This window comes from Crotalus tigris, unplaced genomic scaffold (genome assembly GCF_016545835.1).
Source record: "Crotalus tigris isolate CLP2741 ecotype Arizona unplaced genomic scaffold, ASM1654583v1 scf7180000024514.4999324561:1519799, whole genome shotgun sequence".
NCBI classification, from domain to species: Eukaryota; Metazoa; Chordata; class Lepidosauria; order Squamata; family Viperidae; genus Crotalus; species Crotalus tigris.
In genome coordinates, this window is record NW_024100687.1 from 73,134 (window position 1) to 217,312 (window position 144,179).

The 144,179-nt window shown below is 41.6% G+C and overlaps 3 protein-coding genes across 6 annotated transcripts in view; 2 read left to right on the forward strand and 1 right to left on the reverse strand.

Annotated features, from left to right (window-relative positions):
- The first annotated feature begins 4,230 nt into the window (after positions 1-4,230).
- UBE2G1 (ubiquitin conjugating enzyme E2 G1) lies at positions 4,231-81,605 on the forward strand. The gene is made up of 6 exons (XM_039333960.1): positions 4,231-4,702; positions 58,879-58,981; positions 74,056-74,153; positions 75,578-75,756; positions 76,793-76,914; positions 80,526-81,605. The coding sequence occupies exons 1-5, from the start codon at positions 4,657-4,659 to the stop codon at positions 76,877-76,879; spliced, it is 513 nt and encodes a 170-aa protein (XP_039189894.1). The 5' UTR covers positions 4,231-4,656; the 3' UTR covers positions 76,880-76,914; positions 80,526-81,605.
- A 19,221-nt stretch (positions 81,606-100,826) lies between these two features.
- ANKFY1 (ankyrin repeat and FYVE domain containing 1) overlaps positions 100,827-144,179 on the forward strand; it is a 73,076-nt gene continuing 29,723 nt past the window's right edge. Inside the window, exons 1-7 of one of the 3 annotated variants that reach the window (XM_039334002.1) lie at positions 100,827-100,868; positions 120,987-121,179; positions 125,447-125,565; positions 134,191-134,326; positions 138,393-138,516; positions 141,659-141,808; positions 143,426-143,591. In XM_039334002.1, coding sequence (XP_039189936.1) covers positions 100,859-100,868; positions 120,987-121,179; positions 125,447-125,565; positions 134,191-134,326; positions 138,393-138,516; positions 141,659-141,808; positions 143,426-143,591 — 898 coding nt within the window. In that variant the 5' untranslated portion in view covers positions 100,827-100,858. Of the gene's footprint in view, positions 100,869-100,940; positions 101,181-120,986; positions 121,180-125,446; positions 125,566-134,190; positions 134,327-138,392; positions 138,517-141,658; positions 141,809-143,425; positions 143,592-144,179 lie in introns of those variants that run through there. The other 2 variants (XM_039334003.1, XM_039334004.1) reach the window with 2 other exon arrangements.
- Positions 141,835-144,179, reverse strand: part of LOC120303985 (neuferricin) — a 44,372-nt gene continuing 42,027 nt past the window's right edge. Inside the window, exon 6 of one of the 2 annotated variants that reach the window (XR_005555569.1) lies at positions 141,835-142,284. The gene's annotated coding sequence lies outside the window, so the exon portion shown is untranslated. The remainder of the gene's footprint in view (positions 142,285-144,179) is intronic. The other variant, XM_039334009.1, reaches the window with a different exon arrangement.

The window sequence follows — 144,179 nt, forward strand, 5'->3', positions numbered from 1 at the left end:
CCAAACCCGAAGTAAAGAAATCCTTATAATATGAGATTTAAAAACCCGATCCACTTTTTTTATTAAAAATTAGATAGGCATGCCATCCAAAAAGTAAATCCCAACCCTCCAAATGGAGTATTTCTACATTTGTTAAATTAACCCAATCACTAATTAGTGTTAAAGCCACAGCATCATAATATAATTTCAGATTCGGTGCCTTGAGTCCACCTCTCTCACGGAAGTCTTGCATAATTTTAAGCTTTACCCTTGGTTTTTTTCCCTGCCCAAATAAATTTGTTGATACCTTTCTACCATTCATTTAAATTAACCTCATTCTTTAAAATAGGTAACATTTGAAATAAAAAGAGAAATTTTGGCAGGACATTCATTTTAATCACTGCAGTTCTTCCCATAAGAGATAACTGTAACTTCTCCCAATTTTTCAAATCTTTTTGTACCCTGACCCACAGCCTTTCATAATTGTTTTTATACAATTTTACATTAGAAACAGATAGGGTAACCCCCAGATATTTTATCTTATCAACATCTTCAAAGTCTGTCAGATTAACCAAAATCTGCTTATCCAAATTAGTCATGTTTTTAGATAATATTTTAGTCTTATTGTTATTAATTTTAAAACCCGAAACCCGTCCATATTGGTAAATCAGTTGTAATAAATTTACTACAGAATAGGTAGGTTGAGACAAAGTAACCACCAAATCATCTGCAAAAGCTCTTAATTTATATTCTTTTTTGTTAACTTCTATTCCTTCTATTTCCTGTGACTCTCGAATTTTGATCAGCAAAATTTCCAGAGTTAAAATTGAATTCTTCACATGTGGACCCGGTTGTTCACTCCTGACACTCACGTATTTAAAAGCCAGAATAATAAGAACTTTTGTTTAAAAACATATTTTCCTGCAACAGATCCTGATGTGAAATAATATTACTGTTCATGTACTTGTTTCCATATACACTAAAAACAAGATTCCCTCCTTAGTCTGGCACTGCATTCATCCATCATGCCCAGCCAATATTTACTTCATCAGTTTGTTAAATAAGTTATAACTGGTTGGGGGCAAGCAACACGATGAGCCGAGGTGGTGCAGCAGTTAGAGTGCAGTACTGCAGGCCACTTTAGCTGACTGTGTTCAGCAGGTCAGCGGTTCAAATCTCACCGGCTCAAGGTTGACTCAGCCTTCCATCCTTCCGAGGTAGGTAAAATGAGGACCCAGATTGTTGGGGGCAATGTAAATATATATATACATAGCTTACTGGTGTACACCGCTTAGAGCAGTGGTTCTCAACCTGTGGGTCGGGACCCCATTTGGGGTCGAATGACCATTTCACAGGGGTCGCCAAACAAGGCTGTCCGCCATTTTTCCCCCTTTTCTTTGGCCACGCCCCTGGCACCCGGTGATGTATAAGTGGTTGGGGGTCACCACAACATAGGGAACTGTATTATGGGGTCGCGGCATTAGAAAGGTTGAGAACCACTGGCTTAGAGAGTGCTTGCACTTAAAGCGGTATATAAGTCTCATAAATAAATAAACACATTAAACCATATAGTAGAGTATAAACCACAATGGTTAAGCTCATTCAAGTTGCTAAACCAAACCCAAACAAATCACATTATAGTTTAGCACATTAGATGAACCTAGTCAGGAATTAATTTCAAAATACTCTGGGGTAAACTGCAAATTATGTTTTGGTATCTATGAGGTTTTTCTCTCCTGCAGTGCAAATAACAACTTTGGATGAGCAATTTTCACGAGGATTACAGTATGAGAGGTTAAATTTCCTCCTTTTCTAATTCCACTGTCTGTCTTCTGGATTATTAACCTTTTTTTAATGTAATGCAATTTACCTTTTTTAATGCTTGAAATGTATAGATTAATTTAACATTTTGACCTTTAGCAATTTATCAACTGCGTTTGAACAGCATGATAAGCTAATATGTGGCTAGTTAATTTGTGGGCTGATAATATATACTGTATGTATCTGGTTAGGGTGATTTATTATTTAAGTCTAATATATGCTCCTCACTATAAGTAATAGAACTTAGAATAATAGAGTTGGAAAGGACTTTGGAGGTCTTCTAGTCCAACCCCCTGCCCATGGCAGGAGATCCTATACCATTCTGGACTTTCTTTGGGTTTGATGGGATGAATACACATAATCATAGAAAGAATAACAGAACAGAATAATAGAACTGGAAGGGACCCTGGAGGTCCTCCAGTCGATTCCCGCCCCCCAAGCAGGAAACTGTACACTATTTCAGACAAATGGCTGTCCAATCTCTTTTTAAAAACCTCCAGTGATGGAGCACCCACAACTTTTGAATGCAAGCCATTCCACTGATTAATTGTTCTATCAGGAAATTTGCTTTCCTGTCAGGTTGCTTCTCTTCCTGATTAGTTTCCATGCATTGCTTCTTGTTCTGTCTTCAGGTACTTTGGAGAATAGGTTGACTCCCTCGCGTATTGGAACACTGCTATCATGTCACCCCTAGTCCTTCTTTTCACTATATTAGACATACCCAATTTCTGCAGCTGTACTTCATGTTTTAGCCTCCAGCCCACAAATCATATTTGTTGCTCTTCTCTGCACTCTTTCTAGAGTCTCAACATCTTTTTTATATTGTGACAACCAAAACTGGATGCAATATTCCAAGTGTGGTCTTACCAAGGCATTATAAAGTGGTACTACCACTTCAAGTGATCTTGATTCTATCCCTCTGTTAATGCAGCCTAGGACTGCACTGGCTTTCTTGGCAACCGCAATATGCTGCTGGCTCATATTTAAGTGGCTGTCCGCTAGGACTCCTAGATCCCTCTTACAGATGCTGTTATTGACCCAAGTTCCACCTCCCCCCACCCAAACTATGGACCACTCCACTTACTAGTCTTTTGGAAGTCTATGAAGACCTAGTTCCTCCTCCATGTATGGGGATGGCTGTTAGTTTGGAAGTTCCAGCATGGGTGTGTGACAGAGATGTTTTGTGTTTTGAATGCAGTCTTCAACCTGGATTTTTGTTTGTTTTATTGCTGATATATGGCATGTTCAACATCCAGAGTTTTATTGGATAGATAAGTAGCCTTCAAATGTTATTATTAGATTTTTATCTCATCTAGGCATCCATCTGATCTTTATATGATACTGGGCAGCTTACAATAAAATTAGATAAACTACACAACCTAAAAATAAAAAAAAAATTTGATTTATGTAGCCTTCCATGTCACCTTTATGACTCTAGGCAGCATACAATAAAATAAAATACATACAGAATCTAAAAAATAAAAATATTAACTTGCAGTAACAACTTTCACAAAGTGAAGTGGAATACCTTTGGATGGCTTTGAGAGAGGGGGGTAGGTTTAATCCTAGATTATCTGAAATAACGTTTTGAGAGGGGGTTAATTCATGGTTAATTTTAAATCTTATTACATTATTTTCACTAATGAGACAGGACGGTACTTATTGTAGTTGTGGCTGAGTTGAGCGGCTTTATAAATCTTTAAATCAATCAATCAATCAGATTCAAATTACCAGAGAACCACGAAGCTTTGCTGTACAAACTATATAAGAATGGACAGGGACCTCCTTTGATATTAATTTCTGAATGGTTAATAAGTTTAAAACGGAATGTTTTGAATAGATTCTTGATTTTGTGTATCATCTTCACCCGTTAAAATGTTTTGCGTGCAAAACTGTTTTAGAAATCCCGTTCACCGGAAGGCAGTTACAAAAATATGACAGATTATTTTTTAAAAAAGCGAAAATGCAGCGTAACGATCTATGATGTGAAACCGAAAGTTTCATCATATTTGCATAACTTGGAAAGCGTGGGAGAAAGACGAAGAGTAATGCTACCCGTTCTTCCTTTGCCAAACTTTTAGGGTTATAGAAGTCTAATCCAGGATGCTTCTGCCCTTCCCAAGATGGCGGCTGGGCCGGCGAATACATAAATAAATAAATAATGCCTCCACCGCATGCTCGTACACATTCCCAGCGCTTGATTGCTCGGACGCGCGCCGGAGCGTCTCAGCCCTGCTCCCTCTGCACGGTCATGAGTTCGACCTTCCAAACATGGCGGCCACGCCATCGCTGGGCAATCCGAGCTGAAAGAAGAAAAGACGAGGAAGCGCAAGCCCCGTCTGCAAAGAGCGCATGCGCTGAAGGAGTTGTGCGCCTGCGTGTCGCGGCGCCCGAGTGCAGTGAAATTCCGTGAAGGGGGAGGAGAAAGAGGGGGGGGGAAGAGAAAAGAAAGCTGAGGGGAAGGTGCTGGAGCGGCAGACGCGGGGCGAGCGGCAGCGTTGAGCGCCCTCCCGCGCGCTTTCTTCTGCCTCCCTCCACATACACACCTGGTCCGACGCTGCTCCCGAATCCCCTCAGAATAGTTTCTCCTCGTACTTCCCCCTCCCCCTTATCCCCCTCCCTCCCTCCCTCCGCGGCGGAGGGACTCGCGGCGCGGCTGTGGCGGCGGCGCCGGCGCTGAGAGGACGGGCGGGCAGGCAGGCCCCCGGCGGCGGGGTCGGCGCGAGCGGGGAGGGACGAGGGCTCGCCGGCTGGCTGGCTCGAGCCCGGCAGTCGTAAGAGCGGGAGGATTAGCAGCAGCAGCTGCGCCGCCGCCGCCGCCGCCCCAGACTCCCTCCCCGGACACCGGCGGGGAGAATGACGGAGCTCCAGTCCGCGCTGCTACTGCGGAGACAGCTGGCAGGTACAAGAAGGGACAGGGGGAGGTATTCCAGGGCCGTCTCGGAGACCCGCTGGGCTGAAGCGTGGTGTATGGAAGTCCGAGCCGGGAGGAGGGGGCCGGCTTTGAAACGTGGTCGAGGAGGAGGAGGAGAAATGGGGAGCTCTGTGAGGTGGGCCGGTGGGGGGGCGGGGGCGGGAGACTTTCCAAAAGAAAGTAGGAGTTGGGGTTAGGGTTGGGGTAACTGCGAGATAAGACGCGGGGTAGGTTGAGAATAGGGCTTGGGGCGGAAGGGACCGGTGTTCGGGTCAAAAGATAGCCGGAGAAAAGTGTCTTTTGTGCCTAGGGCGGAAGACTGGAAATTTCCCGAAGAGAGCAGTAACTTAATGTATTTCTGGGTGGTGGTGGAGGAAAATATAAGGGCATTGAGACACTCGGGGGGTCTTGATGTTTTTTATAGAGGGAGGAAGGGAACCTTGGAAATGGAGGGAGGTTTAAATATTGCCAAGGTAGGAGGGCCTCAGGGGCAGCGATGGGCAGCTAGGCAATATGATGGCGAAGAGTTGGGAGGCGTGGTGCGACTAGTAGATAGATAGTAGTGGGGCCAATGTGTTTAATGAGGGAGGAAGTAGAGAGTTGCTCTAAGTTGGGTAAAGAGTTGTGTTAATCAAAGACTAGAAAGGGTGAGTGATCTGGAAGGAATGAGGGATAGGGAAAGGAAGGAGAGGTCATTGGAGTCATAAGAGCCGCTGGGCATTGGTGTGGTGTACCGTCGGAGAGAGCAAGGCGTCTGTAAATCGGTTGGGAGGAAGCCGTAATGGTAAGTAAGGAGTCAGGGGTGAGTCTTGAAGTAACTAACAGCCTCTTTGTGGAAGTTGAAGATTCAAAGAAAGTGCCTTGCTGGCTTTTCAACAGTGTCTAATCTTCCTCAGCCTTTTTAGTGCAGAGGCTGGCGGGGGGGGGGGGGGTGAGGGTTGAATCTGGAGCTGTTAGAAAGGGGGAGTGGCTTGGAGTATGCAGAGGAAAGCTGGAGGTGCAGAGGCCTGAGTCCGAGACGGGAAATGAAAAGTGGTAGATGTTTCTTGCTGTTATACCAATCAGTTTATTACCTCTGTGTAATGTCATGAGGGGAGCTGGAAAATAATAACCCAGACAGAAATAGATATTTTGCGAGATACTTGAGAATGTGAGGTAAAGTCAACAGTTTCAAGCAACTGAGAATTAACTAAGAGTGCCAGAATGGGGAAAAGCTGGAAAAGAAAAATAGGTTAAAATTTAGGATACCCTAAATAAAGGAAAAGATGCCCTCTAGTCAGAGTACCCAGTTTCTCATAACTGAAAAAATGTATTTTCTCCAGTAGTATTATAAAAGTGACTTATTAGTGTTGCTTTCTGGGATATGTTTTAATTTTACAGGTAATCAAAACCTCTGGAATTCTCAAATAGTCCTCATTAGGATATTTTGGGTAAATGATATAGATTGTTGAATGGCTGGGACAGGAAGCAAAAATGTCTTGTGCAGTTAAGGTAGCATGAATGTTTGGTGTGTAAAGAGCAGGCGGAAGATGAGGATATGATAAACTTAACAACTAAGAATGTAGAAGTTATTAGGCAGTAACTATAAGACTCAATCAAAGATAGAAAAAACTTTGTTTCAGAAAGAGAAAACCTAGTGAGTTATGTACATTGGCTGCATAAGACAAACAGGAGAAAACATGAGTTCTGTGATCCTATGGAAGATGCTTGGCTGTTGTGTATAAGGGCTTTATTAAGATTATACTTTAGACCAGTGGTTCTCAACCTGTGGGTTGGGACCCCATTTGGGGTCGAACGACCATTTCATGGGGGTCGCCAAACAATGCAGTCCGCCATTTTTTCCCCTTTTCCTTAGCTGTGCTACTCCCTTTTATTCTATTGGCTTTTGAAAGCCAATAGAATAGACTCTCTTGAATAGAGTCTAATTCTATTGGCTTTCAAAAGCCAATAGGAATTGTCCAGGCTGTCTCTGCCCTGCTGAGCCCGCCAAAAGTCCCATTCTGCAAACGGTGCTGCACCAGTTGAGTAGTCCTCGACTTACGACCGGTTGAGTAGTCCTTGACTTACGACCAGTTGGGGGTCGCGGCATTAAAAAGGTTGAGAACCACTGCTTTAGACATTAGAAGATTCATTAGTAGCTACTGGGTTCACCTGTTTAATATGCAGTCAAACAGATCTTATCTGTCTAGAGAAGATTTGTGAGCTTCTGTCTTGAATGTCTCCTCCTGTGCAGTGCAAAATGAGATTGTACATTGCCTGTTTTGAACAAAGCAGAGTAAAGCTGACATCTGTGGAGTACAGTATTGGGGTGGGTTGCAGGGGGATTAATTATCATTGTTTCAAATTCATAATAGGGGAGCTATTGCAGTCTTCAACTTTGGGGTTACTGCCAAGTCTATTCCTGGCTGAAACTGGGAATAAAGAAGGACATAACTTATCAGAGATCTTACCTGGGAAATTGGTGATAGAACCTGAAACCTAAAAGAGGATTGCATTATGAACTTAGGGGCATTTGTAATATATTACTGGTTTCATTTTTTTATTTCCATCTACAGTTATTCTTTCCTCCTTTTTCTTTGTCCCTTGACTGACCAATCTTGCTTGACTAACATTTTAGCAAGTAATGGTGGGGGGAGGAGCATGGCTGAGCTTGGTCTGTCCTAACAATTATATCAGACATGTAAGTATGTTGCCTGTATGGTTAGAGAGACATTGCATATCTAGTAGCTCCATACTGTGTGCTACTCACTGCCATATTAAAAGAGGGAAAAAAGCAACAGCAATGTGAAGATAACAGAATGTGTCAGTTCTTTTTCTCACCTCGTGAGTCCATAGAATTTTTTAAAACGTGTGCATCCATGGCTTCTGATTTCTCCTGTCAGGAAGTTGAATCTCCTAATTAACATATTTTCTTAAAGTTGGATGAATCAAACCTGAACACTTTTTTCTTTTCTGGTATAGAAACTATTTTAATTTATTATAAACAAATATAAGGGATAGTATGATCTGTACAAAAAGGCTTTGAGTTAAAAGCACTGAATGGCTGTATAAATTAAGAATAAATTCCTGCAGTAGTGTAAAATAAAGAACTTATTAAATATTATGGAAGAATTATTTCTGCATGAAAATAGTCCATAGCTATTCCAACACAAAGTGTCTTCTAAAGTTATACAGTATTTAAACTTATAGATGTGGTAAAGAAATGCAATCATTTGCAGAAAAAAATTACCTGCCCTATTATAATCAGAACCAAAATAGAGCAGATAACTTTTTTCAACAAAGGATTACATTTTTTTTTACTGTTTTGCGATATAGATATATGTTTACATGGAATTTCCTTTTCAGTGAATTGTGGATATTTGGGAAATTTAGTAAATACAGGTAGTTCTTGACTTACTACCATTTGTTTAGCAACCTTTTGAAGTTTCAGTGTCACTGAAAAAAAAATGACTTCAGCTGGTCCTCACACAACTGTCGCTGCATCCACATGGTCACATAATCAAAGTTCAGGCGCTTGGCAACTGGCATGGTAGTTACAACAGTTGCAATGTCTGGGATCATGTGATCACCATTTGTGACCTTCCTACCATAGCTGCCTTTCAACAAGCAAAGTCAGCCAGGGAAGCCAGATTTGCTTAATGATTAATAACTGTAGTGATTTGCTTAAAAATGGCAAAAAAAGGTTGCAAATCAGGCATTACTCACTTAACAACCATCTGCTTACCAATGGAAATTCTCATCACAATTATGGTTATAAATCAAGGATTATATAAACACCTAGAGGAATACCAAGCTGTATAGTGTGCTTAAATGTGTGTGTGTGTGTGTCCCCAAAAATGGAGATCTACTTCTTTATCAGTGTTAAAAATATATGAATATTTGCTCTTGAAGTTTTCAGGAGGAAAGCTTGATATGAAGAAGCTTTTATGCTGAACTGTGATGGAGCAATTCATTGGGTAGCTTCAGGCATTGCCGAAAAGGAGGCTAAAAGGCTACATGGCCTTTCTGCTTGTTGTCTACCCTCATTCAGCAAATCAAATATGGTGACACAGTAGTAAAATAACTACTTATTTTTAATGTACTACAAGAAATTGCAACAACTATCAGATGATTTGTATAACAGTATTGAATCTGGAGCACACTTAACTTTACAACTATCATAAAGCTATACATCTGGAAACCAGAGTATCTGACCCTATACAGTTAAATAAGAACAAGAAAGTTGTTTTAAGAAAAAAAATCTGAATTATGATTCCAGTGTTCTTAATTGTTTCACTACTGTTGATATAGAACAGGCATGTCAAACTGCCTGCCCGTGAGCTGGATGCATCATACTGAAACCATGCCCACCCCATTGCCGACAATGGGGAAAAAGTCGCAATACGTTGCACGATGTCATGTGATGTCGTGAGTTTGACATGTCTGATATAGAAAATGTGCTGAGAGTTGTTGTCATTATCATAACACTGATAGCCTGTAGTTTGGAGACTTTTCTCCAGGGTATTAAAGTAATTATGCTAGTCTGCTTAGGTGACTAGATAAAATTATTGTGGCTTCTTTCAAGGCTGGAATAAACTGAAGCAATCAGTCTGCATGGATATAAATAGGATAGTTTATCCTTTGAATGCTACAGGATGACTAGGTATACACAGTTCATTAAGATATATTTGGGTTTTGCTTGGCGTTTTGTGTTTAATAAGTTGTGATTAAATTATGGCTTACTGCAATATGTGGATTAGTTTGATGACTCTTATAAGAAACACTCCATGCTTCCCAAACATATACTAGAATTCTGGCTGATGATTCTTGATCAGAGTTGCTATTCCTTTAATAGAGACCTGGATTTAGTGGTACTAGTAGGCATGTTAAATGGCCCCAAGTTAAATCCTTTGTATAAAACTGGAGGTACATTTTGTAGCTGTTGCTTTGGAAAAATACTGTCAGTTGGATCAGTGATCAGAATTGGCATTAGAGAACTTATGTTCCTAATACTTTAAACCTTTTCAATTTAGGAGTTATATCTAGTATTCTCTGAAATCTAGTTTTAATTGAATATAAGGTAATATTGTAGCAGAACCTTGTTACACAACTCATTATAGTACAGTATAGAAATCCTGAAACAAGGGGGACTAGATGACAAAGACATCCAAATCATAAAGAATCTGTATTGGCATCAGGTAGCAAATGTGAGACTAGGCCAAAAATACTCAGCTGATGCAAAAATAAGAAGAGGGGTTAGACAGGGATGTATTCTGTCTCCACTGTTGTTCAATATCTACTCTGAGTCAATCTTCAACGAGGCACTGGAGAACATTGATGCTGGCATCAATGTAAACGGTGTTTGGATCAACAACTTAAGATATGCTGATGATACAGTCCTGCTTGCCAGTAAGCATGAAGACCTTCAGCTCCTCATCAACAGAGTCACAGAAATATCTGAAAAAATATGGCTTGAAGCTTAACACCTCAAAAACCAAGATCATGGTCGTCAGCAAACAACTCATTATTTACCACCAATAAATTCAGAAGGAATACCACTAGAAAAAGTTGAAAGGATCACACACCTTGGTTCTAATCTACATGAGAGCTGGGACATGACCACTGAAGTAAAGACAAGGATAGAGAAAGCTCGAACAGCATTCTTCAAAATGAAAAAGGTCTTCTGCAGTCACAAGCCTAAGACTGAACATCAGGCTTGTCAGATGCTATATTTTTTCTATCCTGCTCTGTGGAGTAGAGAGTTGGTCTCTGACAGAAGGCCACCTGAAGAGACTAGAAGCATTTGAAATGTGGATTTACAGGCAGCTGTTACGAATAAGCTGGGTTGACAAGATCAGAAATGAGATTATAAGTTGCCTGGGAAAGCCAAGGGAAATCATCAAAACAATTAAAAAACAAAAATTAGAATATTTCGGACATGTGATGCAACACCCAGAAAAATACGGCATACTCCATTTAATCCTCCAGGGAAAGACTGAAGGCAAACAAGGTCCAGGCAGAAGAAGAACATCATGGCTTCAAAATCTAAGGGACTGGTTTGGACAAAATTCAACAGCACTTTTTCGTGCGGCTCTGATAAAAACAGGATCGCCAACATGATCGCCAACGTCTGATAACGGATATGGCACAAGAAGAAGAAGAAGAAGAGATGTCATCTACATTTATTTTAGAAAACCTATATGGCAAGACATATTATGTATGAACTCTGAATAGCTAACAACAGTCAACAAAAACAATGTCATAAAAGCTCTAAATCAAGCAAAAGCAAAAAAATAAAATATTTTCTCTGATCTCCAGTCATAATTTGGGCATACCTTCAATTTCTTAATTGTATTTTCTGTTCCAGCAAGTGAAATTACATGTACCAATATTCATTGGCTCTTTCCTGCTGATCTCCTAAACTGGCAGTGGCATATGTACAAAATGATTTATAAGTGTTTCTACCTTCTGGAAGTATGAATATCCCATTCTCCATCTAGTTCTAGAGTGCAGGAAAAGGCCGTTACTTTTGCACAGTGTATATCTGTGATCCCTCCCTCACTGCTCAGTGTTCCAGGGTTGGAACTGAAGCATTAAGATTGTGTTAGCAGCCTAATAAGCAAGACCTACTCTTTCAGACTACAAGCATTGAGTGGCACTCTGTTTGATTTTACACACACGTATGAAATTAGTTTAAATACGGATGCTCATGATTCTAATTTCCAACTAGTTTGCAAGCCCAGCTAAATATGTGAACCATCCACAATAAATGCTAAATACGGATAATAAAAGCTAAAGAATAATAGTGGCTTAAAATTAACATTATAAATATGGACATTTCTAAGTGTAGATAACAGTATGAATACATGCACTAATCTTATGTGTCTATATCAATCTGCACATATATAACGGTGTAATATCTTTATAGATGTGGATCCTTTTTCAAATTTTTACAAAACCAAAATAGGCTCTGTTTGCTATAATTTTTTTTTGCAGTGAGCCTTGATGATTCTCCCCCTTCTACTTACACATGCACAGACTAGGGAAATTCAGTCTTCCCTGTGCTAGTTTCCTATGCTTGGCTGCACTAAGAGGGAACTCCCTTGTGCAGATAATGTTCCCAACCCCCTTCTGTTTGCTGGCACTTGCATTCCAATTTCAGCTATCCTTTGAACACAACATTAGAAAATTGTACAGTATTATCTAGTACTTTGATATGCATAAATGTCACCTGACATAAATTTATTGTGGCAGATCATAATAAATAAATTTGTTGGTCATAAGGCCCATAAGATTGACTTTTCAATTGTAGATGAGGATTTGTGACATAGTCTGGCCTCAGTTAAAATAGTGTTACAAGATATTATAAGAACTGTATTGGAGGCAAGTAGATATTTAAACATAACATTGATCCTGAATTAGGTAGGTTTGCTATGTATAGGTAAGCAATGTCCAGCTAGAATTCTTTTTGTGATTCTTGCTATTAGTATAGAGGAGCCAGGGCAGTTTTCGGTTGCTTAATTACATCTCATGGTTTTTGCATTTGAGGCTGCCTCTAGTAGCAATAGTTTGTGACAGAAGCAGTTCCTTAATCAGTAATTAGTATAGTAGAATGTTCATAGGTACTGTATAGGCACACTGTCTCACGAACTGTTTGGAGAGTGTTTGGTACATAGTTTGTTATCATTTATTTTTATTTTATTATACTTCAGTTTGTTTAATTATTAGGAATAATAAATTTGAATAAAATTATTTTCATATTTATTGGAATATTACATTATATGGATGTTTTGTAAATGGCTACCATATATGGCAACCATTTTCTGAATATGCCTATGCCAAATGCTCTCAATGTTTCAAATATTTTCAGTAGTTTCAAAGGATGCAAAAACCTGCATAAATAATACTACTACTAATATAACCTTAGTGAATACTTATGCAGATAGTCTCAACTTATGCAGGTAATCTTGACTTACAACCATTTGTTTAACCATGGTTCAAAATTGCATCAGCCTTGGAAAAAGTGACTTACAACCTATAATAATTTACAACCAGTTGCAAATCCTGTGGTCATATAATTGCAATTTTCAGCTCTTTTGCCAATTTCTAGGAAAAATGCCTGTAGGGGAAGATGGATTTGCTTAATCATCATGTGATTCATTTAACAACCACTTTAAAAATTGTTGTAAAATTGGGTTCAATTCAACTTATGATTGCAGTGACTTACGACAAAAAATTTGGTCCCAATTGTGATCATAAGTCAAGGACTTCCTGCATCTGGAGGGCAGAACATCTGTATTTATTTTTTAGTATAAAATTTTAAATGTAAACTTGGGCTAATTTTATAAAGTTCTTGGATTGGTGAGGCCCAGAATTGGTCAGCATAGAAAAGAAGCATGCCCATAAATGTAAAGTACAAAATAGAAGTGATGCTTAAATCTCGGAGTCATTTTTTAAACCCTTCTTTTTCATCTCTAGTAGCAATTTCACAGAATAAAAATTGATGTCATATCTCATCAACTTGGATAAATAATGTACTGTACAAAACAAGTACATATTTTTGCCTTAAATAATATTTTGATAACATGTTTCTCAGAAAACGATTTGGTGCTGTTTAGAGAATCATAAATGCAGTGGATACAGAAAGCCCTGTAAAAGTGCCAGGTTTTTGAGATGTTAAAAAAAATCAGACCAAGATAAATCACTTCAGAATTCTTTCCACCTTTAATATAACATATAAGCAGTACAATTAATTGAAAAACCAATCAGAAACTTTTAGGGGGAAAAATAATTAAAAAAGAGAGTAATATGGCTGCATACCCTCTTATACATAGATATGTGACACTGTTCAAAATTAACCAATCACATTCAAACTGATGCTAAATAGTAGTTAGTACACACTTGCTATTAAAATGACTCTGATGAGCCCATATAAAGTGCAGCTGTTCTAGTGGAATTTTTCTCATATTTGTTCAGTTGCCTCTTATAGCAAAAGCTATAGTCTGCAAAGAGCTTAGAAAGCATCAAAGAGATTTCATTGTTAAAAAATATCAGTCAGGAGAAGGATACAAAAAATTCTAAGGCATTGGTTAAACCATTGCACACAGTGAAGATGGTCATCAGCAATTGGAGAAAATATGGTGCAACGGTGACATTACCTAGAACTGGATGCCCCTCCAAATTTGATGAAAAAGAAGAAAATTGGTCCAAGGGGTTGCCAAGAGGCTTACAGCAACATTAAAAGAGCTGCAGGAAGTTCTGGCAAGTACTTGTTGTGTATTACGTGTGACAACAATCTCCCATATTCTTCATATATCTGGACTGTGGTGGTAATGTGGCAAGACCAAAGCCTTTTCTTATAAAGATAAACATACAAGCCTGGCTACATTTTGCAAAAATCTGCATCAAGTCTGACAAAAGTATATTGTAAAATGTGTTATGGTTTGATGAGACCAAGGTTGAACTTTTTGACAATAATTCCCAAAGTATGTTTAGTATAAAAACAACACTGCACATAACCAGAAGTATACCATATCTACAGTGAAGCATGGTGGTAGCAGCATTATGCTTTGAGACTGCTTTTCTTCAGCTGGAACTGCGGATTTAGTCAAGGCGGAGGGAATTATGAACAGTTCCAAATGTCACTCAATTTTGACACAAACCTTCAGAGGACAGTGACCTGAAGCATACCTCCAAATCAGCAAAAAAAGGTCTCACCCAAAGAAGATAAAAATTCTGCCATGACCCACCAGATCCTGGACCTGAATCCAATTGAAAATGTGTGGAATGATCTGAAAAGGACTGTGCACAGGAGATATCTTCACAATCTGATAGATTTAGAATGGTTTTGCAAGAAAAAGTGGGCAAAGATTCCCAAGAATATACCATGCTGAAGATTGCATGCTGTCATAAAATCAAAAGGTGCTTCAACAAAGTATTAGTTTAACAATGAACATCTTTATGTAGCCACATTATTCTACTTTTTATTGTTATTTTCTCCCTAAAAGATTTTGGTTTCTTTTTCAGTTGAATTCTATAGCTTATATGTTATATTAAAGGTGGAAAGAATTCTGAAGTGATTTTTATATGTCAGTTTAACAGGTGTGTAGACTTTCTATATCTACTGAACGTCAGAATAGACTAACTCCATGTACCACTACACAACAGAAAAAATATATCTGCATAGGCAAAGTATCTTGCACACCATCAGAAGGTCAATGCTTTAGTTTCCCTTTTCTAGGCGTCTTATTTGGTGTGTTTTAAAATAAAGCACTGGATTATGACCGTCTCTGTGAGCCTTGGTAGCATTCTTGAGAATAGAAGTTATTCTGGAAGCTGAAGTTTAACTCTTATAAATTAAACTCTGGAAATCTGGTCAATTCCAAGGAAAGTATCCACAATAATTAGTCTGAATCACAATATAAATTAATTGTAGAGTTTATTCAGCTAGCAGCGTTATTTATTTAAAAGTAGGGAAACTAGAGTTGTTTATTAATTTCTGTTATGGTGTCTGTGGAAATATGGACTCTGATCTACAGGGATTAGGGGCAAAGAACTTTGCCACTGCCTTGCTGTCAGATGAGGCAGTTAAACTTATAATTAGGAAGGTTTGTTTCTTCTAAGGTTCACTAAAAAATTAATCTGTTCTTAGTTAACTACTCCTAATTTCAGTCCTCTCTTTTTTGACAGTCCTCTGACCTATTCCCAGTTATTTAATATCTGACTTTTTAATAATAACGCTGGTTCTTTTTATAACCAAATGTATCCCAGCTCTTTTCTCTCCTTGATTTTTCTAGTTTTTAAATTGTCCGTGATACATTTATCTATTTATTAGCTGGTTCAGGTATGAGAACGCCTGGGCCACTCTTGAACACTATGTCTGAGCTACCTTCTTTTAGTGATGTTATGAATATATTTCTACCATAGATCACATGTAACATAAGAATACTACAACAAACTGCAGTAATCCAATTATAAGACAGTTCTTCAAAAAAGGAACAGCTCAAGTCAATTTTATTATTCCGTAATTGTTGCCATTACGGAAACATGATGGGATGAAACCCACATATGGAACACACAGCTAGAGGGATTTAAATTATTTAAAAGAAACAGACCAAATAAAAGAGGAGGTGGAGTTGCTCTCTATATAAGAAATAACTACATCTCCACAGAAATAGAGCATAACAATGTTAAAAACTGTCTTGAATGCATTTGGGTCAATATAAAAGGGGAGGAAAATGACATTGCCATAGGTGTATACTACAGACCACCCAACCAAACAGAGGAAATAGATGAACTTTTTGCTAGTCAGCTAACTAAGGTATGTAGGAAGCACATCACAATAGTAATGGGGGACTTTAACTACCCTGACATCAACTGGGAGACAAACTCCGCACCAAGTGGAAGATCAAACAGGTTCCTGGCAAACCTAGCAGACAACTTTGTCTCCCAAAAAGTAGAGAAGGGAACTAGGGGATTAGCCATTTTGGATCTAATTCTCACTAACAGAGATGAAATGATAGAAGGTGTTGAAGCCATAGGAACCCTGGGAGGAAGTGATCATGCAATATTAGAATTCAACATTATAGAAGCACAAGCAATAGAACACAGTCAAACTAGAGTCTTGGACTTCAAGAGAGCTAATTTCAATAAACTTAGAGAGGGCTTGGGAAGGATTCCATGGATGAGAATCCTCAAGGGGAAAACAACTCAAGAAGCTTGGGAAATTTTGAAAAATGAGATAATAAAAGCACAGTCTAGCACAATATCAACAAAGAGGAAAAAAAACAGCTCTCAAAAAAAACCAGCATGGCTGCATAAAGAACTCTCTGACAAATTGAAAGATAAAAAGGACAAGTATAGAAAGTGGAAAGAGGGGAACATAACTAAGTCAGAATATCAGCAAATAGCCCGAGCCTGCAAAGATGAAGTGAAGAAAGCCAAGGCTCAAAATGAACTAAGGCTTGCGACCAAAGTCAAAAATAACAAAAAAAGCTTCTTTCAACATGTAAAAAACAAGAAAAAAGTAAAGGAAATGATTGGTCCATTAGTGGGTGGAACTGGCAAGAAGGTGACAAGCAACAGGGAGAAAGCAGAACTATTTAACTCGTTTTTTGCATCTGTCTTTACACAAAGGGAAAAAACAGACCAACCTATCAAAAATAGTGCCATAAAAAACAAAATAGAAACACAAGTTAAGATAGGCAAGAAAATGGTAGTGAGCACCTGTCCAGCCTAGATGAGTTCAAATCGCCAGGACCAGATGGATTACACCCCAGAGTTCTCAAGGAACTGGCAGATGTGATATCGGAGCCACTGAACTATATTTTTCAAAGATCCTGGAACACAGGGGAACTACCAGAGGACTGGAAAAGAGCTGATGTAGTTCCCATCCTCAAAAAAGGAAAAAAAATGGATCCAGGAAATTACAGACCTATCAGCCTGACCTCAATACCTGGGAAGATCCTGGAAAAGATAATCAAACAACGAATCAACGAACACCTAGAGGCAAACAAAGTCATTACTAAAAGCCAACATGGGTTTGTCAAAAATAGATCATGCCAGACAAATCTTATTGCATTCTTTGACCAAGTGACAAAATTAGTGGATCAGAGGAATGCTGTGGACATAATTTACTTGGACTTCAGTAAGGCATTTGATAAAGTAGATCACAACCTACTACTTGATAAGATAGAAAAATGTGTGGTAGACAGAATCACCACCAGATGGATCCATAGCTGGCTGACCGGCCGTACTCAGGGAGTAGTCCTCAATGGAACTGCATCTATATGGAGGGAAGTGTGTAGTGGGGTGCCCCAGGGCTCTGTTCTGGACCCAGTACTCATCAACATCTTCATCAACGATTTGGATGAAGGGATAGATGGGGAACTCATCAAATTTGCAGATGACACCAAGCTGGCAGGAATAGCCAACACTCCAGAAGACAGGCTTAAGATACAGAAGGATCTGGACAGACTTGAACACTGGGCACTAACTAACAAAATGAAATTCAATGGTGAAAAAAGCAAGGTTCTACATTTAGGCAAGAAAAACCAAATGCACAAGTACAGCATAGGTGGCACCATGCTCAATAGTAGTAACTGTGAGAGGGACCTCGGAGTCCTAGTAGACAATCACCTAAATATGAGCCAGCAGTGTGCTGCAGCTGCCAAAAAGGCCAACACAGTGCTAGGCTGCATTAACAGAGGGATAGAATCAAGATCACGTGAAGTATTAATACCACTCTTCAATGCCTTGGTAAGGCCACACTTGGAATACTGCATCCAGTTTTGGTCACCACGATGTAAAAAAGATGTTGAGACTCTAGAAAGAGTACAGAGAAGAGCAACAAAGATGATTAGGGGACTGGAGGCTAAAACATATAAGGAACGGTTGCTAGAATTGGGTATGTCTAGTTTAACGAAGAGAAGGACAAGGGGGGACATGATAGCAGTATTCCAATATCTCAGGGGCTGCCATAAAGAAGAGGGAATTAAGCTATTTTCCAAAGCACCTGAAGGCAGGACAAGAAGCAACGGGTGGAAACTAATCAAGGAGAGAAGCAACCTAGAACTAAGGAGAAACTTCCTCACAGTGAGAACAATTAATCAGTGGAACAGCCTGCCTCCAGAAGCAGTAAATGCTCCAACACTGGAAGTTTTTAAGAAGAGACCGGACGGCCATTTGTCCGAAATGGTGTAGGGTTTCCTGCCTGAGCACAGGGTTGGACTAGATGACCTCCAAGGTCCCTTCCAACTTTACTACTATTACACTATTATTGAGATTATTAGTTCAAGAAAGTAGCCTTATTAGCTGTATGGATGAAACTCATTTTCTGGGATCTCATTATCTATAGTTTGTGTACACATGATTGATAATTTGAAACCAGACCTTCATATATATTAAAACGTTAAAGTATCCATGGTTTTCACCTAATATTTTGCTATTTAATAGCAAACATTTTGTATATGCATATAGAACTTTTTAAGTGTTAGAAGTAGTGTGTTTGTGCAATGTATATGTGGTTCTTTTCTCTCACTTGTGAACTCTAAATTGTACTATTGAATACTAGGGCTGGATGTTATAGCTACCCATGGACTACACATTCTCAGTCCAACTACAGCTGTCACAAATGATCTGGTTAGCACTAAATGTCCAATGGTATGAAGAAGGAGGAGGAGGAGGAAGAGGAAGAAGAAAAAGGAGGAGGAGGAGGAGGAGGTTGGAAGGGACCTTGGAGTTGGACTTCTACTCCAACTCCCTACTCAGGCAAGAAACCCTATACCAGTTATACCAGAAGTCCCCAACTTTTTGAACATCAGGGACCAGCTCTGTGGAGAGAGGTTTTTCTGCAGATCGGAGGGGGCGTGATTTCATGTACTGCCTATATCCCGTGGCTGGGGCTTTGCTTGTTTGTGTGGACCGGTTTCTGGCATGCCACAGGCCAGGGGTTGGGGACCCCTGTCCTATACCATTTCAGAGAAATGATTGTCCAGTCTCTTTTTAAAAACTTCCAGTGTTAGAGCAATTCACAACTTCTGGAGGCAGATTGTTCCACTGATTAATTGTTCTAACTGTCAGGAAATTTCTCCTTAGTTCTAGATTGTTTCCCTCCACGATTACTTTCCATCCATTGCTTCTTGTCCTGTCTTCAGGTGCTTTGGAGAATAATTTGACTCCCTCTTCTTTGGCAACCCCTGAGATATTGGAACACTGCTATCATACCACACCTTGTCCCTCGCTTCATTAAACTGGACATACCCAATTCTAGCAACCGTTCCTTATATGTTTTAGCCTCCAGTCCCCTAATCATCTTTGTTGCTATTCTCTGTACTCTTTCTGGAGTCTCAACATCTTTTTTACATCGAGGTGACCAAAACTGATGCAGTATTCCAAGTGTGGCCTTACCAAGGCATTGTAAAGTGGTATTAACACTTCACGTGATCTTGATTCTACCCCTCTGTTAATGTAGCCTAAAATTTCATTGGCTTTTTGTGGGGGCTGACTACAGCTGTTCGCTGATTCGTTGCTTGATTATCTTTTCCAGAATCTTCCCAGGTATTGAGGTCAGGCTGATAAGTCTGTAGTTTCCTGGATCCATTTTCTTTCCTCTTTTGAAGATGGGAACTATATCAGTCCTCTGGTAGTTCCCCAGTGCTCCAGGATCTTTGAAAGATACAGTTCAGTGGTTCTGAGATTATATCTGCCAGTTCCTTCCAAATCTTGGGGTGTAATCCATCTGGTCCTGGTGATGTATGCTTATATGCCACCCAATTGTCAACTACTTTGGATAACTCAACAGGAAATTAAAAAAATGACAGTAAAATCAATAAAATATAAAAGGCAAAGATAGAAGATGGCAAGCGCAATGAAATGAAGGGTCTCACAATCTCTAGGCAAAGACCTAAATAACTGCAGAGTGGGAGGGGGGGCATCTGGATCTTGTGTGGAATCTTGCTCCAGAGGGCAGATACTGCTATAGTGAAGGTACTTCCAGGGTCCCAACAGATGACATTGTTTAATCTGAAGAAACCCAGAGCACATCAACTCTGCAGGATACAATCTACTGGATAAATTTTATGGGATAGAAGAGAATATTTGTGGCTCAGGGTTGAAGTGTGGGATTCTTGGTGCTCTCTGAGCTTGATTGTTGTCTTGCAGATCCTTTATTACCAAACTAGAAAACATCATCAGTGCTAGTAGGGAATGGGTTTGTGCTCATTTTATATATTAATGGCTTACCATGTCAGTGTTGGTGGAATGGTCTTGGTGTTTTCTTGATTGGGCTGTTGTTTACTGTTAGCTTGTTAGTATGAGTTCCTTGATTGTCAAGAAGCAAGAAACGTCTGCAACAAAACAAACAAGCCCAGAGAGCACGAAGGACTCCACAGATGTTATGGGATACAGGCAGTCTCTTTCAGTGAAATAATCAAAGAGCTGCTTGGAGTGGAAAAGCCAGTGTGAGCCTGTGGTGCGAGGAAGATAATTCTTTCCATCACCAGTCAAGTGAGCCACTCTGAAAAGGCCAGCTGCCAAGAGGAGATCACATAAAACCTAAAGACTAGGCTGACTCAGCAAGATCTATCATAACCAAGCAAGGAGGAGGAAAAACATGCAGGTACAATACACATGCAGTGAGAGGAAGGGGGAGGAATTGCTTGTGAGAGGAAGAGGACAATCCTAGGCTACAGAACCTAACGCCCCCTCCCTAGTTCTCATAGATTCAAGGATGCATAATTTGTGGTTTCAGTATCTATGATTAAGTTTGATTCAGATATGGAAATCATAGAGCCTTTTCCTATGTATAAGGGAGTGAACCTCTTAAGTAACTATTTAGTATTAATCCTAGGTAAATATAGAGCACAAAGAGAAGAGTTTGCAGATGTGATTACAATTGGACGCAGCAACATTTCACAGTGCTTCAGATTGCCATCCTTAGGCTGCAGAGATGATAAATGGAGCTAAAGCTCTGAACAGATGCTTTTAAGACCTTAAATCTTGTAAATCACTTTAGTGATAAGAACAGCTTATTGTTGGGACTATTCAGCTTTTGTAAATCCACACGTACAGAACTCTAGGAAGAATCCAGCCTTTGGAAGAAAATACAGATTTTTTGTAGATCTTGACTTTCACTCTAAAAAAAAAAAGCTGTGTGTGTGTGTGTGTGTGAGAGAGAGAGAGAGAGAGAGAGAGAGAGAGAGAGAGAGAGAGAGAGAGAGAGAGGGGTGGGGGGAGAGGGAGAGATTCCAAGGTAAAGCCTGAAAAAGTGTTAATTTTTGGAATTGCTCACTGGTCTCTTGTGTTCTTTTTAATTCCCTGAAAATGATAAATTAATGTGTTTGATTTATCTGTGGATAAAGCTAAAAGCTACACTGGGATTAAACTGGGATAAGAAATAAATGCACTACTTTTAAGAAATACATTAACTAAGCTGCCTCAATTGCAGCAGCTCTAGGTGTACACTGATACAATGATTACAATAAAGACAGCAAGGTCAGGCCATGCAGCCTTCTGAGGCTTTTCTATAAGACAGTGCAGTCACACAATCTAAGACCCCATAAGATGGTATTGCTTTAATGATAGGACTGGCCTGCCAAATGTTACTGGTTGGTTGGCTCTATCCAAGTCCTAAATACAACCATGGTAGAGGTTTACATTTTTATAAAATAAAAGATAAAAATATTGAATTTTACTGTTATGTACTGTTAACCTATGATATACTAGTACCTGTTAACACCTACAGAAATGGCAGAAAAACAAATGTTTTAAAGACAAATACTGTGGTTAATAACCATTGTCAGTGGATTGCTAATATTCAAAAGTATTTTATCACATGAATAGGAATCAAATCTTATTTTCTATAGAAATGAGTTATTTCCATTTCTGTTGTATTTTTTTTTAAAAATCAAATGTATAACATTCTTGAATTAAAACAAATTGTAAAATGATTTTATAGTTACTGTAATTTTTGAAATATAAGGTGTCAATATATTTGTGAGTATAAAACTGATTTCAGTTTGTTCTATAATAGATAATTTAAATAAAATAGTGTTATTGGTGGTTCCTATAATACTTTTGCCTCTTTTAAGAAAAGGAAACAAGTGAAACATTGATTTGTAATCTTAATAATTTTGCCTGAGGCAGAATTTTAAAAAGTTTCAATTCCCCTTACCAAGTTATTCAGAAGTCACAGCACATGATAAATTGAGAATGCCTGCTTAAATGTTTTTCCATGTTTTTTCTTCAACTCCTTGAATTTTATGACTTCTCCACAAACTTTAAATTCTATATTAAGTTCATTACTTCACACTGGTTTGTTTTGACATGTACATTGCCTACATTAAATACAAAATTAAAATAAATCTAGTGATGCATGATAACATTGTGATGCTGAAACCTGTCTAAAGGTTGGTCTTTGATAACATTATTTTATGAATAAACTAATTTTTGTAGCATAGAAAAATGCTCCTCCAAAGAACTGTGATATAGACGGATAATTGTATAAATTTTTGGAGGGATTCTGTAACTGGATCAAAGACATTTTATTTATAATTATTAAGTGACTCTGGACAGCAAAAAAAATTAAAAAATAAAAACAACTAAAATAATACAATAATACAAAAAATATATCACTGTCTAGAACAAAGCATCTATAGGTAGTCCTTGACTTACAACAGTTTATTTAATGATTGTTCAAAGTTACAGCAGCACTGAAAAAGGTGAGTTATGACCATTTTTCATACTTAGGACAGTTGTGGCATCCCCATAGTCATATGATTTATATTTATGACAGTTGCAGTGTCCCAGGATCATGTGATCACCTTTTCTTACCTTCTGGCAAACAAAGTCAAGGGGAAAGCCAGATTCACTTAACAACAGTGTTACTAATGTAATAACCGCAATGATTCTCTTAACAAAAATGGTCAGAAAAGTCATAAAATGGGGCAAAAATCACTTAACAAATTTCTCACTTAGCAACATAAATTTTGGGCTCAGTTGTGGTTGTAAATCGAGGAGTACCTGCATTATAATGACTAAACCATGAAGTGGCCCCCTGCATACACAAGGGGCCCCAGTCTTGGTACAGAGCCAAGTTCTTTAAGGACTTACAAAAAACCAGCAGGATTGGAACCATCCTGATCTCTGGTGGGAGATTGTTCCATAAAGTGGGAACATTCTGCTACAGCAGAAAAAGCACATTTTCTAGGCCTGCCACCTGGCAATCCTTAGCCAACAGGAGATGAAGCATGCCTATCTTGCCTGACTGGATCAGATGGAGAAAAATAATTGGAGAGAAAGAGTCTCTCACACAACTCAGTCCCAAACTATGAAGAGTTTTAAAGGTTATACTAGCACCTTAAATTGCACTCAGAAGCACTTGAATTGCACCATAGAATTGTCTTATTAGTGTTACAATTTTTCAGGTAGTTGGAAATTGTATTGTGTTTCAGTGTTCTCCAGCACAGGAGTTGGAGAATCCACCAATGGGTTTGCTCTGTCTTCTTGCCCATTAGATCAGGTCAGTCAAACTTGCCACGGCCGTCCTGAACTAGGACACACCCATTCTTGACCTGATCTCCAGGCCAGACGGACGTGGCAACTTGGCTCCCAGTTTAGGCAGGTAGATCAAAACATTGGTGAATTCTCCTTCTTTCCTAATTGCTGCTACAGTCACCTGAGTAGTGCTGGGATCAGCGCTGCTCCAGTTTGACTGTTGGAGGTTTGGACCTCCTTCCAATCCTCAGGGAGAGCAGAGGCTTCCGTTTTCCCTCTACTTGCTTTTGGTGGCGCTGGGATCAGCGCTGCAGTTGAGAACCCCTTCGCAGAGGCCTCAGCCACACGTTTTCGTTTCCTGTTGGAGGTTTTGGTTTCCTTCCAAGCCTCAGGGAGAGCAGAGGCTTCCGCTCTCCTTCTACTCGCCTTTGGCGGTGTGGGGATCAGCGCGGTGATCGGGAACCCTCCCCTCAGCTCCTGACGGTTCGCAGAGATCTCTGCTAGCCGTCTCGTGTCCTTCCCTTAGAGACCTCGGGGAGCTTTTCCCTTGAGGCTGGAGCACTGCACCCGCCATTTCGGAAGCTGTGTGGCGACCCGCCACAGCTTAATCAGCCGGATTTGTCAGCGCGGCCTCTCTTTTAAACTCACTCCGCACTGTGGCTTCTCTGGTCATCTAGAATTGGTACAAGCGACTGCCTCCTAGTTCCCTGACAGCCGTCACATTCTCCGGTTGGTGCGGTCGCCATTTTGGACCGTGCGGCTGCCACAAGCGGAGTTTAACAGAGGCAACGGGTGGGGGGTATCCCTTCTCCTTAGGCTTCAGGACTAATCCTTTTCTCTCCTCCTTTCTCCCTTGGAATCCATCTGGCCCTCTGGGAACTCGTACAAGGGAGTTGGAAGGGTAGTGGCCGCCATCTTGGATGGACTGCATACCCGGATAACCATCTCCATCCAGGCATCGGCACAGGGGCACAGAGGCCACTTCCTCTGGATGCCACACTGTCAAGGGTAGCTCACCCCAATTTGTAGAGACTGTGTGCCTTGGGCAGTGAAGCAGGCCAACAGGGCTCGCTGCATAACACAGGCCCAAATCCAGGCCTCATTCTGGTGCTCCCATCCTTCCTGGCCACCATTTAGCGGGCTAAGCATTGGACTGCGGTCATCACGCGGAGTCCACCCGCTGCGCAAAAGTGCTGACACTTATCAACTTGCTGGCCTTGTCACCACTGCGCACTCTATGAGCAGGCTGGCTGTCATCACTCACCTGATTTTGCTGCGGCCGTAGACACGACCGGGCCCCTTGGGTCAATTACCAGTCAGATGGCCAGGGGAGCAGGGAGAACTCTAGTATTCCCTTGCTCCAGCTGCATTAGTCTAATCCGCCAGTTTATGTAATTCCAGAGTTCCCTCTCAGCACAACCTGGGATAACTCACATCAGTATAGAGGAATCCACGGCTCCCCAACTTAAGGAGACCACCCCTACGTCCATTAGCTGCAAAAGGCACAGATCCTTCAACCAGGAGGTAGCAGGCAGGATCAAGGCCAAGGCTAAGACCATCTCTGGAAAGAAGTCTTCGAAATTGGTGGAGAAACAGGCTGGCAGGAGGCACCAGGCTTTGGAGAAGGAATTTTCCAAAGCACAGAGGCATGCCCTGGCAGAGGTGGAACAGACAGGGGCCTCGTTCTTTCATCTCCCACTGGGACCCTCAACCTCTGCTCAAGGGGTTTGGGCACCGGTGGGGATTTCCACGCATCCCACTTCTCCTGGGGTGGAACAAGGTCCCACTATTCATCAACCATCAGCAGTCCCGCAGATCCCACTTTCAGGTCCAGAGTCCACTTTCACCCCAACAGCTGCCGGGCTCAGGGTAGCTGAACCTAAAAACATTCCTTCTGAGGATTGCCTTCAAACCATGATTTCCCCCAGGCAATTGACCAGGCTCTTGCAGCCAGGTCCTACCATATGCCCAGGGCCAAGTCAGTGGCTTCCTCTCCCCCATCCCACCCCCTCCAGGTGGGAGATCCAGATTACCACGGACCTCCCTCACCATCCTGATCCTCTTATAGCAGGGCATCTTCTACGGAGTACGACCAACCAGATATACCATGGTTAAAGGAGGAGGATCTTATTCCAGACCCTCCACCATTCAGAGGCTTCTTTAACCCGGCTCTCTCCGCAAGTCCAGCACTACTGCCAATATAGGTCCTGATCAGCTCCCTCAGCCGGACCCTTTTCCTAGCTCAGATCCAAACCTGGTCTTCTTTGAGTCCGTGGTGATTCAACACCATGTCCTTTGCCCATCTCTCTTCTTAAAGATGGTTCGGAAACAATGGGCCTCCCCTGGCACCTTCCCTCCTCTGGGGGGAACGGGCAAGAAGTTGTTCAGTGCTGCACCAGATTTGGCTGATCCGCTAGAGGTGCCAACGGTAGATGAACCCTTGGCCCATCTCTTCTCCTCGACTACAGTGTCGGGGGATATGGCTTAGATTCTGAAAGCTGAGGACAGGAGGTGGGAATTAACCTTTCGCAGGTCTCATCAGGCAGCGGCGTGGGCGATAAGGGCAGCGACTTGCGCATCCTTCTTTGCTAGGACCTCTCTCCTCTGGCTCCGTCAACTGCAGGCCAGGCTCCCTCTGGAGGAGGTACACACCCAACAAGATCTGAGCAAGCTAATTGCTGCATCAGAATATGTCTCCGATGCAACACTGCATGCGGCCAGGTTTTCATCCAGGAACATGGCCTCCAGTGTAACAGCACGGTGAATGCTATGGCTTAAACATTGGCAGGCTGACACCAAATCCAAGTGGCGTCTGGCTGCAGCCCTTTACCAGGGTGGCAGGTGTTTGGAGAAGCCCTAGCATTTTATTTGACCAAGAATAAGGATAAGCGGAAGGTGTTGACCTACCTCAGCCGGCACTGACAGGCGGGCCAACCCGTATACCCGCAGACAGTCCTTTCAGTCAGGAGCAGGTACAGGCACAACCCAACCTTCCCACCCCTCCATGGCCAGACAGGATCGACCGTCTGACAGATCAGGTTTCAGACCCAGACAGCAGTCCCAGGGCAAGCGGCCATGTTGGGGTGGGGGCTGTCCCTTTAGAAGGTCCAAGTGACTTTTGGGCATCCCCTCCCATAGGTGGCAGACTGGCCTTCTTTGGCCACCAATGGGAGACCACCACCACAGACTCCTGGATCCTCCAAACCATACAATGTGGCTTGTCCCTAGAATTTGTGTCCAGATCACCAGGACACTTCATACCTTGCCCCCAGTCAAGGAACCCTGTAAAAAAGAGCCTTATGCAAGAGGCTATTCGTCATCTTTTAGACATAAGAGCCATAGAACTGGTGCCAGCGGCTCAGAGGGGCGGGGGATTCTGTTCCATCCTCTTTGTGGTCCCCATGACCTCGGGAGGATGGAGGGCGATTCTGGACCTCAAGGGTCTGAATTCCCATATTGCATACTGAAAGTTCAAGATGCAGACACTCCAGTCCATCTTGGGCAGCATAAGAAACGGAGACTTCCTGACGTCCATAGACCTCATGGATGCTTATCTCCACATCCCCATTCTCCCCGACCACCGGCAGTTCCTCAGGTTCTGTTATATGGGCCATCACTACCAATACAGGGCACTGCCATTTGGTCTGTGGTCGGCTCCAAGGGTGTTTACCAAAATACTGGCGGTGCTCGTCGCACACCTGAGACTGGTGCCGGTACGTGTCCAATGCTATCTGGATGACATTCTCATCCAATCGTCATCCTTCCCAGTCACCCAGTCGGACCTAAGGTTGGTGATCAGGGTCCTCCAGGACCACGGGTTTTCAGTAAACTTTCAAAAGAGTCAGACAGTCCCCTCGACCTGACTTCTGCACCTCGGTGCCATAATAGACACAGTCGGTTGCCAGATCTACCTGTCCCAGGAACGGCGGGACAACATCTGAGCCCTGGTCCTCAAAGTCCGCAGAGAACGTGTAGTGACCATGGCCGTTCTTTCCCAGTTGTTGGGAAAGATGATATCGTGCATAGCAACCCTACCTTGGGCCAGGCTACATTCCAGGAACCTCCAGTGGTTCCTGCTCCCTTTCCAAAGGTTGGGGACCAGCTCCTCCAACCAAAAGATAAGGGTACCTCCCCAGACCTTAGGATCTCTCAGGTGGTGGTCTTCACCAGCAGTGGCCAGAGGGTCCTTCTTCAAGGAACCCGTTCGGCTCACGCTTATGACAGATGCCAGTCTATTTGGCTGTGGAGCGCACATACAGTTACAGTTGGCTTAAGGGCGGTGGTCTCGGTCGGTCCTAAGGCACAACATCAATTGATTGGAGCTCAGAGCCATACACCTGGCTCTCCGCCACTTCCGCAACAGAGTTGCGAGGCAACACGTGCTGGTCATTATGGACAACATGGTGGCAAAGGCCCACATGAACCGGCAGGGGGGATCCTCATGGCCGAGGCCCAACTGTTGGGCTCCTGGGCAGAGACCAACCTTGCCTCCATCAGGGCCGACCACATCTCGGGGGAGGCAAACTGCCAGGTGGACTTCTTGAGCAGGTCCACAGTGGACCACTCAGAATGGGGCCTGCACCCGGACCTCTTTGGGGAGATCTCAGACAGATTTGGCCTATCCGTCATAGATCTGTTCACTTCTCCTGCGAACTCCCAACTCCCAAGATTCTTCTCCCGGTTCCTGTCTTCCCACAGATGCTCTTCAGGGTCCATGGCCGGAGGGCCTGCTTAAAGCATTTCCTCCTCTACCCGATTCCAGTTGTCATCCGCAAACTCCTGCAGGAGAGGGCGGAGATGCTTCTCGTGGCCCCATATTAGCCACAGAGGCTGTGGTTTGCCAACCTCTTGAGTCTCTCCAGGTCTCCTCCATGGAAGATCCCTCCGGGTCGCATCTCTCTCAGCCAGGGGGCTCTGTACCATCCAGACGCCCAGTGGCTTCAGTTAACCATCTGGCACTTGAATGCCAGATTCTGTCTGAGGAATCCTGTTCATCAGGCGTCATCTCCATGATTCAGGCCTCCTGGAGGCCTGCAACAAACTGTATCTATGATTCTACATGGAGGAATTTCTGTCACTGGTGCGAAAGACACCATTTGACCTTCTCGATTTGACTATTCCAAGGACCTTGGACTACTTACTTGATGGTCTGGACAGGGGCTTGGCATCTAATACCATACGTAGGCAGTTGGCGGGTGGCGGCTCTCTCCACCATACTTACCTGTGACAACTCGATGCAGTTAGGTCAACATCCTTTGATACACTCCTGCAAAATCCACTCCAAGGGCCAACAAAACGCCTGACAGATCGAGGGCGGTGCAACAGCCAGAGGCAGGTACATCCTGGCGGTCGGTCCTAAAGGAGGAGGAGGAGGCCACAGCAGCCCCGAGATATCGGCTGGTAGCTGATGACAATGACGACGACGTAGCCAATGATCCTATGGTAAGCGAGCCCATAGCGCCCTTCGTTCTCCCTGTGACACTGGCAAACCTGCAAACGGGCCAACGGAGGGTCTACCAGGCCCTTATTGATTCAGGGTGCACCCGATATTTGATAAGCAAAAGGGTGGTAGCAGAGAGTGGGATCGGAGTCCAGCGACTAGCCCACCCCATTCAGTTTGAGCAAGTGGACGGGTCTCTCTTGGGAGGGGCGCCAACTAATCTCGTAACAGAACCCGTCCGACTGGACATGGGATCCCATTGGGAGGTTCTCCGTTTCAGTTGTCCCGTCTATGACTGAGGCGGTGATTTTAGGTTTGGCATGGCTGGACAAGTGGGTCCTACGATATGGTGGGAAGGAGGTTACCGAAGGCTACACATCGGGGAGGGTCCCCAGGCCCCTAATCAGGATTTCGGGGAAAAGGGGATGGGGTGTGAGGAAAAGAAGGTCGGGTTGACGGAATCCAGGGAAGAAGCCCCCTTTCCAGAGGTCTACAGTGATCTAGCTGAGGTCTTCAGTGAGCAAGACTGCAACGTTCTGCCACCCCACTGTGCTACTGACTGCGCGATTGATATCCTGACGGGGGCTAAATTGCCCAAACCCCGGATGTACGCCATGACGCCCAGGGAGCTGGAGGAGCTACAACGTTACATCGACCTGAACCTGGCCTGGGGTTTCATCCAACCAGCTCGGTCACGTGGCCACTCCAGTCTTATTCAAGGAGAAAAAGGACAGTTCCTTACGGCTCTGTGTGGACTTGTGCAGGATTAATGCGGTATGTGTGGAGCATCTATACCCACTCCCGTTGATGAAGGACCTCCTGGCCCATCTGGGTACGGGGTGTGTGTTCACGAAGCTGGACCTGCGTGAGGCTTACTACAGAGTCCGGATTCTCCATCTCTTGTGCTGGAGTGGATGATGGCCTGTCAGAAAGCATTCGAGGACCTGAAAGCCCTGTTTGCCAAGGAACCAGTCCTACTCCACCCTAATCCTGAAAGTCCTTTCGTAGTCCAGGCTGACACCAGTGACGTAGCTGTGGGGGCTGTGTTGTTGCAAAAGAACAGCCAAGGCATGCTGCAGCCATGTGCATACACATCATGGAAATTTTCAGCTGCTAAGAGGGCATGGGTGATTTGGGAGAAGGAGGCCTTTGTGATGTGATGAGCTCTTTCAACATGGAGGCATCTGCTGGAGGGGGCAACCAAGCCATTTGAGGTTTGGACTGACCGCAAGAACCTTGAGGTTTTGCAAACGCCGAGACACCTAAGCACGTCTCGTGGGCTCAATACTTCCGCAGGTTTCAGTTCACTCTGAGGTATGTGCCGGGAGGGAGGAACTTCCTGGCCGATGTGTTGTCTTGCATGCCCCAATACCACAACAGGCAGGAGGAGGTTGTACAGGCGATTATGCCGCCTTACCAACAGGGGGTCGCTTGAGCGGTTCCATGCCAGTTGGCAGGTGACTTGACCCAACAGCTACTAATGGCTGTTAACAATGATCCCTGGTTGAAGGACCATCCCAGCATCTTGACACAAAGGGACGGTTTAGCATGGAAAGGCAATAAATTGTATGTACCAGAGTTACTGAGGCACTTGGTTCTCAAGCGATGCCATGACACCAAACAGGTGGACCATTTCGGCTTCCTAAAAACATTACATCTCGTACGGCGTCAATTCTGGTGGCCTCGGATTAAAGTGGACGTAGAGCCCTATGTAAGAAGTTGCCATGTCTGTGCTATGGCCAAGCCCCATACTGGAAAGCATTTGGGTTTATTACAGACAGTAGCAGATCCAACCCGACCCTGGGAGGATATAGCCATGGATTTCATTGTAGATTTACCAGAGAATCGAGGGTACACAGTTATTTGGACTGTAATCGACCTGCTTTCCAAATAGGCCCATTTTGTTCCTTGTAAGGGGCTACCGTCTGCTCGGCGCTTGGTCAGGTTTTTTATTGACCATATCTACAGGGCCCATGGTGTTCCTCGGCATATTATATCAGATCGGGGGGTGCAGTTTACCACACAGTTCTGGAGGGATTTTGTTAAATACATAGGATCATCCCAGGGCCTCAGCTCAGCATACCACCCCAGCACCAACGGAGCAGCCAAGCGAGTGAATGCCATGGTAGAGCGCTACCTACGCTTTTACGTGTCATACCAACAAACAGACTGGGTAGACCTCCCATTCGCCGAAGTGGCCTACAACAACACTGCATAACAGCACAGGATTCACTCCTTTTCAGGTGGTGCATGGGATGGATTTTGTTCCGATCCCTGAGTGGCCCCAGGGAGTCCCCTTGCCATGTACATCCCAGGATTGGATGGCACGAGTGGAAGGTCTGTGGGCTAAGGTTAAGGAAGCTTTGGCCAAAGTGGGGCAAGCCACAAAGGCACAAGCTGATAAAAAAAGGGCTGAGCACAGGCCCTTTCAGGTGGGTGATTGGGTATACCTCTCTATCAAGTACCTACGTTCAAGGGTGCCCTGTAAGAAGCTGGGTCCCAAGTACGTAGGTCTCTTCAAGGTGCTTCAGGTCATAAACCCGGTAACTGTACGGTTACAGCTGCCTTGGGTCTTCGGAAAGGTGCACCCTGTATTTCATGGGAGTCTGCTGAAGCCAGTAACGAGTCCCCCCAGGGGCCTGGCAGCCCAACCACCAAGCCCGGTTTCCGGCGACCAGTTCGAGATACAAGAAATTCTGGATTCCCGGAGCTGTCGTGGACGAGTCCACTACTTGGTGAGATGGAAAGGGTACCCTCTGTTGAAGGGGTCATGGGTGCGGAAGGAAGACGTCCATGCTCCGCGATTGGTGCGGGCCTTCCATCGCCAGCACCCTGGAAATCCAGGGGGAGGGGCCACGGAATGGACCAGTCGAATTGTCGCATGCTCACCTGTCTCTGTTTGCCTTCCAGGAGGGGCCCTGGTAGAGGGGGCCGCCTTTCAAGCCCCTGGGCTTGCCATGGGCTGGGAAATGGGGAGCATGCAGCCAGATGCCGCAGGTGCCTTCCTCAGAGGAGACAGAAGCCAGGAACACTCCTCCTACCAGCTGGACAAGGGACTAGATAAGCAGGACTAGGGAGGGATTGTGCCTTACCTTGGCTGCCTCTCCCTTCCTCCAGCTGCCTCATTATCAGAACAAATGGCTGGGACAGCAGAGACTCCGTGGGTGCGTCTGGAGGGGGGAGAAAGGGTGGTGCACTACACCTGACCAGATGCTGGCTTGCTAAGTGGGGTGGGGTTGGTGGGTGGAGCACAACTATGTAAAGCACTGGGAGCAATTCACTCCCAGTGCTGACTTTTCTTTTGCATTAAAGTTTGCTGGTCACCTGTTCTTTCTGTTTTTGGAATTTATCAGCAGCTGGCAGAGGACAGCTGACAGCTCCTTTATCAAGGATGCCATGAACACCAAGCCCCCTGTGGTCCATAGGTATCCTTCTTGGGAGTTGCCGCGGGTCCTACAGGCTCTCACCAAGTCGCCCTTTGAGCCCCTCAGATCCTGTGACTTATGGTCCTTGTCCCTCATGGTCGCCTTCCTGGTGCCAGTTACATGTGCCAGGCGGATCTCTGAATTGGCAGCGCTTTCCATTAGGGACGACCTATGCATTTTTCATTGGGACTGGGTGGTCCTTCGATTGGACCCTACCTTTATTCCCAAAGTCAACACTCTGTTTCATAGGGCTCAGGAAATCGTACTGCCAGATTTCTGTCCTAATCCGTCTCATGACTTGGAATGGCAATGGCATTCCCTAGATGTCCGCAGGGCCCTTCGCTACTATATCAAGTGGACGGCGGCCTTCTGCAAGTCTGAAGCCCTCTTCGTTTCCTTTCATCATTCCTCTACGGGAAGGAGGGTGTCTGCCTCTATGATAGGCAGATGGATCAGGGCTTGCATTGCCGGGGCATACCAGTCGCATTCCCTACCGGTCCCAAGTCGTGTCACGGCGCACTTGACACAGAGTGCAGCTACCTCCGCGGCATGGGCCACTCAGGCATCCATTGAGGATGTTTGTAGAGCGGTTACATGGTCTTTACCTTCACCTTTCGTGAAGCATTACAAACTGGACAGGTTTGCATCCGCGGACGCCTCTTTCAGTCGGAGGGTCCTCCAACAGGTGGTATTTAGAGACGGGACACCGGACCTGACTGCTTCCCTCCCACCGGAACAGTGAGGCTTTGGTACGTCCCATTGGTGGATTCTCCATCTCTTGTTGCTGGAGAAGGGGCATTGTCTTACCTGAACGCTTTTTCTCAGCACGGAGATGGAGAATCCACTCCCGCCTGTTTTGAGTCAACCAGGTCCAGTGTTTAGGGTTCTGAGAGCCAACATATCAGACTATGGTCAGTGGCTTTCGCCTTTGTCAAGACTGGGTGTGTCCTAGTTCAGGATGGGCATGGCAAGTTTGACTGACCTGATCTAATGGGCAGGAAGACAGAGCAAACCCATTGGTGGATTCTCCATCTCCGTGCTGAGAAAAGGCATTCAGTTAAGGCAATGCCCCATTTCTGATACATGGAGTTATAATACAGATGACTGGAGAATGGCAAACCCTGTTATCTTCAGTAAATAAGATTGATGTTGACACTGGGCAAAATTTTGAAAGAAATTAACGAATCAGTGTGTAAGCATTTAGAAAAGACAAACAGCATGGTTTTATAAGAGCAAGTTACGCTAAAGCAGGGGTGTTCAAACTCAGCCCTTTATGACTCATGGACTTCAACTCCCAGAATTCCTCGGCCAGCATGCCTGGCTGAGGAATTCTGGGAGTTGAAGTTCATGAGTCATAAAAGGGCCGAGTTTGAAGACCCCTGTGCTAAAGGAAGCTGATGAAATAGAATGACAAATAATTGATATTAGGAATGCAGTAAATATTGTTAACTTGACAAAGTATTGGACAGAGTCTCCAAGGAAATCTTGGTAGAAAAGATGACAAAATGTAAGTTTTTCTATGCTCTTATTAGATAGGTACTGAATTGATTGAACAATCGTGTTCATTAGTTCATCATGTTAGGGTGGAAGGCCATGTTAAATAATGTACATAGAATAATAGGGCTGAAAGGAACCTTGGAGGTCTTCTAGTTCAAATCCCTGCTGAAGACAGGAGACCTTATACCATCTTGGTCAACTGGTTATTCAGTCTATTTTTGAAAACTTCCAGTGATGGAGTACCCATAACTCTGAGAGGCAAGCTATTCCATTGATTAATTGTTCTCACTGTCAGAAAATTTCTCCCTACTTCTACATTGGATCTGTCTTTAACAAGCTTCCACCTATTACTTTTTGTCCTACTCTTTGGTGCTTTGGAGATTAAGTCAGTACCCTTTACACTGTGACAGCCCCTTAAGAACTGGAAGACAGTTATTTTCCCCCATCCTTTTTTTTGATAGGCTAGACATACCTAGCTCCCTCAACCATTCATCATACAATTTAGTCTCCTGACCCTTTATCATCGTTGTTGAACTTCTCTGTACACTTTCTAGAATCTTGGCATCTTTTTGAATTGTGTGACTATAACTGTATGCAATATCCCAATGTAGCCTGACTAATGTGGTATAAAGCAGTATTACCACTTGTGATCTTGATACTATCCTTCTGTGGATGCAGCCCTGAACTGTGTTGGCTTTTTTGGCAGCTGCAGCACATTGCTGGCTCCTATGTAAGTGGTGATCACTAGGATACCAAGATCCCTTTTACTGCTGTTGAGCCAGGTATTGCCTGTTTTATACTTATACATTTGTTTTTTCCTGCCTAAGCACAGGACCTAACTTTTCTCACTACTGAACTGCATCTTTTTGGATAGGGCCCAATGCTCAGATTTGTCAAGATCCTTCCAAATATTGAATCTTATCTTCCAAAGTGTTAGCAATTCCCCCCCCCCCCCGGCTTGGTGTCTATTCCTTTGTCTAGATCATTTATAAAGATGTTGAAGAGTACTGGTCCCAAGTACTGAGACAGAAAATTGAGGGACATCACTGCATGCTTCCCTCCATGTAAATGTAGTTCCATTGATGATTACAAACTGGGTGAAGTTGGATGGTCAATTGTGAATCCATCTGGTGGTGGTACTGTCTATCCCACATTGTTCTATCTTACCAAGACGTAGGCTGTGGTCTACTTTGTCAAATTATACAATATATTTGCAAATTACTTGAATGTGAGTTTATAAATTATAATCAAATTTGTAGAGGATAGAAAGGTAAAGACAGCAAACACCTTAAAGGATTATATCAAGGTTCAGCAAGACCTTGACAAGCTAGGCAAAAACCAAGGATTTAACAAAGATAAATGCAATGTCTTTTATCTGGTTAAGTAGAGCCATAAGTATGAGGGATGGGGGAACCACACTGGATATCATTACATGCAAAATAGATTGGATGTGTTAGACATAGCTGCAAAGTAGATGCGGTCCTAGGCTGTGTCAGGCTCAAGAAAAATAAACATTCTCCAGCATGATGAGTGGAGAATCCACCAATGGGTTTTCCTCGTCTTCTGCCCGTAAACTAGTCGGCCAATTTTGCTCCGCCTCTCCTCTTGAGACCCCCCCTCCCCAATCTCGACTATTCTTGAGCCCGATTAAACTGAATTCCTGACTCCTGAATCAATTCTGTTTAAAGTCGTATAATTTTTTTTCTCTATTTCTCTAATTCTGCTTTCCAAGGAGGAGGGATCGTAAAGGAACGAACGGTTGTTCATTTGTTTTTGTTTTCTGCTGCCTGATCAGCCGATCGCAGCAGAGTCATGAAGCTGGCTGGACTCCAGCCGACCACCGGACAAACAAAGAGCCAGACGCTTCCAGGGAACTTAGCTGAGCTCCACAGGCATCCCCACGTGGCCTGAGGTCAGGAGGGGAGGATATTATTGAGAACTCACCAATACTCAGGGAATCAGATTCAGACTTACTTCCTCCTTCCTAGCCACGCCTACCCAAAAAAATTATAATAATAATAAAAGAAATTGATAGAGTTAAATCAATTATCAATCCTGAATTAGCCTGAACTGAGAATCCCCTTCAGTCTTATAAATGGCAGATACAAACACAAACCAAACAGTGCAGGAACCTTCCATCAGCAGCCCTCCTGCTCGTAAGAGGCAGAGATCCTCCAAACAGGAAGTGGCTGGCAAGATCAACGCCAAGGCAATCTCTGCAAAAAGATAGAGCTGCAGATAGAGAGGTTAAGCGACGACACCAGGCTCTAGAGAAACAATTTTCTCAAGCTGAAAGGAGGCAAAATCCTACTGAAGACGAATTAGAGCCACCCAATTACAGGGAGGAGGAAATATTTGGCCCAAGGAAGCCTAGTCAGGACCCTCTGGAAGCAGAGGCCAATACGGAACAGGGGAACGGATCTCCCCTAAGTGAGGGGCCTGGAGATCTGGGTTCAGAATCAGGCACCCATCACTCAGACAATCATGGAGCAATGTCTTCAGAGCACCTTCAATCCCTGATATCTCAGGCTGTCGCACAGGCCATGGCCTCCTCAAGACACCATTGCTCTAGATTAAGGTCTGTGATTTCAAGGAGCGGCTCCCACCTTTCGCAAGAGGAGGCCTCTGTATACCAAGACTCTATTTCCTCCTCTAGGTCCTCCAGAGGCAGGAGGACTCCTGCGGAGGATCATGAGCTGATGGATCAGAAGCTGTCCGATGAAGAGGATGTATCTCCAAATCCTCCTTCGTTTGTGGGCCTTTTTAATCCGTCCTTATTCAAGACACTGCTGCACAAGGCCAGCAGCACTGCAAAGATTGAGAGGTCCCCAGTCCCGCAGAAAGGACCTTTACCAGTCCCTCAACCAGTAAGGTCACAAACAATGAAGTGTTTTCACAGCCCACTTATACCCAACATTTTGTTCCCTGTCCACCTCTCTTATTTGATTCCGTTCAGAACAACATGGGGGCACCAGGTTCCTTCCTCCCAATGGGGGGGGGGGCAGACAAGAAAATGTTCAACATAGACGGCGCTGTCAGAGATAATAGAAGTGCCGACCGTAGATGAACCCATTGCAACCCTTTTTTCTCCACCCCCGATAGCCGAGGATGCAGCGGAGGCCCTGAAATCAGAAGATAAGAAGATGGACCTCATCTTCCGCAGGGCACACCAGGCCTCGGTGTGGGCAATCAAGGCAGGCATCACTACATCCTTTTTCGCCAGGACGTCACTGCTCTGGCTGCGCCAACTCCAGACGAGTATTCCCACAGAGGAGGAGAAATCTCACCAGAATTTAAGAAGATTAGTGGCGGCAGCGGAGCTCATGTCAGATTCCTCCTTACATGCGGCCAGCTTTTCCGCCAGAGCAATAGCATATAACACCGGTGCATGCAGACTGCTGTGGCTCAAGCATTGGAGAGCGGACATGAAGGCAAAGTGGCGTTTAGTGGCGATACCCTATAAGGGCAGCCAGCTCTTTGGCGAGGCGCTTGACCCTTATCTAATAGAAAACAAGGACAAACGCAAGATTCTGGCCCACTTGTCAAAGAGAATGGAGAGGAGAGTTCCCTCCTATCCCCGCAAACCGTCCTTTCAATCTGATGCAGGCACGGAACAGGGGTTTTTTCCCCATCCCTATCAGCCCAGATCGGAATAGCAGAGTGAGAGAAGCAGTAACAGGGACAGGTTCTGACAACAGTTCAAAGCAAAGCGACCCTTTTGAGGAGCCGGGGGGCATCCCTACTGCAGATCCAAGTGAGGTGGGGGGGCTCCCCCATTGGTGGCCGACTAGCCCTTTTTGCTCACAAATGGCAAGTCACCACCATGGATCTTTGGGTCCTAAAAACCATCAGATTCGGCCTATCACTGGAATTCCTCTCAACAACCCTGAACCAGTTCATCCCTTGCCCATCTCCAAGGGACCTGATCAAAAGGAACCTCATCAAGGAGGCCGTCCAGCACCTCCTAGACATTCAGGCCATGGAACCAGTAGAAAGATATCAGTGGGGACAAGGATTCTATTCTATCTTATTCATAGTCCCAAAGAGTTTGGGGGTGGGGTGGGGTGGAGAGCAATACTAGACCTAAAAAGTCGGAACAGGCACCTGGAATACAGAAAGTTCAAAATACAATCCCTCCAATCAATATTAGCAAGCATTAGAAAGGGAGACCTTCTGACGTCCATAGATCTGATGGAGGCCTACCTTCACATTCCCATACTTCCAGAGCATCGGAGGTTCCTCAGGTTCTACCACACGGGACAACATTTCCAATACAGGGCCCTGCCCTTTGGACTTTCCTCAGCTCCCAGGGTGTTCACAAAGGTACTGACAGCACTAGCCGCGTACCTGAGCACAATTCCGGTGTGTCTCCAATGCTACCTGGACGGCATTCTCATCCAATCCTTGTCAGTCCAGACAGCACAGTCAGACCTGGTACTGACTCTGACAACCCTCCAAGAGCACAGCTTCTCAATAAATTTCCAAAAGAGTCAGACAGTCCCTTCAACCCGCCTCCTTCATCTGGGAGCGGTCATAGACATACAAGAATGCACGGTCCATCTCTCTCAAGACCGACAACGCAGCATTCAGACCATGGTCAGACTCATCTGAAGGAAACGAATCACGAAACTGGCTGCACTCTCGCATTGCTAGGGAAGATGGTGTCATGCCTCGCAGTCGTGCCTTGGGCATGACTACACTCCAGGGATCTGCAGTGGTTCCTACTCCCATTTCAGAAAAGGGAGATAGGCTACTCAAACTGAAGGGTAAGGGTGCCTCCAAAGGTCCTAATGTCACTCTGATGGTGGTCTTCCCCACAGTGGTGCATCATCACGTTCTGATACTCACGGACAACATGGTGGCCAAGGCACACGTCAACCGACAGGGAGGCACGCGATCCTTGGTTCTCATGACTGAAGCACGAGCGCTAGGAATCTGGGCAGAAAGCAACCTAGCCTTGATCAAGGCCGAGCACATCTCAGGAGAAGCAAATCATCAGGCAGACTCCCTGAGCAGGGCAACATAGACTACTCAGAGTGGAGCCTGCACCCTGCTCTCTTCAGGGAGGTATCAGAGAGATTCAGCCACCCAGTGCTGGACCTGTTTGCCAGCCCAAAGAACACTCAGCTTCCGAGGTTCTTCTCCTGTTTTCCGACACCAGGAGCAGACAAAGCGGATGCACTCTGAGGCCATTGGCCAAAAGGACTGCTGTATGCATTCCCACCACTCCCTCTGATACAAGCAACCATCAGGAAAATATTGCAGGAACAAGCAGAGGTGATACTCATTGCACCACACTGGCCCAGACAGCTGTGGTTTGCTGACCTCGTAAATCTATCTACATCCCCACCATGGAGGATTCCACATGACAAATCTCCCTCAATCAGGGGTCCCTACTACACCCAGAGCCACAGTGGCTCCAATTGGCCGCCTGGCGCTTGAGCGGAGCCTCCTAGAGAGACAACTTTTCACAAAGAGTGATTAGGACACTCCAGGCCTCTAGAAGGCCTACAACTAACAGGATCTATGATTCCACTTGGAAAAATTATTGCAGCTGGTGCAACAGACAACAACTAGACCCTTGTAGTAGCTCTATCCCAGGTATCTTAGACTATCTAGCAGAGGGCTGGATAGGGGGTTAGCACCCAGCACAATTCGTAGACAGGTGGCCGCCCTATCTACCATCCTTACCTACGATAACTCTGAACCTCTAGCCCAGCGGTTCTCAATGTTTGTGTGACGGCGACCCCGTCACACAAACGTAATGCGCATGCGCGGCGCGCATGGGGGCGGGCCCCCAATGCGCGGCACGAATGCGCGGCACTGCCCCCATGCACGGTGCGCATGCGCAGCGCCGCCCCCATGCGCAGTGTGCATGCACGGTGGCGCCCCCAGAGGCGCGGTGCCCCCATGCGTGGCGCGCATGCGCGGCACCACCCCGGAGGTGCGCCACCGCCCCATGCGAGGCGCGCATGCGCGGCGGCACCCTCGGAGGGGAGAAAATGGCGGATTGCCGCCTTTGGCGACCCCCGAAAAATGGTTGATCGACCCCAAATGGGGTCGCGACCCATAGGTTGAGAACCGCTGCTCTAGCCGGACACCAGTGGTACAATCCTTCATCAAGGGCGCAACCTAAGGTCCTACAGGCCATCGCCCTCCCTCCATTTGCACCTGTCCAGACCTGCGACCTACAATACTTGACCTTAAGGTCACCTTTCTAGTCGCTGTTAGCAAGGTGCATCTCAGAGTTAGCAGCACTGTCAGTAAGGGAGGATCTTTGTACCTTTCACACGGACAGGGTGGTATTACGTTTGGACCCCTCCTTCATTCCAAAGGTCAGTTCCCTATTCCACAGAGTACAGGAGGTGGTACTACCAAAATTTTGCCCCGAGCCTCCCCATGAATTGGAGCGCAAGTGGCACACCTTAGACGTTCACAGAATTTTAAAATAATACATAAAGCGAACGGCACCCTTCCGCAGATCGGAACCACTATTTGTCTCCTTCCACTCTCACACAAGAGACCGAAGAGTCACTGCATCCACAATCGGCAGATGGATTAGAGGATGCATAGCAGAGGCATACAGGGGACAGTCCTTGACGGTCCCCAGACAAATCACCACACACTCCACACGCAGCACTGCCACCTCAGCAGCATGGGCAACCCAGGCTTCGATTGAAGAAATATGTAGAGCGGCGACGTGGGTGTCGCCTTCCCCCTTTATAAGACACTACAAATTCGCATCTGCGGAGGCCTCCTTTGGCAGGAGGGTGCTCCAATGCGTAGTATCCGAGTGGGACACAGGCCCAGATGGCCTCCCACCCACAGGGACAGTGAGGCTTTGGTATGTCCTATTGGTGGATTCTCCACTCGTCATGCTGGAGAAGCGGCGTTGGTCTTACCTGAACGCCTTTTCTCAGCATGACGATGGAGAATCCACTCCCACCCTTGAGGCCAGTCAGGTCCTGTGAGGGGAGAGAATGGAGTCAACACAAGAAAATGTAGCCAAAAGCTTTGGCCTCAGTCAAGACTGGGGAGGGGAGGTCTCAAGAGGAGAGGCGGAACAAAATTGACTGACTAGTCTATGGGTAGAAGACGAGGAAAACCCATTGGTGGATTCTCCATCGTCATGCTGAGAAAAGGCATTCAGGTAAGACCAATGCCCCTTCTATTCTACATTGGTCAGACCAGGTATAGAATATTGGATCCAGAATTATGCACTGCTTTTTAGAAAAACACAGATAAAATTGTAGAGCAAGATGGTAAAAGGAATTGTTGGAGCCATATTAAGGTTGGAGAAGACTGCTGAAGATAAGATTACTGTCTTCAAATATCTGAACATATCTAGACTGAGTTGACTTACAGTATATATGACTGTTCTGGATGACAAACAACTGGTTTAACTTACAAGGAAACAGATTTTGCTTAGCCATTAGGAAGAACTTTGTAACAATAAAAACTGGGAAACAGGTGGTAGATTCTCATTTATTAGAGGTTTTTAAACAGAGGCTGCATTGTTAATTATTAACTTATGGCTATACTTAACCAGATGAAAGACATTGCATTTATTTTTGCTAAATAGTAGACAATCACCTAAATATGAGCCAGCAGTGTGCTGCAGCTGCCAAAAAGGCCAACACAGTGCTAGGCTGCATTAACAGAGGGATAGAATCAAGATCACGTGAAGTATTAATACCACTCTTCAATGCCTTGGTAAGGCCACACTTGGAATACTGCATCCAGTTTTGGTCACCATGATGTAAAAAAGATGTTGAGACTCTAGAACAGTGGTTTTCAACCTTTTTAATGCCGCGACCCCCAACCGGTCGTAAGTCGAGGATTACTCAACCGGTCGTAAGTCGAGGACTACTCAACTGGTGCAGCACTATTTGCAGAATGGGACTTTTGGCGGGCTCAGCAGGGCAGAGACAGCCTGGACAATTCCTATTGGCTTTTGAAAGCCAATAGAATTAGATTCTATTCAAGAGAGTCTATTCTATTGGCTTTCAAAAGCCAATAGAATAAAAGGGAGTAGCACAGCTAAGGAAAAGGGGGAAAAAAATGTCGGACTGCGTTGTTTGGCGACCCCCGTGAAATGGTCGTTCGACCCCAAATGGGGTCCCGACCCACAGGTTGAGAACCACTGCTCTAGAAAGAGTACAGAGAAGAGCAACAAAGATGATTAGGGGACTGGAGGCTAAAACATATAAGGAACGGCTGCTAGAATTGGGTATGTCTAGTTTAACGAAGAGAAGGACAAGGGGGGACATGATAGCAGTATTCCAATATCTCAGGGGCTGCCATAAAGAAGAGGGAATTAAGCTATTTTCCAAAGCACATGAAGGCAGGACAAGAAGCAATGGGTGGAAACTAATCAAGGAGAGAAGCAACCTAGAACTAAGGAGAAACTTCCTGACAGTGAGAACAATTAATCAGTGGAACAGCCTGCCTCCAGAAGCAGTAAATGCTCCAACACTGGAAGTTTTTAAGAAGAGACTGTTCAGCCATTTGTCCGAAATGGTGTAGGGTTTCCTGCCTGAGCTGGGGGTTAGACTAGATGACCTCCAAGGTCCTTTCCAACTTTACTACTATTACTATTACTAAATCCTTACTGGTTTTTGCATTGGGGAAGGAGTTGGATTAGATCTTCAAAGTATCTTCCAACCCCATTCTACACTTGCATGATTGGAATTAAAATATGCAATTTTTGATTCTGAAATGTTTCCAACAAAAGAGAATATATATAGCTCAGGGTTGAACAGTGGAGTCCTTGGTGTTCTCTCATTTTGGTTCTTAGTTTCCAGATGTTTCATTGCTCAACTAGATAAGATCATCAGCGCTAGCAAGTGTGGGATTTGATCCCTGTATAAAGTAACTTGCCCTATCAGAGTTGAGGGGAATGTGGCTTCCCCTTGGTAGTTCCTTGTTTTGAGTATTGTCTTTGCTTGATTGTGACAAATCCTATGGTTTTAAATGTTTAAATATGTGAAATGTTTCCTGTGTCTGTTGTTCTAGGAATTAGGGTGAGAACCAAAACTGAACCAAGCTTTTGCAATTTTTTTTGCCACATGTCTTACTGTACATATCCACTGTTTAAACTCAGGGACATATCTACCAAACTGGGTGAGGGCATCTGTTAATTTGAAGTGAGCTATCACCAGTATGCTGAGGATGCTAAGTTTTGCATCTCCACTTCAGGCTGCCTATGTGATGCCATGGACACCCCATCATGGTTGCTGGAAATTTTGGGGGCCTAGATGGGCTCAACAGGTTTCATCTCAACTTATATAAGACTGAGTGGCTTTGGGTGGTTTGGATGTTCTGGTGCCAGAGAACTTCTATCCTTAGTTCTGGATGTAATGGCACTGCCTTGAATGCCCTTGAAGAACATTTGGAAGCTTAACTAGTGCAGAATGTAGCAGCGTGGGTAATAAATAGTGCTGGCCACTTGGTGTATGAGATACCACTCCTTCATGTGCTACATTGTTATTGTGCTTCTGGATGTAATTCAGGACGCTGGTTGTCATCTTTAAAGCCCTTTTATGGCTTGGAACTGGGTTACTTAAGGAATTGTCTCTGCCCAATTGTTTCTGCCTGTCTGATCTAGTCCAGCAGGATGGGTATGCTCCAGGTTCCATTAGCTAAGGAATGTCAACTAGTGTCAGCCCTTCAAGGATCAAACTAAGAAACCAAGGTAATGAATATTAATACTGCTTTTATTATAGGGTTATAGTAACAGAATCTTGCAGAGTCTGAATAAGCCGAGCCACTTACCCCTTTATCTACAAGAATACTAGGGTGGGTCAGATGTGAGACATATTCTTAAATTAAATTTCTCCTCCTTCACTTTTTGTTTGTCTGACTGTTGTCTTGGTTGCAGCTCATCTTTCTATTTCTCAAGGTTAGTCTCATAGCCCATTACATCTGGTGTTGGTTCTGATTCTACTGGCCTTTTACAGTGCTCTAAAGATTCTGTGCCTAGGACTTCCTGTCTCTCGGTTGTGTTAATGCAGTGGTGGCAAACCTATGGCATAGGATAGAAGTTCTCTGGCACCAGAACATCCAAACCACCCAAAGCCACACAATATTGAAAAAATGCTCTTTTCTATAGATCAAATTCCTGTTTGTAAAATACTTGTAAAAACCTGACAACTAATAATGTAACAGGATTACAAACCTAAGGATTATTTGTGCCTTCTCCATCAACTTTCTTGACTTTCATGCAAAATATGGAGTGAAATGCTTCCTTTGCTGTTTGGCAATCCAGCTCTTCCTCACCAATCTACTGCTTCTGAGATAGACATATAAAAAAAAACAGAGCAGGCTGGTTGTTGATGCATAGATTGATCCTTGCTGTCTTTGCGTTATTTCTGTGGCCAAAAAGTTTACTTGAGGACCGTTGTGATTTGCTTAATGACACCACAAAAAGTTGTAAAATTGGGTGAGTCTTGTGATTAGGAGCTGTGGTGGTTAGAATGCAATGATTTGCCTCCAGAAATGTGGGTGCCCCAACACTGGAGGTTTTAAGAAGAGATTGGATAACCATTTGTTTGAAATGGTATAGATTTTCCTGCTTGTGCAGGGTGTTGGACTAGATCAGAAGATCTCTAAAGTCGCAACTCTTATTCTGTTAGTGTAGCTCAGTGGCAGATTTTCACCATTTTCTATATTGACAGGAATGTGCATGTCTCAGTAAAGGAGAATATTTGTAGTTCAGGGTAGAAATGAAGGGTCCTTGGTGCTTTCTGAGCTTGGTTGTTTTCTGGCAGACATTTCATTATCCATACTAGGTAACATCAGAGAGATGTTCAGAGAGCACCAAGGACCTGTCATTTACATGTCTGTAAATTTCTGCCAATATATTCTGAGAGAGGTTTGTCTAAATCTTATGGACTTTCAAAAGTTGAAAGTGAGGGAAGGGGAAAAAAGAAATAAAAAAGAAAAGCACTGACTTACAGCCCCCCCTCATAAGATACATAATAAAGCTATAGTATCAGTTTTTTAGTTGTGCCAAATAACTGCTAGCCATTTCTATAACAATAACCCATTTAACTGTCAAAACTCCAAATTTCCTTTTTTTCTCTCTTTCACGCAGATTAGTCAATTCATCATTAGTATGTACATATTGGGATGTATAAATTGAACTAATATCTTGAATAAATTGCTCTCCATTTCCTCTAAAAATTTGTAAAAGTTGTTACAACATTTTAATTTTCATATGACAGAAGAAAAAACTGGTGAATTCCTGATTAAAGAGAAATCATAAATTTTAATTAAACTAATTTTGGAAATTTCAATATTACTGACATTTCAAGTACTGCTCTTGGCCTGTGAACCTTTTAGAGTTTCACAAATTGGTAATACAATCCAACTTACTGTCTTCATATCTGTCTTGTAAATTAGAAGATAGTGGAATAGAAATGGCAGAAATGTCAAGTACTGAAAGATATGCAGTGCTAAGGCTAGCTGTGAGAAAGATAAACAAGTGGGCCTCTGCTGAGGCAAGTGTAAAATAAAACTGCAAGTGCATGTTTTGGCAGACCCATCTCAGATGCTACAGCTATTCTACAGTGCTATTGCTGGTTATACTGTACTGACAAACAAGAAAGAGAAGCTAAGTTAGTGAGTATGGTAGATATGTTAATTGACCTGAATTATTCTTCCTGCCAAGTAAATCACATTTGTTTGAAAGCAATTGCTTAATATCCACCATACTGTTTTTCTTCTGCTCAAGGACCAAGTTTTAGTCCAGTGCTTCCCTTTTTTTTCCTTTGTTACCCAAAACTGCTTATCAGAAAATTCTTATCTAAATATCCCTGTTGTGATTGAGTAATGAATTTATGGGTCTCTTGCCAGAGAAAAAACACTTCCACACAATTTTGGGTGATTACCAAGCTTTGGAAAATAATGCTTTAGTCCAACCACTTAGAATAGATGATTTGCTACAGTGTTTGAAATTTTATCTAGTTATTTTGCTAATTAAACAATTTTACTATCAAATGAGTTTCCTTCCTCCCACAAACCTTTCAGTTGGTCTGATGAGTTATGAATCTAGAATATGATCAGCTTTGGATTTCTAAACAAATGTATTGTTGATTTAGTAAGTAGAATGAGAAAAAACATGGATACTTTCACATTCTAGTTAGTATATGGTTTCTGTGTAAATGTAAAATATGTTGTTGTTGTTGTTAATTGCGAAGTCGTGTCCGACCCATCGCACCCCCATGGACAATGTTCCTCCAGGTCTTCCTGTCCTCTACCATCTTCTGGAGTCCATTTAAGTTCACACCTACTGCTTCAATAACTCCATCCAGCCATCTCATTCTCTGTCGTCCCGTTCTTCTATTGCCCTCAATCTTTCCCAGCATTAGGCCCTTCTCCAGTGAGTCCTTCCTTCTCATTAGGTGGCCAAAGTATTTGAGTTTCAACTTCAGGATCTGGCCTTCTAAAGAGCAGTCGGGGTTGATCTCTTCTAGGACTGACCGGTTTGAACGCCTTGCAGTCCAAGGGACTCGCAGGAGTCTTCTCCAGCACCATAGTTCAAAGGCCTCAATTCTTTGGCGCTCAGCCTTTCTTATGGTCCAACTTTCACAGCCATACATTGCAACTGGGAAAACCATGGCCTGGACTATACGCACTTTTGTTGGCAGGGTGATGTCTCTGCTTTTTAGTATGCTGTCTAGATTTGCCATAGCTTTCCTCCCCAGGAGCAAGCGTCTTTTAATTTCTTGGCTGCAGTCCCCATCTGAGGTGATCTTGGAGCCCAGAAAAATAAAATCTGTCACTACCTCCATTTCTTCCCCATCTATTTGCCAGGAATTGAGAGGGCCGGATGCCATGATTTTGGTTTTCTTAATGTTGAGTTTCAAGCCAACTTTTGCACTCTCCTTCTTCACCCGCATCAAGAGGCTCTTTAGTTCCTCTTCACTTTCTGCCATTAGCGTGGTATCATCTGCATATCTTAGGTTGTTGATATTTCTCCCGGCAATCTTAATTCCAACTTTTGTTTCATCTAGCCCTGCCTTTCTCATGAGGTTTCTCAGGAGACAAATAAGATGGTCTGGTATTCCCATCTCTTTAAGAACTTGCCACAATTTGTTGTGATCCACACAATCAAAGGCTTTAGCATAGTCAATGAAGCAGAAATAGATGTTTTTCTGGAACTCCCTAGCTTTCTCCATGATCCAGCGTATTGTTGGCAATTTGATCTCTAGTTCCTCTGCCTCTTTGAAATCCTGCCTGTACTTCTGGTAGTTCTCGATCCACATACTGCTGGAGTCTAGCTTGTAGGATTTTAAGCATAACTTTACTAGCATGTGAAATGAGTGCAATGGTGCGATAGTTTGAACATTCTTTGGCATTGCCTTTCTTTGGAATTGGAATGTAAACTGACCTTTTCCAATCCTGTGGCCACTGTTGAGTTTTCCAAATTTGCTGGCAAATTGAGTGTAGCACTTTTACTGCATCGTCTTTTAAGATTTTGAATAGCTCAGCTGGAATACTGTCACCTCCACTAGCTTTGTTGTTGCTCAGATTTTCTAAGGCCCATTTCACTTCACATTCTAGGATGTCTGGTTCGAGGTCAGTGACCATCTCATTGTGGTTATCTGGGACGTTAAGCTCATTCTTGTATAGTTCTTCTGTGTAGTTTTGCCATCTCTTCTTAATCTCTTCTGCCTCTGTTAGGTCCCTGCCATTTTGGTCCTTTATCATGCCCATCTTTGCATGAAACGTTCCCTTCATATCTCCAATTTTCTTGAAGAGATCTCTGGTCCTCCCTATTCTGTTGTTTTCTTCTATTTCTTTGCACTGTTCATTTAAGAAGGCATTCTTATCTCTTCTAGCTACTCTCTGGAATTCTGCATTCAATTGGGTGTATCTTTCTCTTTCTCCTTTGCCTTTCGCTTCCCTTCTTTCCTCAGCTATTTGCAAAGCTTCCTCAGACAGCCATTTTGCTTTCTTGCATTTCTTTTTCTTTGGGATGGTTTTAGTTGCTACCTCTTGTACAATGTTGCGAACTTCCATCCATAGTTCTTCAGGCACTCTGTCTATCAGATCTAATTCCTTAAATCTATTTGTCACCTCTACTGTATATTCATCAGGAATATGATTTAGTTCATACCTGAGTGGCCTAGTGCTTTTCCCTACTTTTTTCAATTTAAGCCTAAATTTTGCAACGAGAAGCTCATGATCTGAGCCACAGTCAGCTCCTGGTCTTGTTTTTACTGACTGTATAGAGCTTCTCCATCTTTGGCTGCAGAGCACATAGTCAATCTGATTTCTATGTTGACCGTCTGGTGATGTCCATGTGTAGAGCCGTCTCTTGGGTTGTTGGAAAAGAGTGTTTGTTATGACCATCGTATTCTCTTGACAAAATTCTATTAGCCTGTGCCCTGCTTCATTTTGTACTCCAAGGCCAAACTTGCCTGTTATTCCGGTTATCTTTTGGCTTCCTACCTTAGCATTCCAATCCCCCATGATGATAAGGACATCATTTTTTGGTGTTAATTCTATAAGGTGCTGTAGGGCTTCATAGAACTGGTCAATTTCATCCTCTTCAGCACCAGTGGTTGGGGCATAGATTTGGACTATTGTGATATTGAATGGTTTGCCTTGGATTCGAATTGAGATCATTCTGTCATTTTGGGGATTGTATCCCAGTATTGCTTTTCCTATTCTTTTATTGACTATGAAGGCTACTCCATTTCTTCTGAGGGATTCTTGCCCACAGTAGTATACCTGATGGTCATCTGAGTTAAATTCACCCATTCCTGTCCATTTTAGTTCGCTGATTCCTAAGATGTCGATGTTCAGTCTTGTCATCTCTTTTTTGACTACGTCTAGCTTGCCTTGATTCATGGATCTTACATTCCAGGTTCCTATGGAGAAAAAATCTTTACAGCATCGGACTTTCCTTTCACCACCAGATATATCCACAGTTGAGCGTCCTTTCGGCTTTGGCCCAGTCGCTTCATTCTTTCTGGCGCTACTAGTACTAGCCCTCTGCTCTTCCCCAGTAGCATATTGGATACCTTCCGACCTGAGGGGCTCATCTTCCAGCGTCATATCTTTTTGCCTTTTAGTACTGTCCATGGGGTTTTCATGGCAAAGATACTGGAGTGGTTTGCCATTTCCTTCTCCAGTGGATCACATTTTGTCAGAACTCTCTGCTATGACTGTCCGTCTTGGGTGGCCCTGCACGGCATAGCTTATAGCTTCATTGAGTTACACAAGCCCCTTCGCCACGACAAGGCAGTAATCCATAAAGGGGAATGTAAAATATACAAACCACTATAAACGGTTGCTAGAATTGGGTATGTCTAGTTTAACGAAGAGAAGGACAAGGGGGGACATGATAGCAGTATTCCAATACCTCAGGGGCTGCCATAAAGAAGAGGGAATTAAGCTATTTTCCAAAGCACCTGAAGGCAGGACAAGAAGCAACGGGTGGAAACTAATCAAGGAGAGAAGCAACCTAGAACTAAGGAGAAACTTCCTGACAGTGAGAACAATTAATCAGTGGAACAGCTTGCCTCCAGAAGCAGTAAATGCTCCAACACTGGAAGTTTTTAAGAAAAGACTGGACAGCCATTTGTCCGAAATGGTGTAGGGTTTCCTGCCCGAGCAGGAGGTTGGACTAGATGACCTCCAAGGTCCCTTCCAACTTTACTACTATTATTATTATTATAATTATTATTATTATTATAAGTACAGTACTGTTAAAAATCAACCCACAGCAGTGATTTAGAGAGATCTTCTCATACAGGGGTCCCCAATCCCCGATCCGTGGACCAGTACTGGGCTGCGGCATGCCAGCAACCAGTCTGCACAGACAAGCAAAGCCCCATCCGTGGGATGCAGACAGTACATGAAACCACGCCCTCTCCGGTCCATGGAAAAACCTCTCTCCACGGAACTGGTCCCTGGTGCCCAAAAGGTTGGAGACCTCTGTCCTAATAGATTGCCTGTAGAAACAAGTACACAATTAAATTAATATATCCATGCTTTCATACTTGAAATGGCATTACTGTTGCTTCTGGGGACAAGAGATATATGGTACATGAACCATGACAGCATGGGAATTACCCTACCTTTACAAACACAGTTTCTGTTTGATACAGAAAAGTCATTACAGTAATGCTTCTGGACCTTTTGTACTGAAGTGTTTAAGATCAATTTGCTCAGATGATTAGATTAGCTGAATCTGATCTCCTAAATTCATGGGAAGTGTGGGTATGTTCGGCAGCAGCAATGTTTTATGGAAAACACATATAGTTTTTAAAAAAACCAATTTTATTAAGTTCCAACAAAAGATAAAATTCAAAATAAAAAAATTAAAAAGGGAGAGGGATCAAAGAAGGAAAAAGTTTAAAAAGTGACAAGAAAAAAGGGTATAAAAGATTTTTTGACTTTCCTTAGTAAAGATAATATGTAATAAAATACTTCTAATTTAGAGTAAAAGTATTTTAATATTTATTTTTATCTGTATTGAAGAAAGTTGGAAATCACTTTTTGTTTTAATTTAATTTAATTTAATTTAAAAACATATACAATATACAAACTAAACAATCCAAAAAACACTAAAATTATATTAAAAATAACCACGTACTCTTAGCAAAATAAATATGATCTGAATCTGCATTTATACAGCTTCTGTTTAATTCTTGGCATAACAATTGGGAAAGATTTTTGCTTTAAATCCTGGTGGCTCATGGGTTGGGTTCAGATGTAATATTAAGCAACTCCTTTCTAACCTTGTTTTCTTTAGGTATATTTGGATTACAACTACTGTTTGATTAAAACTGATTAATGACCATTCATATTCTTGCTGTGAAAACTTTTATCAAACCAGCAGTTGAAGTGCCACAAAATACTTCATTGTTTTTACCGGAACAAGCAACCAGGCTAGCAAGAACTAACCCTCCAACAATTTGGATAACAAACTTTAATGTGTCAGTTTGGTCATTTCCTGTATGGATTACTGTCATGCACTCTATATGGGGCTGCCCTTGAAAAATATTTGGAAACTTCACTTGGTACAAAATGCAGCAGTATGAGCAATTGTGTGGCACTTATTACATACATATTTGTGTGAGCACCCAGATATGCACACATTGTACGTCTACTCCATGAGCTGCACTGATTACCAAGTTGCTTCTGAGTCCAATTCAAATTGCTAGTGATAACCTATAAAGCCCTACATGGCATGGGGCTGGGTTATTTGAGGGACTGCCACTCCACAGTGATATCCACCAGGCTCAAATGATCCAGCAGAAGAGGTTGTGGGTTCCAACCACTGGGGACCCAGGAGAGGAACTTTGCTGCTGATGCACTACCCTATGGGACATCATATAAGAAACATATAAGAAATAATTACATCTCTACAGAAATAGAGCACAACAATGATGAAAACTGTCTTGAATGCATTTGCCATAGGTGTATACTATAGACCACCCAACCAAACAGAGGAAATAGACGAATTTTTACTAGTCAGCTAAGGTATGTAGGAAGCACATCACAATAGTAATGGGGGACTTTAATTACCCTGACATCAACTGGAAGACAAACTGTGCTCCAAATGGAAGATCAAACATTCCTGACAAACCTAGCAGACAACTTTGTCTCCCCAAAAGTAGAGAAGGGAACTATTAGGGGATCAGCCATATTGGACTTAATTCTCACTAACAGAGATGAAATGATAGAAGGTATTGAAGCCACAGGAAACTTGGGGAGGAGTGATCATGCAGTATTGGAATTCAATATTATGCAAGCACAAGCAATAGAACATAGTCAAACTAGAGTATTGGACTTTAAGAGAGCTAATTTCAATAAACTTAGAGAGAGCTTGGGAAGGACTCCATGGATGAAAATCCTCAAGGGGAAAACAACTCGAGAAGCTTGGGAAAATTTGAAAAGTGAGATGATAAAATCTCAGTCTAGCAACAAAGAAGAAAAGTAAGAGCTCTCAAAAGAAACTAGCATGGCTGCACAAAGAGCTCTCTGATAAATTGAAAGACAAAAAGGATAAATATAAAAAGTGGAAAGAGGGGCACATAACTAAAGCAGAATATCAGCAAATAGCCCGAGCCTGCAAAGATGAAGTGAGGAAAACTAAGGCTCAAAATGAACTAAGGCTTGCAACAAAAGTCAAAAATAACAAAATAAAAGCTGCTTTCAACATGTAAAAAACAAGAAAAAGGTTAAGGAAATGATTGGTCCATCAGTGGGAGAAAGTGGCATTAAGGTGACAAATAACAGGGAGAAAGCAAGACAGCTTAACTTTTTTTTTTTTGCATCTGTCTTTACACAAAGGGAAAAAACAGTCCAACCCATCAAAAACAGTACCGTAAAAAACAGACAAGTTAAGATAGGCAAGAAAATGGTAAGTGAGCAGCTGTCCACCCTAGATGAGTTCAGAGCACTAGGACCAGATGGATTACACCCCAAGGTTCTGAAGGAAGTGGCAGATGTGATCTCAGAACCATTGAACTATATATTTCAAAGATCTGGAGCACTGGAGAACTTATCAGAGAATTGGAAAAGAGCTGATGTAGTTCCTATCTTCAAAAAAGGGGGGGAAGTGGATCCAAGAAACTACACACCTATTAGCCTGACCTCAAGAAGATTCTGGAAAAAATAAGCAACAAATCAGCGAACACATAGAGGCAAACAAAGTCATTACCAAAAGCCAACATGGGTTTGTCAAAAACACATCATGTCAGACAAATCTTATTGCATTCTTTGACCAGGTGACAAAATTAGTGGACCAGAGGCATGCTGTGCATATTGCTGGAATTGGGTATGTCTAGTTTAATGAAGAAAAGGACGAGGGGAGACATGAGAGCAGTGTTCCAATATCTCAGGGGTTGCCACAAAGAAGAGGGAGTCAGGCTATTATTCAAAGCACCTGAAGGCAGGACAAGAGGATCTTGACAAACCTGAACATTGTGCCATTCTAACAAAATGAAATTCAATGGTGAAAAAAGTAAGGTTCTACATACATCATGTGAAGTATTAATATCACTTGGTAAGACCACACTTGGAATACTGCATCCAGTTTTGGTCACCACAATGTAAAAAAGATGTTGAGAGTCTAGAAAAAGTACAGAGAACAACAAAGATGATTATGGGACTGAAGGCTAAAACATATAAAAAAACGGTTGCTGGAATTGGATAAATCTAGTTTGATGAAGAGAAGGACAAGGGGGGACATGATAGCAGTGTTCCAATATCTCAGGTTCCCACAAAGAAGAGGGAGTCAAGCTATTCTCCAAAGCTCCTGAGGGCAGGACTAAGAAACAACCGATGGAAACTAACCAAAGAGAGTAGCAACCTAGAACTAAGGAGAAACTTCCTGACAGAACAATTAATCAGTGAAACAACCTGCCTCCAAAAGCGGTGAATGCTCCAACACTGGAAGATTTTAAGAGGAGACTGGACAGCCATTTGTCTGAAATGATATAGGGTTTCCTGCCTGAGCAGGGGGTTGACCATGTGACCTTCCAACTCTATTATTATTCCGCCCCAAGGTTATGCTGGCCCTCACCTTAATGGCCTTCCGGAAAGACCTGAAGACCTGGCTTTGCCTTCTGATCTGAAGAACAAGAGAGTGTTGTGGAGCTTATAACATGGTTGTACTGTTCTTGAATGTATGTGCTCTCCCAAGAATTGTATTGTATGGCTTTTAATTGTTTAGTTCTTTTTAGTACTTGTATTGTTTACATGGCTGTTTTTTTGTTTTTGATACAGTTTATGTTTTAATTGTAATTTGCTTAGAGTCATGAATGTGGGATGCTTCTTTTCTTTAAGATCTGTGCTTTAGGATCTGTGAAAGGATCATCATAATTGGTTGTGACTGAAAATCTTGTTTCCTGTGCCCTTTAAACAAATGACATATATTTCTTTAGGAGTCAGAATTTTGGACTGTTTATCTTAAACATGAACAGTAGACGGATGACTAAGTTTTTTGTGTTGGAGTTCTTGTTGGCTTTGGGGAGGAAAGACTTGGGAATTATTTGTAAATATTTCTCCTTTTAATTTATTATATTTGTTTAATAAAATTGGACAAGATTTTAGAATTATTTTACATTTAAGTATTCTGGACAATTAGCTATCAATTCAAAGTATTTTTTCTTTCAGCAAGTTGTCATTTGTATCTTTTTGGCTTCATTAAATAATATCTATTTATCCTAGGTTATTTTTTTAATGTTCTTTGCAGAAATTTAACTAATGAGAAATTTACTCCTGTTGAAATGTGCATTAGATAGTGGTTGGTAATTGGAACGGTGTTTGTTTCCTTAGCATTCACAATGTACTGGCAGAAGCATTTGTCTGAAATGGAAGATTACAACTGCCACAGCAAGTTAAAAAGTTGAGCTACCATGCATTACTGCTCCTTTAACCATAAGATTTTTCCTGCTCGGTCACTTTCATTGACTATGCTGCTTTGATTGATTTGGATTTATATTGATCATTAAATAAAATCAACAAAGGCAACACTGCTTGCCTGGTACGTCTCTAAACTACAGATGTAATCCAAACACTATTCATTTATGTACTAAAGCAATCTTTTTGTTTTCTGTTGATTGATTAAAAAATTCATTATAATTGCTTACCTGTTGTGAGTAGATAGCCAGTTTATGCAAAAACTATTTTGTTTTGTTCTTAATAGCAGTGCTACTTTGATAGCAAATGTGAGTACTATTGGAATAATCACTTGCATTTTAGTTGTAATCTCTGTATTTTAAACATTTATATACTGCTGCCATTTGTTTTTGTTTTTTTTAAGGAAGACAATTTGAGACCATGCAGAAGCAAAATCTTAAGATATACAATATTTTATACTGGAATTTCAATTTCAGTAATTGAAATAGATATTTTGCTTAGTTTAAGAGCTTGTCTTGAGGGATAATGGATGCCATTTGAAAATAGCATAATTTCAAATGATTCTAAGCTCAGAGGTTTATAGCTTCCTTGTAGAAAATTCCCAAGGATAGAGCCAAGAATTAAGCTGAATTCAAAGGTGTTGTCTCCCTCTGTAGGTTAAGCAGGTTTTTTTTAAGCAAAACAAATTCTCAGAATTTAAATGCCTTAAGCAGACTAAAATGTGCTTTTGGTATTGCTGACCTTAGTGGAGAGGCAGAACTTGGTCATATATACAGCTTCAATTACATAGCTGCTAAATTTTGCAAACCTGAAACATAGCTATGGCATCTATGTGCGTCAGTGCCTTGTTTTGCTTTTTGTCCTTTAATTCAGCTGTTACTCTCCCATCCAGCAAATCTTAGTTCAGGCTATTTGCACAATCCTAATGAAACTCAAAATGTTTATACTATCTGTGCATGTTGTGCAGGCTGCCGGGTAAAAAAAAAATGGGGGGGGGGGAGAACCGGGAGGCTTTCAGTTGGATTTTCAAAATACTGGTTCACATCTTGGAAATAATTCAATTCAATTATTCATTTATCTAGCAATAACAGTGAATAGTATCATGTCAACTTATAACCACAGCTGGGACTGGAACTTGAGTCACTGAGTTGTGCCCAGTTTTATGACCCTTGTTGCTGTGATCATTAAGCAAATCATGTGGGGTGACTCCGGCTCCCCTCAATTACTTTGCTTGTCAGAAGTTCTCTGGGAAGGTGGCAGCTGGCAATTATGTGACTCTGGGATGCTGCAATTATTGTAAATACATGGCCAGTTGCCAAGCACCCAAATTTTGATCATGTGACTGTGGGAATGCTGCAGTGGTTATAAGTACAAGGACTAGTGAAAAATTACTTTTTTCAGCACCATCATAATTTCCAACAGTCATTAAGCAAATGATTGTAAGTTGAAGACTAAAGCCTGTCAGTTTCTAACCTTTTGTCAACAAGATCAAAAGAAATCTTGTTAAATGCTTCATTGAACTCAGGATACATTAATGGCATTGTTACAGTCTACAGATAAATGATTCCATTAGAAAAGCAATAAAGCTTGTATGGTATGATTTGATCTTGATAGATATATATTGGTTTCTAATAATCAGTATGTGTTGGCGCTCACAAGTCTATTTTAAAATAGAATTTTGCATAGAATCGCTGAACTAATGTGTAGCTCCCTGGAGGCATCTTTCTTTTCTCCAGAGACTTAATACTGCCCAGATTCTTGAAAATATATTCCCCACTATGGTTTTTACAAACCATCAAGGAGGTTAAGGTAGAAATACAGGTTGTAGGAAATTCTCTCTTCTAGCTCAATTGCCCCTTTCCCAGGCCCTAGATGCCATTGCTGTATTGCTGGATATCTTGGCCTCAGGCTGTTCTTAATGATTGTTAGAGAGTAAATAGAATTTGCTGCATCGCAATTTGTCTAAGAAAGAATGGGCAAATCTGGCATGCATGGCTGAGACCTGGCAGAGCAACTCCCTGCCATTCTCACCTAATTTTATATTTGGCCACTAAGGTTTCAGTTGTTGCACAGCTGGAGACTAGAGTCAGAGAGGAGGGATGATACTGAACCTTTGTGAAAGTTTTTGCTGTGAACTCCGCTCTACATGAAACAAGATGCAAATATATTTTCCAATTGGATCTTGCACTGAACAAAAGGAGGCTAGGTAACCTCTAGATACCTTTTAATCAGGAGTATCTGTAGTGATGGTCATTGGTTTCAAAACAGCAGGTTCGACTGAGAAATTAAACTTATCTGTTATTATGTGCTTGCAATGCATGTAACATGCGTTAAAAAATATGGGGGTTTGCCCTAGTTATGCCCAACATTTTGAAGTCAGAGAGCATCATTAAGGAAGCTCCTGTTTCAATTGTTTCTACAATTTCTAATGGTAGATTGTAGAAACAAGCTAGGAAATTGTTAATACACTGCCCAGCAGGTTCATTTCTCAGTTCCTAGAACTCACTGTGTGGAATGGGACAACTCATCACAGCCAACTCGCCATCGGACAATTCAACAAATATAAAAGTTAAATTAATTTCAATAGAGCCATGGCCAATAATAATAAAATTAAGTCAATCCAGAAATAAAAGAGTTACAATAATTTCAACAAAAACATGGTCATCAATAATAAAAGTAATTGAATGAAATGATTAATACTTTGAATTAATAATAATAATAATAAAGTTGGAAGGGACCTTGGAGATCATCTAGTTCAACCCCCTGCTCAGGCAGGAAACCCTATACCATTTCAGACAAATGGCTGTCCAGTCTCTTCTTAAAAACTTCCAGTGTTGGAGCATTCACTGCTTCTGGAGGCAGGTTGTTCCACTGGTTAATTGTTCTAACTGTCAGGAAGTTTCTCCTTAGTCTAGGTTGCTTCTCTCCTTGATTAGTTTCCATCTGTTGACCCAAGGTAAGTTGTCCTGCAATGAATTGGCCGCGATAAATTGTCCTAGGATACCCCCACCCCCACTGTGAACCAGGCACCCAGTTCCCCCTAGCTGTTAATTCTGGAGTCAATATATGTTAGGGTAGAATCTTTAGGAATTCTGGAATTCATGAACATTGTGATTAGTATTTTGTAAATCACTTTCTGACTAGTTTGCAACTATTTATTTTATTTATTAGTAAAATTTATATGCCGCCCAATCCCTAGGGACTCAGGGTGGCGTACAAAATTAAAACAACTATAACAATTAAAAATGAATACATTCACACAGCATGTCCCAATCGAATCCCGCCCCCCCCCCCCGGGGACATCAACCCCAGGCCTGCCGGAACAGGAGAGTTTTAATAGCTTTCTTGAAGGCCGGCAAGGTGGGAGTAGTTTGAATCTTGGGAGGAAGTTGATTCCACCACGTCGGAGCCACCACAGAAAAGGCCCTTCCCCGAGGGCCCGCCAACCAACATTGTCCGGCCGACGGGACCTGAAGGAGGCCCAATCTGTGGGACCTCACTGGTTTCTGGGAACTATGCGGCACTATGCGGTCCTGTAAGTAACCTGGTCCTAAACCATGAAGGGCTTTAAAGGTGACAACCAACACCTTGAATTGCATCCGGAGACCCACAGGAAGCCAGTGCAGCTCGCGGAGGATAGATGACATGGTGTACCTTGGTGCACCCACAATCGCTCTTGCGGCTGCATTCTGAACCAACTGCAGCCTCCGAACGCTCTTCAAGGGTAGCCTCATGTAGATCGCATTACAGTAGTCCAGTCTTGAGGTGACAAGGGCATGAGTAACCATGAGTAGAGCCTCCCGGTCCAAATAAGGCCGCCAATAACACTGATACAAGGGGGGAAAGTACCTTTTTTATGTGCCAGTTAAACATTGCATTGGGAAGTTTATCATTGCTGGGTACTCTCATAGAAGTCGTCATTCTTCAGTAGTTTTTACCTAAGCACAATGAAGAAGATTGTTTCATGATTCTTTCACTGTGCAAAATCTTATGGAACAGGTGGTTCTTCAGATTTCCAGTTCATTTAGAGCTTTTTCTTGGCTCTAAGTAAAATCCTTAATGTTGGGGTGATTTGTAGGATATGTGTCTATGGATTTTAAAATTAAATGTTAGTGTTTATTCTTTTTAACAATAGCTTATTCTTTAAAGGGCAGATGGAATTTGATTAGTATCACTGGGGCTATTAAATAGTATTAATGTGCATTATACAAGGCAGCAAACCAGAAAACAATACAGTAATTTGCAGGGAGAAGGTCAGGTAACTGATTAGAATTTCCTTGAGTTACTTTTTTTGTCATTTGTGAGTTTATGGTTCTTAGAAAATCAATAAATCAGAATCTTGAGAATATGGAAGCAAAAAGGAGTATTTCAAAATATTCTGAAAATTCTCTTATGTGCATGTCATGAAGCATGAATATGAGTTATAACAATTTTTGTTTCAACAGAGCTCAACAAAAACCCAGTGGAAGGCTTCTCAGCAGGTTTAATAGATGACAATGATCTCTATCGATGGGAAGTTCTTATTATTGGGCCTCCAGATACACTCTAGTAAGTATTTCTAATCACACAGCTAATAGCTTGTGATGTTAGCATTTAATTTCTTGTAAATCAGCTTCGGGCTTTGATTTTACTGAAATTGATAGCCTAGCTTTTGGTCTCATTCTAAGATTTAGTATAAGACATGCATATGCATCTCAAGTGTGTCAATACTCTCTGTATACCTCTTAGGGGAACAGAATATTGGCTTGCAAGATAGTAACTAGATTGGAAATTCTAACTTGCATAGAGTTGCATTTTATGATAATGTATGCGAGAAAGTTATTGTGTGTTTGCTGATTTAGAGAAGGTGTTATCAAGGGAATAGACTTAAACTATGGAATGGTGTATGAATATAAACATTTGTTACTGAATGCAATAATCTGTGTATAATAGAAGCAAAGCATGCATGCAAATAAGTACATCTTGGAGGAGGGAATAAGGCAAGGATGTGTAATAGTCTCTTGATCATTTAATGTACTTATGGATAAATGTATCGGGAATGTTTGTGATGTTTGGGATATGTCAGTTTGGGACATGTATGCTGAGGTAGTGTGCACAATTATTAGGCAAGTATTTTGACCATATCATTTTCATGCATATTTTGCACCTCCAAGTTGTATAAACTTGAATACTTAGTGGATATAAGCATATCAGGTGATGTGTATTTGTGTAGTGAGGGAGGATGTGGCCTTAGGACAGGGGTGTCAAACTGCTGGCCCGTGGGCCGGACGGAAGCCGTGTCCACCCCATTGCTGGCAATGGCAAAACTGTCCCGATACGTCACGTGACGTCACAAATTTGACATGTCTGCCTTAGGAGATCAACATCCTATATCAAGATGTGCATAATTATTAGGCAGCTTCTTTTCCTCAGGCAAAATGGGCCGAAAAAGAGATTTAACTAATTCTGAAAAGTCAAAATTTGTAAAAAGTCTTTCAGAGGGATGCAGCACTCTTGAAATTGCTAAGATATTGGGGCGTGATCACAGAACCATCAAACATTTAGTTGCAAATAGTCAACAGGATTGCAAGAAATGTGTTGAGAAAAAAAGATGCACATTAACTGCCAAAGATTTGAGAAGAATCACACTTGAAGCTACCAGGAATCTATTATCCTCCAGTACTATCATATTCCAGAATTGCAACCTACATGGAGTGCCTAGAAGTACAAGGTGTTCAGTGCTCAGAGACATGGCCCAAGGTAAGGAAGGCTGAAACCCAACCACCACTGAACAAGACACATAAGTTGAAACAGCAAGACTAGGCCAAGAAATATCTGAAGACAGATTTTTCAAAGGTTTTATGGACTGATGAGATGAGAGTGACTCTTGATGGACCAGATGGACGGGCCCGTGGCTGGATCAGTAACGGGCACAGAACTCCACTTCGATTCAGATGCCAGCAAGGTGGAGGTGAGGTACTGGTATGGGCTGGCATTATTAAAAATGAGCTAGTTGGACCTTTTTGGGTTGAAAATGGACTCAAAATCAACTCCCAAACCTACCACCAGTTTTTAGAAGATACTTTGTTCAAGCAGTGGTACAGGAAAAAGTCTGCATCTTTCAAGAAGACCATGATTTTTAATGCAGGACAATCCTCCCATCACATGCATCAAAGTACTCCACTGTGTAGCTAGCCAGTAAAGGCTTTAAAGATGAGGCTGTGGGAGGCTGTGGTTGCTGCTGCACAAAACGTTGGTCATCAATAGATCAAGAAACTGACAGACTCCGTGAATGGAAGACTTATGACTGTTATTGAAAAGAAGAGTGGCTATATTGGTCACTGATTTTTTTTTAATGTGTGGAATGTCAGGAATGTTCATTTGTACATTTTGAGTTGTTTGATTATTATTCTCACTTTAACAGATGCAAATAAATGAGTGAGATGGGCAAATTTTCATTTTTCATTTAGGTGCATAATCATTCTGCACACTAATAGTTGCCCAATAATTGTGTACTCATAGATATTCTCCTAAGAAAGCCAAAACCTCACTTTTACTTTCTTAAATATTCAGGTTTGAGGCTTATTAACATTTTGGATTGTTAGTTGTTCAATAAAAAAATTCCAAAATACAACTTGCCTAATAATTCCATGCACACACTGTAAAACTATTGTCTATGTAACCTTTAAAAGGATGAAACAGGTGCATCAGAGGGCAAAACTTTTTCACCCAAGGTAGCTCAAATAGATTAACTCACAGAATGCGTCCAAAATCCAGGGGCCATGAGAGTTGAATGCATGTGTGCAAGCACAGGGAGGTCAACTAAAGAAGGCATGGAATGCATGTGAGCAAAGAAGAACGGAAGGTGTAGTGCATGCAAGCAAAGAAAGGCTGGGGGTGGGGAAGACTTACTCAAGTGACATGCAACCTTTCCTGCCAGCTTCCCCATTAATTATGTTTATGATAAACCATCATGAAAGATCACAAATTGTGATCACGTGACTGCAGCACATTGTAGCTGGTCACATTATGAGCTATTTGTCAAGCATTCAAGCATTCATATTTTATTCATATGACTATGGGGGCCTTGCAGTAGCCAGAACATTGAGGACCAGTCATACGTTCTTTGATTCAGCACTGTTACTGAATGCACAGTGGTAACTTAAGGGCTACCTGTAAGTTGAACAGAAGGAGAAAATCAATAAAGTGTTGGTAGATGGAGCTGATGAAATTCTCAAAAAGAAAGTTCTAAAAAGGTTAAACCACCAAAGATCAAGTATGATGATGTGTCTGAATATGGTAGAAGCAAAGATAGTTTTATAAGGATTAAAGGAGGAATATATTGAATGAAAGCCAGTTTGGTATAATGGTTAAGGCATGGTGCTGGAGATCATGAGATGGTAATGATAATGATGGTGATGATGTTGGAAGGGATCTTGGAGATCATCTAATCTAACCCCCTGCTCAGGCAGGAAACCCTGTATCATTTCAGACAAATGGTTGTCCAGTCTCTTCTTAAAAACTTCCAGTGTTGGAACATTCACAGCTTCTGGAGCCAGGTTGTTCCATTGATTAAATGTTCTAACTGTCAGGAAATTTCTCCTTAGTTCTAGGTTGCTTCTCTCCATGATTAGTTTCCATCCATTGCTTCTTGTCCTGCCTTCAGGTGCTTTGGAGAATAGCTTGACTCCCTCTTCTTTGTGGCAGCCCCTGAGATATTGGAACACTGCTATCATGTCCCCCCTCCTCTTTCTCTTCATTAAACTAGACATACCCAATTCCAGCAACCGTTCCTTATATCTTTTAGCCTCCAGTCCCCTGATCATCTTTGTTGCTCTTCTCTGTACTCTTTCTAGAGTCTCAACATCTTTTTTACATCAGGGTGACCAAAACTGGATTCAATATTCCAAGTGTGGCCTTACCAAGGCATTGTAATGTGGTATTAACACTTCACGTGATCTTGATTCTATCCTTCTCCAGCACTGGAGATGGATAATCCACGCAGTGGGTTGAGACTGTATTCCTGGCCAATCAGATCAGTCAGCCAAAGTTGCCACGCCCCGTCTTGGACCATGATCCTTAGTCTTGACTGATCTGGCCATACAGAGACACCTACAACTTTTGGCTCCTGGGCAGGTATAGTTCCTTTCCATTAGGGGGGATTTTTTCTAGTAGCTGAAATTGCTTAGTTTAAAAGTTAATTAGAGATAATTTAATTCAATTTAATTGATCACTCAAAAATTTCCTTGCTAAATTGTAAGACTCAGGAAGTCAGATTCCTACAGGGGAAACCACCCCCACTTAAAAGGGGGAAATCCCTAACTCCCCTCCCTAACCCAAAAACCCCAGCCACCTTCCAGCAGCCGGCAGCCGCCTTAAACAAACGGGGGAGGCTCGGGCAACCCCTCGCGTTTAAAACAAACAAAACAAAAAAGACAGAAAGGCAAGGTCCTTAAACACATGCTTAAAAGGCAGGACAAGAGACCCGGCTCCTGGGGAAGGAAACAATCCTTTTGTACGGAAGCCAGGGTCAACTACTTTCAAAATTCCCAACCCTTCCAAGCTAGACAGGATAGGGAAAGACAGGGGGACAGTCAGAACACAAGACATAGGCAAACACAGGGAAGACGGCCCTTTCGGGGGAACAACCGCCCCTTCCGCCGTACCAGATGACTCCCGCCCAGACCTTCCCATAGGGGGCAGACTAGCAGGGTTTGCTCCCCAGTGGGAAGAGACCACCACGGACGTATGGGTCAGGAACACCATACGTCATGGTCTATCTCTAGAATTTCTCTCAAAGCCCCCGAACCGCTTCCGCCCGTGCCCCTGTCCCACAAACCCAACAAAGAGAAGGCTCATGAACGAGGCCGTTCAGCACCTTCTAAACATACGGGCCGTAGAGCCGGTGCCTATGAACCAGAGAGACCAGGGGTTTTATTCTATCCTCTTCGTGGTCCCAAAACCCTCGGGGGGTTGGAGAGCCGTTTTGGATTTGAAAAGGCTAAATTTCTACATAAAATACCGCAAATTCAAAATGCAGACACTACGCTCCATCCTTGGAAGCGTAAGGAAAGGGGATTTTCTGGCATCGATCGACCTCACGGAGGCATACTTGCACATCCCTATCTCTCTGGCTCACCGCCGCTTTCTACGGTTTGCCTACAGGGGGCACCATTTTCAATACAGGGCACTTCCATTCGGCCTGTCATCAGCGCCCAGGGTGTTCACCAAGATTCTGGCGGTTCTGGCAGCACAACTAAGAAACGTACCAGTCAGAGTCCAGTGCTACCTGGACGATATTCTAATCCAGTCATAGTCCGCCCAGCAGTCTCGGGCGGACCTAAAGTTAGTGATAAAAATGCTGCAGGACCACGGCTTCTCGGTGAACTTTCCAAAGAGCCATCTAACCCCAACTACGAGAATACTCCACCTGGGAGCGGTCATAGACACAAAGGAATGCAAGGTGTACCTATCACAGGAACGCCTCAGCAGCATAAAGAAAGCCGTAAAACAGGTAAGCCGCGGTCAGTCAGTGACGCTGGTCTGCCTCTCCCAGCTGCTAGGGAAGATGATATCGACCATAGCAATAGTTCCTTGGGCAAGGCTGCACTCAAGAGAACTGCAATGGTTCATGCTCCCGTTTCAGAGACAACAAATCAGTGCATCCCGGAAGAGGGTAGGCATACCTCTGAGAGTACGACACTCCCTCAGGTGGTGGCTATCTCCAGCTCTCCTCAGGGGGTCCCCCTTCAGGGAACCAGACAGAGTAGTAGTCACAACAGATGCGAGCTTATTCGGCTGGGGAGGCCACTTGGGGACCAAGTGGACACAGGGCCGCTGGTCAGCGGTGGATCTCCGACACAACATAAACTGGCTCGAGCTGCGGGCTATTCACCTAGCGTTAAGGCATTTTCACAGCAGCATAAAAGGCAGGCACGTACTGGTCCTGACGGACAACGTGACAGCCAAGGCCCACATAAACCGTCAGGGGGGCACACACTCTCGCTCGCTCTCGGCCGAGGCCCTCCTACTGGGGGCCTGGGCGGAACAAAATCTGGCCTCCATAAAGGCCGACCACATATCGGGGGAGGCAAACATCCAAGCAGATCTGTTGAGCAGATCAACAATAGATCACTCGGAGTGGCAACTACACCCGAGGATCTTCAGGGAGGTCTGTCACCGCTTCGGGCTTCCCCAGGTGGACCTTTTTGCCTCTCCTTCCAATGCCCACCTAACTCGCTTCTTCTCCCGATTCCCATCCAAGGGAGCAGAGCAGACGGACGCGTTACGGAGCCCATGGCCAAGGGGGCTCCTGTACGCGTTTCCACCCTTACCTCTCCTTCCGGCGGTAGTACGCAAGATTCTGCGGGAAAGGGCCGAGGTAATCCTTGTGGCCCCTTATTGGCCAAGGAGACCTTGGTTCGCAGACTTGAGGAGTCTCTCCCGCACGAATCCATGGCGGATTCCTCCGGAGAGGATCTCCCTCAAGCAGGGGGAGATCTCCCACCCAGAGCCACAATGGCTACAACTAGCCGTCTGGCTCTTGAACGGTCAATTTTAGCCAAGGGGGCTTGCTCACAGGGTGTAATTAGGGTCATACAGGCATCAAGGCGCCCCTCCACGAACCGTATCTACGAGGCCACGTGGAGAAGCTTCCAATCATGGTGCTCTAAACAGGAATTGTTACTCGAAGGGATCACAATTCCCAAGATCCTAGAATTTTTACTAGATGGCCTAGAGAGGGACCTCTCGCCAAACACACTGCGCAGGCAAATCGCCGCCCTCTCAACTATACTTTCTGCCAGCCCCGGTGAATCCTTGGGCAAGCATCCCTTAATACGATCCTTCCTCAAGGGGGCTGCGAACATCAGACCGCCAACCGTGCACAGGTATCCATCGTGGGAACTACCACGAGTACTACAAGCTCTTACCAGAGCGCCCTTCGAACCACTCAAAACATGTGACATTCGCTATCTGACCCATAAGGTAGCATTCTTGGTAGCCATCACGTCAGCTCGGCGGATATCCGAGTTAGCTTCTCTCTCAATGAGGAAGGACCTGTGCCATTTTCACAGGGACAAGGTAGTCCTAAGAATAGACCCTTCATTCATTCCAAAGGTCAACTCCCTTTTTCACAGATCACAGGAAATAGTCCTACCAGACTTCTGTCCAAACCCAGCTCATCCCCTGGAACAACAATGGCACACCTTGGACGTACGCAGGGCACTAAGACATTACATTTCACGCACAGCGGAATTCCGACGCTCGGAAGCGCTTTTCATATCCTTCCACCCTGCTACTAGGGGCCGGAAGGTCTCGTCCTCTACCATCGGTAGGTGGATTAGGGCATGCATCACGGGGGCATACCAGGCGGAGTCCTTGCAAGTCCCCAAGCATATCACGGCCCATTCCACAAGGAGTGCTGCCACCTCAGCAGCATGGGCCATGCAGGCTTCTATTGAAGAGGTATGCAGGGCAGCCACTTGGGCCTCGCCCTCTCCATTCATTCGTCATTACAAAATCGACAGGTACTCCTCTGCAGAGGCCTCCTTCGGTAGGAGGGTTCTCCAGCAGGTGCTAGACCAAAGTTGCACACGGGACCAGTCTATTCCCCAACCCAAGGGACAATAGGCTTTGGTATGTCCCACTGCGTGGATTATCCATCTCCAGTGCTGGAGAAGGGGCGTTGACTTACCTGAACGCCTTTTCTCAGCACGGAGATGGATAATCCACACCCACCCTTATAGACTAGAATAATAGGGTATATTTAGTGGAGCCAAAACGTCTTACTGTCAGTCAATGGCTGCGCTCGAGTCAAGACTAAAGGATCATGGTCCAAGACGGGGCGTGGCAACTTTGGCTGACTGATCTGATTGGCCAGGAATACAGTCTCAACCCACTGCGTGGATTATCCATCTCCGTGCTGAGAAAAGGCGTTCAGGTAAGTCAACGCCCCTTCTGTTAATACAGCTTAGCACTGTGTTGGCTTTTATGGCATCTGCAGCACACTGCTGGCTCATTTTTATGTGATTGTCCACTAGGACTCCGAGATCCCTTTTGCAGTTACTACTACTGGGACAGGTACCACCTCTACTTTATCTGTGAATTTGGTTTTTCTTGCTTAAAAGTAGAAGCTTACTTTTTTCACCATTAATTTTCATTTTGTTAGATAGCGCCCAATGTTCAAGTTTGTCAAGATCCTCCTGTATCTTAAGCCTATCTTCTGAAGTGTTGGCTATTCCTTAGTGTCATCTGCAAATTTTATGAGTTCCCCATATATCCCCTCGTCCAAATCATTGATGTAGTCCAAACTTAGGCACAAAGCCAGCTGAGTGACAGTCACTCTTTCTCAGCCCTAGGAAGGAGGCAATAGCAAACAACTTTCAAAAATATTGGCAAGAAAACAGCAGGGACCTGTTTAGGCAGTTGCCAGAAGCCATTTAAAAAAAAAAGTGAATAGTGTTGAAGTAAACCATATTTAGTTATATTTCCTTATCTTTTCCTTACCTTTTGTATGGTCTGGTTTTATTCCTTTCAGTGCGTAATATTGCTTTATCCCTTGTAAGTGGATATAATGGATATGTATATAGATAGATTTATATTATGCAAATCTTAACCTAACCTTTGCTAAGCCATTACTTTAGTCAGCTCCCTTCTCTCTGAAACCTAATGAGATCCACATGCTGAAACAAAGTTGCATATGAAATGTAACATTTCTTACACATTTGAGAAATATTTGTTTCCAACTCAATGGAATGTTGGAAAGAAATCGTGGAAAGTTGCTTGGGACTGTGTCTAGCTATAGGCAGGATAACTCCAGAAACTGAAATGAATTTGAAAATGAGCCATACAGGAAAAAAAAAATCCACTAAAAAAGCCCATTGTATCCCTATGGGAAAGATAGTTTGCAGCCATTCAGAATATTGCTGACTATTCCACTCTAAGCCACCTTCCTTTTCCCTCCTTGTCATATGGCCCAGAGCAGAGCATGTAGCCAACCCTGTGTTTCCCAGTACACATATACACATAAAACACAGATAGGCATAACTTTAGAGAAGTGCAATACATACATACATACACAAGCAACATCTTACTTTCTAACATTCAAGTAGAACTAATTTACCAACCACAGTAGGCACTGGTGACTCCATTGCTAAGCTACATGATTGTTAAGTGCAACAAAATATGATTGTGACTTGCAGTTTCCTGTCAGCTTCCCCATTGACTTTGTTGGAATCTGACTGTGAGGTTGTAAATGGTGATCTGATCATACAAGGGCAATGCATGCCAGTTGCTGAGCACCCATATCACAATCACATAACTTCAACAACTTTGAGGATTTGTCATAAGTCTTGTTTTTCAGTGCTGTCATAAATCTGAATGTCGCTGAACAAGTGGTCAGTAAGCAAGGACTACCTGTAGTAGCATCTTCTATGGTTTGCTGGTCAAAGAATAGAAAAGAATTTCAGAAGCAATGATTTGTGTGGTTTCTATATTCAAAATAAAAAGATAATTTAAAAAATAATATATCCACAGTTAATCAAATTCTTACAGTTGGTTCTCATTTAATGACCATTCAGTGACCATTTGAATTTACACCTGCACTGTATGACTGGTAGTTAGACCTTACCTCATACTTACAGCCATTGCTGCATCATCCACAGTCACGTGATAGAAATTTGTGACTTTCCCTGCTGATTTCCCTGAATCAAAATCAGAAGTTGCAGGCACATGAACTGCTCACTTAATGACCTGTACGACCCTTGTTTAATGAAGGCAACAGAACTGCTGTCTCTTCATCATGTGTTCCACCCCCCCCCCAGATAATTAAATAATGAATAGTAGGCTCTGTGAATACTAATTATGAGCAAAATTGTAGAACACCAGATAATAGACTTTCCTTAAAAGATTAGAAAGGAGGAAAAGATCAAAATGTTAAAGCACAGAGATAGATACGATAATGATGCTGCAGAAAGATCAAGCTATGAAGCAATTAAACCTCTTAAGCTAAACCATGTACTTTAAAATTAATTTTAAAAAACGCTAAGGAGCAAATCCCATTAAACACAAGCCATACTTTTAAGTAAATTGCAAAAGCTGTCTTCACAGGAACTTCTATCCATTACACTGTAGTGTAAGTCAGGGCTTTTCAACCTTTTCACCGATTGTACCACTTTTAGAATATGGCAACATTCGAGTACCACCAGTTACCCAGCAAGGTGTCAAAAGCTTGATGACCAAAAAAAAAAAAAAAATGGAAAAAGTGATAAAGTACAGGTAGTCCTCAACTTACAACAGTTTGCTTAGTGACTGTTCAAAATTACAACAGCACTGGAAAAAGTGACTTAATGATCATTTTTCACACTTATGACCATTGCAGCATCCCCAGGGTCATGTGATTTACATTCAGATGATTGGCAACCAATTCTTATTTATGATGGTCACATTGTTCCAGAGTCATGTGATCACCTTTTGCAACCTTGTGATAAGCAAAGTTAGTGGGGAAACCAGATTCACTGAACAACCATGTTACTAGTTTAATCTCTCTCCTTTTTTTCTCTCCCTCTCTTTCTTTCTCCCTTTCTCTTTCCCTCTCTCCCTCTCTTTCACCCTCCCTGTCTCTTTTTCTCTCCCTGTCTCCCTTTCTTTTTCTCTCTTCCTGTCTCCCTTTCTCTCTCCCTCCTTTCTCTCTCTCCCTCTTTCTCCCTCTCCTCTTTCTCTTTCTCTCTCTCTCCCTTTTTCTCTCTCTCCCTCTCCCTCCTTTCTCTCCCTCTTTCTCCCTCTCCTCTTTCTCTCTCTCTCTTTCTCTCTCTCTCCTTTTTTTTCTCTCTCCCTCTCCCTCCTTCTTTCTCTCTCTCCCTCTTTCTCCCTCTCCTCTTTCTCTCCCTCTTTCTCTCTCTCTCTCTCTTTTTCTCTCTCCCTATTTCTCTTTCCCTCTTTCTCTCCCTCTCTCTATTTCTCTCTCCCTCTCAAAGATTCTTAAAATCCTTAAAAGTTATGCTTGGGTGGAAGAGTTTTTCTTTTACATATGGGGCAGGTGGGGCCGACATTCACAGGCAGGCAGGACCCAGCCCGCCGAGCTGCCACCTCCCCGTCGCCCTCCATGCCAGCTAGCTCAGTGTCCAGACCTCCCAGCTGATGGGAGGTGCCGCAACGGCCTCCCAGCCGCCTGCTTCTTTGGCTGGAGCAGTTGCCAGGGCTTGCATGGTCGCCGGCTGCGGGGGGCGTGTCAGCAGACCTTGGGGGCTATGCAAGCCCTGGCAACTGCTCCAGCCAAAGAAGCAGGTGGTTGGGAGGCCGCCAAGGCGACAAGCTCCTGCGCCCGTCAGCTGGCAGCCCCTGGACCTGCGCCTGTCAGCTGGAATGTCAGGCAATGCTTTGGTCAGTGCGGAGGGCAAAGGGGAGGCCGCCGCAGCGCAGAACTCCTGCACCCGTCAACTGGCGACCTCCAGACCTGCGCCAGTCAGCTGGGAGGTCTGGCGACGGAGCTGGCTGGTGTGGAGGGCAATGGGGAGGCGGTGGCTCGGCAGGCAGGGTCCTGCCTGCCCACAAATGTCGGGCCCACCCGCCCCATCTGTAAAAGAAAAAAATCTTCCACCCAAGCATAACTCCAGCAGTTCTGTGCCACAGAGGCTTGAGATACGGAGGCGCGGGACGCAGAGCGGTGGGGTGCTGTGGGAGGCGGCAGGACGGGGGGGATTACCTGCATCCTGCCAGTCGAATTCTGAAAGCCTGCCTGAATGAAGAATTTTAGGGGGTGTTGAAAGCGAGACAGACTGAGGGCTGTATTAAGACCATAGAGATGGCTGCATAAGGAGAGTGGAAGGGAGGCGAATTTGGGGTGGAGCAGAAAACACGGGGGTGGGGGAAGGCATTAGGAAATAAGCACCAAGGTACATGGTGCCTTGCAAGGGATTCCCCAGTGTTCCGCAATTGTTTTTCCTCTCTCCTCTGCGCGAAAAAAATCTGAAACCAGGTGTTCCTGTGAGGTGGCACAGGAGGTTCTTGGGAGAGGCGAGGACAAGCTTGGCATTTTCTCTCTCCCAATCCTCTTCCTCTTCTTCACCCCCTTCCCCGGCCTGTCTGTGATCTGAGCTCGCGGCTCTGTGGCTTTTCTTTGCCTAGCCTAATCAAGCTTTCTTCTGCCCACCCCATTCCCGGGAATGCCGAGGAGATACAGCAGAAACACATGAATTGGGATTGTGGCGCCCTTGGGAAGCTGATCATGCTTTGAACCTTAGGAGAGGAGGAGGAGTCCCTTCCTCCTTCACTCCCTCTCTCCCTGTCAAGCCCCGGCGGTCTGGGGGAGGGGTCGAGGACAACGTGTGGGGTAGCAAAGGAGACCGGCGTCTGGCGTCGAGGCCAGACCTCCCAGCTGACAAGCACAAGTTCAGGGGGTCACCAGCTGACAGGCTCAGGAGTTCAGCGCTGCAGTGGCCTCCCCTTCACTGATCTGAGTGCACGAGAAGTCAAACTAGTTGCTGCACAATGAGTCCCTGGGAGGGCGGGGCCTTGTTCTGCACCTGCGCTCTTCACGCGCCTCCTGCAGGGCACATTCGGTAAAGTTCGTGCAGGCTGCCGCCAAGCAGCATATTTTCCACAAACAAGTGAGGTGAGAAGGAGCGGAGCGGGGGGGAAGGAAGGTGACACCGCGGGGGGAGAGGAAGGCAACGCCGCGTACCACCAGCCAGTTGGTCGCGTACCACAAGTGGTACGCGTACCACCGGTTGACAAGCCCCGGTATAAGTCATAGATACAAGAAATACCATTTTTTTAATCTAGTCACAGAAACACCGCACATAACTCCAGTAGACTCCTTAACTATAAATTAATAGTGGTTCAGCAGTTTAAATGTTGAGCAGAACCTGAGTCTGAATTACATAAAAGTAAAGTGATATATAAAGATAATGCAAATATTCATATAAGTAGGATAGCAGGCAAAATGAACCTTGCAACTTAGGGTTTTGTATATATTTTTTTCTGATTTTCATCATTTAGCATACATAGCATGCTCTTGGTGCCATCCTAGGCTTAAAAAATTGAGATCTGGATGTCTAGATGTGGTTTCAGTAACAAAGATTATCCATTTTATGACTGTTTCCAAAACAGGAAATGACAGCTCAATCTTTTGTCTGTAAGATTACATGTTAATTGTGATAAATAATGAGTGTACGATAGGACCTTATATTGATAATATCACTTTCTTAAAGTGCATGTCTTATTACTATTACTACTTGACAAGAACAAGTTCAGGCATTTGTCATTATGCTTATTCATTTAATACCCCCCTACATACCAAATGCTGTTTTAGGCACTCTGCCAGTAAATTTGTAGTTTGATTTAACAGATGATGAGAGTACAAATGCATGTGGCCCAACAACATCTTTTATGCAACAAATGTTTCCTAGACTGTACCATAGAAACCCTTTTATTCCAAATGCAGGGAAGCTTTTTGTTTATTTAATCTGTATTGCTGTAGGCTACACTGGAAATGTTCTTCAAATATTTAGGTTTTGCTTTTAATCCTTATCCACAAGTTGAGACTTAACGTACACATCTTTATTTACCTTTCCTTTGTTTGGGGCCATATCTGAATTTCATTATATCACTGAGAAAAAGTTTGGTAAAAGTAGAGATTTCTGGAAGATAATTTTTCTACTTGTACTAAGCTACGGTTCTAGGAAGTTAGATAGAAGGCAAAAAGGCCTCAAGAGTATTTTTCCCTTGCATGGTTGTCCTGGGTTTTAAGAACCTTGTAGATCTGTTCTGACCTTAATACTTTTGGAAATACATTTGATGGGAAAATGACAAGAGAATCGTTCTGAACCGGCTTCCAAGGGTTGGGATACCCCACCAAGAAAGAAAGCCTACTTGCTTCTTTTTCTGTGTACTTCATGACAGTCAAAATATTTTTATTCAGCAGGCGGTTGATGTATAAGCTTGTTTTATTCTTTAATTATGTGGGTTTGTTTAGTGTTCTACATTAGCACACTGCTGTCTTTCAAAAGACACAGTGCTTATTTGTTTGTGATCTATACTATAGATCTTCAGTCCATGTCTAGAGATTTATTTGTGATGTTATCATTTATACTGAGATATAGTACAGATTTGTTAGTACTCTCCCTCTTCAGTGAGCTGCCAATCAACCTGGACCATGATGGTATCTGTTTCTTAAAATGGGTGTTTCTCTTTGGCTTCTGTTGTCTGTCTGCCTGATTGCAGTTGTCACCATATGTGTGTAACATCTGCCTAGATTTTAGCCAAATCTCATGTGATTTTAAGGGAGGCATTATCATTCCATTCACTGTATAGGACGGGTGTCAAACTCCCAATGTCACGTGATGTGTCACGACATATTGTGACTTTTTTTCCATTGCCAGCAATAATGGGGTGGGTGCGGTTTCAGCATGATGTATCCTGCCCGCAGGCCAGCAGTTTGACACCCCTGGTATAGGATTTCCTTTCTACAATAAATGGGCTTCTTGTTCATCCTTGTGTGTTACTTCACAACCATGAAGAAGAATGACAAACTGCTCCTGATTTTCATTCTTCAAATGTTTATCTAGACCAGGGATGTCAAACTGCCGGCCCACAGGCCAGACGCATCATGCAGAAGCCGTGCCCACCCCATTGCCGGCAATGGCAAAACAGTCCCGATATGTTGCGCGACATCACGTGACATTGCGAGTCTGACATGTCTGATCTAGGCATTCATACAAACTACTATTTTCCTTTAGGTTTGGAGAGATACTCCTTTAACAGAAACATTGTGGGGAGGGTATGATTTTTTTTTTTTTAAGGCAAACATTTTGGTTGTACAGTAGCTTTCCCCAACTTGGGTGCCCTTCAATTGTGTGAATTTCAGCTCCCAAAATACTGAGTGAATATGGCCATTGCTAAGAATTTTGGTAATTGAATTTTGAGCCATAGGTTGTGGAAGTCTGCTTTATACCATACCAAATGAGTTTCTGCACATGCTCAAAAACTCATGTGCAAATTCAGAAATGACTGCCCAAAGTTGCAGGTAAACAACCTACTGTTTTCAATTTGTTGGTGGACTATTGGGCCATTGATATTTTTTCATGGGTTTTTAATCTTCATGTTGGCTGTGATTCTTTATTCGTTAGTTAGACTAGCAATTTAGTTTATGTCTTTGCCAGGATAAAGAGTGGAAAGCAAAAAAGGAAGGCAACAGTAATTTAAAAAACTGTTCAGTGTATGTTTTATGATATGTAAGAGTCTGTTTTCTTTGTACATATCATTTTGGTAATATATACTATTGGTAACAAATGTACATAAATTTGGTTTGAGAATAGTTGATTAAAGATCAGAATCTTTTAACATTTATACTTTGATATAAATTCCATTTAAAATCAGTGGATGTTTGCATTACAGAGCACAGTAGTTTAATTATGAAATAATGAATTTAGATTACGGTAAATACTTCATGGTTCTGCCTTATGAAATTTCAGTAATTCCCACTGAGGAAGTATTGAATATACGGGAAGCAATTTAAAGGATTAAAACATCTATTTAATCAATAATCAGTCTTTTGGATGTTGTAGTGACTTTTCAAGCCAACAAATAACTTAAGGCTTTGACATTTTGACGTTGATTACTGAAAATATTCTTAATTTCTTTAGTGAAGGCGGTGTCTTCAAGGCTCATCTTACTTTCCCAAAAGATTATCCTCTCAGGCCGCCAAAAATGAAATTTATCACAGAAATATGGCATCCAAATGGTAAGATATTATGTCTTATAAAATGCTATTTTCTCTCTTCTATTTGGAATGAATGTGAACTACATTAGAATCACTGTGGGAAATTACTAGAAAGGAATGTCATATTTGGTCCAGAAGAATATCTTCCCTGAAATCAAGATGGACCAGATATGCTTTTGTGAAATAAAGACTGTAGAAGACTATACACTATTTTCTCCTTAATATCCACTATTATGATCCCCTGAAAATTATGACATCCATCTGAGTGCTGCCATTGTGGTGCTAGAGAAAAGGGGTTTCATAGAAATTTAATATGAATTTTTGAAATGTCAAGCCCAGTAAACTGTTTTACTGTATTACACTGTACACCGTCTGTTGAAGTTAAGACTTGTGACCTCAGAAATTGTATTATAGTATTATAATAACTTGCTCCATGGGCATATGGGTTTTGGTGGCTGCTGAGCTGATCTAGCTGTGGTAAGAGCCAGCAGACCCGTTGTTCCTGCCAGGTATATAAACGTTGGGGACTAGAGCTCCGGGGGGGGGGGGGAATACCCACCTCCTCACTTACTGGTGGACATGCTGCCAGTCTAACCCAAAAATTGGAGAGAGAGAGAGAGAGAGAGAGAGAGAGAGAGAGAGAGAGAGAGAGAGAAAGAAAAGGTCTGTACAAAATAGAGTAGAGTGGTGTTAGAGAAAAGTGGGAGAAGTGTGAAGAGTCTTGTTCCCAGTTGGGAAGAGAGAAGAAAAGTCCAGAGGTGGCTTCCCTGGAAGAAGGAAGTGAAAACCCAGAAGGACAAGAGCTCCACCCAAGACCCAACAACAAAATGGAGCGAATTGGCTGGCTACAGGAGGCGGTAGCATCCACAACCCAAGAAGGAAAGTTTGAGATTGGCTTTTGGTGAGGAAGCCCTGTTTGCTGGGAAATAACTAGGCAAAAGACTTTGAGAGAGGCTCTTCCCCAAGAGAGAAGCAGTAGGTGTTCAGCTGAGCAATTCCAGGTACAGGTAACACCACCTGAGCACGCTATAGTAAATTTTAGCCACTCTCTTGTCAAACCCATGAATGAGAGATAAAGAGGGCGAGAAAAGGGGAGGAAGAGAAGAGATAGAGGGGGAAAATCTCTTACAGGAAGATTTGAGAGGAAACGTGACATTGGATATTGTGTTGTATATACCTATTGTAAATGTCTGCTGTATAGAACATCACTGTAAAAAGCATAAAGGCCTTCACTGTCATGTTTTCCTGTTAGTTGCCAGCCTTGCAAAACAATACACCTCCAATTCAAAAAAAGAACTGTGTCACTCTGTGACATTCCATAATATTGGCACGATGGATTGAGGATCGTGACTGAAAACTGGCTCACAGCTGATCTTTGCAGTTATCTAAAATATCTTTGCTGCTACACTCTGCCTCTGAATGATCTTCCCTTTCTTTCTTTGTAGTTGACAAAAATGGTGATGTCTGTATTTCTATCCTTCATGAACCTGGTGAAGACAAGTATGGCTATGAGAAACCTGAAGAACGCTGGCTTCCCATTCATACGGTGGAAACCATAATGATTAGTGTAATTTCTATGCTGGCAGATCCCAACGGTGATTCTCCTGCTAATGTTGATGCAGCGGTATGACTCTTATAAATAAAAATGTTCCTACCATTGCTACAAGAAATTAGGAATTAATTTGAGTCCTTGACTAACAGATTTCCTCTGTAATAAATATTCTCTTAATAAGAGAGACAGGGCTTGAACTAAAAAAAGTGTGTTTAATAGTGTTAATGTTCTGATTTTGGGTGGCTTACTGGAATAAAATCCAAAACCCAATATACCCCACCGCTGGCAACAGCATCCAAGCAAACCACTTAATGGGTTCCATGGAATCCTTTAAATATTTTGACCTTTTAAGGCCCCATATTGTTCAATGCCAGATTCTCTGAGAGACCACCTCTCCCAGTTTACATCTACCCATTCCATCATGTCCAGCAGGAGAGGCATGTTGTGGGTCCTGTTAACCAAAGGGCATTGTTTGGTGGGGCCTAAGAAGAGAGTCTTTTCTGCCGTGATACCCACCCTCTGGAATATTATTCCTCCTGAAGTGAGATTGGTCCCAACTCTATTAGCCTTCTAAAAGGCCTTTAAAACTTGCTTCTGCTAGATTTGTGGATCCCATGGAAGAATGGGCCCTGTGAAATGGCTGTATTGTATGTAAATTTGGAATGCTCTCTCCCCGCCGCTTGTCCCAAAGGTGCTTTTTTCATAAGGCAACTGGGTTTTCTTGTTTTTCTTGAAGATGTTTCGCTTCTCATCCAAGAAGCTTCCTCATCTCTGACTGGATGGTGGGGAATGGCAGGATTTATACTCCTTGCAGACAACTGGTCGTTTGCATTCTTTTAGCCTCTTGTTTCTATATTTTTTAAACTGTTATTTAATTGTATATTAATGGTTTTGTTTTTATTTTTGATTTGTTCAAGACGGAATTGCAAATTATACTTACTATGAACAAATTAAATGTAGGCTTAATTCATTGAAGATGTTAGTTGAAATATCACATGTTACTTTTTTCTCTTAAACAATATAAGAAAATAATGGGTATTTTTCTCAGGAGGTTGGGGAGACAATGCATGTTTTAAACAGTTTTCAAAATCTGTATTTTAATTCACAGAAAGAATGGAGGGAAGATAGAAATGGAGAATTTAAAAGAAAAGTTGCCCGCTGTGTAAGAAAAAGCCAAGAAACTGCTTTTGAGTGACACTTAATTCAGTTAGTAGCTTCACTTTTTTCAGGGTAAGTAATTTAACTGAAAATTACAGTTTTAACAGGAAATACTACAAGGTAGCATCATAAATATTACCTTTACATGCTGAGTGTTCCCCAGACAATAAGGAAAGATAGATCTCATACTTATATGGGAAATCTCTGACCCATGAGGACCAGTACTTCACAGGGCAGCTAAGCATAGGAAACAAGTGGCTGATTATAATACTGTTTTACAAAACTATAATATTTAGAGTGTTAATTTTTCCATAAAAACATTTTGTCTAATATTATATCTCCAGTGTTGTAGAAGCTCATTTGCTTTATCTAATTCTCAGAGAATAGGTTACATTTATTTATCACTGTCTTCATAGTAGTTATAAGTGCTAATACTAATCTTGTAGCTGATATTTTTTTAAAAAATCAAGATATTGGCACTTAACTCTGAAAACTAAACATACAAATTTAGATTTACATATATGTGTGTGTATTAATGGTATTTGGGAATGACCTTGGGAGCTAGGATGAAGAGGTACAGCCTAGACAATTGCAAAAAGTGTCTCAGCCCACAGAAGGAAAAGGAGCATGGGAAACATCTCAGGAGGGACATTCCCCGGTTTTCTGGAAAGTAAAAGGTGGGGAGAAATTCTTTCAGACTTGCAAGATTCTGTTACTGTAACCTTACAATAAAGGTAATGTTACCGTGTTTCCCCGAAAGTAAGACACTGTCTTACTTTCTTTTGGGCTCTGAAGTAAGCAGAGTGTTTTACTTTCGGGGAGGGCTTACTTTTTGCCGGTACTGGCACCAGTAGGCCATGAGCATGCGGGGGTGGGGCAGGACCTGTGCATGGGGTGGAGAAGCAACGCAGCGGTTTTAGCATGGTGGTGGACTAGTTGCTTCCCTCCCTGTGCCAGACACCTGCCGAAGCCACGTAGGGTAAGATTTCCGCCCCCGCCCAGATGCCCTCACCTCCCCCAAACTTTTTACTAGCCTGCCTTTCATCTGCATTCTGTTTCTCCGTTTGCTTCTCAGCCTTTGCCGCGTGTTTGTGGGACTATTAGTAAAAAAAAAAAAAAAAAGGTTCCATCAGACTTTCTAACTTCTCACGAGATCTCAAGAAGTTAGAAAGTCTGATGGAACATTTTTTTTAACCAATAGTCCCACAAACATGCGGCGAAGGCTGAGAAGCAAATGGAGAAATGGAATGCAGCTGAAACGCAGATTAGTAAAAGAAACGCTTGGGGGAGGCAAGGGCATCTGGGCGAGGGCGGGCACGGAAACCTTATCTTGCACGGTGGCGGGAGGATGGGGCGCATGCCCTTCTTGTGCAAGGCTAGGCCCTGTAGACCTGGGGCAGCTGTGCTAGGTGGCGGTGGACAGGGTGTTGAGGTGGGGGCCAGCCGGCCAGCCAAAACAGCAGGTGGAGCGCCAGAGGGTCGGGGAGGGAGGGTGCTGAAGTGGGCGGTTGGGCCATTGGCAAGAGCAACGTGACTCAGCAGAAAGCGGCCTCGGAACAAGTGGGGCAGGTAAGGAAAGAAATCCTTGCTCCCTCCAGGAATTCCCTTTCTTTCCTTTGCCTGACTGCCAGCCCCATGCCATTTCTCTTTCACGATCCGCCGCTGCATGCAAGGAAACGAATTTTTTTGGGGGGGGGGAAGGTCAATCAATCTATTCCAGCTTCTCGCGAAAGATCTTGCGAAGTTGGAATTGATTGATCGACCTTTTGTTTCCTTGCACGCAGTGGCAGCAGATCGTGAAGGAGAAACAGCATGGGGCTGGGAGTCAGGTAAGGAAAGAAAGACAGAGAAATCAGAAAAGAGAACAGAAAAGAGAACTTCGCAGCTCTGCCTACAGTGCCACCAAAGCTGTAGCTGAATGGGCAGATGAGGGGGGAACCTGCCCCACTTGTTCCATGGCTGTTTTCGGCCGAGCCGCATTGCAGCGGCTTTGGGCGCAATGCACAGCAAACAGCCGCGTCACACCAAAACCAGCCGTTTGCTGCCTCGCGTGTTGTGCCCAATGCCACTGCCATGAGGCCATGGAACAAGCCGGGTGGAGGTAAGGAACCGGTATACCGGATCCCCTCTCCCCCATCGGCTTCGCCTCGTCACAGAGGCCGTCCGTGCAGGCCCTTAAGTAGGGCTTACTTTCAGGGAGGGTTTCTATTAGGCCCACCCACCCCCCAAAATCAGCTGGGGCTTTCTTTCGGGGGCGGGTTTACTTTCGGGGAAACACGGTAGTAGTCATGGTTTGTGCTTCTTGTTTGGACTACCTCAAAATACTGAGAACAAGTTGTTTCTTCGCTTGGATTTGGGGGGGGGCATATGAGTCTCTCAATCTGATGGGTAAAGTTTCCTGCTTTACCTTATTTAACGTAGTTCTTCAAGATTACCTCAATAATTGAATTGGTTTAAGATTCACCGTGTTGTACAGATTATGGGACTTTTAATATCTTGTATGTGAGAAAACAGTTTAAACCAGTGATGGTAAAATTTTGGGCTCGTTATACCAAAAATTCAGAAAATGCCTAACTTGACTCTGCTGTCATGTCACACACAGAGACGCATACACACAGACACCTCCCAAACAAAAGAGAAACAATTCTCTTATCTCCATCTGATGTATACCACCCTAAACAGCCGCACTCAATGGCAGTGCTGAGGCTGGGCCTGAAGTAGAAGCCCGACCTCAGCTTCAGCCCTGGCACCATCACTACCACTCAGAAAGGCTGCCTTGTACCATTCCCCAAGGTGGTGTGCAGGTCTTGGGGCAATGGCATGATTGCCCCACAACCCAGTGCTTCCTAGGATCTGCACACATCACTTATCTTGAGGTAGTGTTCTCTTTCTATTGACAGCCCCCATGGCTTATCTGAGGCTGCTGCAGGTCACACAAGGCTTTTGTTCTTGAAGTGTCTTCAGAGAATATTCTTCCATAGCCTCTGCAGCCTCCCAAAACCATACGAAAGCATACCCTATTTGAAAGCACACCCTGTTCTCATAGGACTGCCGGAGGTCCAGAGAGCTCATCCCACTCTCACATGGCCTCCACAGCTCCCCAAAATTGCACAAGTACAAGATGTGCTTTCAAGAATAATTGGGTGTTGGTGAACGTTGGTGTGTCACCCAGGATATTGTGGCATGTCATCTTTGACATCCGTGTCATACATTCACATCACTGGTTTAAATATATGGCCTTTCACTTCGCCAATGAAGATAGTCTTATATTTAACACCTTTTCCTGCGTAATTTGAGCATTGATACATTTCACTAATGCAATATTTCAGCTTATTGCATGAATAGTCAAGTCAGTAAAAGTGCTTTTAATTAGATGTTTTAAATGGAGTTAGCAAATGGACTTTTATGGCAGTGCAACACTATAGTTTTACAAATTAGTAGTTAAAAATTCACATGCCCTAAATATTTAACTGCAAAGGGTGCTTAGTGAGTTAGAGAAGCCTAGGGGTAAATGAATTAGAACTCTGAATAGTAGTTCAGTTGCTGATCATGGAAGTTAACTGTCTAATAAAAACTTTCTGGGGATTCTCATATTAATATATGTTGGAAGTACTAAAGATATATGAAGATTCATATGAAATCTAGGTACCATGGCTGACGATTCTCTCTTCTTTTGTCTGTAGGTTTCCAATTGAGGAATATGGCACTGTTTTTCCTGCACTCTACCCACCTATTGCTGGACTTCTGTTTATACCAAGTTGGCAGACACTGGCAAGAACTCGGCTGCAATAAAACAAGGCAGTTATTAATGCTGACAAGGAGTCTAACAAGTGCCAACAAAGATTTGTGCATTTTGAAAACTAATGGGACTGCTTTAACCTTCAGGAAGAATTGTAAAGATGTGTACATAGCACAACATGATCCGGATAATATATATACTGTTCATGTACATCCACAAATACACCTTGTACCAAATAATGCTGTCTTGTAGTTAGAATAAGAATCGTGTAAATTCTAAAGATTTTTAGCAGATTCTTTTTTCCTCCACTCCAATTCATGGGGTTCTTTTCTTATGACCCTTTTCTCAAATTTTCTCATGAAGCATGTTGGACTAAAAGAAATTAGGATTAAAAAAAACCTCCATTTTAACTTTCCTTTTCAGCCATTAAAGCTTCATTAAAAATCTCACTTTAATAAAAATTTAATACCTTTGTAACTTCCTTCCCCTCAACATTTTTTGGGAATACATTAATAAAACATTGAGATCTCTCATTTGATTCTGATGATAAGCATTGTCATCAGGTGATGCATTTATTCTCCTTACGTTTTTACCTAGCTGTGCTCATCTTTTGGCTTGGATGCAGCAATAAGATTTTACAGCCATGAATTATGCTTGAGCCTACTAGTTGTTCCCAAAAGGGCTGAGAGCATTCGCTTTGAAAGTGGTCAGCTGTGTAAGTTAGCTCAATATAGGTTGAACCACTTTTTTATTTCTTGCCTGATTTGAAGTTGGATAGATAAAAGCATGCAGAGCTATAGGCTTCAAGTGAGTTCTGGTTTTGCTATCATATACTCTTCCCCTATCTCACATCTTCTTTTTCCTCTTTTTTTTTTTTTTTTTTTTTTTTTGCATTCTGGTCCCATACAGATTTTCCTCACTTAATGTATAAAGAGAAATTGCAATGTATATTTTCATGTAACTTGATTTTGGAATTCTGTCACCTTCTGTAGTGAGTTCTTCCAAAATATAAATTTTTCCAATAGTTTTGTGTCAAGTTGGCTGTCTGCACTTTAAAAAATGAGAACACATTTTCAGAGAGCCTTAACCGATTTAGATTGCAAATCCTTGTCAATGAGCATTGACAAATCCTATGTATTCCATGCACTACAGTTGGACTGTTGACTGGGTCAAAGACTTGCTAATGAGAGTTCTGTGAACCCAATGTGTATCCTTTATAGTATAGCCTTAGCAATTGCATTAGATGATGAAGCATCATATTTGAGGAGGATAAAGCAGAATGTTCTTTTATAGATTCCCTCCCATTAATGATTTATGCAGATTTTTCATTTCCTTAAAATTTGCTCAAGAGTTCTAGGTGACTCTGCAAAGCAAATTAGCAGGTGACAGGAAGATTAGAGATTCTTGTATGAGAGGATATATCCGTATAATATATTCCTTGTATTTTGCTGCAGATGATATAATACATTAATGCTGATTTAGAAAAAAACCAATTACACCAGCCACTATGGGGAAACTGTCCAGATGTTGCTAGGCTACTATTCCTAGCATTCTTCATTATCAGGCAGGTTGATTGGGGGCTGCTGGAATACAGTATATGGTTTAGGTATCCATCCCTGGCCAACTGAAGTAGAAGTCAATTGTAGTCTTTTAAGTAATTGAAAATGAGTAGATATCCTGATAAAAGATTGGGGGAGGGAGGGATGGCAAAGCAGTCCGCATTTGTAAATTGTAAAAAAAAAAAAAAAAAGTATATGAACTCTTTTTATTAGAAGCAACCATTCCTACACTATTTTATAGTGCTCTTCCTGGTCTTGTCTGGCCTGCTTATTAGAGTTGAGGTACATTCATCTGTTAGCAGCTTCAGCAGCAGCTCTCATTACTACCACTTCAGAGCAAGAACTACAAGCAAATATCTCGGTTGGAATTCACATGGGAATTAAAGCAGAATTTGCCTGGATATAGAAGCACTAGGCTGGGTAATATAACATAAATACATAAAAAATCCCAAATGATTCTATATCATAATTATTCTCCAGCACTGGAGATGGATAATCCACCAATGGGTTTAGACTGTGTTCCTTCCCAATCAGATCAGTCAGGCAAAGTTGCCATGCCTGTCCTGGACCATAGAGATCCCAGTCTTGACGCAAGCGTAGCCATTGACTGACCGCAAGGCATGTTGGCTCAAAAATCTAGCCCTAGGCCTAAGTAACCTGTGAGGGCGGGAGTGGATTATCCATCTCCATGCTGAGAAAAGGCTTTCAGGTAAGACAACGCCCCTTCTCCAGCACTGGAGACGGAGAATCCACCAATGGGACATACTAAAGACTACTGTCCCTGAGGGTGGGGAGCAGGCCGGTCCGGCGTGGCACTTTGAGGTACGACCTGTTGGAAAACCCTCCTACCAAAGGAGGCATCCGCCGAGGCGAACCTATCAATTTTATAGTGCCGTATAAAGGGAGATGGTGAAGACTATGTGGCCGCCTGCAGATGTCCTCAATGGACGCCTGAGTGGCCCAGGCCATGGAAGTAGTGGCACTCCAAGTAGAGTGGGCCGTAATCCGTCATGGAACTGGCAATGAAGCAGCTTGATAACGCCCCTGCAATGCAAGCCCTAATCCACCTGCCAGTCGTGGAGGAGGAGACCTTCCGACCCCTGGAGGAAGGGCGGAAGGAGACAAAGAGGGCCTCTGAGTTGTGGAACGCCGCTGCCCGTGAGATATAGTACCGCAGCACCTTGCGGACATCCAATAGATGCCATTGCCGTTCCTGATCATGCGATGGGTTAGGACAGAAATCCGGGAGCACGATTTCCTGGGCCCTGTGGAAAAGGGAGTTGACCTTTGGAAGAAAGGTAGTATCGAGGCGGAGGACCACTCGATCCTGGTGGAAAATGCACAGGTCATCCCGGATAGACAGCTCTGCCAATTCGGAAATGCTTCGCGCCGACGTGATTGCCACCAAGAATGCCACCTTGTGGGACAGATAGCAAACGTCACACATTTTCAGAGGCTTAAAGGGCGGCTTGGTCAGGGCCCAAAGAACCCGTGGAAGCTCCCAAGAAGGGTACCTGTGTACTACAGAAGGCCTGGTGTTGGCAGCCCCCTTGAGGAATGAGCCGAATAGGGGATGATGTCCCAGGGAAACCACAGAGTCACAGGTGAATACTGTGGAAAGTGCAGCGATCTGTCTGCGCAATGGTTTGGGGCCAAGCACCTCTCCAAGCCCTCTAATAGATAGTCCAGAATATGGGGAATCGTACGGTCTGAGATTGACAAGTGTCGAACTAAGCACCACAAAAGAAAGTTCTTCCACGTGGCCTCGTAAATGTGGTTTGTAGAAGGGCGACAGGAAGCCTGGATTACTGTAATGACCCCTGGAGAGCAAAGCTCCCATGACAAGATTGAGCGCTCAAGTGCCAGACAGCTAACTGGAACCATTGGGGGTCCAGATGGAGAATGGTCCCCTGGCTGAGCAAAACCCTGTCCGGAGGAATCCTCCATGGATCCGCAAGGGAGAGACTCACCAGATGGCGAACCAAGGCCTCCGTGGCCAGTACACAGCCACTAGAAGGATCTCGGCCCGCTCCCGAAAAAGCTTGCAGATAACCGCCGGGAGGAGAGGGAGAGGAGGGAAGGCGTAAAGCAAGCCCTCCGGCCATTGGGTCCGGAGAGCATCCATTCGTTCCGTCCCTGGAGATGGTAACCGGGAAAAGAATTGAGGTAGCTGGGCATTGCCTGGAGACGCAAAGAGGTCCAGCAACGGCAGGCTGAACCGGTGACAGATTTCTCTGAAAATCCTCGGGAGGAGTCGCCATTCCGAGTGATCTACCATTGCCCTGCTCAGGAGGATGGCCTGAGTGTTCCCTCCCCCGAAATGTGATCGGCCTTGATGGAGGCCAGATTGGATTCTGCCCAGGAGCCCAGCAGAAGGGCTTCGGTCAATAGGGTCCGACATCTGGTGCCTCCCTGCCGGTTTATATGAGCCTTGGCAGCCACGTTGTCCGTGAGGACCAATACGTGACGCCTCGTCACCAGGCTGTGAAAGCGGCAAAGGGCCAGATGTATGGCCCGGAGCTCCAGCCAATTGATATTGTGCCGAAGGTCTGAGCGAGACCAACGGCCCTGTGCCCATTGTGAGCGAAGATGCAATCCCCAGCCGAACAGGCTGGTGTCGGTCATCAGCACGAGCCGATCCGGCTCCTTGAAGGAGGACCCCTTGAGCATGGCGGGTGAGAGCCACCACGTGAGAGAGCGCGACACTTGTAGTGGGAGTCTCACCTTTTGCTGGGAGGCGCTGAGGTTCTGTCTTTGGAAGGGGAGCAGGAACCACTGAAGTTCCCTGGAGTGGAGCCTGGACCAAGGGACGATTGCTAGGGCCGAGATCATCTTCCCTAACAACTGGGAGAGATTGGCCAACATTACAGCTCGCCTTCTGTAATTGGAGGACTAACTCCCTTATGCTGTCCCGGTGTTCCTGTGATAAGTAGACCCGGCACACCACCGTGTCTATGATGGCCCCTAGGTGTAACAGCCTTGTTGTGGGAACCATATGGCTCTTGGGGAAGTTTACCGAGAACCTGTGATCCTGGAGTAGCTTCACCACCAGTTCGAGGTCCGCCAGGATGGACTGGGTGGACAATGACTGGATTAATATGTCCAGGTAACATTGGACTCTTACTGGCACCATCCTTAGGTGAGCTGCTAGAATCACCAGGATCTTGGTGAATACACTGAGAGCCGATGATAGGCCAAATGGGAGTGCCCTGTACTGAAAATGGCGCCCCTTGTGTGTGAACCTTAGAAAACAGGGGTGGGCGAGAGAGATGGGGATATGGAGGTACGCTTCCGTGAGGTCGATAGACGTCAGGAAGTCCCCTTTCCTTATACTTCCCAAGATGGAGCAGAGTGTTTGCATCTTGAATTTGCAGTATGCAAGATGATAATTCAAGCCCTTGAGATCTAAAATGGCTCTCCATCCCCCTGACGCCTTGGGGATGACAAAGAGGATGGAATAAAACCCCCGACCTCTCTGGTCCGTTGGCACTGGTTCTATGGCCCATATGTTTAGTAGATGTTGAACGGCTTCATTCATTAGTCTTTCCTTTGTTCGATTCTATAGGTAGGGGCAGGAGAGAGATTGATTTGGAGTGTTGGAGATGAACTCCAGGGACAGACCATAACGTACAGTGTTTAGTACCCACGCGTCTGTGGTGATGGCCTCCCATTGGTGGGCAAAGAGAGAGAGTCTGCCCCTATGGGAGGGACCCCTGGGGGGGTCACCTGGAGCGGCGGAATGATCGGCCGTTCCCACGAAAGGGCCGTTTGCCCTGAGATTGCTGTCTAGGTCTGGCTGCCTGCCTATCAGGCTGCCTATCCTGTCTCCTGCCTGGCTGGGAAGGGATGGATGGATTGAGTGTAGTTGTACCTAGCCCCTGCACAAAAGGACTGTCTTCGTGAATAAGAATTGGACCGTTTGTCCAATCTCTTGAGATGATTAAGGACCTTGAGTTTGTCCTTATTCTCGGTGAGATAAGGATTCAATGCGTCCCCGAACAGCTTGCCTCCCTGATAAGGTGCTTCAACCAAAGCATACAGTGACCAGTGACACTGGAAGCCATAGCCCTGGAAGAAAATCTGGCAGCCTGGAGAGTGGCATCTGACGCATACTTGGTGGCCGCCACCATCTTGCTAAGGTCCTAGTGGGTGCGGATATCCTCCACTGGGATACGGGCCTGGAGCTGCCTTAGCCAGCGGAGGGACGATCTGTTGAAGAAAGATGCGGAGGTGGCCGCTCTTAATAGCCCATGCAGCTACTTGATGCGTCCTGCGGTAGGTGAGTTTGCACTTACAGTCCTCAGCTTTGAGAGCCTCATAGGTGTCGCTTGGAATGGCAGTAGGACTCATCCACTGCAGGCACTTCCAGGGCCTCCTCCAAATCCTTAACCACATTGTAAAGCTTTTTGTCGGTATTACCTGGGAGGAGAAGGGAGGCCGGGAATGTCCACTGCTTTCGGACCACGTTCAGAAACATGGGAGGGCAAGGAATGCGGTTTGAGCTGCCACCAGTTCGGTGAAGTTTGGGTCCATCTCCAATTCAGGGGAAACGGTGGTTGTTGCTGAGGAAGGATCGGGCCCGAGATGGGCTGTGGGTGTGACCTTGCGGAGCAAGGGAACAAAGAAGGAAGGAGCTTCGGGGGGAAGCTCCTCCTCAGACATCGGAATCCCCTGTTCAATGTCAAGTTCGCGAAGGGATGAGTTTTCCAAGCAGGTGGACCCAGATGGGGAAGAAGGAGCATAGTAGGTTTCAGAAACCAGTTGGCGACTAGGCACATGAGCGACAGCTGCTGGCCTAGGAGCTTGTGCTCTTGCCTCAAGGGCACGATCTACCGCTTGAGCAATCAATGAGGCCAAGCGGTCCTCTGAGGGAAAGAGAACTGGCTCACTTGGCCGAAGCCCGGCTGCAGTGGGTGTGAAGGTAGCCTCGGGTGTCCCGTGTTGAGCCCATGTAACAGCAGGTTGGGAAATGGGGAGGGCTCCGCCCATCCCACACGGTGCATGGGGAGGTAAGGGTTCCCCTATCAACCATATCCCCAGGGGGGAGGTGGGGGGACTCCAAGCTGGCTATTTTCTGTGCCTTTGAAAACTCCTTTTCTAGGGCTTGGTGTCTCCGGCTGGCCTGCTTTTCAGCTCTCTTGGAGGTCTTGGTGATAGGTCTGGCCTTGGCTTTGGCCCCACTCTTGCCAACAACCTCCTGACTAGAGGATTTAGGGTGCATAGGAGCTGATGAATACAGCAAAGCGTCCTTTGCAGAAGGCATAGAATCCTCCATTCTCTGATAACACAGGAGTACGATGGGGAACCCCTGGTATCCAGAGAATAGTATACAACAGGCGCACTATAGGGGACGCCTGGAATCCAGATAAGCTGCTGCATGGATAAGAACAGATGCACGACAGGGGACGCCTGGAATCCAGCTATAGCTGTTGCGTGGATAAGGACAGATGCACTACAGGGGGCGCCTGGAATCCGGATAGAGCTGTTGTAGATAAGAACAGGCGCAGTATAGGGAACGCCTGGAATCCAGATAGGCTACTGTATGGATAAGGACAGGCACACAGTAGGGGAGCCTGGAATTCAGATACAGCTGTTGGCAATTTAGTAGGCCCAGAATCACACTGGGTTAGGCCAGATCGGAGCAAGGTGAGGCCGAGAGACACCAAACCAGAAAGGGACCAAGAGTAGAAGTGTGTACACTGAGAGTGGGACCTGTAATTTGAATTGCCTGATATGGCTTAAAGTGTGGCCTAAGAGGGCTTGGAAGTTTCGTTGCCCTTTGAGAGAGCAGGCCTCAAGCCTGTCTGATTCCCAAAATGGCAGCCGCCCTCAAATGGTCTTTCTGGCGGCGGTGAGGCCTGGATTCGCTCTCCCAGTGTATTCTGCCTTAGTTGACCCTCAATGGAGCCCCTTTTCTGATGACAAGGAAGAATGTTCCGAAAAGAGGAAGGAGCCCCTACCTCCAGTATTCCCGGGAGGACCACGCGGCCCAAAATGGCCGCGTGAAGGGAAGACGTCTAGGTCTGCCGCGGTCTGAGAGGCTTCAGGGAATGCTGGCACAAAGAGGGAGGTCCATGCCAGAAGGCTTTGAAAGGAAAACGGCGCTTTCCACCCCTCCGATCAGCCGCCTGATTGGCGCTGGCCCCCCTTGGCGCGCATGCACCTTCAGCTGCAAGAAGGAAGCTATCAAGTCCCTGAGGCTAGTGGAGAAAAATGCGACGGTCCCTGAGGCTAGTGGAGAAAAATCACCAGAGCTGCGGCCACAGCTCCAAGGAAGCAGAATCGTGGGATTCCTGAGAGGGATCCTGGCCCATCGCGACAGGCCTCTTCTGCCGACCCTCGTCTTCAGCCACCGGAGCTGCAGCTGCAAGCTCCGGTAAGAATGAGGCCGATCTGATATCAGCTGAGGACTAACAGCTGTTAGTCTGCTGAATGGATCAAGTGAGTTAGAAGCTTTGAAGGAGATCAATTAGCTGGGGTGGGGAGGAGGGGGAAGGTAAGAAAGGAGCCCCTTCCTTAGAAATTCCAATCTTTATCTCCCTCGAATCAGGAATTGGAAATTAATACTAATAGGGATAGCCATATTCCGTGCTGAATACAGCACTGCTCAAGCTAACTTGGAAATGGAAAATCCACCAATAGAGACTGTACCTGCCTAAAAGCCAAAGTTGTACGTCTGTCCTGGGTGAGATCAGTCAAGACTGGGATCTCTATGGTCCAGGATAAAGTAAGACAATGCCCCTTTTATGACACATACACTTGTTTAATCCCACCTTTTCTATTAAGTACACAAGGAATAAATCATGCATTTTTTGTGTGGGGTAATTCCTAATTCTGTACATGTATTTTTCTGATAGAAGGAACATTTCATACAGCAACTATTAGTGGAAGGGATTTTTAATAGTAATTTTATCTTTTTATTTAACTGAATATATCTGGGTGGATTCATCTGAAGTAAACTAGCAATATGTGCCAATAAAATAGCCTCTAAACTCAAACTGTCTTTAAAACAAGCAGTTGCCATCTTTGCTTGTTTGGTTACTTCAGATAAAAATAAAAGATGGGTTGGGAGGAGAAGACATTCTCCTGAGGGGAAAAAAGTAGTAGTAACCCATCACTAATGTCAGGAGACCACAACTGATATAATTGAAAGAAGCAACAATACAGTATAAGACTGAAAAAGGGGTAGTAGGTTCTTGCCTTGAGTATTTCTTTAAAAAGTAGAATGTTTTATCCTTCTGGCTGCCTGCCTATGCAACCCAGATTACTCTATGTTGGCATGTGAATTAGAAATGGTACTTCATAAATTCACTGTCTCATTAAAAAGATATTTATTGCTGCTTCTGAACTATTAGTATCTAGACATGGTACTAATGGTCAAGAACCAGATTTGCTTAACTTTTGCTAAGGAGAGCTGGGTGTGAGTTATTGAAAGAGAGAAGAAGTGCCAGCCAGCTGGCTATCATTTTTGCTTTTGAGTAAAATCTGATGAGGGAATTTTATTGTATCTTGGGCACTTCTTCTATAATTAAAACATGAAGGGAAGCACCCCCAATTTAAATTGCATATTTCTGTAAAACAAAAAGATTTTAAAGTAGATTGAAATTAAATTCATGCCATTTTAAGAGAAAGCTTAAAATTATGTTGTAGTCGAGCTTTTTTTTGCTAGGCTTTCTTTGTTCCTAAATTTGTCTGAACTTGATAAAGTACTTGGAGGGAAGAGCAACAGGAAATCCCATGTAGACAAAGCGGGAAGTAAAAGAATTCCAGAAGGCAATGGCATACCATTTCTGCATTATACCAAGAGGAAATTGAATTCAACTCAGGAGATTGTACTGCTCACATAATACATATTCTTGTGTTCTAAGCAAGGCTGTATAAATTCCTAGCTCTTGTTTTAAAGTACTACATTTACTATTTAAAATCTATTATATCTGATTTTCCAGTGCTGATCAACTAATAGCAAACTCTGATTTATGAACTGTTTTCTGGGTTTGTTTTATGATTTGTTTTAAAAACGAGTACCTTAGAACAGTAGTACCCAACCTTTCCAGCTCTGCAGATCGGCAGCAGCAGCAATTACAGCAGAGGGGAGGGTTTCACATGGGCACATGCCACTTGCACATATGGAGTTTCCTGTGGTTGCCTGCCACTTGCACGGCCCAGTTCCCAACAGGCTGCAGACTGGTACCAGTCCACAGACTGGGGGTTGGGAATTCCTGTCTTAGAATACAACTTTGCACTTGGAGTATTGTAATCCACTAGACCAGACATGTCAAACACAAGGCCCAGGGGCCGGATGTGGCCCGCGAAGTGGTTTCATGTGGCCCGTGAAGCCATCCTGGAAACAGCGAGGGAATGGCCCTGCTGCCTTAGCCCTGGCCCAGGCCGGACAGGAGCCAATATACAATTTTGTGGTGGCCATCTATGCTGAAACGCATTCAGTCTTAGCTCCACAAGGCCGTCTAGAAACAGCGAGAAACCAGCCTCTGCTGTCTTGGCCCCGCCCCCTGGGTGCATGCTGGGGAGGTGTCACCCTTTGTGAGGAATGAAGAAATGTACCATGCCTTGGTGCTTGCCCCAGTCTCACCCCCTTCTGCCAGAGAACCTCAGATCTGTCCCACTCCTGTCCAGGCACCACGCCCACCCAATAGGCTGCACCCACCCTGGCCACACCCACCCGGCCCCCCGAGAGCAACCGCAATGCTGATGCAGCCCTCAATGAAATTGAGTTTGACACCCCTGCGCTAGACTTTTAAAAACTGCTTATGGATGGTAGAATCCACTTGTCCTGCAGTGCTGCCTCGACTTTGAGTGAAGGTGGTGTTTGTTGGAAAGATGAGTGAAGAATAGCAATAGCACTTAGACTTATATACCGCTTCACAGTGCTTTACAGCCCTCTTACAAAGTCAGTATATTGCCCCTAACAATCTGGGTCCTCATTTTACCGGCCTCGGAAGGATGGAAGGCTGAATCAACCTTAAGCTGGTGGGAATCGAACTGCCAAACTGCTGGCAGTCAGCAGAAGAAGCCCGCAGTACTGCATTCTAACCACCGTGCCACCATGGCTCATGTCAGGAGTGTACATCAGGCACCTACATTGGGCAGCAGTGATATAGGAAGATGCTGGAGATAGATTTATCATTCTAGTGACAATGGTAAAGGGACCATGTCATACAGCACAGAAAGCAATGATAATTCACTCCTGTATTTTATTGAGAAACTACAAAGTCAATAAAAAGTGGTTGATGTAGCATTGAATGATGGGCCCTTCTGTTTGGATGTCATTCAATATGCTTTTGTGGATGAGCTGATGATCTTTTGGAACGCTAATGGTGTTTATAACATAGCTACAGTCAACTACACTTTTTACTTTTTAAGTATCGGAAATAGACCAAAATTAGATGCTTTCACTCAGAGGGTCATATTGTTTACTACTCAGGATATGAAAAACAAAGGAACTGTCCTGATTTCATAATCAGAAAACATACTGCAAGAAAAATATCTAAAACGATTCTCAGTCATCCAGGTCATGGTTGTGCCAAAGGTGCTTTTTCAAGAGGCAACTGGACTTTCTTGTTTTTCTTTGAAGATGTTTTGCTTCTCATCCAAGAAGCTTCTTCAGCTCTGACTAGATGGTAGGGAATGGAAGGACTTCTATTCCTTGCAGACAGTCCTTTCAGCAGTTCCATTTGCATTACTCAGGTGTCCCTATAGACACAGATAAATCTCCAAGTGGCTTCAACAACTCTAAAAGAATGCAAATGACCAGCTGTCTGCAAGGAATATAAATCCTTCCATTCCCCACAATCCAGTCAGAGCTGAACAAGCTTCTTGGATGAGAAGCGAAACATCTTCAAAGAAAAACAAGGAAGTCCAGTTGCCTCTTGAAAAAGCACCTTTGGTGCAAGAAGAATACATACGTACAATGCAGTATAATGAGTAATGATAATTCCCACACAATCTTTTATGGACAATCCTTTAACACGATCATCCAAAATTTATGTTCTAACCATTGATACAGAAGAAAAGACTGATCAGTTTATGGTCAAGTTTCATTTGAAATTCACAGAACATACAAGTAAGACATTGCCCTCCTATGAAATCTACATACAGGGCAGGAAGCCTCTGGCTGGATCATGGCAAAACAGAGTTCAAGACAGTAACAGAGTGAGCTTCATGTTCTTTCATGTATTCAGTTTATATGCTGAAACTGGACTGGAAAAAGGTGAATTTGGTTTGAAAATTGGAGGAAGAAACTATCAATCTTTTTTGGGGGGGGGCAATTGCTAAGTGAACACAAGCTCATTGTTCATTATGGAGCATTTCTGCCAGGTTGTGGCAAAAAGGTAAATATTGTTCACATGACTCCAGGTTGTTGCAAATGGCCATAAATGTGAGCCAGTTGCTGGGCACCTGAAATGCAATCACATGACCATGGTGGGGTAGCTTGGTGTAAAAACTGGGTCGCAAGTACCTTTGGGGGATCTGTTGTAACTTTGAAGAGTTGCTAAATGACCAAGTGGAGTTTGTCCATAGAGCTTGGGGATCTAGTGATACATTTCTGAGTGATTTATAATAGAGTGGCAAGGATTTCTGAAGGGCCAGTTTAATTAAACTGGATGAGTATTTTTAATAGTACAAGTAATTTTTATTTAACATCCCCTCATTCAGAATCTGCAAGGGGTATGCAAAATACTGTATTGCAGAGCAGAAACATCTGTGCATTCTTCTCAATATTCTCAGGTAGCTGAGTTCTCCGTTCTCAGCTCTCAGAGCAATTACAAAGAAGATCAGAGAACTTAAAGAAGCTTTGCCTTATCATACTTAACTAAGGCTAAAGTATCTACATCTACTTGCCAAGACTTTGTAACATAAATTCCTTTTCTTTCAATAAATCTAACAGAGGCTGAGAATCCAGTTGTCTTGACTGGGAGTGACTGTTAGAGAAATTTGATTATAGGAATTCCTAACTTTAGTGCTATTTTTGTAAAAAAAAAAAAGTGCCAGAACTCATGCAAAGCTCCCGCTCCAGTCGAAACCCCTTTACGGAGCGGGGTGGGAAAGAAACCACTTTAGGGAGCTTCCGAGGCGCAGACCACGTGAGCAGCATCAGCTGATGGATGCCATTGCTGCAGCTTTTGAGAGGGCGCTTGTTTGGAGTCGGCATGTCTTCTGCCACCTCATCCTCCTCCGCCTCTGATGACACAGAGGCTTCCTCCGGAGCCAGAGTGACCAAGGCGGAGGCAGCGCTGCTGCTTTGGGAGCGCTCCTGGTCCCTCAAAGAGATTCGCTCCAGGAGTCAGTCCTGGTCCCTGGTGGCCAATATGGGGATGAGGACAGGCGGCAGCAGGGGGGGGAGCCCCAAAAACCAAGGCAGAGAAGAGGGTCTGCTTTCAGGGCCGTGGAAATGTTTCCTGGTCAACCTTCGATGCCCCCGATTTCCCTGGGCAGCTTCCTTTCACCAAGCCAGAGCTTTACAGGTAGTCCTCGAGTTACAAGTGTAATGGAGCCTGCCCATTCCACTCGTAACTTGAAAACTCGTAGAATGAATCTCGTTCCTTTAGCGAGATCACTCTCTTCCTCGTTAAAACGCACATGGCTCGTTAACCAAACATGAGTTATCTCAGGGTGAGGAAGGCCATGGAGGGCCTATTGATGGAACAGGCCCCCAAAGCCTCCCTGACCACTAAGATACCTCATGCTTCCCCCTCCCTTCCTGCCACGCGGGACTCACTTGGAAAAGGTCTGTCTCCTCTCTGCCGCGGATCCTGCTACCACTCTGATCTGAGGCCAGGGGACACATCCATAGCCCCCTGAGGCCTGATCCGGGCTCTAGAGGCCTGGAAAAGACCTCTGCTGCCCGGATCTATGGTATCAATTCAGTTTGCCACAAACTTTTTATGGCATCTAAATTAACAAAATTCATACACCTTGCCTGGATGCAAAATAATGCTTGAATAAAATGGTACTTCTGTACCACAGCGTTGTTCACCATCAGATCTATAAACAAGACCAGTGAGCCACACTTACATAATGAGTCATAACATAATGTTTGTTGCCAATGGCTGTGTTCTTCCTCAATGAACTCGTAATACAGACTCCAGCGTCAATTACAACATAGACGTCTTTAATGATAGATAGATAGATAGATAGATAGATAGATAGATAGATAGATAGATAGATAGATAGATAATCTTTATTGTCATTTTTTACTGTGGGCACACATTAGAAATGAAATTTAGTTGCTTGCTCTCAAAGTGTACACATACATAACACACATTTAAACATACTATATACAACATATGTATAGACCTACACCCTTACACCCCTTTATGGATTACTGCCTTATCGTGGCGAAGGGGCTTGTGTAACTCAATGAAGCTATAAGCTATGCCGTGCAGGGCCACCCAAGACGGACAGGTCATAGCAGAGAGTTCTGACAAAATGTGATCCACTGGAGAAGGAAATGGCAAACCACTCCAGTATCTTTGCCATGAAAACCCCATGGACAGTACTAAAAGGCAAAAAGATATGACGCTGGAAGATGAGCCCCTCAGGTCGGAAGGTGTCCAATATGCTACTGGGGAAGAGCAGAGGGCTAGTACTAGTAGTGCCAGAAAGAATGAAGCGACTGGGCCAAAGCCGAAAGGACGCTCAGCTGTGGATATATCTGGTGGTGAAAGGAAAGTCCGATGCTGTAAAGATTTTTTCTCCATAGGAACCTGGAATGTAAGATCCATGAATCAAGGCAAGCTAGACGTAGTCAAAAAAGAGATGACAAGATTGAACATCGACATCTTAGGAATCAGCGAACTAAAATGGACAGGAATGGGTGAATTTAACTCAGATGACCATCAAGTATACTACTGTGGGCAAGAATCCCTCAGAAGAAATGGAGTAGCCTTCATAGTCAATAAAAGAATAGGAAAAGCAATACTGGGATACAATCCTCAAAATGACAGAATGATCTCAATTCGAATCCAAGGCAAACCATTCAATATCACAATAATCCAAATCTATGCCCCAACCACTGGTGCTGAAGAGGATGAAATTGACCGGTTCTATGAAGCCCTACAGCACCTTATAGAATTAACACCAAAAAATGATGTCCTTATCATCATGGGGGATTGGAATGCTAAGGTAGGAAGCCAAAATATAGCCGGAATAACAGGCAAGTTTGGCCTTGGAGTACAAAATGAAGCAGGGCACAGGCTGATAGAATTTTGTCAAGAGAATTCGATGGTCATAACAAACACTCTTTTCCAACAACCCAAGAGACGGCTCTACACATGGACATCACCAGACGGTCAACATAGAAATCAGATTGACTATGTGCTCTGCAGCCAAAGATGGAGAAGCTCTATACAGTCAGTAAAAACAAGACCAGGAGCTGACTGTGGCTCAGATCATGAGCTTCTCGTTGCAAAATTTAGGCTTAAATTGAAAAAAGTAGGGAAAAGCACTAGGCCACTCAGGTATGAACTAAATCATATTCCTGATGAATATACAGTAGAGGTGACAAATAGATTTAAGGAATTAGATCTGATAGACAGAGTGCCTGAAGAACTATGGATGGAAGTTCGCAACATTGTACAAGAGGTAGCAACTAAAACCATCCCAAAGAAAAAGAAATGCAAGAAAGCAAAATGGCTGTCTGAGGAAGCTTTGCAAATAGCTGAGGAAAGAAGGGAAGCGAAAGGCAAAGGAGAAAGAGAAAGATACACCCAATTGAATGCAGAATTCCAGAGAGTAGCTAGAAGAGATAAGAATGCCTTCTTAAATGAACAGTGCAAAGAAATAGAAGAAAACAACAGAATAGGGAGGACCAGAGATCTCTTCAAGAAAATTGGAGATATGAAGGGAACGTTTCATGCAAAGATGGGCATGATAAAGGACCAAAATGGCAGAGACCTAACAGAGGCAGAAGAGATTAAGAAGAGATGGCAAAACTACACAGAAGAACTATACAAGAATGAGCTTAACATCCCAGATAACCACAATGAGATGGTCATGACCTCGAACCAGACATCCTAGAATGTGAAGTGAAATGGGCCTTAGAAAATCTGAGCAACAACAAAGCTAGTGGAGGTGACAGTATTCCAGCTGAGCTATTCAAAATCTTAAAAGACGATGCAGTAAAAGTGCTACACTCAATTTGCCAGCAAATTTGGAAAACTCAACAGTGGCCACAGGATTGGAAAAGGTCAGTTTACATTCCAATTCCAAAGAAAGGCAATGCCAAAGAATGTTCAAACTATCGCACCATTGCACTCATTTCACATGCTAGTAAAGTTATGCTTAAAATCCTACAAGCTAGACTCCAGCAGTATGTGGATCGAGAACTACCAGAAGTACAGGCAGGATTTCGAAGAGGCAGAGGAACTAGAGATCAAATTGCCAACATACGCTGGATCATGGAGAAAGCTAGGGAGTTCCAGAAAAACATCTACCTCTGCTTCATTGACTATGCTAAAGCCTTTGATTGTGTGGATCACAACAAATTGTGGCAAGTTCTTAAAGAGATGGGAATACCAGACCATCTCATTTGTCTCCTGAGAAACCTATATGCGGGTCAAGAAGCAACAGTGAGAACTGGACACGGAACCACTGATTGGTTCAAAATTGGAAAAGGAGTCCGGCAAGGCTGTATACTGTCGCCCTGCCTATTTAACTTATATGCAGAGCACATCATGAGAAAGGCAGGGCTAGATGAATCAAAAGTTGGAATTAAGATTGCCGGGAGAAATATCAACAACCTAAGATATGCAGATGATACCACTCTAATGGCAGAAAGTGAAGAGGAACTAAAGAGCCTCTTGATGCGGGTGAAGAAGGAGAGTGCAAAAGTTGGCTTGAAACTCAACATTAAGAAAACCAAAATCATGGCATCCGGCCCTCTCAATTCCTGGCAAATAGATGGGGAAGAAATGGAGGTAGTGACAGATTTTATTTTTCTGGGCTCCAAGATCACCTCAGATGGGGACTGCAGCCAAGAAATTAAAAGACGCTTGCTCCTGGGGAGGAAAGCTATGGCAAATCTAGACAGCATACTAAAAAGCAGAGACATCACCCTGCCAACAAAAGTGCGTATAGTCCAGGCCATGGTTTTCCCAGTTGCAATGTATGGCTGTGAAAGTTGGACCATAAGAAAGGCTGAGCGCCAAAGAATTGAGGCCTTTGAACTATGGTGCTGGAGAAGACTCCTGCGAGTCCCTTGGACTGCAAGGCGTTCAAACCGGTCAGTCCTAGAAGAGATCAACCCCGACTGCTCTTTAGAAGGCCAGATCCTGAAGTTGAAACTCAAATACTTTGGCCACCTAATGAGAAGGAAGGACTCACTGGAGAAGGGCCTAATGCTGGGAAAGATTGAGGGCAATAGAAGAAGGGGACGACAGAGAATGAGATGGCTGGATGGAGTCACTGAAGCAGTAGGTGTGAACTTAAATGGACTCCAGAAGATGGTAGAGGACAGGAAGACCTGGAGGAATGTTGTCCATGGGGTCGCGATGGGTCGGACACGACTTCGCAATTAACAACAACAACAACAACACCCTTACATATAAGTAACATATAAATATTAATCACTGTCCATCTTGAATACATAATGGAAGGAGGAAGCTTTAGATAATATAAATATATACGCTGTAAACACACACATACACACACAAATGCACCACTGGAAAACCTGAAGGGTCCGGTTAGGGACAGATTGCTATGTAGAAAATCTATATGGTCACTGAGAGTCGACATATCACAAATGATCATGATAGCAATAGGATTTAGATTTACATACTGTTTCACAGTGCTTTACAGCCAGTCTCAGTGTTTCTTCCTGTTCTCCCGGTCTTCCAATTTGCTGGAGTGTCTCCTGGGACTTATAGTACACATAGGGACTATCACCCCGAAGTCCAGACTTGTGAATTTCCAAACTGCTTCTAGCTGGCTATACAGAATTTGGATAAAATCAGCCAATAGGCTTGATTCTGCTGGGCCCTTATGTTTTATGCATGCCTACAAATTGAATCATTGTTATCTCCAGTTTAAAGGATCTCAGTTTAGAAGAGCTGTGAAAAAACTACTGGCAATTAGAATAGAGAAAATACCAAGCTAGACAGACTGTGTTGATCCAGGAGCTTGGCCACCAAAACACTGTATCAAAATAACTTGATTGGTATGTTAAGTGAACCCTCTATGACAGTGGTTCTCAACTTGTGGGTCGGGACCCCATTTGGGGTCGAACGACCATTTCACGGGGGTTGCCAAACAAGGCTGTCCACCATTTTTCCCCCTTTTCTTTGGCCACGCCCCTGGCACCCAGTGATGTATAAGTGGTTGGGGGTCACCACAACATGGGGAACTGTATTATGCGGTCGCAGCATTAGAAAGGTTGAGAACCACTGCTCTATGAGGAATTGTAACTTATTTATTGCACAATGTTTAAATAAACGACATGGTCCATAATATAATAATTCAATGTATAAACCAGGCCAGTGTTTTAATTCACATATTGCATTCAACTCAGAGCAGTGAAAGGCCATACTTATTACTACTATTATTTTTGACCTTCAAAGGTTATAAGAAAAGTGGTTGGTGAAATCAGTGATGATTTATACCCGGTTTCACAAAAGAACTCAAGATGGCATAAATAGCATTCCCTCCTCCTATTTTTCCTAACAGTAATAGCTTAAAGCACTCAATTTGTTCTAGCCACACAAAGGTACACTTCTGAAAATGGTGATTTTTGCAAAATTTCAGTACTGATACAGAAATATTACTGTAAAAAAAAGCTCAGGGTTGTTTATACTGCACCGAACAATTATTTCCTTAACTATGCTTGTTGAATAAATTATAATTGGCTGAGATCTCACATCACACAAAGCCATAAACTGTTTGACATATGGTAACAGCTGAGTTTGTATGAGTTAAGCCAATGTAATTGTAAGATATCCAAAGTCAGTTGAGAATAAGCAGCATTAATACTTGTTAAATTAATAATAAAATTAAAAAAAATTCTATGATTTGATATGGTATACGAATACATGAAACATAAAGGGAGCTTTTAATATTCATTTGGAAGAGGAGTACAATTACCCCAAATATAATATGCTTTCTCCCTTTTATTTCTATAGCTCCCTTCATCTTTTACTGTTGGATATGCCAATGGAATTTCAACATCTAAAAGGCCTTATAGTGCCCATCTCAAATTGAAACCATATTGTCTTAAAATATTCCAATCTTAGTGAAGTTGATATTTATAATTATTTTGTTAGATTTACAGTCCACCTTTTCTAATTCCTCCCCATTTTCCCAGTAAGAATTCTGAGATGTACAATTAATTTTAATTTCATTATTGGGGGAGGGGAGGGAATTTGTAAATTTCAGAAGAATCCCACACTATCTGGAAGGCACTAGATTGAGGATGTGCTAAACCAGGGGTAGTCAACCTTGGCTCTTTTATGACTCGTGGACTTCAACTCTCAGAAGTCCTGTACCAGCTGTGCTGGCTCAGGAATTCTGGGAGTTGAAGTCCACGAGTCATAAAAGAGCCAAGGTTGACTACCCCTGTGCTAAACCAACCAGAGGTAGAACTATCCATCACTTATTAGCTTTGTATAAGACAGTGGTTCTCAACGTTTGTGTGACGGAGACCCCCGTCACACAAACGTGCCACGCATGCGCGGCGCCCCCTGAGGGGGAAAAATGGTGGATCGCCTTGTTTGGCGACCCCCGAGAAATGGTCGATCGACCCCAAATGGGGTCGCGACCCATAGGTTGAGAACCGCTGGTATAAGAGAATAGCTAGAATTTTCTTGGCTTAATTGAAATAGGATTTTAACCACTTGTAAAGCTATTGTTCTAGAAAAAATAAACCACATACTGTATAAATCTTTATATTCTGCATAGGCCGAAAAGGTTTTGCATGTTTTTATAGTTTTTTTCCCCAAGTTGCTTTCTGTCAAAAAACAAGTATTTTAGTGTTTGGATCTTTATAGTATTTTATTTATATCATATACTGTACAGGGTTTATATAGTTTTATCTTTTTAATATTGTAAGCCACCCAGAGTTACCCTGTGGTAGAATGGGCAGCCAATAGATTTTAAAATAAATTAAACAAAAATATTTTAATATTGCTCATCAGAAAATGGAAAAAGCTGCATTTGTTCAGAGATCTTTTGCTCTTTCGTTTACAAAAATACTCATTAGGGAAAACAAAGTTGGGCTGTTGCAGTTGTCTTGTAGTCCTTAAGAATGTAAAAATAAAATATAACGGTGAAAAAGAAAAATGCCACAAATGCTAAGACAGAGGCTTAAATGTTGATCTTAATAAAAAGCCTCAGAAGCACTATCACTAAGGTTCTTAAGTCTTCGTTCTGCTTAAGAAAAAAAAATTCAGCAGGCGCTCAAAAAAATTATTTTGTCCTAAGGAAAAATAATCCCGTTTCATTTAGCAAGGTGAATTCCATGTATGCTTCTAACAGTTATAAGATTTAGAAAACGGCGTTAGAGCCATTCAAAAGAAAATAAAAAGTAAAAGTAAACCTAAGAGGAGTAGCAGCACGCTTAACACAAAGGCAGTTCTCGAGTCGGCAGATAGTTGACTCTGAATGCGCTTGCGCTCTCGATCGTTTGACGCCTTCGCTTCTTGGCCGCCGCCACTCCGCCCACAAGCTCAGATATCGCGAGAGCTCTATCCGAGAAACGGCGGAGGCCAACATGGCGGAAGGTAAGTGAGGTGGGGGAAGTGGCAGTAGCTGCAACTTGAGCGGGAGAGTGGATTTACCCTGAGGCGATTTTATATGGGGTGGAGCGATTCCTTCGGGGTCTAGCAAGAAACGACCGAAAAAGAAGGGGAGGGGCTGAACGCGCCTTATCGACAGGGGTCATCTGTATTTTTGTGTGAACCAGGGGGCGTTACCTGGCAGGGAAAGAGAATCGAATAATCTTTCCCAGCCTGACTTAAGGCTGGTCGGACTACAACTTCCATCGCTCGTAATTAAAGTGATCTTTTGGCTTTCCCGGCGGAGGAAGATGAGAGGTGTAGTATAACGCCGCCAGGCTAGAAAAGCCTGGAGTAAAGAGGGTCGGTCTCGGATAGTGGGGAGGAGGAAGGGTTGGGAGAGAGGAGGCGCAAAAAAAAAAATCAGTGTATCTTTCTGAAATAAGATGTTTTAACACACCTTGCTTCTCGGTGTGATGCTGTCAGGTTGGATTATAGCTCCCCTGCTGCCCAGCCTTATCTGGAAGTGGGCTATGCCTACAATTTTACTGAAAGATCTGTCGATTTTTTGCAACTCACTAAGGAACTTAATTTGCTTCATTTAACTCCAGTGATTGATTAGTGAAGCTGAATATTGGCTGGCAGTGATGTGTTGAATTTTAGAGTTTCTATCTGAGAGAGGGTGCTTTAGAGTCGGTTTTTGACTTCTAGCTATGGTTTTCTTGGCAAGGTTTCTTCCAGAAGTAGTTTAGCATTGCCTGTTTCTTAGGGCTAAGAATGAGTGACTGGCCCAAGGTCCATCCAGTTGGCTTTGTATCTAAGGTGGGACTTGAACTTAGGGTCCTGCAGATTTTAAACTGATACCATAACCACTGCACCAAACTGGCTCTGATATTGAGAGAATGCAGAACTATTTTTTTTTTGCTAGGAAAGCCCTTCCCTAAGAAAACTGTTTAACAGTGATCCAGATTCTTAGTATGTTTAGCTCAGGTTTGCTTGAATTGACTGATACAAATGACCTTTAGTTTCTCTGCTTTCTTTCCCATTATCTTTTACCTAATTATTAAAGTGGCACTGCCAGCAATTTTAGCTAAACCTAGGACTTCTTCTAAGCTATATGGAGGGAATAATAGCTAGATTAATCCAACAATATCTGGGAATCCATAGATTTCTCATTCCTAATTCTCAGTGGTGGAATATGGGTCACCAATGTCCCAAACAAGCCAAGTCTTTCCTGGTTTTGCCTGAAATTATTGGGGATTAAATATGAACTTTCTGCTTATAAAATGATGACCTTACTGTTTGGCGCTCCTTGTTAGTTACATGGATTCTCCATAGCTGCAGGCAGAAACTTTTCCCTTGATCTCAACCATCATATCAGTGATCTCACATTTATACATGTTTTAGATTCCACTGTAGTCTATGAAGCAGCAAAGATTATGAAACTTTCATCATTTTCTAATGCTTGTTATATGATTATTGTTTCCTCTTTGAAGTCCCCTAAATGATAGGCTGATGATGAAATTTCAAGATCCAAGGTTTTAAATGGTTATTCAGCATTTGTAGTAGGCTGAATTCACATATCACATTATGTCGTGGTTTCTATGTTATACTATGCCAGTTTTAATGAAAATTTGTTGAACAAATAGTGGCCAGATTCAGCTGAATAAGCCTAAATCACAATTTACAAGCCACATTTTAAACTAAAATCAAAATAACCTTAGATGTGAATCTAGTGAACCTAGTTACCTACGAAAGAAGCAGTAAGGGGTTGTTGGCCTAAAGGTTGTATTGTACTGTGCTATACTATACTATTACTATTAATTACTATTATATTACATTACATTACATTACATTATATTATTATAAAAAGGTAAATATTTTTCTGTCAGTCATGTCTTGATGCTCATCTCCATTTCTTGACTGAGGGAGCCAGCCAAGATGCTTAAACCTAAATCCAGGTTAATAAAATAGTTATTAAATTCACATAACATGAATGCCCAGCCCAATAAAGTATTTAGCTTAATGTGATTGCTTGATACTTCCTACCTCAATACAGAAATTGCACCTTTGTGCTCATCTCCTGTTGGTTAATTTGAGCTGTAAGAAAGAATTTTGGGCGAGATAAGTGAAAAGGTTTCTAAATTTGAATTAATTATTCCACATTAGTTCTTTTTTTTAATTGAAAAGTTTTATACAAGTTTTTAACAATATCCCCCCCTAAAATAACCCCCTCCCTCCCCCCCTCACTTCCCAGAGCTGGTTACAGGGTTACAAATAAACAAGCAAATTCTAAATAAACTTATCTAGCTATACAAATAACAAAATCAATAATGTACTTTAACTCGAATACAAAACAAATTTAAGCAAATAAAAAAAACTTTAACAATATAAGCAATTCCAAATTAAAAACTAAAAATTATTCATAATCTAAATAATACTTTTTAATCCCATATCAACTCTAACCCATATTTACTCTACATGTAATTTATCCATCTTCTCCACGCTGAGATGTATATTTCTTTTAAACAACCATTCATCCATAATAAACAAAAAATTTTCCCTCCAGTATAACCCAACCAACAAACTTACATTCAATAAACTTGACTATTTGCTTTTTTCCCCACCCCTAAGTAGATCTATTAATACCCTCCTACTTAAGAAATTTCAACAAACCATTCATCTTAATCACTAAAATTCTCACAAACAGATATCATTAGAATTTAAATTCTTTTACACATTTACCCATAATATCTTATAATTATTTTTATACACTTTAAATTAAAAATTTATAATATATATACTCCCAAATATTTAAACTTTTCCACTAAATCGACACCTTCTATTCTTTTTCTTTACATCTACATACTACACAAATCATTCACTATTCCTTTAAAACATACTAAATCAAATTACCAGCTAAACTAACATTTATTGTTCTTTTTCTTTACATCTACATATTACACAAATCATTCACTATTCCTTTAAAACATCTTCTATCTCAAAAAACTACTACAAAAGTTCATCATTTCCTTTTCTTTATACCAACATCTGCCTTCTGCTGTTCTTTTACTTTACGTCTATAGGCTGTACGAGTCATTCTCGGTTTCTTTAAAAAATCTTCTATCACAAGAGACTGCTGCAGAGGTTTAGCCTGTATGTCTCCTATATCAACCGGCTGCCCTTCCAACTTTTCTTCTATAATCTCAGGTCGCAAAGATGATGGAGAGCCCGCCTTCAAAACAGAAGTATAAAAATCTTTCGCGTTTGAAATTGTATTAAGTCTATGATATATCCCGGCACAATTCAACACTATTCCAGCCGGTATCTCCCATCTGAACTGGACCTGTCGTTTTTTGAGCTCATCAGTCAAAAAAGCAAAATCCTTTCTTTTTCTAAGAATTTTTGAAGGTATTTCTTTTAAAATTATAACACCTTGAGTTGCAGTTTGAAATCTCTGCTTATAAAAAGCCTGTAAAATTTCATTACGAAGTGATCTCCTAGAAAAATAAATAATTATGTCTCGTGGCAAATTCCTCTGCCTCGCAACCCTTGAATTAACCCTAAAAACTTTTTCCGTCTCAGTATTTCTTCAGGCTCAGCCCCCAAAATGAAAGCTATATCTTTTGCCACCACTTGTCTCAAACCTTCTTATATGTTTTCCTTCATTCCCCTTATTCTTAAAGCAAATTCCATGTCTCTATATTGTAACATAGTAATTTCATCCTATATTATTTCCACCTTATTTTCTACTTTATCAATTTGATTTCCAGTTTTTCAAAATTTTCCACAACATCATCAATACGATCATCCAGACGATCTATATGACCAACAAACTTTTGAAACACAGACGCAATGTCCTCTCTCAGTTCCCTAATTTTATTTTCAAGAAATTCCTCCATCTCTTCTTTAATCTGTTGTGCCTTATTTCCCAAGGCATCCTGTAAATCTTTAAGTGTACATGTTGGTAACGATTGAGAAGGTGGTGGTAACTTAAACTTAACTTGCTGAGCTGTCTGCATTACCGAGAAGATTGAGGCTTTAGAAACAGTAGAAGCTCCGAGACGCTTTGAAGCCATTTTATTTTTAAGACCACTTGTTAAAAAATCTGCTAAAATCTTATAAAATCAACAAGTACCAAAAGGGGGAGGAAAAAAGAAAAAAAAAACCCTTAAAAGAAAAAAGAACATTCTTGAATTTTATATAAATACAAAATCTGTTACATTGTTTCAAATAGAAGTTCCGGTCCTTTCACTCAAAGAATCAATATCTCAGCGCTATTTTTCACCACTCTTAATTGAAAAAAAAAGGAAAAGATAAATTCTTTTTCAGAGTTAAAGTCTCAGAATAATCACCATTTTAATCTCTCCTGGTCAGCTCTGTCTGCTTTAAATTTTACTCACAAATTCATTTTAAGCGCAGATGTGGAAGCATCCTGGAATGTGGAGGACACCACAGACTCCGTGGGAGCTCTCACCCTCCGACCACCAAAAAGAAAGCTTTGGGGTCTCGGGGAGCTCTACCACTATCTGAGGAAAGCGCACCTCCTCCCCTTCACCCGGGGAGAGAGGTTCCAAGCCGCTAGACAGCTGTTGCTCGCTGTCTCAACTGGCTTTGACACTTCCCAGGGTGGACGGCTGAAAAAAGCCGCCATCGGCGTGGCCGTCGCCACCGGAAGCCCCAGTTCTTGATTGCCCTAATTCTGAGTAAGATGGGATATTGAGAAGTAATTGGTCTCTTTAGAATGTATATTCTTAATGGATTCTGCCATTAACAAAATTATTGTAATGCTGATCTATTTGAAAACCAGTTATGATGTCATGCTTTAATTCATGCTCAATAAATTTTGACTCATTGCTCATTTTGCCCATCTTTACAAAGTTATAAATGTAGCTTCCATGTTGAAAGAACATACAGAAATAAACATAAGATAGTTTAGGATAGAATGAATGTATTTTTTAACTTTTAAAGTGGAGATAAAATGTTATTCTAGTCAATTCTATAAAGGTATGTTTTTATATAGGAAACTTTACTAATTTAAAATGCTTATGATCCATTTTCCTGACAGCTTAAATATTTCTTGAAAGCAAATTTGAAAACAGTACAGAATTGGTTGATGATTTTGCAGATTTTGACTTCCTCCTCCTGCCAGAATCCTGTGTTCTCTGTTTTTCTCTGTAAGAAAGCATTGTTAGAGGAAAGGAAGAATTCTAGAATTTCACTGGAAAATGACCAACTTGTTCAGACTTCTTTTCCTCTTCTGCATTTCTTTGTAGTATGTTTGTTTTCTGTACTGAAGTTTGGTAGCATAGCACAGCAGAAAGGTTACTGTAGGGGAAGTTTTGCAAAATCAAATGGAACTTAATTCTCTGAGGCATGGTTTTACAACAAGTTCTGTTATATTTTCTTAAATTATTTGTTTTTATTTTATCAGTTCTAAATAAAATTGCAGTGATTTATGAAGTAAAAGTATATGCAGCTCATCTTTAAATAATATGCATGTCATCATCTTAGGAAAGGTATCTCCTATGAATGCAATTAACCAGAATGCCTCTTTAAAAAATAAGCTGCTAGCAGTTCTTGAAAGAAGTTATATGAAAAATAAGGCTTCAAAGTTCAGCCAGTCAATTAAACACATGTTTGATTAACCACTAGAAGGATAATAGTATATCATTGTGTAGAACTACTTATGCTTTCCAAATAGCAGCTGTTGAATATTGAATATGTCTGTGTGGCTGAAGAATAATTAAATGCTGTCATTTTTGGCAGATAAATCTAGACTTGGTAAATCGCAGCTTTCTGGGCATCTAGAAATGTTGTACTGGATTCCGAAACGAAAATTTAAGACAAATACTGTGCACAGTATAAAACTATCTAATAATTGCCATCAACTTGATACCTTTAAAAAGTATAATTGATATTTTAAAATTTGATTTAGTTTGTTTTTCCTAAGAAATATCTATCTGCAGATGTCCATAAAACTATGTATAGAAGCCTTTTTAAAATACATACATACATACATACACACACACACACACACAAACACATATATTTGTTTTCTGAGGTTTTTGTGGGTGTTTGTATGTAGGTCTTTGGTTATTCGGGTTTTCTCCCGCGTAAAATTGGAAGTGTCTTGGCGACATTTCGATGAAGTCCCATTCGTCATCTTCAGGCTGGTGTTTTCGGCTTCATGCACTGGCTATTAGAAGGCAGGAGCAACGCTCACAAGTGTGGGCCCATATGTCCAGCTCTGGCCACACTTTCGATCTAGCTAACGCAGAGGTTATAGCTCGTGAGACTACCAAGGGTGGCCGCCTACTTAAGGAAGCCTGGCTCCCTAATGAAAATTCCTTCAACCGGCATATAGACCTTGTACCGGCCTACCAGACGCTTAGGAGATGGGAACAACAGCACCACAGCCTACTGAGAAGACGTTTAACTCTTTCTTGGCAGGATTGAGGTGGTAGAATGATGGATGAGACAGGCACGATTTCCAAGGAAGAAGATGACAGCGTTTTACATAATTGGGATGATGGCTCTATAGATGGGACGACCACGACTCACATGGACCGAGATGATGGACCAAATGGCCTTAAGCCAGGGATGGAAGCACTGAGGCGATCTGGAAGGAGGGGGAGGGAAGGGGAAGACAGACAGCAGGAATGCCGGAACAGCTGCTTGTTGCAGGACTGGGGTGGAGGAATTACAACAACGGCCTTGGGGGTGGGGGAGGATAATGGCCTTGGGAGGAAGGGGGACTGGGCACAGGGACGGATTGACAGCCACCCTCCAAGTGCTTGCACACACTCAAAAAGAGCACTTGAGGATCGTAAAACAACCAGTGGAGTCAAAGACAGTTTGCCTGATGCAGAACAACTCAGTGTGATAAGGATTAACACAATCAACGGGCCGATGACATGCTCAAGGAGCCGGGCTCAGAGGCAGGAGGCTATATGAGCTGCCTTCCCAATCTCCTGCTATTCTAACTCTGATGACGCCGGCAGTTTTTTTGCCGGACGAAAGCTTAGTAACTCTTTTTAACCACAGGCTTGTTTATATTAAACAGGATGGTTTATTATATCCTGGTGTTCGTTTTTTCTTTTATCTGTTAGCATAATGCCCAGGATTCACATTTTTAGTATTTTAAAAGACACACACACACACACACACACACGTGTTTTATATAACATGCACACAGCCGAGGCTCGAATCTCAGAAGGGTAAGTGTGGCTGAAGAGAGTTAAGAAACTCGAAATAGTTATCCCATTCTCCCTTAATTCTTTGTTAGCAATCCAAATTTTATAATGAATAAAATTATGTCTTTGGTTATTCGGGTTTTCTCCCGCGTAAAATTGGAAGTGTCTTGGCGACGTTTCGACGAAGTCCCATTCGTCATCTTCAGGCTGGTGTTTTCAGCTTCGTGCTTCAAGGAGCAATGTGTGATCTTAGTTGTTTCTTCCTTTTAACTGCCAGTGGGGGTATGAACTGATTGGGTGGGAGCTTGGCTGTGTTCTGATTGGGTGGAGGTGGATAAAATTTTAGAAATATATACAATGTCGCAGTTGTGACTGACACGCCTGTGGATGGCTCTAGTTTGAGCTGATACAAGGCAAAAGATTTCTTTCTCCCATATTTGGGTTGACAGAGTGTATCAAATACCACTCAAGATATAGATATAGATATTTATATATATAGATATTCATATACATATACATATATATATATATGTAGGTCTTTGGTTGTTCGGGTTTTCTCCCGCGTAAAATTGGAAGTGTCTTGGCGACGTTTCGACGAAGTCCCATTCGTCATCTTCAGGCTGGTGTTTTCAGCTTCGTGCTTCGAGCAGCAATGTGTGGTCTTAGCTGTTTCTTCCTTTTAACTGCCAGTGGGGGTATGAACTGATTGGGTGGGAGCTTGGCTGTGTTCTGATTGGGTGGAGGTGTGTTCTGATTGGTTAGGGGCTTGGCTGTGCTCTGATTGGCTGGGGGCTTGGCTGTGCTCTGATTGGCTGGGGGGTTGGCTGTGCTCTGATTGGCTGGGGGAGTGTTCTGTTTGGTTGTGCTCAGGTTAGTCTGAGTTGCAGGTAGGTTTAAGATGGTGGGCTGCCTTGCTATTTTTTGGCTTCGCGTTCGTGGTCGTGCCTCAACTTCACGGAGGGTGTCAGTTTGCTTCATGTATGGATTGGAGGGGTTTAAAGTGGCTAATGATGCAGCTGTGGTCTGGCTTCTGGTTTGTGGTCGTGCCTCATCATCGGTGTGGCTTTGGGTTTGCTTTTTGCGTGGATGTGTGGTGGTGACATCCTGTGTGGTTTTTGTGAGTGTGGGTCTGGTATCATTTTTTGTGTTAGGGAGTCGTTTGTCAATAAGGGCGGGTTTCCAAATGGCTGGTAGGCGGGAGGTATCATCTCGCTTGTTCATGCTGTGTGGGCGTTTTTCTATCTTGATGGCTTCTCTGATTATTCTGTTATTAAAATGTTCACTTTTGGCAATGGTTCTGGTATTTTTAAAGTCAATTTCATGTCCTGTGGCTTTAAGGTATTGGACCAGAGAAGATGTTGGTTCCTCTTTTTTGACTGAGTTCTTATGTTCTTCAATGCGTGCACTTATTCTTCTGTTGGTTTGTCCGATGTATGTGTTGGGACAAGCAGTGCATGGGATTTCATATACTCCTTGATTTTCTAATTCAATTTTCTCTTTGGGGTTTCTTAGGATGGTGGATATTTTTCTGTTTGTGCAGAATGCTGTTTTGATGTTGTGTTTATGGAGGATCTTACTGATTCTGTCTATGGTGCCTTTTATGTATGGGAGGAGGGCTTTGCCGTTTTCTTGTTCTCTGTCTTGGATTTTAGTGGGGGTTTCTTTTTGGATTAGGTTTGTAAAACCTAATCATAAAACCCACTAATCATAAACCCACTAAAACCCATACATAAACATAAACCCACTAAAACCCATACATAAACCCATCATTAGCCATTCTGAGGTTTTCGCGGGTGTTTGTATGTAGGTCTTTGGTTGTTCGGGTTTTCTCCCGCGTAAAATTGGAAGTGTCTTGGCGACGTTTCGACGAAGTGTCATTCGTCATCTTCAGGCTGGTGCTTTCGGCTTCGTGCTTCTACCGAGAGGATATAGAGATCGAGAGCAGTGTGAATGGGGGGGAAATGCAAATAAGGGTAGAACATGATAGAAACTGTAAAAAAGATCACTGTGTTGATGGAGGGAGGGATACAAAGGAACCAGGCATACGTATTCAAAAAAGGAGGGCACACAAGGGCTTGTATGAGGAGGAAGGAGATATTCAAGGGATTCAGTCTGACGTGGAGTCCGAGAACATTGATAATGGGGTGAAAGAGCAAGTAGATGTCAGACGAAATGGCAACGACAGAAACGGAGTTTATGCAGCCAAAGAGAGGGAAATGGAAAGCAAGGGATGGGGAGAAAGGCTGAGAGCGCGCCCCCATAGAATGAGGGATGACAATTGGGGAGCAAGTAAAGATCAGAAGAAGGAGGAAGGTAGGAGACACGGAGGTGTGAAGAGGGAACAACTTAGAGATACGAATGACCAAAAAAGGGGAGGAAAGAACCTCCCTAATTCAAGACAGTGGGAGGTAGAGGGGAACAATGACACACCCACAAGCAGCAAAAGCAAGAAAAGAGGAGTCATCAGTATGGAAGCCATAATTAAAAAGCAGTTAAATCAATTAGGACCTACGACAAGATCTAGGAGCCATGTGCAAATGACGGCTCACCTATAAAGGCACTCTCCCACAGACCAGCATTAACCCTGACGATGTCAGAAGTATCTGACGAAAGCTTGGTGATCGGTGATGGTATTAAACTTTTATAGTTTATTATATTCCTGGTGTTCACGTTTTATTGGTAATTGACTATGGATTCACCCAGGAATCACATTTTTATTTTCACTATTCATATATATATATATATATATATATATATATATATATATATATATATATATATATATATATATATATATATATATATATGAATAGTTGAATCCTTTCCAAAGGATTCAACTTTGCAGTCACTCCCAAACACATCCCCACTGAAACCATTATATGTGGAGTTGAAACCAGCCTGACCAAAATCAACCCCGACGATGCTAACAGAATCAGACTCGAAATCACCAACATCCTCTGTACCAGCAAGCCACCCAAAAGCAACTTACCCAAAGAGGAACAGACAGCACTACGTAACCTGAAAGAAGACACCAGCATAATAATCCTACCAGCAGACAAGGGCAACGCCACGGTGGTTATGAACACATCTGACTACCAAACCAAATTAACCAACCTACTCCAAGACTCCACATACAAACCCCTAAATACAGATCCCACCACCTACCTGGAAAAAACCACCAGATCCAAAATAAAAGCCTCTCCCATTAGCGAAGAGATCCAGCAAAGAATCATTCCCAGAGAGAAATCATCCAGATGCCCCAAACTCTATGGTCTCCCCAAGATACACAAGGAAGGAATCCCACTCAGACCTATAGTCAGCTCCATAGGCTCACCTCTACAAAACCTAGCCAAATTTCTCGCCAAACAACTACAGCCCTATGCAGAATCCATCACCTCACACGTAAAAAACTCATTCCACTTTATAGAGATCATAAAGAAACAAAACTTACAGCCCAGCGACCTACTTGTGAGCTTTGATGTCATATCCCTCTTCACCCAAGTGCCTATCAAAGAAGCCTTGACAGCTATCCAAAACAAATATAACCCCCCCAAACACATCTTAGATCTGACCAACCACTGCCTATCCAACACATACTTCATCTATAATGGACAAAAATACAAACAAACAGAAGGAGCACCCATGGGATCACCCCTCTCACCTGTCATTGCAAACCTCTACATGGAACACTTTGAAACCCAAGCTCTAGAAAAATCGGATCACAAACCCAAACTCTGGCTCAGATACGTAGACGACACCTTCATAATCTGGCCACATGGGAAAGAAAAACTGGACAACTTCCTCACACACCTCAACAGCCTACACCCCAAAATACAGTTCACCATGGAAACAGAAGCTAACAACCAACTTCCCTTCCTGGATGTCTTAGTCTACAAGAAATCCAATGGCTCCCTAGGACACACCATCTACCAGAAGAAAACACACACAAACCGCTATCTGCACGCTCTCTCACACCACCACCCAGCACAGATCAACTCTGTAGCCAAGACACTCATCTCCAGAACAAAACGCTTAGCTGACGAACAACACCTAAAAACTGAACTACACACTCTCACCAATGTACTAACATCCAATGGATTCCAAAGAAATAAGATTACAAACCTAATCCAAAAAGAAACCCCCACTAAAATCCAAGACGAAGAACAAGAAAACGGCAAAGCCCTCCTCCCATACATAAAAGGCACCACAGACAGAATCAGTAAGATCCTCCATAAACACAACATCAAAACAGCATTCTGCACAAACAGAAAAATATCCACCATCCTTAGAAACCCCAAAGATAAAATTGAATTAGAAAATCAAGGAGTATACGAAATCCCATGCACCACTTGTCCCACCACATACATCGGACAAACCAACAGAAGAATAAGTGCACGCATTGAAGAACATAAGAACTCAGTCAAAAAAGAGGAACCAACATCTTCCCTGGTCCAACACCTTAAAGCCACAGGACATGAAATTGACTTTAAAAATACCAGAACCATTGCCAAAAGTGAACATTTTAATAACAGAATAATCAGAGAAGCCATCGAGATAGAAAAACGCCCACACAGCATGAACAAGCGAGATGATACCTCCCGCCTACCAGCCATTTGGAAACCCGCCCTTATTGACAAACGACTCCCTAATACAAAAAATGATACCAGACCCACACTCACAAAAACCACACAGGATGTCACCACCACACATCCACGCAAAACGCAAACCCAAAGCCACACCGATGATGAGGCACGACCACAAACCAGAAGCCAGACCAGAGCTGCATCATTAGCCACTTCAAAGCCCTCCAATCCATACACGAAGCAAACTGACACCCTCCATGAAAATGAGGCACGACCACAAACGCGAAGCCAAAAAATAGCAAGGCAGCCCAAAATCTTAAACCCCTCTGCAACTCAGACTAACCTGAGCACAACCAAACATAACACTCCCCCAGCCAATCAGAGCACAACCAACCCCCAGCCAATCAGAGCACAGCCAACCCCCCAGCCAATCAGAGCACAGCCACGCCCCTAACCAATCAGAACACACCTCCACCCAATCAGAACACAGCCAAGCTCCCACCCAATCAGTTCATACCCCCACTGGCAGTTAAAAGGAAGAAACAGCTAAGACCACACATTGCTGCTCGAAGCACGAAGCTGAAAACACCAGCCTGAAGATGACGAATGGGACTTCGTCGAAACGTCGCCAAGACACTTCCAATTTTACGCGGGAGAAAACCCGAACAACCAAAGACCTATATATATATATTATATATATATATATATATATATATATATATATATATATATATATATAAATTAATATATATATATTAATTTTCTGAGGTTTTCGCGCGTTTTTGTATGTAGGTCTTTGGTTATTCGGGTTTTCTCCCGCGTAAAATTGAAAGTGTCTTGGCGATGTTTCGATGAAGTCCCATTCGTCATCTTCAGGCTGAAGCACGAAGCTGAAAACACCAGCCTGAAGATGACGAATGGGACTTCATCGAAACGTCGCCAAGACACTTCCAATTTTACGCAGGAGAAAACCCGAATAACCAAAGACCTACATATACATACATACATACATATATATTGTATGGAAACAGTAAGCAGACTACCTGAAAGCATTTAAAAATGATAAAAAGGAAGTTAATTATCTTCCTAAATAATAACTAGGGTTCTGAATGTGGGAATTTCAAAAGTAAGACACTTACACAGAAAAATCTTGCATTATCACTATACAGGATCAAATACAGCGAGCAGGGCAGCAATGAAAGAATATGGATAGTTTTATATGCTAATCATATGGTCCGAAATTGGCATTTTTAAAATTGTGCATAGCTTGTTGGAGGGATGGGGAAAAACATAACTATGTAAAAAATTTTCTTCTGTTAAAATATATTTTTATATTTCATTTCTATTTCATTTCTTTTTTTAATTAATTACTTGGAAGTATAAGCAAACAGGAAAAAAGGGATGAATACAATACGAATAAGAGATTTCTAATATTGCCAGTACTCTGGACATTGAAGTATGTTTCTACAACTTAGCCATTGTTTCATTGCAACAATGAACTTATATACAAGTTAGTAAAGTTTAATAAAACTATCACATCTGTTTTTTTCTTTAGCAAAGTTTCAATCAATCTTGGCTTAAATGCAGGGACTGCAGCTTGAGAAGTTCCCCAGCCAACAGGGCCAAGGGTTGGGGATTGTCTCAGAGTTGCAGTTTAAGCACATCTGGAAGACACCCAGTTGGGAAAGATGACTTTACATAAATGAAAACTCACTTTCTGAAAATCCACAGCCTTTTTTTTTTGTATTTTATAGTTGTAACTTATTTTAGTAGTAGTTTATGTAAATGAGTAGTAATTGATAAATTTCTCTTATCTTTTCTCCAATGAATTTGGGTCTTTGTGTAGCTATAATGTTTTTCAGCTTGTTAGAAAACTATGTCCAGAGGAACAGAGAAATATTGTTTTGTAGGGCTACTCCAAATCTCTGCACTTCCCTACCCCAGGATGACCTCCTCATTAGGAAGTCATTCAATTTGTAATTTGAATCAACTACTTTAATTTTAATTGGTCGTTGTTTAAAAATTATATTTAGATTACTGTTGGCTTGCAATTTTATCTTGCTCATAAATTTTCTATTGTGTTGTAACTTGGAAGAATATTTTTTTTGCAAGCCCACTTGAAACTCCTAGAGATAAACATAGTATAAATCTTTAAAAAGAAGTAAATAAGTGTAAGCTGGCTCTTTTAGTATTTTTTTCAGGATAGGATGGAAATTTAGGGGATCGTACTTGGTACAATAAATGTGGACTGATTTGGGACAAAGCTAGGGAGCTTAAAATATAGAATTGCAGTCAGCTGAATTCACTTTATTTGTTCCTTAAAAGCTTGAATAAGCAGGCTTATTCTCCTTTGTAACTGGATCAAAGAGATTATGCAGATAAAAGTATTAAATGTAAAGCTAACTCATTATTCAATAAAAGTTATCTGATCAATACTGGAACCTTTAGTATCTGAAGGAAGGGAACTTGATTTTCTCACAGATTTCCTGGCTGTGTTAGCAGGATGTCAGTCTGAAAATTTTGGCAATTAATAACATTTTGCTTCAGAGGCATAGCTGATTTTTCCACCCCCTTCTGTCACCCAGACAGGAAATTTTGCTCTTGTTGCATTTGTAAGAATGTCAGTATGGTTTAAGTTGAAATGTTTGTAAGAATCATGTAGTTGAAGTCCAGCCTTGCTAGAAGAAAGTGTTTCTGTTTGATCATTGTGATTTTGTAGATGTCTAGGAAATGTTTTGATATTTTTATTGTCTGTTGATCAAATCTCATGTTGAGTATTGTGTTAAGAAGGATTCAGGCAAACTGGAGCACATACAAAGAAAGACACGAAATGATAATCAGGGAACTGAAAACAATATTGAGACAATTGGGCATATTTAGCTTTGAGGAAAATAGAGAGTTGTTTACCTCACCATAGCATTCTTCAAGTACCTAAACAAGTTAGACAGAAAAAGACTAAGTTCTATTGTCTATTATTTTTGAGTGCCAAATATAAGTGATGCAGGCAGATTCTAGTTGAATATTAAGAAAAAAATCCTAACAGTAGAACAGTTATGGCTATTATCAAAAGAGAAAGCTTTCCTAGACTTGATGTGTTCTTTGTTGTTGTTAGTTGCGAAATCATGTCCGACCCATCGCAACCCCATGGACAACGTTCATGTCCTCTACCATCTTCTGGAGTCCATTTAAGCTCATGCCTTCAATGACTCCATCCAGCCACCTCATTCTCTGTCGTCCCCTTCTTCTATTGCCCTCAATCTTTCCCTGCATTAGGCCCTTCTCCAGTGAGTCCTTCCTTCTCATTAGGTGGCCAAAGTACTTGAGTGTCATCTTCAGGATCTGGCCTTCTAAAGAACAGTCAGGGTTGATCTCCTCTAGGACTGACCGGTTTGATTGCCTTGCAGTCCAGGGGACTCGCAGGAGTCTTCTCCAGCATCATAGTTCAAAGGCCTCAATTCTTTTGCGCTCAGCCTTTCTTATGGTCCAACTTTCACAGCCATACATTGCAACTGGGAAAACCATGGCCTTGACTATATGTACTTTTGTTGGCAGGGTGATGTCTCTGCTTTTTAGTATGCTGTCTAGATTTGCCATAGCTTTCCTCCCCAGGAGCAAGCGTCTTTTAATTTCTTGGCTGCAGTCCCCATCTGAGGTGATCTTGGAGCCCAGAAAAATAAAATCTGTCACTACCTCCATTTCTTCCCCATCTGTTTGCCAGGAATTGAGAGGGCCGGATGCCATGATTTTGGTTTTCTTAATGTTGAGTTTCAAGCCAACTTTTGCACTCTCCTTCACCCGCATCAAGAGGCTCTTTAGTTTCTCTTCACTTTCTGCCATTAGAGTGGTATCATCTGCATATCTTAGGTTGTTGATATTTCTCCCGGCAATCTTAATTCCAACTTTTGATTCATCTAGCCCTGCCTTTCTGATGATGTGCTCTGCATATAAGTTGAATAGGCAGGGCGACAGAATACAACCTTGCCGGATTCCTTTCCCAATTTTGAAACAATCAGTGGTTCCGTGTCCAGTTCTCACTGTTGCTTCTTGACCCGCATATAGGTTTCTCAAGAGACAAATAAGAGGAGGCAGATGTTAAATTTTGAGGACGCTTTAAACTGAGCATGGAGCTGAACTCAATGACTTCTTTGGCCTCTTCTTATTCATAAATTACTGTTAAACATATATGCCATTGAGAGACCACTAAGGAAGAAAGCTTATTAAAATAATGTTTTTTTTTTCATTTATTTTTTGCCTTTATTATTTTTATAAATAACTCAAAGGCAGCAAACAATATTCCTTTCTCCTCCTATTTTCCCTACAGCAACAACTCTGTGAGATGAAATGGGCTGAGAGAAAGTGGCCCAAAGTCATCCAGCCAGCTTTGATGCCTAAGACAGGACTAGAAGTTGTCCTCTTCTGGCTTCTAGCCTGGTGCCTTAACCCACTTAATCTTTTCTTCAACCCCTTGGAATACCTTTTGTGGCCACAAACCATAGCTCCAGATCCCCAAGATGTAAGATTTAAATCATAATATTTCTTCAAGCCTTCAACATTGTGACCCCCCCAGGGGTCCATGGACCACAGGTTGAGAACCACTGGATCAAACTGACTTACCTCCTGTTATTTATTTTTATTTATTACATATTTATGCCATCCAGCTCCCCTACAATGTGACTCTGGGCGGCTTATCATTTTTAAGGTAAGGATGTTAGGACTAGGTTAGTTTTCAAACGTTTGTTTTTTGCTCTCATAAATTCTGCTTACGACTTCGATATTTCATAGAAGCAAAGCCAGGAAAGGAAAAATCTATTGACTGGCTTCAAATGACACGCTGAACCTGTGGTTTATTGAATATGTCAATATTAAGCTTTGTTTTGCAATATCTTATAGCAATCTCCTTTAAATATTGCTGATCCCTTATATAAACTGCAGTAAAGAATTTAACCAAAACACAGGATAAGACTAATTCACACTGTGACTTAGTATAATAGGTACAATCCATTGAAATTGGTATGTTTGGCTATGGTTTGGTTACAACTTAAACTGGTATTCCAGTTATTGCTAAATAACTTTATTTAATGACTAATGTTGAACATAGAATCCACTAAGTATGAAATTCTTATTTATTAAATTTTATTGTAGGGTTGTCTCCTTGGAGCTGGCTCTTTTTATCAAAGGTCCTATTGCAGCCTCCCCCCACTTTTTTACTTCAAATTTAATCTCAAAAGTGGGTAAAAATGCTAGACCACATATTCCGTTCAGATTCCTGAACACATTGGAAACAAGCTGCTACTATGAAGCAATTCCCACTAATCTTTGCAACAAGTTAATGTATTGCACAAACAAGTTAGTGTATTGCACATTTTAGTGTATTGCACATCGCCCTCATTGTACTGATTGACCTTGATCTTTACCTTACTAAGTAACTCAAAAATAACATTTAAAAATGAAAGAATTGGCCCAGAGAAGTTTTGGAGCTGTTTTTACAATGTAGATTTTCTAATACTAGAATTTAGAAACTTACATTAACATGGTGATGCAATTTTTCTTTGCTTATGTAAAAGGACTTTATATATATTGATGGTTTTTATATTACTGATGTAAAATCATCTGTGTTTTCCCAATTTTTGGTGCATTGCATCAAAATGCAGTTAATATTATATCTGTAATTTTTTTTTAAAAGAAAATCTTGCTGTGGCTAGGGGCTTGATAGAAAAGAAATGGTTATTGCTGTTGGGGTTTATAAGAAAATTGCTAAAGGGTAGAGTGATGTCTCTTTACCATCATAAGATACTGCAAATTGATTCAGTAACTGAGCACCCTGACTAAACTGCCCTCACACATGGTTGGTATGCTGCACAGTTGGCTGAAATTGTATGCAGAATTTTCTCATCTATATTATTGGGCCAATGCATCCAGATCCAGCAGTCTTCCTCTTTTGGAATGATTCTTAAGCTTGATATTTTTGGGGAGGCATTCTGAAAGGTAACAAGTACATATTTTCCCAGCTTTTCTGCAAGTAAGAGCATTACAGAATCAGCCAAAGACCCATTGAGTCCAACATTCAGTGTCAAAACTGGATTCATTCTGAAAATTCACAGACATGGATGTGAGAAAGATAGGCACCCTTCTCTGTCACTTCACAGAAACTAGTATTTAAGATACGCAGTTTAAGAGGTAGTAGATACCCATTCAGATTAGTTATTGTTGCTAAACTGAACCTTGCATGAATTTGCCTTAGTCCCCTTTTACAACTTTGTAAATTGCAGGCCAGTTTTGGATAGCACAAGGTTGGTTTTTTTAAAATATTATGAAGGAAAAATTTCCTTTATTGGTCTAGAATCCCAACACATATCATTTCAGTGATCCTGAATTTGGACATGAGAGTGGAAAAAAATATAATTCTGCTCATATCTTCATTATCATGGCATGCTGTAGTTTGTAGCATAAAAACTCTAAATGATGTAAGTCTTTTCTCATAGGGAAGATGATTGTTTTATTAGGGATATATTTTTTAAAGTACTGGAAGTACATGTAAAATTTGCTACATTGGAATTGTAGAAATTGTACTATTATCATATTCAGATAGCCCTAGATTGAGAGAAATTGCAGTAGAAATTCACTCCTGGTTTTTACTTCTTTAACTAGCAATGTTCTGCACTAGAGTCTTCTACCAATATAGTACATATGGAACATCCTTAATTTAAATTTTGTCATTGATCTGACAGGAAGTAGTTTCCTGAATGTCAGATAGGAATCTTTAGAAACCTTGAATTATCCTTACTTGATATCTTGGTTTCAAAATTCTTAATTTTGAGGGTTGACAATTTGAAGATTTGATACAAGTTAGGAAAAAAAGAGATGATTATATTATGAAATATGTTACCAGTGTAATCTTTTGGATGCTTATTGAGAGGAAAATCCAATTGTATTCAAAGTAGGGATGATAGAATTACAGTGAACTGTTGCAAATTAATAGCCTTACATTCATAGGAACAGACCTATAGAATTCACTCATTTTTTTCTTTTTAGGCATTTGATGGTCCTGCTTTGCAATAAGCTATATGATTCATCTGTTTAGTTCATGTACTTTGCTGATGGTGTAGACCTAATAGCCTTTATGTTTTCAGAATTGGCTGAGAATAAGAATCAGCCATTTCTATCACTAATGCTTGGTATATTGGTATATTGTAGGTATAATAAGAGGCCAGTTTGGTCTAGTGGTTAAGGTGCTTGTCAAGAAATTACACAGCAGCTGTCCAAATGAAATCAGAGACACTGATACAAACTAGTAATTTTATATAAATAAACATATTTTACATTTATATTTATAGCAGACAAGATAGTCAGGAACATAGGAACATCATGAGTTAAGGCAAACAGTACATAGAGCACACAAAAGAAAAAGGCGGGAAAAAGGGAAACTCCCCCTTTACACCCACAGCAACCAATCATAGTGTAGATTGCCTCATGCATGAGCCTATCAACTACAACTGTGTGCTTTGGCCCACTGTACAATTTACTGTTCTAAATTTAATATCGTAACAGTGCTAGTTTAGAAACCAGGAGATCGTGGGTTTTAGGTCTCCTTTTGGCATGAAAGCTGACTGGTTGACTTTCTGTCAGCCCAACCCAATTCACAGGGTTGTTGTTGTGGGGAAAATAGGAGGCAGGAGTATTGGGATTTTTTGCTGCCATGAGTTATATGTAGAAAGCTGAGAAGTAACAATAATTATTGTTAAAGGAATACAATTCTGGAACATCTGAAGTATCACTTGAGCAATGTCGGAATTGATAAAATCATCCTTAGTTAATTGCAAAAGGCAGTTTTATTTGGATCAGCTTACATCCTGCAATGACATCTTTAATATTATTAAATACAGCATCTGCCTATCCTAGGTCCTTGGGAAGGACTTAATCCAATCTAAACATCTGGCTGAGTACATGATCAACAATGATAATATAACCTGATATTCAGAGTCACTCTCACAAACTGCAGTCTGTACAGACCAGAGACTTCATAGTTGAAACATTTGGTTTAAGGTGGAAACATTTCTTCCTCTTTTCATAACATGTCATCTGAATGTCAAAGGATTGTTGGACTTTCATAATCTTTAGAATCATTTGGGTCAGTCCTAAAAATGGCAGAGCCAGAAAATGAATGTTGATTGTTTTTCCCCGTGGATAATCATGACTATCTTAGTTTGCATGTATCTTGCTAGTACTGTCTACCTTTCAATGGTCCTCGTAGAGAAAGTTCTAGCTATTAAACTGGGATCTTGTTCAAGCAAGTCATGTGTTGTACCATTTAATTATGTTTTTTTTTTGTTTGCTTATTTTTGCAGAAGAGGTGGCAAAACTGGAAAAACACTTGATGCTTCTCCGTCAGGAATATGTCAAACTGCAGAAAAAACTGACAGAAACAGAGAGAAAGTGTACCCTTCTAGCTGCTCAGTCAAACAAAGAGAATGCCAGTGATTCTTTCATCAGTCGACTGCTTACCATTGTGGCAGAATTGTATGAGCAGGAGCAATATAGGTAAGAGATTCCCTAAAAATGGTAGAAAGATCATGACGTGTCACTATGTATCGTGACTTTTTCTCCATTGCCGGCAATGGGGTGGGTGTGGTTTCGGCATGACGCATCTGACTCACAGGCCGGCAGTTTGACACCCTTGCCATAGGTGGTTCCTGTGGTATAACATTATTATTAATAGCACAATCAGGGTTTGCTACAACCAGTACTCAAATTAAAAATCTTGCAACCAAAGAATCAAGATGCAGCTCTGATAAGATGCTTTTATTGCAGATAATATAGAAGCTTTTAAATTAGCTTATGCACAAGGAATTTGTCTCCAGAGCTTATGCACCGGAGATAAATTCCTTATGTGTCCAATCACACTTAGCCAATAAAGAATTCTATTCTGTTCTATTCTGTCCTGTCCTATCCTATCCCTAATTCCTATCCTTCATTCTTATTTCTATTTCTATTCAGAAAGCCTGCTGCAGCATACCCAAGGTTCAAATTTTGTATCTTATTCACTTGTCCGTATATTGTAACATACTAAGAGCCATTTATTTCTCAGTAGGTGAAGCAATATTATAATTGTGATTGTAATAAGCTACAGGTAGTTTTCAACTTACAACCATTCATTTAGCAACTCTTTGAAATTACAGTAGCACTCAAATAAGTGAGTTACACACAACCAGTCCTCACGCTTGTGATCATTGCAGCAGCCCCATAATCAAGTCAGTATTTGGCAACTGGCATGTGTTTAGGGTGGTTGCAGCATCCCAGGGTCCTGTGATCACCAATTGTGACCTTCCCAGCTAACTTCCAATAATCAAAGTCAATGGAGAAAGCTGGATTTGCGTAACAGTCACATGATTCATATAACAGCTGCAATGACTCACTTAACTGCCGTGATAAAAAAGGTCATAAAATAAGACATGACTCACTTAACAACTGCCTTACTTAGTAACAGAAATTCTGGTCCCAATTCTGGTTGCAAGTTGAGGACTATCTATAATCTAGTTTGAAGGTCTTTGCTTTTGGATATATATCTCTGAATCTCATAAGCTCATTGGCTGCATTCATATCACATGCTTAATCTTTTTATGAAATTACCCCATTTTTCAAATTTAAACTATAACCAAATACACAAAACTTCATCCCTTTAGTGAGGATATCACTAAGTAAGCTTAGGATTTTTTGTGAATTTATCTGCCAGGTATTTAATTATATACAAACACAGCCATTGTGCATTATGGTTTATCAGTTGATTAGAAGTTTTGTTGATTGATTTTAATTTAATCAATGATCAAATTCGTATGATTAGGCTCCATGGACTAATTTTAAACTTTACAGTACTGACCATCTCTAGTCCTCATTGACATTTAAATCTCCAGAGTTTCTTAGTTTTAGCTTTTAATTAACATAATTGCCAACTATGGTCTTCTAGCTGTCTTTTTCTTTTTACTGGGTGTGGTTAGGGAAAAATAATGACTAATCATTTTTCCTCCCTATTTATGAGTGTACTCTTCCTTTAGAAGACCATAGAGGAACTAGTTTAAATACACAGAGACCTACTAATAAATACAACTTGAAGGTGGATCTGCATGAAAATGTATTATCTGAATAGAATTTATAAATTAGATACAAATACACAAGAACTAGGTTGCTTTTGTGCATTAGATGTGGAATGGAATTCAAGCTATATTGTCAAAAGACTGAGACTTATCCTTTAGCAAGCTGTTCTGAGCATGATTTTGGTGTATTTGCTTGAGGGATGCATTTTTGAAAATGAATTCCACATGTGAGAATGAGCAGAATCGAGGATTAATGGCAAGGCCAGCTTGCTGTAATTCTGTTTCATAACTAGCGGGTCGTGTAAAAATAATGGCTGGACAGGAAGTATTTTAAGTCTGTTAGAAACATTTCATGGGTTAAACTAAGCTAAACAGTGGGTGTAACACTTTCTAATTTTCCTGGAACAGCTTCTCTTTTTCCCCCAAGAAACTGCAAGATAATGACAGATAGCTCTGAACACACCTCTTCCATGAGACATATATACATTTTGAAGAAAATTGAGTTTTGTGAAATCAGTCTGAGGGCCATAGCTCTGCGGCAGTAAATGATGTTCTTAAATTCAATTACAATTGCAAACTTAATACATGAATGCAGCATATATGGCTATTGACTTAATGCTGAGCCAGGCAGATGTACTTTGTTTTGCTGGTTAAAATATTTTGAATTAAATATTTGGTGTGCAAGTCATTTTTGCAGTTCAAAACTAGAAGTTCCATTTCATATTGGTGTGTTTTTGTTGTGTACTTTTTCAGCATTTTTATATAAAATATCTGTCCAAAATGGGAGATCTTTTTCGTTGATTTTAGTTTTATATGGTGTGCTAACTAGACAATTAACTGTTGTCACCCTCACTTCTCTTCCATGTTAAATGATAAATGATAAATTTCTTTATAAATTGCTGTCACATCCTTCTTTTAAATACCTTCTTTCTTCCCATCTTTAATTATGAGCTATTTTTTGGGAATGTTAAATGAGTACCAACCTGGGCTTAAGACAAGATATTTGATTGACAGCCTCTCTCCAATTACTTCTACCTTCCCCAATGGGAGTGAGAAGAAAAGCATACTCTAGGTCTTGTTGTTTAAGAATGACATCTAGCAGGACCTGGAAAGTAGACTTTTTCTGTTGCAGTGCCTGCCTTTTGAAACACCATATCACCCAATCCCATTGGTTTTCAGAAAACTCTTAAGATCTGGCTGTTTAAGCATGGGTACTGCTGGGTTAGGTAATTCCATGAGATTTGTTAATTTATGGTTGACTTATCACTGGATGGTCTGTCTGCCATTTTATGCTGTTTATTATTTTTTGTTATTGCTATTATATGTTTTTACATTGGTGTTTTTAAGCTGGATTAGTCACTGCTGTGGAATGGGTGGACATATTAATAAAATGAAATACATATAGTCTTCACTTAGTGATCACAATTGGAACAGAGAACTCAGACACTAAGTGCCACAGTCGCTAAGCAAAACATCACGTGACCACGACTTAACAATATTACTTCCACCTTCTCTGTTAACTCTGCAAGCCAGTTGCAAAGTGTCCGAAAGGCAGTCATAGGACTATAGGATGCTGCAACAATTGTAAATGCAAGTTTGGTCACAATGTTTTTTTCCATCATTGTAAGTTCAAATGATCACTAAATGAGACAGTTGGTAAGTGAGGACTACTTGTAATAAATAAAAGATAGAGGCTGGTAATTAAAAAAATATTTTTCCCCACTTGACCATTAGAGCATGATTAACAATATGATGATAATCCAAGAATGTGCCAGAATTTTTAGCCACTGGAGGAGAAAATTTGATAGGGCTACCATATCTGTATTGCAGAGATTCAGGTGAACAATGGATGGTAAAGAGCTGTGATGGTGCAGTGGTTAGTATGCAGTATTGCAGACTAACTCTGCCCACTGCCAGGAGTTTGATCCTGACTAGCTCAGCCTTCTATCCTTTCCAGTAAAATGAGGATCCAGATTGTTGGGGGCAATATGCTGACACTGTAAACCGCTTAGAGAGGGCTGTAAAGCACTAATGAAGTGGTATATAAGTCTAAGTGCTATTGTTAGGGTAGTAAAGTTATTGAAAATGCTTATCAGTTTTCAAGCTGTCACTTTTGGCCAGAAATGTGGAAATATTGTGCCATTGAAAAGCTTAAGGCTTGCTGCTGAAATTTGACGGCATACATGAGAGGTGCTTAGAGAACTCCCCCCCCTCTCTCTCTGTGTGTGTGAATAAGACTCTCTTTGTTTTAAAAGATGTGATGATTTACAGTTACTCTCATTGCTATCATCTTGTTATTTTAAGATTTGCAAACAAATAAAAATAGCCAGAATTAACTGAAGATGCAGCCCTTTAAAAATATTTTTTTCTCAATAGAGAAGGGGATTTTACTTGACTTCCCAATGTTTCTCTTATGTGGGGGTGGCTTAGCCCTTAGTTTTGTGCTTACAAATAATAAGCAATGAGAAGTATTACCTTAGTTACCATCCTTTTTTTTTTTTTTTGCTTGTCTACATTTTCTTGTCAATCTGAAAGAAGAAGTTGATTTAGGATTCTCAGGCATTATAAAGACCTGAAAACTAGGTCAAAGTACATGAAAATCATCCATATTTTACTATGTCCCCACTGTGACTCATCTGATTTCTTCCAAATTGATGTTGCAGTTAGCAGAATACCAGCTCATCTAATCCAAAGTTATGTTTGTTCTGTTTCTTCAGTGACCTGAAGATCAAGGTGGGAGACAGGTACATCAGCGCTCACAAATTTGTATTGGCAGCCCGGAGTGAGGCTTGGAGTCTGGCCAACTTAGTGTCAACAAATGAGCTAGATCTGTCAGGTTAGTTCTGTGTGTGAGTGAGAGATTGGAGAAGTATTCACTGCCTTGGGAAGATTAATAAAAACATAAAATGCCTTTGGGAAAAGAGGTTATATTTTTATCCTTCAAGAGGAGATACTCAGCTTGCAAAAATAGTACTCAATCTTCTAATTATGAAGCATTTGTCTTTCAGACATGCTAAGTGTTTAGTGCCAGTTAAATTGGAAGCTTATACCTCTTTAATTTTAATGACATGGGTGTTAGGTATGGTTGTCTGTTTCATCTTATTAAACAGTCTCTGAAAAGGCAAGGAAATCAAGTTGTTGAAGATGATTGATTATTCCGTTGGTCTTCACAATTGCTTTCTGAAAGCATCAATGTCTATTCTGTAAGGCAACTCCAGCATTTTTCTCTTTGGAAACCTAAGTTAGGTACTTGGCTACTTCTCTGTTTCGTTTTGGTTTTTTCCTCCCTGATTGAGAAGCTTGTCAAAAATTCATGACTCTTCCCTAAAAGATTCTGGGATGAGGCTACTGTTCAAGAGAAATGCTCTGAACTGACATTTAAATGAGATAAATAGAAGTGCTGGGATATGTGCTATAAAATAAGTAATTTTAAAACACCTTAGGATATGTCAGCCTTCAAACTGGATAGTAGTTTCATATTTTCCTAGCCAATGTATTGAATTATGCTATCTCTCTCCATTCAGGGCATAAATGTTTCAGACTGTTTTCTTCTCCCTACCTTTTTAATTCTGTGCTTTTGTGTTTATTAATTTTAGTGTATTGTAATTTTATTTCTATATCTAATGATTTGTATATACCACTTGAAAATGAGTACATGAGAAGCAGTATAAAACAAGCAAAAATACATACATAAATAAATAAAGCTTTTCATTTATTATAATGTGGAAAAGATCTTTGGAGACTGGGCAAAGAGACGCTACCAAGGGAATGGTCAAATAAGAGACAGCGTACCCTTCAGCTGGAAAGTGGTTGGGTCAGGAGGCTCAGAAGAGACACTCCCTAGTTTCTCAGACTGTATAGGAGAAGGGGAGATAATTGTACTTTCAGACTTGTAAGATTTTGTGAATGTAATTTAAGTAAAATTAGCTCATCTTAGCTAAACCAGTTCTATCTGGTTTATCTCGTGAGACTGACATTAATGTACAGGTAATCCTAGACTTACAACCTTTTATTTAGTGACCATTTAAAGTTACCATGACATTGAAAAAAAAGTGATTTATGACTGATTTTCATACTTATGACTGTTACAGCATCCCCATGGTCACATGATCAGAATTTGTGCCCTTGGCAACTGGCATGTATTTATGGAAACTGCACTGTCATGGGATCATGTGATCACCTTTTGTAACCTTCCCAGCCAGTTTCCAATAAGCAAAGTCAATGAGGAAAGCTGTTTTGCTTAATGATTGCATGATTTATTTAACAACTGCAATGATTTGCTTAGCTGTAGCAAATAGGTCATAAAATGAGATAAACCTCATTTAACAATTATGGTTGTACGTTGAGGACTACCTGTTTCAATCTTTAACACTCTATGTTAAAAAGAATTTTGTTGCTTGAAAATAACTGATCTATAATGAGAAACTTTCCAGAAGACTTTTTTTCCATTTCTTTTTTCCCTTAGAAATGTAAATTTCTGTATCTTAAAATGCATTGGGTTTCACAGCACTAATTTCATAAAGAATGAATACACTACCAATCAGATTGAAATTATCCTAAGTTATTGGTAGATTCAGGTAGGCAATTTTATAGATTTACATGTACATCCCCCAAAATAGCACAACCATTAACATCTAGAAGCAAACAAAGTTATAACTAGTAGTCAGCACGGCTTTGTTAAAAACAGATCATGCCAAACCAATCTTATTTCATTCTTTGATAAAGTGACTAAATTAATAGACCAGCAAAATGCCATTGACATAGTATACTTAGATTTTAGTAAGGCATTTCACAAAGTAGACCCCACCTACTTCTTGATAAGCTAGAAATAGGTAGAATAGACAACATCACCACCAGATGGATTTGTAGCTGGCTGACAAACTACTCAACAAGTAGTCCTCAGTGGCACTACATCCACATGGAGAGAAGTAAGCAGTGCAGTACCACAAGACTCCGTCTTAGGCTCAGTACTCTTCAATATCTTCATCAATGACTTAGATGAGGGAATAAAAGGGGAACTCATCAAATTTGCAGATGACACTAAACTGGCAGGAATAGCCAACACCCCACAAGACAAGCTCAGGATCCAAAAAGATCTTGACAAACTTGAACAATGGGCTCTATCCAACAAAATGAACTTTAATGTGGAGAAAAGCAAAGTTTTACATTTAGGCAGGAAAAATCAAAAGTATAAATACATATAAGGCGAGACCTGGTTCAAAAACAGTAACTGTGAGAGGGACCTTGGAGTCCTAGTGGATGATTACTTGACTATGAGCCAGCAGTGTGCAGTAGCAGCCAAAAAAGCTAATGCAATCCTGGGTTGTATAAACAGAGGCATAGAATCAAGATCATGCAAAGTATTAGTACTGTTTTACAAAACCCTAGTAAGACTACACCTGGAATACTGCAGCCAATTTTGGTCACCATATTACAAAAAAGATGTTGAGTTTGGAAAAAAATCAGAGAAGAGCAACTAAGATGATCAAAGGCCTGGAGACTAAAACATATGAAGAACGGCTGAAGGAATTGTGTTTGGCTAATCTAAAGAAAAGAAGAAATAGGGGTGACATGATAGCAGTATTCCAGTATTTAAGGGGCTGCCACAAAAAAGAGGGGATCAAATTATTCTCTAAAGCACCAGGGGGCAGGACAAGAAACTATGGTTGGAAACTGATCAAAGAAAGAAGCAATCTGGAATTAAGGAGAAACTTCCTAAGAGTGAGGACAATTAACTAGTGCAACAGCTTGCCTTCAGAAATCATGGGTGCTCCCATCATTGGAGGTTTTTAAGAAGAGACTAGACAGTCACTTGTTTGAAATGGTATAGGTTCTCCTGCTTGAGCTGGGGGCTGGACTAGAAGACCTCCATGGTCCTTTCCAGCTCTATTCTGTTCTCTCTGCTTAAATTAGTAACAGTAGTATATAATTTACATCCCCCAAAATAGCACAACCATTAACATCTGCTGAAATTAGTAATAGTGATACATAATTTATGTGTCATAAAATTAATAAAGCCTATGTAAAGGTAATTCGAAATTTTCACTACTCTGATCCTCCATAATTGTATAAAAAAGAGTATAATATTAAATTGTTGTGTTGTGAAATGTTCACAGATGCCAAATCGGATTCTAAATTCGAATACATCTTCTAAAGCAGGGGTCCCCAACCCCGGTTCATGGACCAGCATTGGGCCCCAGCATGCCAGAACCTGGGCTGCAAACAAGCAAAACCCCATCCACGGGATGCAGGCAGCATGCGAACCCCCCCCCCCAAGTCCGTGGAAGAACCTCTCTGCACGGAACCAGTCCCTGGTGCCCAGAAGATTGGGGGCCGCTGTTCTAAAGCACAAAAAGGCTGTGCATAGATTTATCCAAAAGTTAGTCTTGTTGATTTCCCTAGGATGTACTCCTTAATAAATAGATAAGGATTTTATTGGATTCCCTGCCTCCAGCATTTTGTAATTTATTTCAAGAAAAGTCACTGTTGAGGTGCAATGAGGGCTGTTTTAGTGTAACCCAGATATTCTAAAAGCTTTATGCTGATTGAGTTACAGTTCTAATGCATGTGACTTGGTCTAGTATACAGACCTATGTTCAAATTCCTTTTCAGCTCCATTGTTAACTGAGTAGGCTAGGACAGTGGGGTTCCCCCTTCATAATAAGCCACACTTGTTCACACAACATACTAAGCTACAATCTACAGACCACAGTGGCTGGGTTAATATAGGATGCTGAGGCAAACCCAAATCCACATTTGACTCTTGTAAGCAACCATTTGATGGATATGGTGTTTATGTTAGATCAAATGGATAATAATTTGAAGATAGAGGACAGTATAATCTGTCTTTTTTCAAAGTTATTTTTTTTCTTCATTACCATTCAACTTGTTGGAACCTATGACCTCTGAAATGAAGGCAGCAATTAGGATCTGACTGATATTCAGCAGGCATTTTGTTGTCTTCCTGATAGTCTGGAAAGCAATTCTACCACATACCTAAGCAAGTTGTGGAATTCAGCGATGATAAGAGCATTAGATGCAATTGCTCCTAAGCAGCCTCTCTTGAGTGTTTATGGCTCTTTCATAATTTTGTGTGTTTTTGTGATTTCTGTATCCCTTTACCTTTCTAATCAGACTAAACACTGTTATAAATACCTATTCTGAGCTGCTACCCAATATGTGTTTTCCTTCCTTGAAGCAATTTACTGGTAAAATTAATCATTTTTCCTCACCCATTTTTTAAATAGATGCACAAAATATATCGGGCTGAGAGCAAGTGATGTCTAAAAGGGAGCCATGTATATAGCCAACTGCAGATTTTGATTTGGTCCTATGCTTTTTTCTGATAGGATCTGCTACCCCAATTTGCTAGTCTAATCCCCATGAAAATAGGAATTTGAAGTATTTTCACATCAATGTCACTTGCTTATAGCCTATTTTCTGGTGTTGAAATAGGATGAATGGAGAGAGTGTTGAAGAGGACTAGTCAAATAGTATCAGGGATTGTAATGCCTTTAGGGTATTTGAACAAAGACTCCTTATTAAACCTCATAAAAAGATAGCATGTTTTTATGGCTGTCTTGTCCCATGTGCCCCTGGCTGTAAGACCCCTTCTAATATTAGTACGTCAGCCGGCCTGCTCTGCTTTTTAGAAGATGGCCACACAGCCAGCATTCATCTTGCAACAGTTATAAATATCATTCATAGTATTGCTATTATTAGTTTCTGAGGTTCATGGGCTGGCCTCACCTCGTGTTAATTTCTAATATTCACAGCAAACAGTGTTATCATACACTGCTTTTCACTCCTGAAAAGTAAATGCTAACAGCTCTTTCAATTCATTACATCATTAATATCTTGGCCTTAAAAGAGTAACTGTGGAGGCATAAGTAATGAGAATCTGTTTATATATTCATTTTGGGTATTTCTAAATGTATATTTAGTAAATATAATATGAGGTATGTTTACCTCATAGTTAACAAATCTTGCAGCTTAAAAATCTGACAAAGAAGCATAAAAGCAAGGAATAAAAGGCATTTGTTAATTCACAAGACAGTACTATACTACTCATGCCATACTACTTTGCAGATGTACACATAATTTTAACAAATGTTAAACTAAAGCATATTAAATCAGAATTTTGTCACACATTTTGTTAATGTTTAATAGGATCCGTAGGCTCTGAGAATTTGTACAACATTGGACAAAGGGAATACCTTAAAATAACAAATCAATATTTTAAAAATAGAGCTCTGCTGAAAACATTTTTATTTATTAATGCCCTACTCTTCATTCTGAGAAGGTCCAAGATTGTTTATAAATCCATCAAAAGAAGGCAAACTTCACTTCAACAAATTGAAAAATGATACAACACAAAAAAGGGATGGGAAGTAAAAAGAGAAAGGCAGATTAGAAACACAAGTTAAGATAGGCAAGAAAATGGTAAGTGAACGAGCATCTGTCCTCCCTAAATGAATTCAAATCACAAGGACTAGATGAATTACACCCCAAGGTTCTGAAGGAACTAGCAGATGTGATCTCAGAACCACTGAATTATATTTTTCAAAGATCCTGGAGCACTGGGGAACTATCAGAAGATTGGAAAAGAGCTGATGTAGTTCTTCAAAAAAGGGAAAAAAATGGATCCAGGAAACTACAGACCTATCAGCCTGACCTCAATACCTGGGAAGATTCTGGAAAAGATAATCAAGCAACAAATCAGTGAACACCTAGAGGCAAACAAAGTCATTACCAAAAGCCAAGATGGGTTTGTCAAAAACAGATCATGCCAGACAAAACTTACTACATTCTTTGACCAGGTGAAACATTACTAGACCAGAGGAATGCTGTGGATATAATTTACTTGGACTTCAGTAAGGAATTTGATAAAGTAGACCACAATCTGCTACTTGATAAGATAGAAAAATGTGGATTAGATGGCATCACCAACATATGGATTCGTAGCTGGCTAACTGGCCGTACTCAGCATATGGTCCTCAGTGGAACTGCATATACATGGAAGTGTGAGGTTGGATGGCCAGGACTCTGTTTTGGGCCCAGTGCTCTTCAACATCTTCATCAACAATTTGGATGAGGGGATAAACCAATTGCACAGGTACAGTATAGGTAGTACCTTGCTCAATAGTAGCAACTGTGAGAGGGATCTCGGAGTCCTAGTGGACAATCACTTAAATATGAGCCAGCAGTGTGCTGCAGCTGCCAAAAAAGCCAACAACACAGTGTTAGGCTGCATTAACAGAGAGATAGAATCAAGATCACGTAAAGTATTAATACCACTTTACAATGCCTTGGTAAGGCCACACTTGGAATACTGCATCCAGTTTTGGTCAACACGGTATAAAAAAGGATGTTGAGACTCTAGAAAGAGTACAGAGAAGAGCAACAAAGATGATTAGGGGACTGAAGGCTAAAACATATAAAGAACGGTTGTTGGAATTGGGTATGTCTTGTTTAATGAAAAGAAGGACTGGGGTGACATGATACTAGTGTTCCAATATCTCAGGGGCTGCCCCAAAGAAGAGGGAGTCAAGCTATTCTCCAAAGCACCTGAAGGCAGGACAGGAAGCAATGGATGGAAACTAATCAAAGAGCAAAGCAACCTAGAACTAAGAAGAAATTTCCTGACAGAACAATTAATTAATGGAACAACCTGCTTCCAGAAGTTGTGAATGCTCCAACACTGGACATTTTTAAGAAGATACTGGACAATCATTTGTCTGAAATGATATATAGGGTTTCCAGCCTGAGCAGGGGGTTGGACTAGGAAATCTCCAAGGTCCCTTCCAACATTACTACTACTACTACTACTACTACTATTACTACTACTACTACTATTATTTGTTTTGTTATTGTTATCGTCATCATCATCATCATGTATCATTATGTATCATGTATCATTATGTATTTTTAAATTTTGAATAGCAATATGTGTAATATTGTAGCCAAAGGTTATACTATTTTCCTTAGCTACAAAAGGATTAATCAAATAATAGTGTCATCGATAAAAGAGATTGCTGAACAGGCTATGGAATTAGATTATTGTTTAGGTTTTTTTAGTTGCATCCTGATAAGAATGGAGCATCCTTCTTTTTATTTATCAATAAACCTTTTTCTGTGGCTAAATTCCCACAACATAATAGACTACAAACAATCCTTGACTTACAACTGGTTGCTTAGCAACTGTTCAAAGTTACAACAGACCTCTTTCCCTAAAGGTATTTACAACCCAGTTTCAGAGTTAGGGCCACTTCACTACCCCTGTCATTTTTCACCCTTAACGATCTACAGGGATGCTGGATTGCCCCCCCATCTACCTCACCTATCCCACTGAGTCCCACAAGCCTCAGCCTGCTTTGAAGCTGCCCACTCAGCCATGTAAAATAGCTTAAAAAATGAAGTGTAGTTACAGTCTGTATGCTGAGGCCTACTTCCCATCCAGCCCCTTGATGGCCTCCCAAGGTTCCCCTGCCTGCCGCTCCTTTCTTTAGGCTCCCTTGCATGGTTGAGTGGCCGGCTTCAGAGCAGGCCAAGGCCCAGGGAAATCTTGAGGGTCAGGGAGCGGAGCATCGGGTACCTCCGGGATGGAACTGATTATCATATTTTACATAAGACTTTGAATACAGGTAGTCCTCGAGTTACAACCACAATTGAGTCCAAAATTTATGTTGGAAAGAGAAATATTTAAGTGAGTTTTACCCCATTTTACAACTTTTCTTGCCACAGTTGTTAAGTGAATCATTGCATTTGTTAAGTTAGTAACATGGTTGTTAAGTGAATCTGGCTTCCCCGTTGATTTGCTTGTCAGAAGGTCACAAAAGGGAATCATGTGACCCCCCCAGGGCACTGCAACAGTCATAAATATGAACCAGTTGCCAAGCATCTGAATTTTGATCGTGTGACCATGGGGTTGTGCAATGGTCGTAAGTGTGAAAAACTGTCATAAGTCACATTTTTCAGTACTGTTGTAACTTTAAACAGTCACTAAATGAACTGTTGTAAGTTGAGGACTATCTGTAATTCGATCACTTCTTGAGATTCATTATCTGCAATAATAGAGATCTAACCCCTGACCTAGCTGATCTTCCTCTTAAATCTCTCATCTTTCCAAATCACCTGTTGATAAGTCTATTTGTGTTGACATTGGTTGGGTTCACCTGTGCTAAGCCAACAACTTTTTTAACAGTTTTCTCAGTAAGCCACAATTGCTTGGAGTCATAGAGCTGCCAAAGCCAAAAATGCCATACTCAGTTACATTCTGATCTGTGTCTGTGCCATTGTTTTCTCCTTGGGTTGGTTGATTGAAGACTTGTGCTGATTGGCGCTGATCAGAGGTCTGAATTTTACCTATTGTTTCTTTATTGATGGGTGTTAAAGCTACTCTCTTGCAAAGCAAAACAGTGTTTCTTCCCATAGGAATATAATAATTGATGCTTTCCACCAGACGCTGATCCCGAAGTGGCCATGGCAATGCTGCGTTGGATTTACACAGATGAGCTGGAGCTGCGAGAAGACGATGTATTCCTGACAGAGCTGATGAAAGTAGCAAACAGGTTTCAGCTGCAACTCCTCAGGGAAAGGCAAGCTTCTGAATGAGTTGTGGTGCCTCTATTTTAATTAGCATGGCATGGCTATTTTGTCCAGTGTCAATTATTGTTATTTTGCCGGCTCCTCTGGGAACTGACAGCAGACTAGAACTTGGGTCTCCCCATCCTTAGTTCATCATAGCATACTGGTTTATTTTTACTAACAGGTCTGGCACCAGGGAGTCAGAGCAAGCAAACAGGAATTTTCCAAAGAGGCTATTAAGTTGTGGAGCTGACGTACTGATCATTTGGCTGATTGTATGAGATCAAATTTTGTGGGTGAGGTTATGTTGAGAGGATAGTTCACTTCTCTCTTGAAGCTGTTAGCAGAATGAGAACTGTTGGATTAGAAGGAAAGGAAAGGATATTCAAACTGAATATTAGAAGGAATTTCTTGATGAAAATAGCTATTAAGCAATGGAACTATCTATTTGGAACAGTAGTGGGTTCCTTTTTTTAAATAAAAGTTTTATTAATTTTTAAAAATTACAGTCTATAGTGCTTAGTAAATAACATATCAGGGTTCAAATATTTAACATTAACTTCTTCAATATAAATCTATTCAATACTACACAATCCAGTATTTTTTTTCCCTGATCCTCCTTTCTTCTCCATATTTTTTTCATTTCCCCCTCATTACACCATTACAATTTTTGGTACTGTTAATGTATACAAAATTAGATATAAGCATCTTCATCATATTTTACTAATATCATACAAATAACAATATCAATTCATAAATTAATAATGTCTTCATTAATCAATATCCTGTTTTTCGTGCTCTTGTTAAGGTTTGATTTCCCATTAGTATTTGAAATATCTTTATCAGTTATGATTTTCTCAATATTAATTATATTTATATAGCTAAAAGTTTTATTCAAATCAATCCTCTTATCTTCATATTTCCCATATCAAAAAAGAGGGGGGAAATGCTATCTTAATTCTAAATCATATCTCTCATTATAAAAGTCTAAGGGTCATCCGTTCTTTTAATCTTATTCAAACAAGTTTTAAACATAATGCCCCCTCTAAAAGGTCAACTCTTCTGTTTTTTAAATCTGACTCTTTCTTTCTTTCTTTCTTTCTTTCTTCTTTCTTTCTTTCTTTCTTTCTTTCTTTCTTTCTTTCTTTCTTTCTTTCTTTCTTTCTTTCTTTCTTTCTTTCTTTCTTTCTTTCTTTCTTTCTTTCTTTGCCAAGTTAGTTTCCAAGCCAGGGCAATTAGATCACCCAGGAATTTTCTTTCTGCTTTTGTAAAAATTGCCTGTCATGAGGAAGACAATTTAAGTAGGGTATTTTTTGGGGGGGAATTCTGCCCATTTATATTTCTTAAACAACTCTCAGTTCCTTTCTCCCTCCATTTCTCTTCATTCCCTATCTCCCAAGTTGTGACATTTCCCTTCTCTTTTTTAAAATCTTCTTCCTTGCCATCAGATATATTTTACAGACTTAATGGGTAAAAGATCTTTTGCATTTTCCTTGTTATAGCTAAGTCTTGCAGTATTTTGTTTGTATATAGTCATTTATATTTCCCTTCTTTTATCTCTTCCATCTCTAAATCCATTTTCTCTGTTTTGTCTTCTGATTTCTGGATTATTTGTTCATACTTTGTAGTCATTATCTGGGAACTTTTTAGTTGTAGATTTAATTTGGAGTTTTGCTCGTTTATATTGTCTAAATTGTTTTTAATCTCATTATGATTTCTTTTTATGTCCTTTTTGCATTCAACAATTGTTTGCTACAACAATTAGTTGTAACATAGAATATATTTTTTTCTGAAAGGTGTTTGTTTTTTCTTGAGGCATCATTCCTGGAGATCCTCTAGTATTACCAGACTCAGTAAGAGTAGATCAAAGTTTCCTCTAGTTTATTGATCTTTATATGTATCCTTTATAATCCAATAGATTCCAAAGTATAGGTTCAGTACTGAAAGCAATATTTTATAGTAATCCTTTGTCTCAAGTATCCAAAAAATTGTCAATCAAGCAAGGTTGTAGTCCACAATGTTTGAAGTGTTCAAAATGTTCAACCTCTCAGAAAACAGCTCAAAAATTTCTCCCAGCCAAGCATAGTCCAAGGACAAATTTTTCTTTCTCTCCCACTTGCTCTTGAAGTTAAAAGTCCAAGCTCAGTAGGTATTTATAATCCAAGAAGGTCAGGGTGATAAATATGCCAAAATATTTTCCTTTATTACCAGCTGTTCTCCCAAGCTAGGAATCACCAAGCAGCCAGGAAGCAAATTATAGTGCTATACACAAATCCACCACTAGATGTTATTCAAAGTCCATTTTCCACTCTTAAAACAAAGGATTGATTTCTTATATTTCGCCTCAATTGGTTTGGGGGTTTTTTTGTACCAGGATGGAGGTTAAGCTGCAAGGATTGTTGATAGGTAACCATTCAGCTTCAACAGGAAAGAATCCACCACGACTTCCAGTTTGCGTCACGGCAAAATGGGACACAGGAAGACAGGGCTCTGCCTTTTGCGCCCGATTTCGCCCTGCTGGGGGCCCTAAAAAGGGCCTAAAATCATTTTATGATTCTTGGATTTGGGACAGTATTTTTATGGTTTTCCTCAGATGTGGTTTGGATTGTAAAATTATCTTAAGGGATAATTTGGAGCGATGTGTGTTAAATGTTCCTCAATCTTAAAAAGAGTCTAGACAATGCACAGAGAGCAACAGCAATAATCCAATAAATAATAAAGGAATCTATTATTCCATTAAAAATTAACAATTGCACATCTAATATTCCACTTGATTATTTCAGGGACCAGCTATATCCTATAGTTTCTTCCTGTCTAATAAAATCTGACAGAATACTGGTAGATGCACCCCTTTCAGTTAAAAAATGCCATCTAGTGGGATCTTGGGAATGTGCCTAATGTGTTGCTGTGCCTGCCCTCTGGCATTCCCCAGAGATTCATAAGAGTCTCAACAAGATGACATTCTAGAAGGCATTAAATATATATATCTATTTTCCCAAACCTTGCAGAATGGTAACTGGTGAGCTCTTTTAAGTGTTTTTGTTCTATCTGCATGCTTTTATAAATATTATGTATCCTGTTTATGGTACCTGTAAATTTCTTACGTCTTTACAGTTAGTTCTCAACTTATGACCATAATTGAGTCCAGAATTACAGTTATAAGTTGTGTTCATCATTAGACAGGTCACCACGTGACCGTGCCCAATTTTATGATCTTTTTTTTTTTTGCTGCAGTCATAAAACAAACACCATAGTCATTAAGTGAATGCATTGTCCGCAATGGATATTTTTTGCTGGAAACTAGAGGTAAACACCAGTTTCTGATAAAAAAAAAAAATATTGTAAATCATGGTCCTGTTACTGGATGCTGCAAAAGACTATAAATGCCGGCAGGGTTGACTAAGTGCCCAAAATACCTCAAAGTAACTGTTTGGGGTGGGGGAATGGGCCTTTTAACCACACAATGGAGTGAGAAGTTGCTGAAATCATGTACATTTAAAAAAAATCAGTTCATCTTTGAAGATCTCAACAAATATAAAGGCTTTTAACACGTTACATTTGTTAATTGAAAAGGTATTTTAAATCTGTCTCAGATATAACCATCTGGATAACTATCCTGTTGTCCCCTCACTTTTAACTCATAAATCCTATATTGGTCTAGGCATTTTATGCATTGTTGAAATAAGCTATGGTTCACAAAAACGTATACATATCTTTTAATAAAATTTGCTAGTCAACAAAGTTGCTCCCAGACTCTTTTTTACCTTTTTCCTTCTTGGTGTGCCACAATTTAAACATTTCTGAGTTAATTAACTGCTATTATTTTCTTGTTTTCAAAACAAATTGGAAAACATTGTTTGGAATTGGTTTTGGGCTCTGATTTATTTTGAATCTGGCTTCCATAATGCCCTGGAAAAATAATAACTGATCAAGACCAAGAAGGAATTTGGATTCAGTTCTAATAATGCAATATGAAATTGTTCTTCCTGCTGGTTCCATACCATGATGTCCTTTCTGTTTACTTTTTTTTTCTGGGACTAGTTCTTGCTGATCCTCTTGTATTTGCTGTCTTGATAGGTGTGAAAAAGGAGTCATGTCACTTGTAAATGTAAGGAATTGTATCCGCTTCTATCAAACAGCAGAAGAGCTGAATGCCAGCACTTTAATGAACTACTGTGCTGAGATAATTGCTAATCATTGGGTAAGCATTAAGCGATCTCTTCAAAAAGATATTTGAGGATTTGCATCCTTATTTTTACTTCTAATAATTAGTGTAGCTGTTATCCATGTTCTATGCAAGTTCTGTGTAAACTTTGAAATTATGCTAAGATATTGGTATGTTTAATTGTTGTCACACAACTTATTTTTTGTGAACCTTGCTTTGTGCCAATAGTCTATTCTGTATCCCAGAACAAAGATCTTACTATGAATGCTCTTGTAGATAAAAACAAAAAGAGAGAACATCCTTGTATGGAACAAGCCAGCATGTTAGAGAGAGAGATCGTTTAGCCTAACTTCTTCTTTGATGTCCTAGCTTTTCACATCCTGAGAAGTTTTATTTTTACACGAAGGACCAGCAGTTTTTTTCCTCATACCAGTGGTAACTGGCTACTTAAAATAGGAGTCGTAGCATTAGCAACAAAAGTGCTGTTTGCATTGAAAACATGAAGTTCTGGCCTGTCATTACTGAATTTCAGCTTAGTTCAAAACTGTTTTCTTCTGTGAAAACTTTTTGTGGCATGGGAGAAAATGCCTCATTAAAGAACATCAGCCTGCACGCTGTCTTCAGATAAATATGCTAGTAGTTTGGGATGATGAAATATGGGCAGATGTTCTTAGAACTATGACCCAAGCCCTAGGGAAACAGTTGTGTACAAAACTACAACACTGGTTTTCTTTAGGAAATAAGTTTTAGTGAATCAAGGGAGGGGTTTTCTTCCTTTCAGAACAAGAAATTTTAGACATTCTTTCCCCCCCTGCAAGCTCTGGTTCTAATGTGGAGAAATTAAAGTGCAGTACTTTTATAGCTAGTCTTCAAGATTTCTAATTGAAAATAGCTAGTATGTAAGACAGTCTTTGTAGTCTTCTTACACCACAGCACATATTGTGACTCAGGAGTTCCTTAATTAATGCCATTACTTTATCATGTTGGGTATTTTCTCTTTTTTTTGTAGAAAGTTTTATTAGTTTATAGTATACGATACAGTGAAAATACAAAAGTAAATAGTGGAAAAGATGGGGAAGGGAAAAGGGAATAGAGAAGAGAGGTAGGGAAGAGAAAAAAGAAAAAATAAGGCATTGACTTCCAACTTGCTTTGGTGAAGCAAAGTAAAGTATCAACATCAAACCTCAGCTTTTTACTTTTACAAAATAATATAAGCTAGCCATTTCAATAACATCAAGTCTATCTAATTGGTAACATCCAAAATCAAAATTTCATTTTTTTCCACCTCAAGCACAAAGTCTAGAAGTGGTTTCCACATGGCAGTAAAAGTGTTTGTATTCTTTTCTTTAATCAGTACAGTCAGTTTAGCCATCTCTTGCTAGCTCCATCAGCTTTTGTAACCATTCCTCCATTGTGGGAATCAATGTAGTCCTTCATTTCTGAGCATCATCTTGCTGCTGTCAACATATATAACATCAAAGTTCCATATTTTTCCCCAGGTCTTTGTCCATTAGCCCCAAGAGAAAAGTCTCTGGTTTTCTTTTATATTCACTTTAAGAATTTTCTGTATTAATATTTGAATCCTACTCCGATATTTTCTTGCTTTATCACATGTCCACCATAAATGGTAAAAAGTCCCTTCTTTACCTTTACATTTCCAACATTCATTTGAAATACCTTTATACATTTTTGATAACTTGTCTGGTGTTAAATATCAATGGTACATCATTTTGTAACAATTTTCTTTTAAATTATAATTTAATGTAAATTTTAATCCTTTATCCACATAGTTTCCCATTGTTCAAGCATTATATTGTACCCAAAATTCCTTGCCCACTGAATCAAACAATGTTTTACTTGTTCATTTTCCAGATTTAAATTCAATAACATTTTATAAACTTTAGCAATAATATGTTCATCACTACTGCAGAGTAGGGTTTCCAGTTCATTTTTAACAAAATTAAACCCATGATTCTTTTTATCCAACTAAAATCTTTCTTTCAATTGCATATATGTAAATCAATGGCAAACATGACCTTCTGATTCTACCTCCTCCTTGGATTTGAGGGTAGGCTCACCCAAATTAAGAGATATTATTTTACCATAGGTCTACCAATTTGGTCTCATCACCAGCTTTTTTCTAAAAAAAGGCTTCTTGTGGGGAAACCCAAAGTGGCACCTTCATAGAGAACTTTGCTTTATATTTATTCCACACTCTCAAAATGGCACATTTAGTAAAATGGTAACCATGCCAACCAAACCTTGATTCATGGCCTTCTAGATCCAGTAGCCTCTTATTCTGAAGGTTCACCATTCTTTTAACCAAACAACAAGCACCAAAATACAGTTTCAATTTGGGTAAGCCCAAGCTCCCTCTTTCTTTAGCATCTTGCAGTAATTTATATCTAATTCTTGGTTTTTCCCCATGCCATATAAACTTAGAGATATCCCTCTGCCTGTCATGGTTCCAATAGATGAGACCAGTAAAAGCAGAACTCCAAGGCAAGAGGTTTCCTTAAAGAAAATATTTATTGGCTACAAAGTATCAGCACTGTCAAAAGTGAAACCAAGTCTGGAGTTCCCTCCCGTGTGTTACAATGTTGGTTGGCTGACTTTCTAATGGAAGGTTCAGCCCGCCAAAAGTCAGGCAGCAATGACCTTGGTTCCCACAGGACAATTTATTGTTTAGTCTAACCTTAAAATTACTCATCCCCCCCTCCCAGTACTGTGGCAGCCGAAAATGGAGAAAAAAATGGCTTCAGCCAAGATTGTTGCAGTGTTGATACTGCCATTGTATTTTGTCTTGAAAGCACAATATAATTCCTTGGATCTCATTCTTTTTGAGTTTATAGGTTGATCTAACTTGATGTCATTTGTAAAATTGAGAAAACTGGATATCTTCATCCATCTACTTCTAGGTTGAGACATGTTTCCATTTTCTGAGATGAACAGATGCTTAGAATTGTTTCTTGGCTTTTAATAATTCTCACTAAACTATTAATCAGACCTCTGCTTTAAAAAAATCTCGTACCTTCCAAATACATTGGCAGTTCAACTCTGAATTCCCGGTCAAAATTGTTCAGTGGCCATTCTCATTTATAAGATGATTTGGAAGACTAGGTAATGTTTTATTGAGATCAAGATAAAATTGTATTTTTTTTTTCCTAATGCTTTGCAGGATGATTTGAGGAAAGAAGACTTCAGTAGCATGAGTGCTCAGCTCTTGTATAAAATGATCAAATCTAAAACGGATTTCCCTTTGCACAAAGCTATTAAAGTGGAGAGAGAAGATGTTGTTTTCCTATACCTTATTGAAATGGATTCACAGGTAGGATTCATTTCTTATTTAATTAACCTATATGCTGCCCATCTCGCCTAGAGGTGAGTCTAGATGGCTTACAACTAAATAAAAGCAACATGGTAAAACAGTAAAACAATAAATATTAACATTAAAATTGGCTTAACAAAGATGGCAAGGAAGGGAGCAAGATGCACTCAGGAAGGAGGTGGGATCTTGGTGCATTAACCACCTCCAGTATGTCACGTTCCCATTGGGGCCCCAGGTTAATTGGCAGAGTCAGGTTTTCAAGGCCTTTCAGAAGGCCAAAAGGGTGGTTGTGGATCTTTCCCCTAGCGGCATGATGCTCCAAATGGCGGTAGCCATGACAAAAGAGGTTCTTCTGGATCCCATCAGCCAGATTTCTTTGATGGGATCTGCAGCATACCTCTTTTGTGGTGGATGATTGGGATGAGATGGTTCCTCAGATAGCCTGGATGAGGATGAGATACTCTTGCCTCCACAATCTATAAGACATGAAATTTTGGATTATTTCTAGCACACATGCACTCTGTACTTTTAAAAAGGGAACAATTGCTAGCAACTGGTATTAATAAAAAAGTGAAGAAACTAAAGGATAAAAATTAATAGTTTTTGCTTTGTTTATTTGTAATGAATCAAATTCAGTGTTTCTTTAACCATTTTAAGATGTGCAGATTTCAATGCTGACTGGGGTATTCTGAGAGTTGAAGTCCACACATCTTAAAATGGCTAAGGTTGGCAAACACTGATCAAATTGAACTTATAGCAATAGCAGACTTATATACCGCATCACAGTGCTTTACAGCCCTCCCTAAGCAGTTTATAGAGTCAGCATATTTTCCCCAACAATCTGGGGCCTCATTTTATCGATGGACAGATGGAAGGCTAAGTCAACCTTGAGCCAGTAAGACTCGAACTGCCGGCAGCTGGCAGTTAGCACAACTAGACTGCAATACTACATTCTAACTACTGTGCCACCATTGCTTTATATAAAGCTGTTATATATATTGAGGCCATTGATTTATGTAGCCAGTTTCTCCTTTTTTCTGATTGTCAGTGATTCTGAACTCTAGCTGAATCGTAGATCTTCTGCCAAATGGAATATGTTTCTTTGTTAAGCTGTGGCTTCTCCCATCTAAAAGTGTATTTGCCCTTTTGGTTTCCCTTCATTTGTTGATTTCCCTTTATTTGTTCCTTTGGAAACATATTTGGATCCTGGTTTGCGCCGAGGTGGCGCAGCAGTTAGAGTGCAGTACTGCAGGCCACTTTAGCTGACTGTGTTCAGCAGGTCAGCGGTTCAAATCTCACCGGCTCAAGGTTGACTGAGCCTTCCATCCTTCCGGGGTAGGTAAAATGAGGACCCAGATTGTTGGGGGCAATGTAAATATATATATATGTGTGTGTGTACACACACACACACACACACACACACACACACACACACACACTGCTTACTGGTGTACACTGCTTAGAGAGTGCTTGCACTTAAAGCGGTATATAAGTCTCATACATACATACATACATATATACATACATACATACATACATACATACATACTGGTAACTGCTTCTATTCCTGGTATTATTACACTGGCTGATATCTGTCCACTGTTTTTGTTCCTGCAGCTGCCTGGAAAGTTAAATGCACTGGATCATAATGGAGACCTTGCTTTAGACTTGGCACTTTGTCGAAGGCTGGAAAGCATTGCAACTACCTTGGTGAATCACAAAGCAGATGTGGATATGGTGGACAAGAAAGGCTGGAGTTTGTTGCACAAAGCAATTCATAGGGGTAAAGATGCTTATACAGATCAGGATGGGTTGAATTTAATAGTTGCAGGCCTTTGAATTTCTCAACAGACAAATCTCTAGGAATTCAGAGTATCTATTGCTGCGTTCAATAATGTGATAAGACATTTTGCTTAACTATGGTTTATTGCACATGGTTTCATATATCATGCAAGGTTAAAAGCGATGTTAAGTTCATACGATGGCATTTTGGCTTAATATAATCTCACATTTTTAAGACCGAATTGGGTTTTAGTATAGGTAGTCCTTGACTTTCAATCACAAGTGAGCCCAAACTGTTGCTAAATGAGACAGTTATTAAGTTTTGCCCCATTTTATGACCTTTCTTGACAGGTGAATCACTGCAGTTAAGTGAATCACTGCAGTTAAGTTAATAACACTGTTGTAAAATCAGTCGGGCTTCCCCATTGACTTTGCTTGTCAGAAGGTCAGAAAAAATGCTCACATGACTCCAGGACACTGCAATCGTCATAAATATGAACCAGTTGCCAAGCATCCAAATTTTGATCATGTGACCGTGGGGATGCTGCAACAGTCATAAATGTGAAAATCTGTCCTAATCACTTTTTTC

What these genes read in the sequence shown, in the direction of transcription:
- UBE2G1 (XM_039333960.1), top strand. Translation starts at nt 4,657, where the DNA reads ATGACGGAGCTCCAGTCCGCGCTGCTACTGCGGAGACAGCTGGCAG. An exon ending in ACTGCGGAGACAGCTGGCAG is followed by an intron (nt 4,703 to 58,878) that starts GTACAAGAAGGG and finishes TTGTTTCAACAG; the next exon opens with AGCTCAACAAAAACCCAGTG. An exon ending in CTGCTAATGTTGATGCAGCG is followed by an intron (nt 75,757 to 76,792) that starts GTATGACTCTTA and finishes TTTAATTCACAG; the next exon opens with AAAGAATGGAGGGAAGATAG.